Raw genomic sequence first — 109,358 nt, 5'->3', positions numbered from 1 at the left:
AGAGCCCAGCCTGGCCAACATGGTGAAACACCATCTCTACTAAAAATATAAAAATTAGCCAGGCTGAGGCGGGAGAATCACTTGAGCCCAGGAGGCAGAGGTTGCAGTCAGCCGAGATCACGCCACTGTACTCCAGCCTGGGCGACAGAATGAGACTCCATTTCAAAAAAAAAAAAAGATTAGAAGTTAATAAAGAAAACTTTTCTGATGGTTTTGTTACAGCATACGTCAAAATTTTGTTACAGTCTTGACCAAGTGTGGTGGCTCACACCTGTAACCCTGGCACTTTGGGAGGCCAAGATGGGAGGATTGCTTGAGGCCAGGAGTTCAAGACCAGCCTGGTCAACATAGTGAAAGCCCATCTCTTAAAAAAAAGAAAAATTACAGTCTTGCTGCAAGTGTAAACCCACTGGGAATTCAAAGATTTATACTTGGTAGGGACATTTTCTAAAAATGTATTTTTTATTACAGTCTGCCTATGTAGATTAAACTGCACGCTCTTAAGTATACAAGTTGATGAATTTTTACATTTGTACACATCTGTGTCTTAACAACCCAATTCAAGATATTAGAACATTTGCAGGACTACAGAAGCCCCCCTGGACCCCCTCCCAGGCAATACACCCTCTCCCCACCCTGAAAAATGTTGGCCACTCTTCTGACCTCTATCTTGATAGAGACATTTTCTAGGAGAAGAAAATGGTTAGATAATCACTGTTAGACAAAATAGAAAAGAAAATAATGTTCTGTTAAAGGTCACTGCACTCTTGACTGACAAATGACCGTCAACTGAGTGAGTAGAAAGCTAGTTTCCCAGTGCAAATCTCAATGCTCTTAAATTTCAAAAGAAAAATGCTCAATGCTCAAGCATTTATCAGAAATGCTAGTTTCTTTCCAGAAGGAGGTTCTTACAGAAAGATATGGTCTCAGGCCAGGTTTGGGAGCATTTTCCTTTTATGGGAGCAAGAGAGGAAAGAATGGAGGGGATCCAGGACTGAGACCCCACACCCATTTCCACTATCCACAGCCTAGTGTTTATGATATAGGGACAGGCACACAAAGAATAGTCGGAGTTTCAGCCCATCCCTCCCTTGTCATGCATCCCGCTGCTGAGACCTTGTACGTCCAGGGGTTCTGATGCAACATTCTGCATCTCTTACTCATTGATTTCATGTCTGATTGTCATGAGAAAACTGTGTAAGGGGCTGCTGGACTGTAAGAAACTCTCAAAAGGGTGCTGTGCCTTCCAGGATCAGCTGTTTCCCTACAGGCTTCCTGTTAATTAAGCATCCTGCTCAGTATGTGTTCGTAGGAAGAGACAAGTTGCTCCAGAATGTTCTAGCAGAAATATTTCAGCCTTAGGAGTTTAAGACCAGCCCTTGCAACATAGCGAGACCCCTGTCTCTGTGAAAAAAAAAATTTTTTTTAAGTAGCCAGGCATGGTGTCATGCTCCTGCAGTCCCAGCAACTAAGGAAGCTAAGATGGGAGGATCACTTTAGCACAGGAGGTCAAGGCTGCAGTGAGCAATGATTGTGCCACTGCATTCCAGCCTGGGCAACAGAGCAAGAACTTGTCTCGAAAAAAAAAAAAAAATTATACGCACACACACACAGCTTCATTTGAGCCTTTGCCTTGCAAGGGGGAGGGGGTTATTGTTTACAGTTGACAGCTACCAAGTAGCACTGGGCTTTAGCAGAGAAAGCGAATTTATTACAGTGATAAAGGGATGCCTCCAACAGTGGACAATCCACTGGGCCTTGGAAAGGGTCTGGAGCTGGAAGCCAAAAAACCATCAGGATTTCCCTGACTCTGCTCTTCTCACTCTCTCATTCCCTCTTTTCCTATACACTGGCTTTTGTCTACCTCTCCAACTCACCTCACAGAATATAGCCATGCGAACTCCCCCTTTCTTCCTAGTTTTAGCCAGCCTCAGAGACTAATTCCAATGCAACACGGTCAAATTAACAAATCAGGCCGGGCGCGGAGGCTCACGCCTGTAATCCTAACACTTTGGGAAGCTGAGGCGGGCAGATCACTTGAGGTCAGGAGTTCCAAACCAGCCTGGCCAACATGGTGAAGCCCCATCTCTAATAAAAATACAAAAAAATTAGCCCGACATGGTGGCGTGCATCTGTAATCCCAACTAACTGGGAGGCTGAGGCAGGATAATTACTTGAACTTGGGAGGCAGAGGTTGCAGTGAGCCGAGATCACGCCAGTGCACTCCAGCCTAGGCAATGGATCGAGACTCTGTCTCAAAAAAACAAAACAAAAAACAAACAAAAAAACACAAATCAGTAACTCACTGAGTCTCAGTTCACATTCTCAAGACAGAATTTGATTGGTCCAACCTGAATCCTATGTCCACTGAAGAACGGTAGGACCCACTAGCCATGGCTGTGGGGGTGGGGCGTGCAGCACAAAGGTGGCTGCCAGGGACCCACTCTCTGGCTGGCCAGGCAGTTCCTAGAAAAATCAGACTGGGCAAAGATGCCAGCAATTATCCTTGACTGTGAGGATATTTCCTTTTGGAAAATCCAGTACCCAACTCACAAACAAAGTCCTTCCTGGTACTAAAATACCATGACAAACACTCCTATTGACTTAAAGGGGTTATTCCTCATTCAGCTTTGAACTCCCCACAACATCTAGCCTGTATCTTCAATCCATGGCTGCTTCTGTATTTTTTTTTTTCATGTCTTGAAGAGCAACAAATTTTCTAGCACAAGAAAATCTTTGCATACCATTACATATGTTAAAGGTAAATGGATGGCCAGGTGTGATGGCTCACTCCTGTAATTCTAGCACTTTGGGAGGCTGAGGTGGGAGGATAGCTTGAGACCAGCCTAAGCAGCAAAGCAAGACCCTGTCTCTACAAAAAATACAAAAGTTAGCCCAGTGTGGTGGCGCATGCCTCTAGTCCCAGCTACTTGGGAGGCTGAGATGGGAGGATCACTTGAGCCCAGGATGTCAAGACTGCAGTGAGCTGTGATCATACCACCGTACTCCAGCCTGGGCAACAGAGCAAGACCCCGTCTCTCTAAAAAAAAAAAAAAAAAAGGTGGTGGATGGAGGCAGGGAAAAGCCAGACTAAGGAGGGATTGAAGAGGAAAGATATAAAATGCCCAAATGTTAGGGGGGTATACCAACTGGATATTAGCCAGAAACTTGAATCATGGCCCTGAAAAGTCTAATACCGGTCAATGCAAAATGAGAATTCTACTTATAAAAGTGTGATTTATATAGTTTTTGATGTGTCTAAAGCATCACCAGCGTTAGTAGAGTTCCTGCCTAATTCCCCCATTCAGTCACCTTAAGCATTGACTCCACTCCCTGTGTTGAACAGAACTAATGGAGAAAGTAATCCATGTAAATGACAGAGGGAAAGAGAAATGACAGAGAACGATAGAGGACAAAACCTCAGATATGAGGGAGATTTGAGATTTCTTACACCAATAAATGTGAAAAATCAAGTAATGGGGCTTTGTTTTCCCAGAAAACGACAACTTGCCGAAGTTGACTCAGGAAGAAATAGAAAACATGAGAAGAAATAGAAAAAAAAAGTCATCAACAGTCATATAATTTGGCAAAATGGAAAAATATATGCATATCTATATCTATATAGAGAGGGTCTCACTCTCTCACCCAGGCTGGAGTGCAGTGCCTGAATCTCGGCTCACTGCAGACTTGACCTCCCTGGCTCAAAGGATCTTCCCACCTCAGCCTCCCAAGTAGCTGAGACTACAGGCACATGCCACCGTGCCCGGCTAATTTCTTTTCTTTTGTTTTTTGGTAGAGACAAGGTTTCTCGATGTTGCTTAGGCTGGTCTTGAACTCCTGGCATCAAGCCATCCTGCCACCTCAGTCTCCCAAAGTGTTAGGATTATAGGAGTGAGCCACCGAGACCAGCCTATTATTACTATTATTATTATATAATACTAGGGAAAGTATAAATATAGTCCGGCAATTTCATTTCTAGTGTATACCCTACAGAAATGTCCATACATAAGACAAGGAGCCATGTGCAAGGATACTTCCTGGTATTGTGTGTAATGACAAAAATTTAGTAACAACTTAAAAGTTGTTCATGGCATGGAATGAATGAATTAGTTCTATAGGCATCATAACAGACCTCAAAAACATAATGTTGGGGCTGGCACAGTGGCTCATGCCTGTAATCTTGGCTACTTGGGAAGCTGAGGTGGGAGGATGGCTTGAGCCCGGGAGGTCTAGGCTACAGTAAGCTATGATTGCACCACTGTACTCTAGCCTGGGTGACAGAGCAACACTCTCTTAAAATAATAATAATAATACTGTTGAAATGAGAAAAGCAAGTTTTAGGATATCAGTACAATGTGCTAACATTTGTATAAATGAAAAACATACAGATAACCATTTTATATATTATTCATAAATTTTATATGTAAAAATGTAAGAAATTATTGGAAAGATACACATCAAATTCATGACAGTTATTGACAGGGGAGAATGTTTGGGAGGGAGCCTTATTTCTATTTGCAATGGTCTAATAATTTCTATTTGTAATAGTGTGATCTATTTTTATTTATTTATTTATTTTTATTTATTTATTTATTTATTTTGAGACGGAGTTTCGCACTGTCGCCCAGGCTAGAGTGCAGTGGTGGGATCTCGGCTCGCTGCAACCTCCGCCTCCCAGGTTCAAGCAATTCTCCTGCCTCAGACTCCCGAGTAGCTGGGATTACAGGCATGCGCCACCACGCCAGGCTAATTTTTGTATTTTTAGTAGAGACGCTTGAACCCAGGAGGCGGAGGTTGCAGTGAGCGGAGATCGCACCACTGCACTCCAGCCTGGACAACAAGAGCGACACTCCACATCAAAAAAAAAAGAAAGAAAAGAAAAAAGAAAAGGAAAAAAATGCCACAATACTAAGTCATTAATTTAATGCCAGGTGGTGGCACTATGGATGATGATTTTTTTCTTTGTAATTTTTGTGCATTTTTGTTTTTAATATCTGCATATCCACACGGCTAGGTATTTTAAAATACAGTCTAGTGAAAAATAACAGCCAATTGCAGATCTATATGAATAATGTGATAATATTTGTGTTAAAATCCATACACAATAAAAACAAAGCTATCTTCTATGGATATATCTATATATATCCGTATAGATATAAACATATAAATTCACAGCAAAAGATCTAGAAAGATATATAGTGTTTTAGTCCATTTTCTGTTGCTTATAACAGAATACCTGAATCTGGGTAATTTGTAAAGAAAAGGAAGTTATTTCTTACAGTTATGGAGGCTGAGAAGTCGAAGGTCAAGAGTGTGCATCTGGTGAGGGCCTTCTTGCTGGTGGGGGACCCCTGCAGAGTCCCCAGGCAGTACAAGCCATCATATGGAGGGGGTGCTGAGCTGTTCCCTTGCTAGCTAAGGTCTCTCTCCCTCTTCTTATAAAGCCATCAGTCCCCCTCCCAAGATAACCCATTAATCCATTAACCCATTAATCCATGAATCCATGAATAGATTAATCCATTCATGAGGGCTCCATCCTCATGATCTAATCACCTCTTAAAGGGCCCACCACACAATACTGCCACACTGGGGATTAAATTTCCAACACATGAAATTTGGGGGACACATTCAAACCATAGTACATATTAAACTGATAATGATGGTTAGTTACGTCGGCGGAGGGGCCTAGGATGCGAGTCAAGGTCAAAGAGCATTTGTACCTTATCTGCAAAGTTTAAATATTTTGCAATAATTCACCTGTTATTTGTGTAAGTAAAAATTTAAACATAATTTTTCAGAGACAACTGCCCAGACCAGCTCCCGGGTTTGGCCGTCAGATCCCCTGGTGCGTGTTTCTGATCAGATCAATTTCTTCTCCCGGAGACACCCAATCCGGGTCGTATGTATTACCTGTGGGTTAACCAGGGGTCTCCAGGTTAACCATCCAACTCAGAGTAAAGTTTCTAAAAATGCGTTTTGCTCTAATACCTATTCGGAACAAACCTGGGTCTAAAGACCGGAGCAAGTGTTTATTTTCCAAGACACGGCTTTTTAAAATAATTCTATCGGGATCAGCTTGAACACACGTTAAGCAAAAAAAAAAAAACCTCAGCGAAAACGCCTCGCAATGTCCAGATTAAATGCAAATGCAAAAGCATTAAGTAGCTTTCTGGCAACAGCATGGCACAGCCAGGTAGCGTGGCCGAGCGGTCTAAGGCGCTGGATTAAGGCTCCAGTCTCTTCGGGGGCGTGGGTTCGAATCCCACCGCTGCCAGGGTTTTTCCGTTTTTGTCCCCGCCGCATACACTCCCTGCTCAGTTTTGCGTGTGCCATTAGCGCCCCCTGCTGCAGGGCGGGGCTCACGGCCTGCATGAATGGCGCGGCTGAGGGGGCGGAGCCGCGTGCGCCGGGGCGGGGCATTGTGGGTAAGAGGAAGCGCTGGGGCCGGCCCGCTCCCCCCACGTGTCCGCCGGAGTTTCTCCACCAGCAACATGGCCGCCGCCTGAGAGGAGAGCCGGGCCGCCGCCGCTTCTGCAGCCCGCGGGTAACTGGGCCGTTGCCGCCGTCCGCGCTCGGCCCCCGCGGAGAGGTGAGTCCCGTCTTGGCAGTGCCCGAGCTGGGGCTTGAGCCGGACCGCACTCACGACGTGGGCCTGGGCTAGATTCCCGAGTAGGCCAAGGAGGCCCGCGCCGCGCTGTGCCTAGCGGCTGGAGGCCTCTCGGGACTCGGGCGGGGAGGAGGGGCAGCCGGCTCCAGGCCGACCCCGGACTCCGACTTCCTTGACCTGACACCTGGGAGTTGGGGAGGCCGCGGCCGACGCTGGCGGCGGTGACTCAGGGTCCAGCCGACCTGCCCCACCCGGGCCTGGGAGGCCTCCTATGGAAGAAACACCTGTCCGCGGCGTCGGGTGTGGTGGCGGCTCGCGGCAGGGACTGCGTGGTGGGCGTGAGAAGGGGGCCTGACCACCCGCGAGGGAGCAGAAACCCATTGGACAGCGAGGCTCGGGATCGGCGGCCCGCCCCGATGGGCAGGGAGGGCACCTGCGCCTGCCGGAGCCCCCACTTCGCAGCTGAACCGGATTAGCCTCTGCCCGGCGAGGCCCGGGGTTCCTCATTCATTTATTCAGGCAACCATTCAGTGTTTACTGAGCCAACTCTGTGCTCCGTCTACGGCCCTGACCATTCGGTCCGAGGAGGTGTCAGTAAACAAACAAGGTCGTTCCTTTGGGTTAGCTTTAGAATTCCTTGGGCTTGGAGGCGGAAAGAAGAGAGCTTAGCGATCTCCACAGTTTCCTCATCTGTGAAATGGGGATAATAGAAATTCCTACCTCACAGGGTTGTGGTGACGGCTCAGTAGAAACCGGGTGACGCTCCTGCTTGCAGCGTTTGACTTGTGGCTTAGCGTCATTACCCGCTTACGTTGGCAGAAAACATGTTGTCAAGTAATACCAAACCTTTCCAGAGGTTACGTTTTTTAGCGTTCTGTCCTTACTCCCTTACTTCTCCCCGCAGCGGTCTGGAGGTCGGTACTTGGTTTCCCTACTTTAGGGATGAAAATAGGGAGGAATACCAAACCTAGACACTGCAGGTGGGTCACAGATGCCAAGCAGCTGTGGTGGGATTTGAACTTGTACAGTTTTGCTGTGGAGTCCAAGCTCTTACCCACTTAACCATACTGCCTTTTATCAGAGAGCTGTGCAGTATAGTGGTTAAGAATAAGAATAAGGATCTTTGACATCAGCGAGACCCAAGTTTCTGTCCTCATTCCACCTTGGATGAGTTACTTATCTCTGAACCACAGTCTCTTCATTTCTAAATTGAAGATGATAAATCTCTATTGATAGGGCTAATGAGAAGATTAAATATAAAGTATTCCTTGTACTATATTGAATGTCAGCTTCGTGCCAGGCACTGTTCTAGGTATTGAGAGAACCAGCAGTGGATTTTTTTTTTTAAAGTAATGCTCCCCATAACAGCTTTGATGAAGTAAACTATGATTATCTGCATTTCATAGTTGAGGAAACTGAAGCACTGGGAAGGCTTCATGGAGCTTACATTCTATTGCAGAAGACAAACAACACCTGAGCAAATAGACCAGGTAGTTCCAGATTAAGATGAGACCCACCAAGGAAAGAAAACAGATGTGGTAGGGCCTGGGAGGAGGTTGGGGGAGGCTTTTAAAATAGGGTGGTCAGGGAACCTATCCTCTCCTGCAGGTGTGGATGATATTTAATAAAAAGGAGCAACCTTGGAAATCCCTGTGGGAGAATAGATAATGTGCAAAGGACCTGGGGTGGACTGGGGCTTGGCTTGTTGGAGGCCCAGCAAGTGGCTACCAGCCTGGATGGTGAGGGGAAGACAGAGATAAGATCATGTAGGGCCTTAGGCGGCTCATGGAAAGGAGTTTGGGTTTTATTTTATGTGACAGTGACAGTTGACAGGTTTTAGGCAGGGAAATAATATGATTTACTTTTACTTTTTTTTTTTTGAGATGGAGTCTTGTTCTGTCGCCCAGGCTAGAGTGCAGTGGCAAGATCTCGGCTCACTGCAACCTCTGCCTTCTGGGTTCAAGTGATTCTTCTGTCTCAGCCTCCCAAGTAGCTGGGATTACAGGCGTGCATCACCACGCCTGGCTAATTTTTGTGTTTTAAGTAGAGATGGGGTTTCACCTTATTGGCCACGCTTTTCTGGAACTCCTGACCTCAGGTGATCCGCCTGCCTCGGCCTCCCAAAGTGCTGGGATTACAGGTGTGAGCCACCGTGCCTGGCTTTTTTTTCCCCCCCAGTAGAGATGGAGTCTCACACTGTGACCCAGGATGGTGTGCAGTGGTGTGATCATAGCTCACTGCAGCCTCAAACTCCTGGGTTCAACCAATACTGCTGCCTCAGCTTCCCAAGTAGTTGGGACTGCAGGCCACGCCAGGCTAAAAAAATTTTTTTTTTTTTTAAAGAGAGACCAGGGGGTCTCACTGTGTTGCTCAGGCTGGTCTTGAACTCCTGGTATCAAGCAGTTCTTCCACCTAAGCCTCCCAAAGTGTTGGGATTACCGGCATGAGCCACCATGCCAGCCTGATTTACTTCTTTCCAAAGACTCGCTGTTGCTGGGAGACTTGGAGGTAGGTATAAGGAGCCGTAGGGAGGCTTGGATGAGTGCTTTTCACATTGCAGGTTGAGATTTATTAGTGGGAAGTAAAATCAATTTAGGGGAATTGAAGCTAGCATTTTTTGTTTTGAATGAAGTAGAAAACATCACTGCCTGACGCATAGTAGGGACAGTTATGGTTATGTGAAACCTTGTTTCAGTTACGCAACTGTATGTATGTTCTGGGTTATTTATATAGGATGGATTTCTTACTGTGGTGGATCTTAGGCTGAAAACTTTGAAAGCCACTGAGTTGGATCACCTCGGCCTGGAGGATGAAGGGAGGTGACACTCTTTGTATCAACCCAGATGTACTATCCAGAGGAAGGAGCTCCAGCTCTCTAGCTGACAGGGCACCTCAGCCTCCCTGATCCCTGGCAGGGCAGAGGCCAACAGCATAGCAATAGCCGAGAAAGAACAATTGCGTCTTGGGAACCTCCCAGGCCATACCCTGTTAGTGCTTATGATCTGTCCCCTTGCTCACCTGGCAGGCCCCAGCCTCTCAGTTGTCCACTGCTCAGCTGCAGAGAAGGCAGGAGCTTGACATGTCTGTGGCACTTGGCAGCCGGTGCAGATGGGGTGAGGCCTTGGGCTCTCCCCTCCACACTGCCCTCTGTCTGCACAGCAGACAGTTGAGATGCACTGAAACTGTCCAGATGCGACTTCTGATTTTCATTCCATCCTCTATCTCTGGGACTGTTACGATAGCTGTTTCCCTGAAGTTTCTCTTTCTACCCCCTCCATATCTTCCTCTGCCCGAAATCCTTCTGTAGCTTCCTATTAAATAGCATTCCCATGGTTCATTTATTTAGACAACAAACATGTATTGAGTGCCTGCTGTGTGCTAGGCACTTGGGGTACCACAAGGGACAGAATAGACCAAAATTTCTGCCTTCACATAGCTTACAGCTTAGTGGCAATAGAGATGGGCACAGATGCAGAGCTGTAAACTCTCACATGGTGTTAGACACCTGCTATGGAGAAAACCAGAGCAGAGAAGGGAATTGAGGGGTGGGGGAGGCAGTTTGCAATTTGATTTGGAGAGGGAAGGTCTTAGCCATAAGGTGACATTTGAGCAAAAACCTGAAAGAGGTGAAGGGGGGGCCGTGAGGTTATCAGGGGGGTAGAGCAGCTACAAAGCCCTAGAGGTGGGTTTGGAGCAGAGAGGAGAGTAGGAGGCTTGTGGGAGATGAGGTCTGGCAGGTCAAGGGGCAGGAGATTGTTTAGGGTTTACATGAGATGATAAAGACTTTGGCTTTTGTGCAGGTGTGGTGGCTCACGCCTGTAATCCCAGCACTTTGGGAGGCCGACGCAGGCGAATCACTTGAGGCCAGGAGTTCGAGACCAGCCTGGCCAATATGGCAAAGCCCTGTCTCTACTGAAAATACAAAAATTAGCTGGGTGGATGGTGCACGCCAATTATCCCAGCTACTTGGGAGGCTAAGGCAGGAGAAACACTTGAACCTAGTAAGCAGAGGTTGCAGTGAGTCAAAATCACACCAAAGCACTTCAGCCTGGGCGACAGAGCGAGACATGTCTTAAAAATAAATAAATATTAGATAGTTCAAATGTTAAGTGGATCAGACAAAAATCATGCTGGTCTCAGCCAGGCACGGTGGCTCATGCCTGTAATCCCAGCACTTTGGGAAACCAAGGCGGGCAGATCACCTGAGGTCAGAAATTCAAGACTAGCCTGGCCAACATGGCAAGACCCCATCTCTACTAAAAATACAAAAATTAACCGGGCCTGGTGGTGCACACCTGTAATCCCAGCTACTTGGGAGGCTAAGGCAAGAATCACTTGAACCTGGGAGGCAGAGGTTGCAGTGAGCCGATCGTACCACTGCACTCCAGCCTGGGTGACAGAGCAAGACTCCGTCTCAAGAAAAAAAAAAAAATCATGCTAGTCTCACCCAAGAGCAGAGGTTTGGGAATTGCTGAGGCCTGGGGGTGCCTGAGTACCATCCTACCTATGACCACCCCTCTTCTCTTTGGGTTTGTGAAGGGGCAGACCAGCTGAAATACTCAACCCGCCCCGTGGAGACCTGCAGCCTTCCCTCTTCCTGGAATTTCTCCTCCCCTCTGTTGTCATGGCTTGCCCAAAGCCCTCTCTTCTTCCAGGTGCACCTCACATGCCTCCTCCCCAGCAGAAAGGCCTTGTCCGCCTCTCAACTCCCCTACCTGTACCTGTCACCTGAGGTCAGACAGCCTGGATTTGAAGTCCAGTTCATCATCCTGCTTGCTATGTGACTTTGGGTAAAAACACACACAGTACCTCTGAGTTCCAGTCTGTTCATTATAAAACAGTGACAATCACCACACCTCATAGGGTCATTGTGTTGAATACAGGACAGAACAGTGTGTGAAGAGGTCATTTTTAGACCAAAAACACGGAAGAGTCATCTCACGATTTGAGTTAAAGTCAGCTTGAAAATCAAATATCAGAGAGCTTTGGACTGTCTGTCTTCCTGTTCGACATCTGGCTCCTCTTTAAAGCTTCCCCAGGGCCCTCAGTTCTCCAGTGTTTTAATCATGGCTGGGACTAGCCAACTTCTGTCCTTCTGTCTGGCAGTGAATTCTCTGTGAGCAGAGAAGAAACCATTAAAGCTGGTCATTTGCCTTTCCCCGCAGGTGCAGTCGACACGTGTTGGCTTGGTCTACCCGCTTGCACCCACTGCTTGAGTGTTTCTTTTTTTCTTTATTTCTTCTGGCTGATGGGGTATAGGGTTGGTCATCCATTGTTGACTTCACAGTAGATGTAGAAAGAAGGTCGGTTGGTTGGTTGTGGGCTCCCCCACCCAGTGCAGGGCCTGTTGCAGAACAGGCACAAGGAAATGTTGGTTGAACGACTGACGGTCCCAGTCTCTTGCCCTCCTTTGCAGATCGAGCTGAAGGACTGCGCGGCTGGCTCTCCTCTAGTATGGCCAATGAAGAGGATGACCCAGTTGTACAGGAGGTAACTGCTGCTCTCTGCCCCCTGCTGCTGGGGCTGCAGGCAGTGGAATTGGGTCTTTTCCATGCATCCTCAGGCCAGTCTGGGACCTGCTGATGTTCTGGGACCCCTAATCCTTGCTGTTCCCTCTGCCTGGTCCCCTCTGCTGTCCCCCAGACCCCTGCGTGGCTGACCTCTCCCTTCCTTCAGGTCTCTGATCTGGCATCACCTCATCAGAGAGGGGCCTTCCCTGACTGCCCTTCCACACCCAGCTCCCCTCCTGCACCTTCCCATGCCTCTCTCTGCCCTTACCTTGGCGGTAACTCATCCTTGGCCTAGCCCCTGTCATCCCCTAGATATCAGTTGATTGCTTTCTTACCCGTCCACTGCTGTGCCGCAAAGCCGAGTACGGTGCCTGGCACCCAGGTACCCGGCGACTATTTGGTGAATGAATGAATAAATGGGCTCAACAGTCCCTCCTTCCCAGGCTTACGCAGATGCAGTCATTCAGCAGCTGTTCACTGGACCACTGTGTGCTGGGGGCTCTGACACATCAGTGAGCAGGGCAGGGTTCCCTTCCCTGGGAAGCTAATGGGCTGTGGGCAAGACTGATGAGGCAGGAGTCTCCGGGTGCAGGCAGTGGGAGGCAGATTTCCCTATTTTTTTTTTTTTGGAGACAGAGTCTTGCTCTGTTGCCCAGGCTGGAGTTCAGTGGCACCATCTCGGCTCACTGCAACCTTCGCCTCCCAGATTCAAGATATTCTCCTGCCTCAGCCTCCTGAGTAGCTGGGATCACAGGTGCCAATCACCATGCCTGACTAATTTTTTTTTTTTTTTTTTTTTTTTGAGGCGGAGTCTCACTCTGTCTCCCAGGCAGGAGTGCAGTAGTGTGATCTTGGCTCACCACAGCCTCTGCCTCTGGGTTCAAATGATTCTCGTGCCTCAGCCTCCCAAGTAGCTGGGATCACAGGTGCCTGCCACCATGCCTGGCTAATTTTTGTATTTTTAGTAGAGACGGGATTTCACCATGATAGCCAGGCTGGTCTCGATCTCCTGACCTCAAGTGATCACCCACCTTTGCCTCCCAAAGTGCAGGGATTACAGGCATGAGCCACCATGCCCGGCCCAGGTTTCCCTTCTTAGAGAAAGCTGTTTATAGTCAAACTCACCTTTCAGAATCCTTTTACCCAAGACTTAGACCTTTGGAAGGCAAAAGGCAAAAAGTAACTGCATCTGCCTTCAGCCTCCTTATATGCGGAGCCTGACCTCCAGTGGGAAGGGCAGGGGCAAGGAGAAGGTCCTCAGAGATGAATAGAGGTGGTTTTTCCTTGCTTGGGGGATGTTGCTAAGTTATTAGATTTGAGTTATTTAGATGCATTTAAGCTGCATCTACACTGCAGTAGCAGGAGTTACAATAGGGGGTTGGTGATGGGATAGAAAGTCCAAGGGACTCTGAGGACAGAGGCAGCACCCTCTGCAGCCAGAGGGCCTGGAATGCTTCCTGCCCAAGTTGTGCCTCAGCCAAGTCCTTGGAGGAGTGAGCAATCAAGGCTCAGGGGAGGCATGTGTGAAGGGCTCTGTAGGTACAGGGAAAAGCATGTGCAAAGGCCCAGGGGCAGGAGAGAATGTGGTTTATAGGAGGAGTTAGGAAGCAGGAAGGTAAACTGCTGCATGGTGGGGTGGGGGTGGTTAGTGTTGGGAAGAAAGGAAGTGGAGCCATCAGTCACGAAGGGCCTTGCAGACCCCCTAAGACGGGGTGACAGGTCGGTCCAGGAGGGGCAGGTGGAGGGCCCAGCCAGGAGGCACAGGCATAGGTGAGCCCTCGCCTGCCTGCCTCTCAGAAGAGCATTTGCCCAGGCTCTAGGACGTTTCCCGATCAGTGCAGCCCCAGGGAAGATGTGTGCTTACTGGGGGATTGTAAACTTGGGTGAGGGTACCAGGTGAACTCTTGCCCTGGTTCCCCTGGGAGCTTTCAGGAGGGATTCCTGAATATATACAGTGTGCAGCCTTGGATCCCCTTGCTTTTAGCATGAGCTGAGCTATTTCCTCCTTCCCCAAACTGCTTCCCTGAGCCACTACCCCTAACTGAAGCTGGAAGCGCTGGCACAGCCCGGGGACGTCAGCACTGTGTCCAGTCTCCCGGTTAAGTCATCTTCCCTTCTTCCCAGATTGATGTGTACTTGGCCAAGAGTCTGGCGGAAAAGCTGTATCTGTTTCAGGTAATTATGGGACTTGAAGGTAAAGAGGGGAGAAGCAGGTGTGGATGGGTGGTGTGGACTCAGGAACACGGGCAGGAAATGATGGGAAACCTCAGCTAGGGTTCTCGGTGTGGAGAGTGTCATGGGGTCTCTTTCCTTTCGTGGGTGGGTTAATATTGGTCTCATTTCAAAGATGGGAAAACTGAAGGAACACAGGAGAGGCAGAAGTGTGCAGCAGTTAAAGCTGGGGCTCTGGGGTCAGACCGGATTGAGATCCAACTCCATCACACCGTAGCTGCGAGACCGTGGGCAAGTTTCTTAATCCTTCTGTGTCTCACTTTCCTCACTTGCAAAGTGGTGATGGTAATAATGCCTGCCTCGTAGGGTCCCCGGGAGGACGGGCTGAGTCCACAGTGAAGTGTTTAGGATGCCGCCTGGCACAGAGTTAGTGCCAGTGATGATGGCCGCTGTTGTCATGGAGGCTCCAAGGGCAGCTCCATGGCAGCGTCTGTGAGCCCTCAGTCCTACCAGCTGTGAGGGCCCCGGGTTGCTACCTCTGCCCCCTCCCCTTGCCGCTGGGCCAGCAGCTTGTCATAGTGGCCAACACGTATTGAGCATTGACCGTATGCAGACTGTTTAAAGCATTTACCTAAGTTACCTCTTTAACCCCACGATAACCCTGTGGTGGTGATTATTACGTTTTATAACCGATATATTGAGATAGAATTTACACAATTTCCCCATTTCAGTGTGTAATGCAATGGATTTTAGTCTATTCATGGGGCTGTGCAACCAGCGCCACAGTCTATTTTGGGACAGTTTTGTCCCCCTTTAAAGGAACCCCATGCCTATTAGTGATCAGTCTGTGCCCCCCATTCCCACCTCTAACCCCAGGCAACCATTCCCCTTATTTTCTGTCTATGGTTTTGCCTATTCTGGACTTTTCACATAGCTGGAATCATGCAATATGTGGCCTGCTGTGATTGGCTGCTCTCACTTTGCACGATGTTTTCAGGGCTCATCCACATGGTAGCTATAGCCTGCATCAATATTTGATTTTTTTTGTTTTGTTTTGTTTTGTTTTGAGATGGAGTCTTGCTCTGTTGCCCAGGCTAGAGTGCAGTGGCTTGATTGCAGCTCACCACAACCTCCGCCTCCCAGGCTCAAGCGATTCTGCCTCAGCCTCCTGAGTAGCTGCGACTACAGGCATGCGCCACAAGCCCAGCTAATTTTTGTATTTTTAGTAGAGATGGGGTTTCACTATGTTGGCCAGCCTGGTCTCGAACTCCTGACGTTGTGATCCGCCCGCCTCGGCCTCCCGTAGTGCTGGGATTACAGTGTGAGCCACCGCTCCCAGCCAATATTTGATCTTTTACTGATGAATAATGTTCCATTTTATGGGAGACCACAGTTTGTTTATCCATTCATCAGCTGATGGGTATTTGGGTTATTTCTACTTTTTGGCTATTATAAATAATGCTACTATGGACATTCACATAGAAGTTTTTATGTGAACGTGAATTCTCATTTCTTCTAGGTATATGCCTGGTAGCAGAATTGCTGGGTCTGCGTTTAGCTTTTTGAGGCACTGCTGGGCTGCTCTGCCCCATGTTACATTCCCACAGTTAGAGTCAGTGTTCGTATCCCATGATGCACATGAGAACGCGAGGCACAGGGAGGCCCTCACGGGCACGGAGGCCTGGGGCACGCCACAGCAGCGATGTTGTAAGCCTGTGCTGGGAGGGCCTGGCCTCCACTCCCTGGGGTTCACCCTTATGGGCCGTGGGAATGGGGCCTGTCCTGTGTGTCTGCTTACCCTGCTTCCTTGACTGGCTGCAAAGTGATGGTGGAGGTGCCAGTGACCCCCGTGTGTCCAGAGTTCCAAACCCTGAGCCACCATTGGCTCTGTTTGCCTCCTCCATGCTCACAGCGGCCTTGGGAGGTGAGGCTGCTTAGCCTCAGGGAGGCGAGGTGCCTGCCCAAGTCCACAGTTAGCAAGGGGCAGGATGAGGACTGGAAGCCAGGCCTGTGATTCCAGAACCTGCGCCCTTCATCCTTCCCACCCCCAGTCAGGTGATCTCAGAACTGCCCCCAGCCCCAGCCCAGGAAGCAGGGAGGAATCAGGGCTTTGCTGTGTGAGTGAGCTTTTAGGAAATGACCGTCTCTTTGCGCTAGAATGTAGCTGATCTGAAAAGGCCTATTTTCCACACTGCCATGCCTCTACCAGGCTCATTCTACAGGCTGTTGTCAGACCAGGCAGAGCATTTGAGCAGGGGTCCAGACTTTGACTCCTTCACCTGAGAGAGACAGGGACAGTGTACTGTGAGGACAGATGTGGACAGGAGCCCCTGCATGTTGAGCGCATTGCAGTGTGAGCCATTCACGTAAAGATAAGAGCAGGCCATGGCTGCCTGGCTCTCATTTCCAGCATCTTGTGAGGAAGCTCACACAACCAGATAAGGAGAGCGAATGGAATCACGAATTCCCACCTGCCCATCGTCTGGCCTCAGCAGTGAGCAGCACGTGCCGGTGTTGCTTTCGCTCTTTGCTTCCTCGTGGACTCCTTTTGTTCGTCCTTCTCTCCCCGGATGGCCTGTCCACTAGTAGTTAGGCCCTGGACCCCCATCCTCACCTCCCATGGCCGTGCTCTGTGGGTTCCTGGAGCAGCAGCTTGCCGGTTTGGGTTCCTGTGTGTAGGCACATCCCTCGGAAGTCAGAGACATCCTGCAGTGGCCCTTTGGAAGGAGGCCGTGGGGAGCTGATGAGAATAGGTCTGCAGGTGGTGCTGGGCAGCTGGTACCCTTGTGGTAGGGTAAGGCCGGTCTCTGCTTGGGGTGGGCTTGGAGATAGCTATTGATTCTTGGCCGGGGCCCAGCTCTGGGCAGGGCTGGGCAGAGTGGACTTAATGGCTCCCTTCCCCTCCCCAGTACCCTGTGCGTCCAGCCTCGATGACCTACGATGACATTCCACACCTCTCAGCCAAGATCAAGCCCAAGCAGCAGAAGGTGGGGCTGGCCCCTGAGGGCAGTGGGGGGCGGGAAGAAAGGGTGATGAGGGTGGGAGCCAGTGGAGGTGAGAAGCTCAGAGAAGGAGTCATTGGAGAAGTAGGAGAACCAGCAGCTCCCAGGCCCTTGAAAGCTGAGGAAGGGAAGTGTCCAGAAAGACAGGGATGGGCAGCTCCAGAGAGGCCAGGGACGCATGAGGCTGATGAATGAGAGAATGGGGCCACATGTGAGCTTAGGTTCCCAGGATAAGACGGGGGCGGGCGGGTGAGCATGGAGTAGGTCTGATAGGAAGAGAATCTAGCGCCTGTCCATGGAAGGTCTGCAGCTCTAGCCCCTCCAGCCACATGGAAGTGCCGTCCCAGTATTGCTGGTTCCGCTGGCTTTTCAAGAGAAGTGGGAAATAAGGATTTTTATGAGAAATCTTTTGATTTTTAAGTGTTGGCACCTAATTTAGGTCTTTGGGAGTGAAGTAGAGGACAAACAAGATTACAGGACTCTCCACTTCCTTCTGACATTTTTGTTGGAATTTGGGTTTCTGGCCCTTGGTGTGGACTGAAGTCCAGGGGCCCTTGGGGACATGTGTCAGTCCCGCTTCTGGGCAGGGACCTGGTTAGGAGGTGGCCATGGCGGGGCTGGGATGTCCCTTGGGGAACCATGTCTTGGGGTCCTCATAGCTGGTGGGGGTGCTTGGTACCTCCAGGTAGAGCTTGAGATGGCCATCGACACCCTGAATCCCAACTATTGCCGCAGCAAAGGGGAGCAGATCGCGCTGAACGTGGACGGGGCCTGCGCCGACGAGACCAGCACGTATTCCTCGTGAGTTCCAGGCCCCAAGCCTGTCCGGTTTCCCTGCGTTCACACAGGAGCCTCCGAAAGACCTTAAAGACATTGACCCCCTTTGCCCCATCACTGGGCCCCCCACCAGTGTCCCAGCCTTTGGAGGGCTGGGCCTGTCTCAGACCCTGCCCTCCTGAACTAGCTGGTCCCAGAGCTCCTACCCACTCCTTGTCTCTTGGTCTACAAACAAGGCCATGGGTTTTCTCATCCCCAGGCTGCCCTCCTGAGACCCGCGTAGGCTGCCCTGCGGCCTTGGTCCCTGGCTGTGGCAATTCAGAAAGTGTCTAGGGGGTGGAGTGCGCTGTGGCCACAGGTCCTGGCTCGGAGCTGCCTTCCCCTGTGATGTTGCTTCTCCCTGTGCTCCAGGAAGCTGATGGACAAGCAGACCTTCTGCTCTTCCCAGACCACCAGTAACACATCCCGTTATGCCGCTGCACTCTACAGGCAAGGTACCCGGGGCTGGGCATCCCATGGTGGGGACATGGCACTGGGGGGGCTGGGCAGGGAGAGAACCTCCCCAGCCTGGTGTCCATCTCCCACCTGCCCTGAAAGCTAGACACCTGTCGGGGACGGGCAGATGTGGAAATAACAGAAATGACACATTGTCAGGGGACTGAAAGTGGCCACCTTTGTGGACTGCTGGCTGGACACTGCCTGACCAGATGGGATGGGTCTCCAGGTTCATTTGTCCTCCCGGGACACAGATACATACAAGTAGCTAACATAAGTCTGGGGACAGAATTTTGTCTTTAAATATGAAGCTTATGACAGAGCAATTCCATTCCTAGGCAGCATCTATCCAAAAGAAATGAAAACATGTGTCCACACAAAACCATACACAGTTGTTCATAGTAGCATCTTCATGATAGCCAAAAAGTGGAAACAACCCAGATGCCCATCCGCTGGATTCATGGAGAAACAGAATGTGGTCCATTCACGCAATGGGATGTTATTTGACCACGGAAAAGAATGAAGCACTGATGCTACCACGCAGATGAGCCTTGAGAACATTGTGCTAAGTGAAAGAAGCCATATGCTTCTTCACTCACAGCTACGCGCTGTGTGATTACGTCTCAGTCAGCGACCGACCACATACTCAATGGTGGTCCCGTAAGATTATAATGGAGCTGAAGAATTGGCTTACCTAGTGATGTCTTAATGAGCCTGACCCTGTGTAGGCCTAGGTGAACTTGTATGTTTGTGTCTTAGTTTTTTGTTTGTTTGTTTTGTTTTGAGTGTTTTGTTTTGAGACAGAGTCTCGCTCTGTTGCCTAGGCTGGAGTGCAGTGGCACGGTCTCAGCTCACTGCAACCTCCGCCTCCTGGGTTCAAGTGATTCTCCTGCCTCAGCCTCCCGAGTAGCTGGGATTACAGGCATGCATCGCCACACCTGGCTAATTTTTGTATTTTTAGTAGAGATGGGATTCTGCCACGTTGGCCAGGCTGATCTCAAACTCCTGACCTCAGGTGACTCGCCCACCTCGGCCTCCCAAAGTGCTGGGATTACAGGTGTGAGCCACCACGCCCGGCCTGTGTCTTAGTTTTTAGTAGAAAGTTTAAAAAGTTTAAAAAAAAAAAAGGTAAAAAGCATATAGCTGAGTGTGTTGCCTCCTACCTATAATCCCAGCGCTTTGGGAGGCCGAGGCAGGCCCAGGAGTTCCAGACCAGCCTGGGCAACATAGTGAAATCCCTTCTCTACAAAAAATACAAACATTAGCTGGGCATGGTGGCACATCCCTTAGTCCCAGCTACTGAGGAAGCTGAGGTAGGAGGATTGCTTGAGCCTGGGAGGCAGAGGTTGCAGTAAGCTGAGATTCCGCCACTGCACTCCAGCCTGGGCAATAGAGCAAGACTCTGTCTTGAAAAAAAGCATATACAATAAAGATATATTTTTCATAAATTTATTTATTTATTTATTTTTGTAGAGGGAGTCTTGCTCTGTTGCCCAGGTTGGAGTGCAGTGGTTCAATGTTGGCTCACTGAAACCTCTGCCTCCCGGTTTCAAGCAATTCTCCTGTCTCAGACTCCCGAGTAGCTGGGACTACAGGTGCACACCACCACGCCCAGCTAATTTTTGTATTTTTAGTAGAGACAGGGTTTTTGCCATGTTGGCCAGGCTAGTCTCGAACTCCTGACCTCAGGTGATCCACCGGCCTTGGCCTCCCAAAGTGCTGGGATTATAGGCATGAATTACTGCGCCCAGCCTATTTTTTTTTTTTTTTTTTTATAAATTAAGTGTAGCCTAAGTGTGCAGTGTGTATGAAGTCTACAGTAGCATGTAGTAATGTCATAGGCCTTCACGTTCACTCACCACTCCCTGTCATCCAGAGCAGCTTCAGTCCTATAAGCTGTTTTTAGTCTTTTATACTGTACTTCTGCTGTACCTTTTTTGTTAAGGGTTTTTTTGTTGTTGTTTGTTTTGGGGTTTTTTTTTTTTTTTTTTTGAGACCGGGTCTCACTCTGTTACCCAGGCTGGAGTACAGTGGTGATCATAGCTCACTGCAGCCTCTATCTGCTGAGCTCAAGCAATCGCCTTCCCTCAGTCTCCTGAGTAGCTAGGACTACAGGGCATGCCACCACATCTGGCTAATTTTTTTAAAAAATTTTTGTTGAAATGGGGTCTTGCTATGTTGCCCAGGCTGGTCTCAAACTCCCGGGCTCAAGCGATCCTCTTGCCTCTGCCTCCCAAAGTTCTGGGATTACAGATATGAGCCACTGCACCCAGCCTAGGTATATTTAGATACACAAATACCATTCTGTTACAACTGTCTACAGTATTCAGGGGAGTAACATGCTGTACAGCGTGTAGCCTGGGAGCAATAGGCCATACCATAGAGCCGAGGCGTGTAGTAGGCTCTGCTGTCTTGGTTTCTATGAGAGCACTCTGTGATGTTTGCCCAACGATGAAATCACCTAACGATGAATTTCTCAGAACGTATCCCCATCATTAAGTGATGTGTGGCTGTATGTGAAATGTCCAGAATAGGCAAATCCACAGAGGCAGAAAGTAGATTAGTGGCTACCAGGGACTAGTGGGAGAGTGGAGTGGGGATTGCCTGGTTCTTTTTGTGGTGATGAGAATGTTCTAAAATTGGTTGTGCTGGCTGCACAGCTTTGTGAATATGTTAAAACACATTGAATTATGGCTGGGAGTGGTGGCTCATGCCTGTAATCCCAGCACTTTTGGAGGCCGAAGTGGGCAGATCACCTGAGGTCAGGAGTTCGAGACCAGCCTGGCCAACATGGTAAAATCTCATCTCTACTAAAAATACAAAAAAATTATCCAGGCGTGGTGGTGAGTGCCTGTAATCCCAGTTACGCAGGAGGCTGAGGCAGGAGAATCGCTTGAACTCAGGAGGTGGAGAATCGCTTGAACTCAGGAGGTGGAGGTTGCAGTAAGCCGAGATCGCACCACTGAACATCCTAGGCAACAAAGTGAGACTCCATCTCAAAAAAAAAAATACATTGATTAGTATGCTTTAAATGAGTGGACTGTATGGTATGTGAGTCTTGTCCCAAAGCTGGTAAAAAGTACAAGGCATGGCCGGGCGCAGTGACTCACACCTGTAATCCCAGGACTTTGGGAGGCCAAGACGGGCAGATCACGAGGTTAGGAGATCGAGACTATCCTGGCCAACATGGTGAAACACCATCTCTACTAAAATACAAAAAAATTTAGCCGGGCTTGGTGGCACACACCTGTAGTCCCAGCTACTTGGGAGGCTGAGGCAGGGGAATCACTTGAACCGGGGAGGTGGAGGTTGCACTGAGCCGAGATCATGGCACTGCACTCTGGCCTGGGTGACAGAGCGACACCCCGCCTCAAAAAAAAAAAAAAAAAAGTACAAGGTGCTTAAGTATTTAGTCTCAAAAGCAACGAACGAAACTAATCTGAATACTTAGGAAACAAAACGGGATAGGATCAAAAGTAGTGTCATATAACTCACGCGTTCTGTTTAGAACCCATGTCTCAAGCATGTAATTCTTGAAAGCCACATCCCTTGCAGCAGGAGGGAAAGTCATCATCTTTATCAGAGGCCATGTGGACACTCCACCCAGTTCTAGCAGGGCCTCTTCTCCAGCCACAGTGGCACTAGTGGACTTCCTAGTGGAACGGGTGGGATTTTGGCAGGAAGAGGTGGAGGATAAAAAGGAGAGGAAATCCAGGTGTGTGGGGTGGGACAGTAAGGGTGATCTGGCTGAGGCCTGGAGGGTAAACAGCAGGGTGGATTTGATGAGGATTAGCTGCCTAGTGTGGCAAAGCAAGCAGCTGGGGAGAGGGGCGTGGAACCAGGCTGGGAGGTGGGACTGAAGGAAGTGGCTTCGAACAGAAGAGTCCAGGTTCCTGTCTTAGTGTGGGCTGTGTGCTTGCTGTGTCCAGCAGGGCCAGGTGGAGTTGGGGATGGTCCCTGGCCTGGTGGTCCCAAGACTCTAGGATTGGGTGCTGCAGCGGGAATGGGAGGCGGTTTGATGGTGGACCTAGGCCTTCGGGGGACTTGGTGACTCCCTTGAGCCAAACTTGGTGGGTTTCTAGAGTGGAGTCCAAGCCCTTCTTCCTCCGCCAGGTGAGCTCCACCTGACACCTTTACATGGCATCCTGCAGCTGCGGCCCAGCTTCTCCTACCTGGATAAGGCTGACGCCAAGCACCGGGAGAGGGAGGCGGCCAACGAGGGTGAGCCCGGGATCCCCAGCCCTGCTGCCTGCCTGCCATCATCCTGGGGGGGATGGCTTGGTCCTGGGAAGAGGGATGGAATGATAGGATGTTTAGCAGGATCCCTGGCCTCTACCTACTAGATGCCAGAAGCACCCACCCCACAGTCGTGACAGTCAAAAAGGTCACATTGCCCAGTATCCCCGGGGTAAAGGGGCAAAACTGTCCCGGATTGAGAACCACCGGCTTAGGCAGCTCCCTCTGTGAGGAGAACTCCCAGCACCCCAGCCTGAGGCTTCCCTGGCGGGTGGGGTTGAGAGAAGGGAGGTGGAGGCTCCCCAGGACTGCAGTCAGTGGCTTGTCTCTCTTGCAGCAGGGGACTCTTCACAGGATGAGGCAGAAGACGATGTTAAGCAGATCACGGTGAGCCCTGGCCCCTGGTGGAGGAGGGTGCTGCCTGGGCGGCAGCAGGACCGGAGACCAGGGGGTAGCAGGTCTTCGCAGAAAGCAGGTGGAGCAAACAGGGTCCATGCTTTTGAGCCTTCTTGCTGGGCTACCTGGAGGGAACAACCTGAGTTGTTCCAGCTATACACAAGACGGAAGCCCTGGCTGGATCCAGGAGATGTGTGCCTGGGGCTTGGCTAGAGTCACCTGGGAGCAGGAAGCTGGGGCCAGGAGCCCTGAGGACCCGCAGACCAGCTCTGCGATGAAACCCGTATCTTAACAGAACCAAAGTCAATTAACTGTGATTCTATCCTCTTTATGGGGCATGGATGAATAGTTTTCGTTTTAATAGTTATTCCTGAATTTTAAAGATTTTTCAAAGAATCTTAACCTTCCATTTATGGTTTGTAAAGTTTTCCCTATTTAAGCATATTTAGATTAAAATGAGTAGTACCGAAAGAAAAATGCTACACATAGAATGATGATACACAAGTATGGCTAGAGAGTGGTGAGTGTTTGGATGTCCTTGAGGACTGGGGAACACGGGCATAACGGACATGGAGGTGGCGCACGGAGCTCATCCTGTTCTCTCCGTAGCTTATTAGGACCTTAGAAACTCCCTTCCACTCTGGGGAACTTAGAAAAGGCGTCCTGGGTCTGTCCGCTTTAAGGACTCTGCTGGCTCTGGTTCCTGGGACTCGTAATCCCCCTCAAGCCTCTGGGCTGGGCAGGCACAAGCAAGTATAAGCCGTTCCCTGGCGTGTGCAGGCAGCTCTGGGAGGGACACGGTTGGAACGGAATTTAAACGACCTGTGCTAGGAAAGGAAGGGAGAGTGGAAGACCCCTATACGGAGGTCTCTGGTCTTCTGGCAGGGGCTGAGACGGCAGCCCAGCAAGGGTCACAGGCCTGAGGGTATGACCTCTTCCCCTTCCCACCGCAGGTGCGGTTCTCCCGGCCGGAGTCAGAGCAGGCCCGCCAGCGCCGTGTGCAGTCCTATGAGTTCCTGCAGAAGAAGCACGCAGAGGAGCCCTGGGTCCACCTGCATTACTATGGCCTGAGGGTGAGTGAGGGTGAGCGGGGCCTCGTGGGGTCCTGGGGGAAACACCCCAGTGCCTGGAAGGGTCATGGTGTGGCCTCCATGTCTCACCTTGAACTTAAGTCAAATTCATGAGTCATAGCCACAGATAGAGGATCGAGTCCTGTGGGCAGTTTACACTTCACTCCAGCCGAGCCACTTAGCGTGGGCCCCAGGAGAGCAAGAGAAAAAGATGCGAGTCCTTGGTTCCCTGGGTGGGGTTTGGCCCCTGGGCATGGGCATCTTGCTGGGCTTGCAGTGGGGCTAGTGCCTGATAACATATTTTTGCTGCAGCCCAGGCCCTAAACGCAGGCCAGATGTGTTCTCCGGTTCTGTCCTAGAGAGTTGGTCGTGTGTTGCCATCCCAGAGTTCCCAGCACACCTGCCCGGGGGATTTTTTTTACTATACTTGGTTTTCATCTGGTACGCTGACTTTATTAATTTTATTTTTATTTATTTATTTTTTATTTATTTATTGAGACAGTCTCATTCTGTCACTCAGGCTGGAGTGCAGTGGCTCGATCTCAGCTCACTGCAACCTCCGCCTCCCGGGTTCAAGTGATTCTTCTGCCTCAACCTCCCAGGTAGCTAGGACTACAGGCAGCTGCTAATTTTTTTGTTTTTGTTTTTTTAGTAGAGATGGGGTTTTGCCATGTTGGCCAGGCTGGTCTCGAACTTTTGACTTCCAAGTGATCTGCCCACCTCAGGCTCCCTAAGTGCTGGGATTACAGGCGTGAGCCACGACCACCTGGCCCTGGTGCATTGACTTTAGAACCTAACCCTTGAAACTGTGTACTGAGTGAGGAAGCTTCCAAAGACACCATGGGCCAGGGCTCCCAATATTTTCTGGGGTGGGGAACAACTCCTGATTTCTCTGGAACCTTCTTGGAAGATATTTGTGTTAACAGACCCTTAGACTCGGGGTCAAACTTCTAGACACTGCTGTTTCCTGCTGCGTGACCTTAGGCATGTTAGCTAAACTCTCTGAGCCTCAGTTTTCTTACTTATAAAATGAGAGTAATAATAATAGTACCTACCTTGCTGAGTTATTTTGAGGGTGAGATGGGTTAGTATATTTACAGTCGGTGGAACAGAGTCCACCACATCCTAGATGCTCAGTGAACGTTAGCCATCATTTTGTCATTGCTGGTGGTGTGCCTGTGTTATAGACAAGGCATCTAGGCTTGGGGGCTCGGGCTGGGCAGATCATAAGGCCAGGAAGATGAGTGGCTGAGGCCACGTCAGAGGCCTTGGGTGCCGTGCTTAGGAGGTTGGATGTGGTCCTGTAGCTGGCCATGGAGTGGAAGACGGGAGGCCTTGGGGAGGGGCCATCAGCTGAGGCTCCTCTCACACCCTGCCCTCCTCCAACAGGACAGTCGCTCTGAGCATGAGCGTCAGTACCTGCTGTGCCCCGGCTCGAGCGGGGTGGAGAACACGGAGCTCGTCAAGTCACCCAGGTGGGATGGGCTGGGCCAGCATGCAAACTGGATGCCCGCCCAGGGTCCCCAGGGGTCCTTGGTGTGGATCCCTCCAGAGGACTGTGGCCCCTCCTCTAGCATGAGGGTGGAGCCCATTGTCCCATGGAGAAGGCCAGGAGGGTGGGCCTGGAAAGAGATGGTCCCCTTTTCTGCAGGGGCTCAGGGCTGCTGGGGGAGGGCAGGGATGGGCTGTCTGCACCCGCTCCCCAGACCCTCACTTGGGTGGCTGGTGAGGAGGGTCCAGCCTGGATCAGCCCTGAGCCTCTGCCCCTGCCGTGTCCCTGCAGTGAGTACCTGATGATGCTGATGCCACCCAGCCAGGAGGAGGAGAAGTGAGTAGAGGCGGCAGGACACCCTCTCCCTTTCCGGGCTGGCTGCCTCTAACCTGTGCCCTCTGCTTTCCCCAGAGACAAGCCTGTGGCCCCCAGCAACGTCCTGTCGATGGCCCAGCTGCGCACGCTGCCTCTGGCCGATCAGATCAAGATCCTGATGAAGAATGGTGGGTGCCCACCCCCTGCCCTCCTGGGGGCCCCGGTCCCATTGGCTCCTGAGGAATGGACTCTGTGGGACAGTGAGGACCAGGGGGCAAGGCCAGAGGCCCCTGCTGCCCACAGCCTGCCCAGCTTTGCAGCTGCATCCTTGTCTGGAAAGATAACGCAGGATGGCAGTGCGGCCAGCTCCCGCAGGCAGCCCAGGTTCCCGTGAATGCAGGACGGCAGTGCGGCCGGCCCCCACAGACGGGCTTGGGGTTCCTGTGAATGCAGGACGGCAGTGCGGCTGGCCCCCGCAGGCGGGCTTGGGTTCCCATGCCATGCTCACCACTTGCTTGCCATGCTCTTGGGCAGGTCACGAACCTTTCTGAGGCTTTGTTTTTCTGTGAAAAGAGACTAATGATAGTTCCTGGGGGCCAATGTGAGGAATCAGAGAGAGGAGGCTTCTAAAGTACAGGGCCTTGCAGGTGAACATGGACTAGGGGCTTTTTTTTTTTTTTTTTAAAGAGACATGGGGTTTTGCTGTGTAACTCCTGGGCCCAAGTGATCCTCCTGCCTCAGCCTCCCGAGTGGCTGGGCCTACAAGCAGACGCCACTCACTGCGCCGGCTCAACTAGGGTCATTTTCATGACAGTGTCTTCACTGGCATTGCTTCTGGGTACCCTCACCAGACCCAGCACCATAAGGACTGGTCTCCTTTTCTCAAAGGACTCTGAGTGCCAGAACCTTTAGGGTACCCATGGCTGGTGAACAACAGACCTGATCCTTGAGTTCAGAATGGAGCCACAGAACCTGGGCTCGTCCTTTGAGATGCCACCATGAGCTCTTAGGAGTCTAAGGAGTGAGGGGAGCTCCGTGATATGCTCGGGATTGTAGGCTTCCTTCCTGCAGAGGACTTCGAACTTTTTTTTTTTTGAGACAGTCTTGCTCTGTCACCCAGTCTGGAGTGCAGTGGCATAATCTCGGCTCACTGCAACCTCTGCCTCCCGGGTTCAAGCAATTCTCTCATGCCTCAGCCTCCAGAGTAGCTGGGACTACAGGTGCCCGCCACCACGCCTGGCTAATTTTTGTATTTTTAGTAGAGATGGGGTTTCGCCTTGTTGGCCAGGCTAGTCTCAAACTCCTGGCCTCAAGTGATCTGCCTGCCTCGGCCTCCCAAAGTGCTGTGATTACAGGTGTGAGCCAAAGCACCCAGCCAAATTTTGGACTTTCCCTGGGCCCTGCCCAGGGCTCACTTGGGCAGGAGCAGAGCACAGTGATTGAGGGCACCAAGTGGAGCCAGGTGGCTTGGGTTCACTTCCTGGCTCTGCCACTTCCTAGCCAAGAGATCATGGGTGAGCTTTGAAGACTTTCCAGGTCTGAGTAGTAACAGAGCCTTCCTCCTGAGGCACCCCTCAAGTCTTCCTCAAGGGACACTTCATAGAATCCTCAGATTTCATGAGGTGCCCAGTGCCTGGCATGTAGTGAACAGCCTGAGAGTGTCAGCTGTTGGCTATGATGGGTGTCATTACTGTTAGTTATCACATTCTGGGGGTATTACATTAACTTGAAGCTATGCAGACTGCTGGTGGAGGGGAGACAAGGGCCCGGCCCCTCTTCCTTGTCTGATGTCTCCTGCGTCCTCCTCAGTGAAGGTCATGCCTTTTGCCAACTTGATGAGCCTCCTGGGCCCCTCCATCGATTCCGTGGCTGTTCTGCGGGGCATACAGAAGGTGGCGATGTTGGTCCAAGGGAACTGGGTGGTGAAGAGGTAAGTTGCTTTTTTTATTTTTTATTTTTATTTATTTTTTTCCTTGAGGCAGAGCTTCACTCTTGTTGCCCAGGCTGGTGTGTAGTGGCGCAATCTCGGCTCACTGTAACCTCTGCCTCCCAGGTCCAAGCGATTCTCCTGCCTCAGCCTCCTGAGTAGCTGGGATTATAGGTGCCCACTACCATGCCAGCTAATCTTTGTGTTTTTAGTAGACACGGGTTTCACCATGTTGGCCAGGCTGGTCTCGAATCCTGACCTCAAGTGATCCACCCACCTCGACCTCCCAGTGTGTGAGGATTATAGGCGTGAGCCACCGCGCCCGGCCTACGCTGTATTCTCTTAATGGGAGCATTTGGTCCTTTTAAATTTAATGCAGTTACTAGTGCTTTGGGTTTAAATCTACAGTGCTTTCTATTTGTCCTGCCTACATTGCATTTAAACTGTTTTTTTTTGAGACAGAGTCTCACTTTGTCCCACAGGCTGGAGTGCAGTGGTGCGATCTTGGCTCACTGCAAGCTCTGCCTGCCAGGTTCATGCCATTCTCCTGCCTCAGCCTCCCGAGTAGCTACAGGCACCCGCCACCACGCCCAGCTAATTTTTTGTATTTTTAGTAGAGATGGGGTTTCACCGTGTTAGCCAAGATGGTCTCCATCTCCTGACCTCGTGATCTGCCCGCCTCGGCCTCCCAAAGTGCTGGGATTACAGGTGTGAGCCACTGTGCCCGGCTGCATTTAAACATTTTTTAAATTGACACATAATGTACCTATTTATGGGGGCAGTGTGAAATCTAAATACATGTATAGAATGTAATGATCAAATCAGGGCAATTAACATATCTATCCCCTCAAACATTTCTCATTTTTGTGTTGGGCACATTCAAACTTCACTTTTCTAGCTATTTAAAATTATACAATAAATTGTTCTTAATTATAGTCATCCTATAGTACCCTTTGTCCTGCCTGCATTGGATTTTTATATCATTCTTACCATCTGCTGGATTCATTTCTGTTTCTATTTTTTCCTGCTAACTTGGAAGTTATACTGTTTGGGCTCATATATTGATTACCCTACAGTTTTCAGCTTTCATTCATGACTTAACACATTTTAATGTTAATTGCTGCTTTTTACCCCATTCCAATCTATTCAGAGATCTTAGAATATTTTATATCTATCCTCATACACTGCTGGATTGGTATATATATATTTTTTTACCTTTTTAATTTGCCAATCTTCTCTATTGTTCCAGTTTTAGTATATGTGCTGCCGAACAGCGCACAGGATTGGTGTATTTTTATTTGTCTTGAGATAGTCTTGCTCTGTTGCCCAGGCTGGAGTGCAATGGCACAGTCTCAGCTCACTGCAACCTCTGTCTCCCGGGTTCAAGCGATTCTCCTGCCTCAGCCTCCCAAGTAGCTGGGATTATAGGCGCATGCCACCATGCCCGGCTAATTTTTGTATTTTTAGTAGAGGCAGGGTTTTGCTGTGTTGGCCAGGCTGGTCTTGAACTCCTGACCTCAGGTGATGCACCCACCTTGGCCTCCCAAAGTGCTGGGATTACAGGCGTGAGCTACTGCGCTCGGCCTGGTGTATTTTAATTCTCTGTATATTTTCAGCCCCATAAGACATTACTGTATCCAGTCAATCAATATTCTTTACTCACATGTTTATGATTTAGTCATCATTTCTTTCTGCATCTCTAAGTTTCTATCTGGGATCATTTCCTTCTGCCTAAAGAATGCTATAGTATTTCCTTTAATGTGGGTCTGTTGGTGATGCATTTCCTTGGTTTTTGTGTGTCTGGAAATGTCTATTTCACCTTCGTTCTAGAATTCTAGATTGGTGGTTATTTCCCTTTCCACGCGTTGATATGATTTTGTTGTGTTCTGACTTCATTGTTTCTGTTGGCAGTTTCATTCTTATTCCTTTGAAGGCAGCCTGCCTGTGTTTTCCTCTGGCTGCTTTTTGGAGTTTCTCTTTGTTTTTGGCTTTCTACGAGTTCGTTTAAATGTGTCTAAGTGTGAATTTTTTACATAATCTGCTGGGGATCACAGGTCTTGAGCGTGGGGCTTGATGCCTTTCAGTGGTTTCTCTTCTCCTGCGAATCCTCCCCTAGACCATGTGCCGCCTCCACGAGACCATCAGTTTCAAGGGATTGGGGATGTCTGTTTTGACTCCTGCTTTATGTTCCCAGTACCCGGGATAATGCCTGGATATTACCAATGCAGACCCTTGGTAAATAATGTGGCTACATTTTACTTGAATTATATCAATTCTAAATGATGTAGCATTAATTGTATTAATAACTCACTTTTTAAGTAGTGTAGTTTAAGGTGAGCAACGTGACAAAATGTGAAATGTTGCACATTTTAAGAAAATACAATGCCTTGAAAGCTCATCTCATAGTTGTAGAGTATATTCATGTTACTGCCACGTGGTGGCGCCCTTGCACTGCTCCACAGACGCCCAGCGCAGTTTGTCAGCACCTTGTGGCTGTTGTCCTTTGTTACACGTTTTCATCATGGAAGGCTTTTGCGATGGCACATCGCGTGTTACATGGGACCACCTGTGTATATTTACACCATGAGTGAATGAAAGCCAAGAGAGGTCCTCCCGTCACACACCTGAGGACACTGGCCCAGAGAGGCATGGGACTTGCCAAAAGTCTTGCGGCAAGGCAGCCGCAGAGTCCAGTTAGAACCCAAGCCTCATGGCTCAGCCCTGGGCTCTGTGCCCAGCACTGCATGTGTCCCCTGGAGGTGCTGCCCCTTTTAGTTTCGCCCTGTCCTGGGGACTGGAAGGTAGGGACTTGGGGACTGTGGGCATTCCACCTGCCCCGGCACTTCTGTAAGCCCTACTCTGCTGCTGCCCACACTGCCGTGTCAGGGGCCGTTGGGTGAGGGTCCTGTGTGTCCCTGTGAGGAGACAACGCAAAATCCATGCCTCCATTCAGTAACTATGGCCACACTGCTCGTTCTGTGCCATGGACCGGGCTGTCATTCAGACACTGGCCCTGGGGATGGCGGCTGTTACATTTGAGCTCCCTGAATGCAGAGATCACGGCATGAACCAGGCTTGTTCGGTCAGCACACACTTGGTAGGTACCTTTGCTGTAGTGGCAGCGATGAGCCACATTGGCAGAGTCCATGTCCCCACAGAGCGTGGCCTTGCAGGATGAGTGACAGGTGGTTGCCAGGTGGACCTGAGCCAGGGGAAGGAGGAGGGCCTGGCAGCAGAGGGAGTGGCAGTCGGAGCACAGGTGCCGCAGCAGGGGCTGAGCCTGGGTTGCAGGGCCTGCAGCTGGAGCTGGGTCAGGGCTACACTCTGGAGATTCTCGTGCCCGGCTGTCCAAGGCCCCGGCCTTTCCCCTGAAGTTCCCTGAACCTTGAGTGCTGGGCCTGTTCTCTCCAAGGGCTAACACGCCTCCCCTGCCTCTGACCTCAGTTCATGCCCACCTGCCCCTTTCAGCAGGTGGCCAAGGGCTTGCAGATGGCTTCATCCCTGGTTCTCTTGGTGTTACGTGCAGGGACCAGTTGTCTTCCAGAGTCCCGGGCTCCTTGAGGTCCCGGGCTGCTCCTCACCTTGTCTGTCTCTGAGTCCGTGACCTCTCCCTGAACGTGCAGGGGTCTTAGGATGAGGCTGGTGTGCGTGGCGGGTTGAGGGGTAATAAGAGGAAGAACTCTTGGGGAGATGTGTGGGATAGAGGGGTGCTTCTTTCCCATGTCTGTGTTCACAGATGTGGCTCCTGAGGGGAGGTCTTGGGGCTCAGGCCTGTACCCAGCCCACGTTGGAAAGAGGTGTGGGCTGGGGCTCGGCCGGTAGGGGTAGCGGTAGAGGGGGCTCAGGGCAGGGACTGACCTGCCATCCTCACCTGCATTGGCAGTGACATCCTATACCCCAAGGACTCATCCAGCCCTCACAGTGGCGTGCCTGCCGAGGTGCTCTGCAGGGGCCGAGACTTCGTTGTAAGTACCTTGGGTTCTCTGGACTCACGTTGGGGGCGTGGGAAGAGGGGGGCAGCGGTGCAGGGCTTCTGAAGACCTGGGCCCGGCAGAGGCTCCAGGTGGAGGCGGGTGTGTGAGGAGGCCCTGGCCTCTGCCTTTCTCCTCCTTCCTCTCAGAAGCCTGGGGTCTCAGGCTGGAAGAACCTTCCAGTTCCTCTAGCGCAGTCGGGGGTGGGTCAAGAGGCACGTTTCATTCGGCCTGAGTGGTAAATATTGCCTTGGTTGTCAGATTTTATAAATTGAAATTGTGATGCAAAAAAAATTTTGACGCTAAACAGATGTCTAGCTGTCAAGGGTAATCGGACTCCCTGACACCCCTGGGGCTACTTCCCCACAAGGCGCTGGCGGTCTCCAGTTCACCACAGTCCCAGGTGTCTTTGCCTCCCGTGTGCCTGTCCCTGGAGTTTGGGACTCCTGAGCTGGTGTCTCTCTTCTTCCCATCACCCCACCCATGGCCTCCCTCCCAAGGCCTGGAACTCCATGCACCTGGGAGCCACAGTCTTCCTAGGCTTGGTGCTGGCTGAAACGTGCCACCCAGGAGCTGTCCCGCACCCCTTGGCGCGCTGGTGTGCCGTCCCAGTCACAAGGCAGCCCTTAAGCTGAAGGAAGCATCTGCTTCTTCTCTTCCTGAAGGAGCCTCCCCAACTCCTCTGGGCAGTCAGTGTCCAGGTGCCTGAGCAGCGTCTTTGCTCCTAGGGGTCAGCATGTAACAATCACCACTCCCAGGCTTGCCTCCCCAGACACAGTGCTGTTTGCCCCCAGCTGCCCCTGCCCGCCCCGCTCCAGTGTGTAGACACTGTCAGAACTGGGGGCTTGGGAGGGGGTGTGGTCCAGTCTACGTAAGCGTAGGTGATAGTCATCCATTCCGTGTGTCTCTCAGCCCCCCACCCTTCTCTCTCCCAGTCACCCCACAAATCTAATCAGAGTGCAGGGGAGCTGTTGAGGCAGAGTGGGGGCTGCAGGGGGCTGAGAGCTTCTGGAAGGATGGGCGGCCTCTGACCAGCCATTAGCAGCCACCACCGTGAAGTGCCGCCTATGCAGACAGCATGTGTCTGTGGGAGCCCCTCCCAGCCCGAGTCCTCATTGTATCCTCGGAGCTGGGCAGGGCATCTCCCGCCCCAGGGAGCGCTGTGGTCTAGGTGTGGGGGTGGGGGGTGGTCCCATGGTCCCCTTGGAAGAGATGGGCCTGGAGCTCCTTTATGGAGGAGAAAAGGAGGGAGGTGCAGAGCCGAAGGGACTGCCTGAGGCCACACTGTTGGGAAGAATCAAGGCCAGGAGCCCAGGTCTGTCCCAGGCTCCGGCTCCCAGGCCCGCCAGGTGAGTTCCCAGGACAGTCCTGGGAGCAGTCCGTGGCCGCCCCTGGAACGCGCTGCTTCTTCTCCCTCAGATGTGGAAGTTCACGCAGAGCCGCTGGGTGGTTAGGAAAGAGGTGGCAACCGTGACCAAAGTAAGTGGCGTTTTTGTGGTCTGAGGCCCAGGCTGCTGCCGGAGGGGAGGGGCTGGCTGTGCCTCACCGTGGGCCCCCTTCCCCTCTAGCTCTGCGCCGAGGACGTGAAGGACTTCCTGGAGCACATGGCCGTGGTGAGGATCAACAAAGGCTGGGAGTTCATTCTGCCTTATGACGGGGAGTTCATCAAGAAGCACCCGGATGTGGTCCAGCGGCAGCACATGCTGTGGACGGGTATCCAGGCCAAGTAAGCACCTTGGGCCGGGGAGGGGCAGCCAGCCCGGTGATCCCAGCAACCCCGCATCCTGGGGAGCACTGTCAGGGCGGATCCGAGCAGTCTCTAGAAACCCCACATCTGGGGAGAGCGCAGTTGGGCTGGATCTGGGTGTGAAGGGCAGGTGGGGGTCCGCAGGCCCCATGCTCCTCCCCCACACTGATAGGCATTGCTGGCTGATCCCATGGTCCTTTCAGCACAGGACACACAGCCAGTACCTGCTCATCAGGGCGGTCGTGCTCTGAGGGCTCAGGGAAGAGGGATGTGATGGAGAGAGGGAGCACTCAGGATCAAGAACCGGGGCCTGGGGGCCAGAGGGGTGTTGGCAGGAGACTGATGGGGTCTGGGTGGTCCTGGGGCTGTGCACTGCCAGAAGAGGGACCCAGTAGGGCTGGCTGAGCTCCAAGCCCGCACTGTCAGTAACCAGCATGTCCTGGGGCCTAAGGGGTGGTTGTTTCTCTTGTGAAGCAGATGGTAGGGGATGTGGTTTAAAGTTAATGGGGTTACTCTTCTTTTCAGACTGGAAAAAGTCTATAATCTTGTAAAGGAAACCATGCCAAAGAAGCTGGATGCACAATCAGGTGTGTGAGGGGCTTTGGGCTGGGAGGCCCCGGCTCCTACACTGGCTCCCGAAGGGCTGCTGTGCTAGAGCTTGTCAGGCCCGGACCTGGAGAGGGCGGAGGGCTCTCACCGTTCACCCTTCACCCTCCTTCCTTTCCTGCCACCCACAGACCGCAACTGGTCGCTTGCCCAGCAGCAGAGCCTCAGGGATGGAGGCTTGCGGATTCCGGGGCTGAGTCTGGGTTCCAGGTCTCTGAGGCCCACTCACCCCCTTGGGTCAACAAGCGGGCCGGGAAGAGCTGCTGCGGGGAGGAACTCAGCAGCATCCTTCCCCGCATGACTCTCGGCACATTGGGACGGTTCTCACTCTTCCACTGATGGGGTAGCTGATTTCCGAGAAAGGTTGGGGATGAGACCAGGACGGGGCCACTTGCTTCAGCCCCGCGGTCCCCTGCTGGGCCTTTGGCTTCAGATCCCTGTGCCCTCCTGAGCAGTGCTGCCTCCCTCCCCGCAGGACCTGCCGGGCTGGTCTCTGGGGACCAGCGGATCCAAGTAGCCAAAACCAAGGCCCAGCAGAACCACGCGTTGCTGGAGCGGGAGCTGCAGCAGCGGAAGGAGCAGCTGCGGGCACCTGCGGTCCCGTCCGGTGTGCGGATCAAGGAGGAGCCCGTGAGCGAGGAGGGCGAGGAGGACGACGAGCACGAGGCGGAGGAGGAGGAGCCCATGGACACTTCCCCCAGCAGCCTCCACAGCAAGCTGGCCAATGGGCTGCCTCCCGGGCGGGCTGCGGGCACGGACAGCTTCAACGGGCACCCGCCCCAGGGCTGCTCCAGCACCCCTGTGGCTCGGGAACTGAGGGCCTTCGTGGAGGCCACCTTTCAGAGACAGTTTGTGCTCACGCTGAGCGAACTCAAGCGCCTCTTCAACCTGCACTTGGCCAGCCTGCCCCCCGGCCACACGCTCTTCAGCGGCATCTCGGACCGCATGCTGCAGGACACGGTGCTGGCCGCCGGTTGCAAGCAGATACTGGTGCCTGTAAGTACAGCCCTGCCTGCCAGGGGGATGGGGGGTGGGGGGTGGGGAGAACCAGCTGTTGGGAGGCCACGTGGGGACACGGGAGGCCATGCTTGGTGAGCATCTGCTCTCATGTGGGCCTAGGTGTGACATGGGCAAGTCAGTCTCTCCGAGGCTCTATTCTCATGAAGTGGGATCATGTTGGGTTTTATGTCACAGGACTGTGGTAGGGGCTAAATACGGTGTCTGAAGGCCCGGCCTATTGCCTGGCCTGCGGCAGGGCCTAGTGAAACAGGGCCCCTGCCTGGTTTCTCACCCTGTCCCCCACCAAGAACACCTGACCGTTTCCTACTAGTTTTGCCATTGTTTGGAATGATTTAACTTCTAAGATCGTTTGATCTTCTTTGCAATCTGCAGATGAAGAAACTGAGGCTCCAAGGAATGAAATGTACGTTTAAAGGTCACTACCTAGGAGGTAGTAGAGCTGGAATTTGGACCTCAGTGTAGTGGCCTGGAGTTTTGAATCCTTTCTGCTCAGCTAAGATGAGCTGCTTCCCCACAGCTGCGCCGCGCCCCAGCTTGGGCCTGGGTCCTGGCGGCCTCCCTGTGCATCAGAAGCAAGCTGACCAGCTCAGCGCTGTGCTCTCAGCACTTCCAGTGCCAGGCCTTGAGTGTGGTATTGCAAGCCTCCTGCCCCCTTCCCCCTGGGCTGCTTTTCTGTCACTGGGAGGGGCCCTGACGGGGGGGAGCAGAGTGCGTGCTGGGGACTGTTTCCCTGTGCTGAGGATGGAGAGTGCCAGGTGCTGCCTGAGGCACGCCTTTCCCGTGCTCCTTTTCCACAAGGCTCTGCCCAGACCTGGCAGCAAAATGGGGTGAGGTGGGGCTGTGGTGGTCTCTAAGAAAGCATTGATGTTTTCATTGCCAAGGTCAGGAGCACCTGCAGCCTTGGGTGATGATCTAAGGCCAAGGCCCATCCCTGTGTACGAGGAATAGAAACTAGGACAGGAGGCTCTGTGGAGCCTAGGCTGTCTCAGGGGATCGGCCCTGCTGGCAGGCAGCCCCCTGTGGGAGGTACTGGCGGAGTTTGGAGCTCCTGCCCACCCAGCACGTGGGTCTGGGTCTCCACAAGCTCACCTTTCTTCATGAGCTGGGCCAGGGCAGGGAGGACACCTGGCTGACATTAGTGAGTTGTTTTGGGCTGCTGGAGTGGACAGAGGTGAGGGGTGGGACATGGCCACCCTCAGACACCCTCACCCCTCCTTCCGGACCCCCTCTGTCCATGTTGCTTTGGGGTGGGGCCGGCGTCTCCAGGAGACACGATGGCCCTAGCTGTAATGCTGTCCTTGCTGTCCTGACAAGGAGACTGTATTGTAGTCACATCCAAGATGTAAGAGACCTCAGATCCCAGCCACCTCTGTGTTCTACATGAGGGAGCTGAGGGCAAGCGAATAGATCGAGAACTTGACTTGAACTCCTGGTTCTGCTGCTTATTAGCTGTGTGACCATGGACAGTGAGCAAACCTCTCTGAGCTTACTTTTCCCCATGTACTACCTCCCTAGTTTCTAATGCTCAAATGCAAATGTGTATTGGAGGCCTCACATGGCTTTTACTGGTAGTAACCATTATTGCTACTTGTGTGATGGAACCAGGACTGGAAACTACCATCCCAGACGCCCCCTCCCGTCCCCTTCTCTCCAGGACCCAGGCCTGTGTCACACTTGTCCTGGTCCACCTTTGGACCAAGTGGCCTGGATTGCTTGGGAGTCAGGCAGTGCCTCTAACCCACACTGACACGGTACATGTGGGAAGCAGTTGAAAAGAACCCCCAGGGTACCCCAAAGGAGTTATGGGGAAGGGGGCGCCCCTCCATCAAGGTTGGCATCTTTAGGAGGGAGGACTCGGTGTTAAAGCAGAGTTGAGTTGGTGCCAGGCTGATGGGAAACAGACGCAGCTTCCCCACTGTACGGAGGATATCTGCAGAGTCCAAGCCAGGCATTTCACTGGGCCCATCACACTCCCCCTCTCGCTGAAGACCTGTCAGGCCCTGGGGGGTGTGCCAGCCCCCTCCCCATGGTGAGGTGACAGGCGCAGGTTTGTGGCTGCCCAAGGCCCTCAGAGATGGTGAGTGGCAGAAGCTGGGATTGGAACCCATGTTCCTGCATCTGGGCTGGGGCAGACAGGGAGGGATGAGGCAAGCAAGTGGATCCATGGGGTAGAGACGGACAAGCAACTCACACCTGGGCCTTGGTCAGTTTCCCCCACAGACTGCTGCTTCCCCGGATGAGCAGAAGGTGTTTGCCCTCTGGGAGTCTGGAGACATGAGTGATCAGGTGAGGTGAACTTTGCTGCCATCTTCCCCAGGAGCAGGGGGGTTTCCTGCAGGGTTGGAGGCCTTGGGGGACATGTGCACTCGAAGTGCAGCCACACATTTCAGATTTTCTGGCGCACACGGTTTTAAATATTCTGCTCCAACTCTGTACGCTGACAAAATAAGCTGCATGTGCCAATAGTTTGAACCTAAACCAGTGGTTCCCAGATGCCAGTCTGTGAGCCAGCTCCATCAGAATCATCTTTTAAAAAATACAGGCTGGGCGTGGTGGCTCACGCCTATAATCCCAGCACTTTGGGAGGCCAAGGCGGGTGGATCACCTGAGGTCGGGAGTTCGACACCAGCCTGACCAATATGGTGAAACCCCATCTCTACTAAAAATACCCATGGTCGTGGGAGACTGAGACAGGAGAATTGCTTGAACCTGGGAGGTAGAGGTTGCAGTGAACCAAGATCACACCACTACACTCCAGACTGGGTGACAGAGCAAGACTGTGTCTCAGAAAAAAAAAAAAACATAGATTCAGTTCTGTTCAGTAGGTATGGGGTACTGTCCTAGGTATCTGAATTTCTGTAAAGCTTCCTGAGCGACTCTGATCCAGCCACGCTTACAGAGCACTGGTGAAGCACATTTCTCAGGTGGCCTCTGGCAGCAGGAATCAAAAGGATTCCTTGTCAGATCTCAGGTCCTGGACTTTTAGGTTAAAGAAATTGGTCATTTTGCTTCTAGTCACACTGTGACGGGGAGGGTCACAGGTGTCCAGTGCCCAGAAATGTGAGTGGAAGCAGCAGCGCCTTGTGTGTGTGTGGCGTAGTCATGGACACTGCATCCCAGCTTTTGTTAGGCCGTGAACGTACCTAATTTGATGGTCGAAACGCCAGTCAGTCTGACCGTGTCTAGGCCCTGCTGCTAAGGTGTGGGGAGAAGGGAGTCAGCAGAAATCCCGCTGAGCTCTCTGTCCCCAGCTGCCTCTTAGGGGAGCCAACTGGCGGCTGAGGATCTAAGGGGCTGGGGCCTTTTCCTGAGCAAGCTTGAGTGCTTTTGTCCAGAATAGAGGGTATCTGAAATATTTTGATAACATAAATGCAGATTTTTAAACATCAAATCAGACTAGAAGTTTTAATAGGAAAGCTCTTGCACTGCCTGACCTGACTGCCACCCCTCAGAGGTGACCACTTTTATTACTACTTTTTTAACAGAAACAGGGTCTCACTATGTTGGCCAGGCTAGTCTTGAACTCCTGGCCTCAAGCAGTTCTCCTGCCTCAGCCTCCCAAAGTGCTAGGATCATAGGCATTTAAATCACCAAAAGATACCACTAAAATAGCTGCCCCCATTTTAAAAAAATCAGCTTGTCATTAGCAATGGGCTTCCCATTGTGGTGGATGAGATTTAGCTCTCAACTATTTTAGGAGACTGTAGAGAGATAGATATGTTACGCCATTTTTTTTTTTTTTTTTTTTTTTTTTTTTTTTGAGATAGCGTCTTGCTCTTGCTCTTGCTCTGTCATCTAGGCCTGGAGTGCAGTGGTGCCATCTCAGCTCACGCCTCCTGCGTTCAAGTGATTCTTGTGCCTCAGCCACCTGGGTACCTGGGATTACGGGCTTGTGCTGCCTCACCCAGCTAATTTTTGTATTTTTAGTAGAGAGCGGGGGTGGGGGCAGGGGGGGGGTGGGTCCCACCATGTTGGCCAGGCTGGTCTCGAACTCCTGGCCTCAAGTGATCTGCCTGCCTTGGCCTTCCAAAGTGCTGGGATTACAAGCGTGAGCCACCACGCCCAGCCTTTACCTCTTTTTAATTGACTATCATTGTTTATAGCACTATTACAGAATAAACTGAAAATCTGTCCATTGTAGAGCCAAACATCAGTGATATACTATGATTGCATTTCCTTGTTCACTACTCCTGTTTTCACTTGTGTAATTTTCTGAACACGTGTACCGAGGGTGATACTTTGCTTAATTAAGCCTGGTTTCCGGGAAGCCTTTCCCTCTGCTTCTCCAGTGAGACTGGCTCTTCCTCATGTCTGTTGCTGAATTCTGGAATCTCTGCTTCTTCCTTGCTTTAGCTTCTAAAGGGACAGAGGAGTTGTCTGCATTCTTTCGTGTCTTCAAATGGCTTTGTTTTAATCTTCAGTATTACAATACAGTATTACTGTTTGTCTGGGACTAGAATTTTAAGAGGCAAATGATACTTTATGTAGCAGTCTCAACTGTTTACATGAACCATAGCAAAAAAAAAGGAGAATCAAATCCATCTCCTCTTAATGTTTGCAGAAGGATGCAAACAAAACCAGCCAAGTATGGAACAATGTGTAAGTGAGGTTATCAAAGTTTCTGTTTTTACGTGATCAAATGATTTGCCTCTCAAAATTCTAGTCCTAGACAAATAGTGATACATGAAGCATCCTTTTTTTTTTTTTTTTTTTTTTTTTTTTTGAGACAGAGTCTCCCTCTGTCGGCCAGGCTGGAGTGCAGTGGAGTGCAGTGGCACGATCTCGGCTCACTGCAACCTCCGCCTCCCGGGCTCAAGCAATTCTCTTGCCTCAGCCTCCCAAGTAGCTGGGATTATAGGCGTGTGCCACCATGCCTGGCTAATTTTTGCATTTTTAGTAGAGACGGAGTTTCACCATGTTGGACAGGCTGGTCTTGAACTCTTGACCTCAGGTAATCCGCCTGCCTCGGTCTCCCAAAGTGCTGGGATTGCAGGCGTGAGCCACTGCGCCTGGAATGAAGCATCTTTAAGAGAGTTTCCATTGTTTAAGTTTTCAGAGTTGTTGAAATTCCATAACATTCTCCTTCTTGGTCTTTTAAATTTGGCCTGTATTCTTTCCTTTATGCCAAACTGCAGAATTTTTCATTATTCTGTATATCAGTCAGTGCAATTTCAGCTGTGCCCTGGTGCAGTCATTATTGTGCTAGACAATTGAGTTCTTATAAAATCCTGTGAGTTGTTACTTTTTTCTGTTCTTTCAGAATTCTTATGACAGATATTAGACATAATGAATTCAATCTTTTCTATTCAATTTTTATTTTGGGGTGTAACGTATTTTATGGCATCCTGTTTCATGGATGCAGTGGCATGTTTGTGTGTTAAGACTTCACACCAATTTTGACACCCTCTTCTCATCTCCGTGCAGCTTAGATTGTCGCTTCACCTGCCTGCTAAGTCCGATGCACGCCTGCATTTTACCATGCAGAAATGTGTTCAAGCCACTCATCCTCTCATGTCTCTTCACCAGTTCTTTTGTTATGGTGGCATATACCTTTGTTTTTATTTATATTCAAGTTTCCAGACATAGCGTTAATGCCTTTACTTTTGTGTTTTTATTTCTGTACACTGTCTTGCTGGGTCTCTAGAGATGACTTGGCTCATCTTTAACCAGAGGTGCTGCGTGAGGGTTTTTATCAAGAGACTGCAACACAAAGTCAGGTGCATGGCTTGGGTGTCTCGTTTGGGGATGTTTCTCTTTTTAGATCACTGTTTCCCATAATAACGTGTTTTTGCTACTAAAGCATCGACAGGTTTTGCTTGAAATTTTTTCCAAAAATTACCGGGTACGCCGAAACATGATCCAGTCTCGGTTGACTCAAGAGTGTGGAGAAGATCTCAGTAAACAGGAGGTGGATAAAGTACTAAAGGTACATCCATTTTGTGCATAACAAACAATATCAAAGGCTCTGGAAGGGGCTGACAGCGTGTAGAAGGGACTCTAGTGTCTTTGTGTATATGAAATCAGGCTTCCTTGGGACCCCTCCCCAGACAGTCTTGTCTTGAGCAACTGTTAATGATTGGCATTGGTTGGGGAAGGGGTTATGTGCCAGAGGACTGACCCCTTCAAACAATATAGTCACAGTGGTGTCCAAGGGAAAGAATACAGCCATGGATGCTTTGTTTCTCTTTCTGGTTGGGCCAGTAATGCCCCTTTCATCCCTCTTCTCTGCTTGTCACTAGAGACAGAAACTAAAAACCATGGCTTCAGGCTGCTAAAAGCCTAAAACAATAGAACAACAAAAAAATATGGTGGGTTGGATGAGCTTGGCCGTGGGTCAGCGTCTTCTAAAATGATAGGGCCTAGTTGAGAATCCTCACTCTACTCGCCCTTGAATTTTGAACTACTCTTCTGATTGTTGCCATAGCCACATACATGACTTTCAGTAGAATCCATTCTTAAATTTAAAAAGGAATATCATCTGTTTACTATATGAAAGCACCTAATGTACAACCTATAATGCTTTTCTGAAGTGACTGTAGTACAAATACCAACCATATTTGCAGCAACACTGAGAGACAGAAAACTGATGACAATGTCTTGTTTTGATTAAACATCCAGAGCCATATAAGTAATACTGTTTTTTAAGTATCCTTGTTCTGGGCATGTCAGTATCTGTACACCCCCTTTTTTTTTTTTTTGAGACGGAGTTTCGCTCTTGTTGCCCAGGCTAGAGTGCAATAGCACAATCTCGGCTCACCGCAACCTCTACCTCCCAGTTTCAAGCAGTTCTCCTGCCTCAGCCTCCCAGGTAGCTGTTGCTGGGATTACAGGTGTGAGCCACCATGCCTGGCCCACCCTCACTTTTAAAATGCCCCTGAGGAATGGCCAGGCACGGTGGCTCACACCTGTAATCCCAGCGCTTTGGGAGGCTGAGGCGGGTGGATCACCTGAGGTCAGGAGTTTGAGACCCGCCTGACCAACATGGAGAAACCCCATCTCTACTAAAAATACAAAATTAGCTGGGCGTAGTGGTACATGCCTGTAATCCCAGCTACTTGGGAGGCTGAGGCAGGAGAATCGCTTGAACCTGGGAGGCAGAGGCTGCAGTGAGCCAAGATCATGCCATTGCACTCCAGCCTGGGTAACAAGAGCAAAACTCTGTCTCAAAAAAAAACTACCCCTGAGGAAAGGGTGGCAAAAAAAAAAAAAAAACTACCCCTGAGGAAAGGGTGGCTGGTAGTAGCCATGGTGGTGTGGTTAGGCAGTTTTTGATTTCCCATTTGTATTCTATTCACTAATCATAAATCGAGTGTTGACATTGTGGACAGAATGTAATTAGCTCCTTTTCCTGCAAAAATCTGCGCTTACCCTGTTTCTCTCTCATAGGACTGCTGTGTAAGCTATGGTGGCATGTGGTACCTTAAAGGGACAGTACAGTCTTGACAATAGTAGCAAACTACTAACCCAGCAAATCTAAGCCCAAGGAAGAAGGGCGGAACCAGAAGTAGAGCCTCGACTGGCTTCAGATGACACAGAGCAAGAGGAACTGACCATCTCATGACCTGTGGCATTGCATGGTGCAGTGGACAGAAGGGATTATCCTCAGCCAGTCGCAGGGTCAGCTTAAGTTAGATCACTCCCAGAAGAGACCAGCTGGGACCTTCTTTGCAGTACAATTTGAAATTCCTGATGTATTTTGCTTATTATTTGGTTTCATTCTCATAATAAAGAGAGTGTATACTGACATGGGCAGGATGATAAAAATCATGGTTTAATATTTTCTTTTGTAAACTTAATGCCAACAAGGTCTAAGTTATGTTTACAACATGAAGAAAACCTCAAAGTTTTTAATTTTTAAAATGCCTAGAAGACAATATGTCTTGGATTATCTATCTATCTGCTAAGACCTCCACCAATTTCATTAAACCAAATTGAATTATTCTATTCTTGGGATTCTGTGGCCACTTTACTTTTGACAACCACCTACTTTATGTAGCAGTCTCAACTGTTCACATGAACCATAGCAAAAAATCAATCAAATCCATCTCCTTTTAATGTTTGCAGAAAGATGCAAACAAAACCAGGTAAGTATGGAACAATGTATAAGTGTGGTTATCACACTTTGATGTAAAAATTTCTATTTTGTGTATTTTTAAAATAAATGCTAACACTAAACTAGCCTCATGGTGCTATCTTCAGATGGTTACAGGAAGGCGATCTTGTTGGGCTCAGCGTTACATGTATCTAGAGGGAACGGAGCTAATGGAGGGAGACAGAGCAGCACTGTCCACTAGAAAGAGGCGAGTCACGTACGTCATTTTGAAAGTTTCTAGCAGCCACATTAGTTTAAAAAGGTCACTTTAGCATATTATTTAGCCCAAAATATCTAAAACATCAACATAAGGTAAAATATTAATATTTTACCTTTTTTTTGTACCAAGTCTTCAAAATCCGGCATTTTACACCTTCCTCAACACTCTCAATTTGGACTAGCCACATCGTAAGTGCTCAGATGCCACATGGGGCTATTTGCGACAGTATTAGATAGCACAGCCGTAGAAACTGATGGAAAAAATAAGAGTAAGCTAGGTTGGGTGACGTGAATTTTGGTATCTAGATAAGGCTTTTGCCATCTTTTTTGTACAACACAGCCACTAATTGTCTGAAGGTTTAAATGACAGTCTATGCTATTTCCCCACTCCCCCCAAAATAAAACATCTGATATTTTAGCTATAGAATCACTAAGGCATTGATCAAGGATGTACTTTACCAGATAAGTATTTGGTAACATTGCTTAACAAGTTGATCGTGTATTGATTCTGTTAACATATGTGAACCTGAAAAGTAAAGTTACCAAAAGCGATTTGGAATATGTCTCAGCTTTTCCATCCTACTTCCTTCTCACTTTGAAAGGGGAAATGCTCATGTGGGACGGCACAGAATGTTAGTCCCATCACCTTGCAGAACTTAATTGGCTCAGTGGAGAAGTCAGAGCCTTAAATACTTCACATTGATAAAAAGAATTGGTTAAAACACCAAACTCAAATAGCAAGAAAAAGAAACTTAAGGAATATAGTTTAAAAAAAATTGAGGGAACTTGGGATGTCAGAATAGGACTTTCCAGCACTCTCCCCCAGCAGAAACACGAATTTAAACAACTGTCCACACACAAAAATACCTTTACAAGAGTTAAGGAACCACTAGAGATTATAGCACCTCAGTGTACCACAGAAATAAGATGTATTAAAGAGGATAGGAGGGACAATTTTACATTACCTAGCTTACCCCCTCCCTAGCCCCAGGCAGCACAGGGTGGAGAGAGAGACAGACCCTCTACTTGGAGGAAGGAGAACATTGGACCCCAAATTCTCATGCCAGCCCCAGACTCCAGGCCTGCCCCAGGAACACAGGCTCTAAGCATACCCACTGCCAGGCCTGCACCCATGAGCTCACACTCTAGCAGGCACCCCTTCCCCACCCTGGTCCAGCCCCATCTGAGTGAACCCCAGCACTGGGCTGGCCCTCACAGACCTAGGCTCCGATATCTCCTGCAGCCCCAGGTTCTAGGCCAGCCCCCATGGCCCCAGGATCCAAGCCAGCCCTCAGAGACTAGTCTCCAGGCCAGTATCTACATACCCCTGGCTCCAGGCTGATCTATATGCCCCCATGCCAGCACCCACAATCCCAGGCTCCAGTACAATACCCCTGGACCCAAGTTCCATGTGTACCTCAGCACCAGGCTCCAGTGGACCCAGGTTCCGGGCACATACCTCAGTAAGCCTCAATGCCAGGCATGCCCTGGCAGACTGAGGCTCCAAAACAGTCCCTATGGACCCAGGACCTAGGCCCACCCCTGCAGGTTTTTAGGCTTCAGGTCAGCTCCCTGGATGCAGGCTCCAGGCCTGCCCTTGTGGGCTCAGGCTCTGGTTGTACCCCTGCAGACCCAATCAACTGGCCCACTCCACTGGACCTACGTTCCAGGATTAATACTATGCATGCAAGCACCAGGCTCATCCGTCTGCTGACCTAGGTACTAGGTCAGCCTGCTCAAGGACTCCAGCAGCAAGCCTGCCTACAGAAGACCACACCAGACAACTTGCCCAGAATCTCTGAATGGGCTCACTGTTAAACGGCTGTTCCAGGCAAAGTCAGACTGCAGAGATTAGAATCAGTCCTTACACTTCATCCAATGTACAGACATCAACATATGACCACAAGGATCAAGAACAATCAGGGAGACATGCTATCACCAAAGTAACAAAATAAAGCACCAGAAATCTACCCTAAAGAAATGGAGATTTATAAACTGCCTGACAACTCAAAATAGTTTTAAGGAAGTTCAGCAAACTTCAAGAAAATACACAGATATAACTCAACAAAATCAAGAAAACAACCAAATCAAGAAACCTAATAGATCGAAGTTATATATTTTTTACAAACCATTCTGAAGCTGAAAAATACAATGAATGAAATGTAAAATGGAATAGTGAGCATCAACAGAATTGATCAAGCAGAGACTCTATGAACTCAAAGACAGATTATTTGAAAATATAGCCAGAAGAACAAAAAGAATGAAAAGGAATGAAGAAAGCTTAAGGGATTTATGGGACAGCATCAAAAGAGCAAATATTCGAGTTATAGGAGTTCAGTAAGGAGAAGAAAGAAATAAGTCACAAAATAGTAGCAGAAAACCTTCCAGATCTGGAGAAAGATATAAATATCCAGGTGCAAGAATATCAAAAGTCTCCAATCAGATTCAATATGAACAAAACTATACCATGACATTATAATCAAATTGTCAAAAATCAAAAGACAAAGGGGAAGATCCTAAAAGCAGCTAGAGAAAAGCAGCAGATCACATATAGGGGAGTTCCAGTAAGGCTAGCACTTCTCAGCAGAAACCTTACAGGCCAGGAGAGAGTAGGATGATATATTCAGAGTGCTAAAGGAGAACAAATTGCCAACCATGAATACTTTATCCAGCAAAACTTCAGAAATGGAGAAAAAGACTTTCCCAGACAAAAGCTGAAGCATTGCATCACCACCAGCTCTGTTTACAAAAAAATGTGAAAGGGAGTTCAAGCTGGTAGAAAAGGATGTTAGTAACATGAAAACATGAAAGTATGAAACTAGTAAAAGTGTACCGTCAAACTCAGGAATACTCTAATACTGTAATGGTGGTATATATATTGCTTATCTTTAGTATAAAGATTAAAAGAGAAAACTATTAATAGCTAATTTGTTAAGGGATACACAATATAAAACTTGTAAATTGTGACCTCAAAAACAAAATGTGGGAGGGAGAATAAAGTATAGTTTTTAATGCAATCAAAGTTATCTGCTTAAAATAGTCTGCGATCACTGTGTGTTACATAAGCTTCATGATAACCACAAAGCAAAAACCTGTAGCAGATATGCAAAAGATAAAAAGGAATCAAAGCATACCTCTAAAGGAAATAAATCACAAAGGAAGACAGTAAGAGAGAAACAAAGGATCTACAAAACAACCAGAAAACAACAAAATAGCAGTAGTAACTCCTTACCTACCAATAGGGATAGGTAAGGAGTTACTACTGTGAATGTAAATGGATTAAATTCTCCAATCCATTTACTGTGAATGTAAATGGTTTAACTCTTCCATAATCCAAAGACGGAGTGGCTGGATTAAAAAAAAAAAAAAAAAAAGATCTAACTATATGCTGCCAATAAGTGTCTCATTTAACCTGTAAGGGACACATAGAGACTGAAAGTGAAGGAATGGAAAATGGCATTTCATGCAAATAGAAACCAAAAGAGAACAAGAGAGCTAAACTTACATTAGATAAAACAAACTTTAAGTCAAAACTGTAAAATGAGACAAAGTCACAGTATAATGATAAAGGGGTCACTTAACAACTGTAAATATTCACTCAACATCTGAGCACCTAAATATAGAAAGCAAATATGAATAGATCTGAATGGAGAGATAGACTGTAAAACAATAATAGTAGGGGATTTCAATATCCCACTTTCAGTAATGGACAGATCAAGGCCAAAAAAAAAAAAAAAAATCAATAAGAAAGCATCGGACTTTACACATTAAACAAAATGGACCTACCAGACATATACAGAAGATTCCATCCAACAGCAGAATACACATTCTTCTTGAGCATACATGGAATATTCTCCAGGACAGATCATATATTAGGGTACAATCTTTAAGTATCTTTTCTGACCACAATGGTATGAAACTAGAAATCAGTAACAGGCGGAATTTCAGGAAATTTACAAATATGTGGAAATTAAACATGCTCCTGAACAAATAGGCCAATGAAAAAAAATAAAAGGAAAAATTTAAAAAATATCTTGAGACAAAAATGGACACAAAACATGAAATACAACAAAAGCAGCTCTGAGACAGAAGTTTATAGCAATCACCACCCACATCAATAAGAAAAGACTTCAGACAAACAACCCAATGTTACACCTCAAGGAACCAGTAAAATAAAAAGAACTAGGCCCAGTTAATAAAAGGAAATAGGCCAGGTGAGGTGGCTCACGCCTGTAATCCCAGCACTTTGGGAGGCCAAGGTGGGCAGATCACCTGAGGTCAGGGGTTTGAGACTAGCCTGACCAACATGGCAAAACCCTATCTCTACTAAAAATGCAAAAAAATTAGCCATGTATGGTGACACGCTCCTGTAGTCCCAGCTACTTGGGAGGCTGAGGCAGGAGAATCGCTTGAACCTGGGAGGTGGAGGTTGCAGTGAGATGAGATTACGCTACTGCACTCCAGCCTGGGTAACAGAGCAAGACTCCATCTCAAAAATACATACATACATACATAAATGGAAATAATAAAAGACCAGAGCAAGACTACGTCTCAAAAATAAATAAAAGAAAGGAAATAATAAAGACCAGAGCTGAAAAAAAATGAAAAGATCAACAAAATTCAGTTGGTTTCTTGGAAAGATAAAATTGACAAACTTCTAGCTAAAAAAAAATAGAGAAGACTCTCATATAATTAGAAATGGAAAAAGATAATCCCAGCACTTTGGGAGGCTGAGGCAGGTGGATCACCTGAGGTCAGCAGTTTGAGATCAGCCTGGCCAATATGGTGAACCCCATCTCTACTAAAAACTACAAAAATTTGCCGGGCATGGTGGCAGGCACCTGTAATCCCAGCTACTTGGGAGGCTGAGGTAGGAGAATCACTTGAGCCTGGGAAGGGAATGTTGTAGTGAGCTGAGATCCCACCACTGCACTCCAGCTTGGGCGATAAGAGTGAGACCTTGTAAGAAAGAAAGAAAGGAAAGAAGGGAGAGGGAAGGGGAAGACATTACAACTGATTTATAGAAATACAAAGGATCAGGCCAGGCACGGTGGCTCATGCCTGTAATCCCAGCACTTTGGGAGGCCAAGGCGGGCGGATCACTTGAGGTCAGGAGTTTGAGACCACCCTGGTCAAAGTGGCGAAACCCTGTCTCTACTAAAAATACAAAAAATTAGCCAGGCTTGGTAGCAGGTTCCTGTAATCCCAGCTACTTGGGAGGCTGAGGCAGGAGAATCACTTGAACCTGGGAGGCAGAAGTTGCAGTGAGCCAAGACCATGCCATTGCACTCTAGCCTGGGCAACATGAGCAAAACTCCATCTCGAAAAAAAAAATTAGCTGGGTGTGGTGGCACATGCCTGTAATCTCAGCTACTCGGGAGGCTTAGGTGGGAGAATTGCTGGAACCCGTGAGATGGAAGTTCACACCACTGCACTCCGGCCTGGGAGACAGAGCGAGACTCTCTGTCTCAAAAAAAAAAAAAAAAAAAAAGAGAAAAGAAAAGAAATACAAAGGATCCTAAGAGACTACCATAAAAAATCACCAGCAAACTGGATAACCTACAAGAAATGGATGAGTTCCTAGACACATACAGCCTACCAAGACTGAATCACAAACACACCGACAATCTGACCAATGAGTAAGAAGGTTGAATCAATAATTTTAAAAAGTCTGCCATCAAAGAAAAGGCCAGGACCTGGTGGCATCATTGCCGAATTCAACTACATATTTATGGAAAACTAATACCAATCTTTCTGAAACTTCCAAAAATTTGATGAAGAGGAATACTTTCAAACTAATTTTACAAGGCCAGCACTACCCTGATATCAAATCCAGACAAGGACACTATAAGAAAAGAAAATTAGGCTGGGCGCAGTGGCTCATGCCTGTAATTCCAACACTGCGAGGCCAAGATGGGCAGATCACCTGAGGTCAGGAGTTCGAGAACCTCCTGGCCAAAATGGTGAAACCCTGTCTCTACTAAAAATTACAAAAATTAACCAAGAGTGGTGGCGCATGCCTGTAATACCAGCTACTCAGGAAGCTGAGGCCGGAGAATCACTGGAACCTGGGTGGCGGAGGTTGCAGTGAGCCAAGATCACGCCACTGCACTCCAGCCTGGGCGACAGAGCGAGACTCCATCTAAAAAAAAAAATAAATAAATAAATAAAAGAAAATAAAAGCAAATTAGACCAATATCCTTATATCCTTGATGAACACAGCTGCAAAAACCTCACCAGAACTAGCAAACCAAATTCAACACATTAAAACGCTCATTCACCATGATCAAGTGGGATTCATCCCAGTCTGGGCAATATCGCAAAACCCATCTCTGCAAAAAAAAAAAAAAAAATTTTTTTTTTTAATTAGCCAGGTGTGGTGCTGTGTGCCTACTGTCCCAGCTGCTTGGAAAGCTGAGGCAGGAGGATTGCTTGAGCCCAGGAGTTTGAGACTGCAGTGAGCTATGACCACCACTGCACTCCAGCCTGAGTGACAAAGTGAGACCGTCTCCAAAACAAATAAAGCTGGATTTATCCCTGGGATGCAAGGATGGTTCAATGGTTCTACATATGCAAATCAATAAATTTGATACGCCACATTAATAGAATGAAGGACAAAAACCATATAATCTTCTCAATAGATGTAGAAAAAGCATCTGAAAATTAACAAACATTCATGATTAAAAAATCAACAAACTAAGTATAGAAGGAATGCCCACTCTTACCTCTTCCATTCAACAAAACACTGGAATTCCTAACTATAGCAATTGCCCAGGAAAAATAAAAGGCTGGTGGCTCACGCCTGTCATCCCAGCACTTTGGGAGGCCGAGGCGGGCAGATCACCTGAGGTCAGGAGTTCGAGACCAGCCTGGCAAACATGGTGAAACCCCTACTCTACTAAAAATACAAAAATTGGCCAGGTGTGGTGGTGTAAGCCTGTAATCCTGGTTACTTGGGAGGCTGACACAGGAGAATCGCTTGAACCTGGAAGGCGGAGGGTTGCAGTGAGCTGAGATTGCGCCACTGCACTCCAGCCTGGGAGACAGAGTGAGACTCTGGAGAAAAAAAAAAAAAAGAGCATCCAAATCAGAAAGAAAGAAGTCAAATTGTTCCTGCTTGCAGATGACATGATTTTATACATAGAAAATGTATCTACATGCAAAGAATGAAGTTGAACTCTTATCTTACACCTTACACAAAAATCAACTCAAAATGGATTAAAAACCTATTTTTAGGCTGGGCACAGTGGCTCACACCTGTAATCCCAGCACTTTAGGAGGCTGAGGCAAGCAGATCACTTTAGGTCAGGAGTTTGAGACTGGCCTGGCCAACATGGCAAAACCCCGACTCTACCAAAAATACAAAAATTAGCAAGGCATGGTGGAGCATGCCTATAATCCCAGCTACTCTGGAGGCTAAGGCAGGAGAATCACTAGAACCTGAGAGATGGAGGTTACAGTGAGCCAAGATCGTGCCACTGAACTCCAGCCTGGGGGACAGAGCGAGACACCATCTCAAAAACAAAAACAAACTAACAAAAAAACCTATTTTAAGAACTGAAACCATAAAACCTTAAGAAAAAAAGACAGAGGAAAAGGTCTTTGACATTAATCTTGGCAATGATGTTTTGACTGGGACACCAAAAGCACAGACAGCAAAAGCAAAAAATAAACAGGACTACCTCAAACAAAAGCTTCTATACAGCAAAGGAAACAACAACATGAAAAGGCAGGCTACGCACTGGGAGAAAATACTTGCAAACTATATATCTAATAAGGGGTTACTAACCAAAATATATAGGGAACTCAATTGCATTCAAATGAATAACCTGATTTTAAAATGGGCAAAGCAGCAGAATAGACATTTCTTCAAAGACATAAAAATGGCCAGCAGGGATATAGCTGCTCAACATCACTAATCAAGAAAATGCAAATAAAAACCACAATGAGATATCTCACGTTAGGATAGCTTTTATCAAAAAGACAGGAAATAGCAAGTGGTGAAGTTGTAGAGAAAACTGAACATTTGTATACTGTTGATCAGAATGCAGATTGGTGCTGCACTGTGGAAAACAGTATGGATGCTCTTAAAGATAGAACTACCATATGATACAGCAATCCCTCTTCTGGGCATATGCCTAAAGGAAATGAAATCACCACCTTGTAAAGACAACTGTGTTCCCATGTTCATTGCAGCATTATTCATAGGAGCCAACATATGGAAACAACCAAGGTGTCCATCAACAGATGAATGGATAAAGAAATTATGGTATAATAATATATATACATACCATGGAACTTCAGCGTTAAAAAGGGAGGTCCTGCTATTTGCAACAACAGGGATAAAGCTGGAGGAAGACATCATGTAAAATGAAATAAGCTAGACACAGGAAGAAAAATACTGCATGATCCCACTTATATGTAGAATCTTAAAAACAAACAACATCAACAACAACAAAAACAGTAAAATAGTGGTTACCAGGGGTGGGGGAAATGGGAAGAGGCAAGTCAACATTGCAGTTATGTGGGATGGACAAGCCTAAGAGATCTAATAGACAACATGAGGGCTTATAGTTAATAAAATTGTATCATATACTGGTAATTTGCCAAGAGAGTTGATTTTAGGTACTCTCATCACACACACAGGTATGTTATGATGGGTATGTTAATTTGCTTGATCTTAGTAATCACTATATATATCAAGTATATCAAAACGTTGAACATATTAAATATATACAATAAAAAGAACATGAGGATATAGACATGTATATAACAAAGGGGAAAAATGAAAAGAAACAAGTTTTATTTGATGAAACAACAACAAAAATATGTATAGTTCTTTTTTTTAGAGACAGGATCCCACTATATTGCCCAGGCTGGAGTACAGTGGCTATTCACAGGTGCGGTAATAGTGCGTCATAGCCTTGAACTCCTGGGCTCAAGTGATCCTCCTGCCTCAGCCTGCCAAATAGCTGGGACTATATAGGTGCACACCACTGTGCCTGTCTCATTTTTGATATAAATTCTTAAAACAGGAATAGATGGATTCCTGATTAGTAAAAAAAAGTCCATCATTATGCTAAATCAAACAATGGACATATTGTTTAGGATTCAGACAAGCAATTTTACTCTCACCATATTTAATATTCTGGATTATTTCAGAGCATTTAAACAAGAATAAGTGTAAAAATTAAGTAGCCAAACAATATTTTTCCAGGTATATCAAAAGAGTCAAATAAAAGATATTCCCCTATGGTAATTCAACAAGATAGCTGAAATAAATAGCTTTTCTATACACAACTAGTTACAAAGTATAGCAGGAGAAAAATCCCACTTAAAACATCCAAGAGACAAACCTTTAAAAATATGCGAGACCTAAATGGTAAAAATTTGAAAACTGAGACACACAAAGACCATTTGAACAAATGGAAAAACATATAGCCGTTCATGACCAGCCTGGCCAACATGGTGAAACCCCGTCTCTACTAAAAATACAAAAATTAGCTGGGCGTGGTGGTGGGAGCCTGTAATCCCAGCTACTTGGGAGGCAGAGGTTGCAGTGAGCCAAGAATGCACCACTGCACTTCAGCCCGGGCGACACAGTGAGACCCCATCTCAAAAAAAAGACATATAGCCATGTTTTTGGATAGAAGCCTCTGTATGATTAAGCCTGTTCTTATTAATCTATTTATTTAACTTGATCTTGATAAAAGTACCAATTTCCCCTCAAGAACCAGACAAGCTGATTTTAAAGCTCATATTGGGGAAAAAAATGCAAAAAAAAAATGCAAAAAAAAAAATTCCAGGAAAATTCTGAAAGAGTAATGAGAGTTTAACTTCCCCTTAGCAGTTATAAAAATATAAATATCATATCCAAGTACAGCAACTTAAAACTGCAAAATAAGACAATAAAAAATAAAAATTTAAAACTGCATTAGGTACATGAAAATCAGATCCTAGAAATGAAATGTTAAAATTCATGTAGATATTTAGTACTAATATGGGTGGCATTTCAAGTGTTGGTAGATAGACTTCAGATGGATCAAAGAACTCTCAAACACAAAAAGAGACGTGTTAAAGATTCATATACATAAAAGTGTCCAAGTGTGGTGGCTCACACCTGTATTCCCAGCACTTTGGGAGGCCAAGGCAGGCAGATCACTTGAGGCCAGGAGTTCGAGACCAGCCTGGCCAACATGGCAAAACCCCATCTCTACTAAAAATACAAAAAAGTTAGCCAGGTGTGGTGGCACGTGCCTGCAGTCCCAGCTATTCAACTTGGGAAGGCTGAGGCACGCGAATTACATGAACCCGGGAAGTGGAGGCTGCAGTGGGTTGAGATCATGCCATTGCACTCCAGCCTGGGCAACAGAGTGAGATGCTGTCTGCCCCCCTCCAAAAAAAAAAAAAAAATTTCATATACATAAATTGTGCTTGGTGAAAAAAAAATGCCATTAACAAGGTAAAAACTGCTGGGTGTGGTGGCTCGTGCCTGTAATCCCAGGAGTTGCCTTTGGAGTTACCTTTGGGAGGCCAAGGGAGGGCAGATTGCTTGAGCCCAGGAGTTTGAGACCAGCCTGGGCAACAAGACAAAACCCCATCTCTATCAAAAGTTAAAAAAATTAGCTGGGCATGGTAACGCACCTCTGGTAGGAAGGCTGAGGTAGGAGGATTGCTTGGGCCCCATTAAGTCAAGGGCTGCAGTGAGCCGTGTCCATGCCACCACACTCCAGCCTAGGCAACAGAGCAAGACCTTCTCAAAAAAAAAAACACAAACAACAAACAAAAAAACACACACAACAAAAAAATCAGATAAAAATTAAGATAATCTGGGACAAAACACTTTCAAACTTCTAACTGCAAAACTGCATGTATAAAGTAATAGAGCTCTTTAAATAGGCAAAGGAGACTACAAATGGCTAACAGATTAAAAAATAGTCTTATTAATAGAAATGCAAATATAAGCTACAAGGAAAACACCATTTTTCTATTAGTTTGGCAAAGGTCAAAACGTTTCTTGGCACAAGTATGAAAAAATAGACATCCTCATCCATTGCTAATGGGAGTATCAGTAAACTCTGGATGACAGTAATTGCAAAATGCCTTTTTACTTAACTTCTAATAATATGTCTTCTAGAATCATAGATGTCCATAGATGTATATATAAGGCTGTTTATTACAGACTTTTTCTTTGGTAGTAGTAAAAGACTAGAACAATCTGCTCACTAGGTACTATTTAAACAATTATATATCCATAAACCAGAATATTATGTAGCTACTATAAGAAAAGCACATCATCAGATAAAGATATATGGCTCAATAAAAATGTAAGATGAAGAGTACCTATGCTCATTTGCTTAAAAATGCAGGGTGACAAACATAGCAATTGTGTTAATTTATGCACAGAATATTTTAGGAGAATATACATAAAACTGGTAAATAGCTGATTCCAGGGAGGAGATGGACTGAGAAGGGATCCTTAACCCCCAGGCCGTGGTCTAGTACTGGTCCACGACCTATTAGGAACTGGTCTACGCAGCAGGAGGTGAGCAGTAGGTCAGAGAGTGAAGCTTCATCTGTCTTTACAGCTGCTCCCCATTGCTTGCATTACCACCTGAGCTCCCCGTCAGATCAGCAGTGGCATTAGATTCTCATAGGGAGTGCAAACCCTATTATGAACTGCGCATGCGAGGGATCTACGCTGTGCATTCCTTATGAGAACTAATTCTTGATGATCTGAGGTGGAAGAGTTTCATCCTGAAACCATCCCCTGCTACCTTGGGTCTGTGGAAAAAACTGTCTTCCACAAAACCAGTCCTTGATGCCAAAAAATTGGGTACCACTGCTTTACAAAGTGAAATTTTAAAAAGACGTTTTACCTGTTTTTAAAAACTTAATCCAAAAGCAAAAGTAATTTAGATTCAATGCCTGTTTTAATGTTTGAATAGTATAGTTTCTTTGCTACGGTTCATCAAATGTTTTGAGAATCAATTTGTCAAATGCTATTAATTCAGAATCAAGTCTGATATTTCTGAAATAGTGAAAATTAGAGTATATAAATTTGAAAATGTTTGTCCAGAGTAGTTTTAATGAACATTTAGCAATATAAGCAGAATTTGTGCTACTAAGTTACACAAATCCAAGGATTCCTTATTTAAAATAGGAAAAAAATTACTGCAAATCTTTCTCACAATATTTGTTGGAAGAAAAAAAAGTGAACAGTTGGTTATAAGAGCAAAATGGCTTATACTGTAAGTAAGACACTAGATCCATCTGCTCATTTTCATAGGTAGCTTTATTTGGTTTTTAGAAAAATATATACAATAATTGGAACCTCAGTTCTTAAATAGTTTTAAATTAAAAGTATACAAGTGAGAGGATAAGTATGTTTCCACAGTCAGAACATCAATACTGCTTAATAAAGTAGATAGGAATTTCTGCAACAAGTCAAAACATTTACAGGAATGGTAAGAACTCCACAAGAGCAGCTTGTGGCTGGAAAGTCAGCCAGCTCAGAAAACAGGTAGGAGGGGAAGGGGTTTGATCTTTCCCCTTTAGTTTGAATTTGAGAAAGTGATGAAAGATTTACATATTCACCTATCCTAAAGGCTACAGCTTTGAGTAAAAACATCAGAATGTAGGGGCAGAGGCCCTCTAGGGTGTATGCTAACAAGCTAACTTGGATCAAACAAAAATTTGCCATCTCAATTTGGTATTTAGTTGAATTTGGATATATTAGGATTACCTGTCAGTCACAGTTCAACTAGTTCAGATATAACAAAACTCAAGGACTTGGAGTATTGGTTAATGACATTTCTTTTGGATTAGACCCCTGCTTTCTCTCGAACATTCTTCGTAATGAATTCACAGTATTCAAACAGTGTTTGCAAAGATATTGGAGTTTGACAGCCTTCTGACTTTACATCATTTTGAGAAGTTGCGTAAGGAAGCAATAGGAATTGCCTTAGCTTTGTTCCAACTCGACCCTTTTCCCCCATGCTGTAGTAACTCCAGGCCTACTTCTCCAGAAGTATAGCTCTTCCCTCCACTGGTCCTTTTCAGGAACTGAAGTCTAATCAGCGTGCCAGCCAGAGGCCAGTTTGTCATGAGATTTCCTGGGGAACTTAAATGGAAGTGGATCAGAGAACTGATACCAGTAGCCACCTCCTTTCCTCGTTGTATGCATTTGCTAAATAAGCAAAGCAATGAGGCAAACATCGTGAGCAACATTAGGCTTCAGAGTCTACAAACACTTGTCTGAATGGGAGAGAAAGGTGACAGGCGATAGGCAATAGGCAAATTAGTAGTAGAGGCTACAGGTTCAACTAAGAATGAGAGGAGAGTGATCGGTATTTTGTTCTCTGTTCATCTATTTCCTGCTTAGTTTTCTTGATGCAACTAAAGATCTCCTTAAACAACGCTTTGTATTCTGGAGGTGTTGTAGGGGAACTGACGGGCTCTGGGTTGACAGAGGCCAGTTCCCAGCCGCTGGCAACAGGCTCAGACTGGGCGTTCACTCCAGTCAGGTCCTTGGCCGCAGCCCTGGAGGTCTGCACAGCCTTGTGTGACAGGGAGTCCTGTTCCTGTTGGCACTTCTTCAGCAGCTCTTCATACTTCACCTTCAGGGCGCTGTACTGCGTGTCCACTTCGTGCAGAAGGGAGATGCCCCTCTGTTTCACAGCCTTGGCCCTCCTGATGCAGGTCTCCTCGTGGCCCTTCACGATGTCACTCCCTGCCAAGCTGCTGAGGATCGTCTCACTGCTGCTGCGCTTGAGAGGCTTTCTATGTGGTTCCGGCACAGTCAGGAACATCTCTTCCAGCAGGCTCTGGCTGGGCTCTTTGAAAGGAACAAACAGAGAGTCTGGCACCAGCTTCTCAACTCCATTCACAAATGGATGCTCTGACTGCAACATCTGTCGCATCTCTGCCACCTCGGCCTCTAGTTCCAGCGCCCGTGCTCGGTAGGCACCTGTCGCCCCCAGCTGCTGCTCCAGTTCACTGTTCTCCTTTAACACGAGCCCATATTCCTCCTCCATAGTCACCCGCTTCTGCCGCTCCAGGCTCAGTTGGGCCTGCAACATTGTCACCGTTTTTTTCAAGTGCTCATTTTCCTCTTCATCAGGGCTTGGCTGACTTTGCCAAGAAGTAATCTTCTCAGCGAACACATGATCATACACGAAGTGTCTAGGGAAAAAAATATTGAAAGAATATATTACACAGGTCCACTGAAAATGAAGCGAGGAAGACTGGGGATTTTTTTCAACTAAATAAATTTGAGGAGCTGTGACAGTGACTGATTTTTTTTTCTTTTTTTTGAGACGGAGTCTCACTCTGTCGCCAGGCTAGAGTGCAGTAGAGCGATCTCAGCTCATTGCAACCTCAGCCTCCTGGGTTCAAGCAATTCTCCTGCCTCAGCCTCCCGAGTAGCTGGGATTTTAGGCATGCGCCACCATGCCCAGCTAATTTTGTATTTTTAGTAGAGACAGGGTTTCTCCATGTTGGTCAGGCTGGTCTTGAACTCCCAACCTCGGGTGATCCTCCTGCCTCAGCCTCCCAAAGTGCTGGGATTACAGACGTAAACCACCGCACCCGGCCGACAGTGACTGGTTTTTAGCCACACTGGAGCAGTGGCTAAAATGGAATTGTGTGAGGCTGGTAAATAAACACATTAAAGCAAACTCAATTTTTGTGACGAATCTTTTTTTAATGTTAAAAGTACTAGAGAACATTTATTCCCAAAGACTGGCAGTATGACAATGACCTCACAAGGGAAACCTTAAAAAGTACTGGTGCCTGGGTCCCAACCCACAGATTCCAACCTAGTTGGTCTGCTACCTGGCCTGAGGGTTTCTAAAGGCTCTCCAAATGATTCATAACATGTAATTACAATTGAATCACTACAGCAAATTACTGTTGCTGTGGTGATTTTTAACCAGGAATGTTTATCGGAATTGCCTGGGCAGCTTTTTACCCGCACCTAGAAATTCTGATTTAGGCCTGAGGAAATGTGTTGGTATCCGCATTTTGAAACACTCCACAGGTGATCTGATGTACAGCCAAGGTTGAACCCACCAAATGAACCACCTGGTTTCTCCTGCTCAGTCCGAGGCACCTTGACTATTTGTGTTTTTATTTGCTTATCTGCTGTTCCGTTAGACTGAAAGCTCACAGGGGTAGAAACTCTATTTTGCTCACCAACCCTTGGGTCTAGCATAGAGCTTGCCATACAAGTGTTCCATAAATACTTCTTAAAGATTCAGACTTGTAACTCTAAATTATAAAGGTACTTCTTTAAGCAAAAAATCTCCTGTTTGCTTGAATTTTTGTTTTACCAGTATTTCTATTTTCCTTCACTCTAATGTAAAATACAAGTCCCAAATCTACAGTCTATCAGAATTCATCTTAAACTATGATTTAACACATTAAAAGCACTGAAATAAGTGCTCCAAGACTTTCAAAATGAGAACTACTAATATCTAAGAACTCTGTAATTTATATGTTTAAGTGATTTTGTTCAAACCAATGGTAGCTTAATAGCTAAGTGACGTTTCTTAAAATGGTACTTTCAATCTACTGAAATTCAGAATGTGCCAATGACATGAGACAGTCCCTGCTGTAACTCCACAGAAAGGCAGGCTCTTACTGGCGGAGGTCATACAGCTCCTTCAGACATGCAAAGCTGGGTGCCGGTTTCTCCTGGTCACACTTCCCCGGGCTCCTTCTCCCTCGGCCAGATGACTTCAGCTCCTCCACTTGGCTCTGGAGGTGATCAATGTTGGTTTGCAGGCATTCAATCGTTTCAGTCAGGCTGTGAGGAACAGACAGAAGCCACTGCTGCTTGTCATATTGAATCAAGGGCAAAAGCGGTGAGGAGGTATTAGGTGCGAGCCACTCACACTGGGCTTTCTTAATTGGAAAGGACGTCTATTTAATCTCCAGTCTCCAAAAAGAATTAAATTAAACCTTATCCCATATTGACCCAAACCCACTGCAGCCATGTTCTATTCTAGTTTATACTAAAGAACTTCCCCCTAGTCCTTCCGTGTCAGATTCTAGAAAATTTACCTCAGAATCTTTTGCTGTGAGGCCTTGCTGTCAGCAACTAGCTTTTGATTTGTTTCTTCCAGTTCCCTTGCTGTGACGTCTAATTGTTCATAAACCTTTGCGTGTTGTTCGTTCATCTGCCGTAGAAGTTCCACTTGCTTGGTCAGATACTGTAAGAGAAGATCAGGACCAGGTGACACAAACAGACAAGATACCTGCTGTTTCTTGGCTGGCCGCAGTGGCTCACACCTGTAATCCCAGCACTTTGGGAGGCCGAGACATGTGGATCACCTGAGGTGAGGAATTCGAGACCAGCCTGACCAACATGGTGAAACCCTGTCTCCACTAAAAATACAAAAATTAGCCAGGTGTGGTGGCGCATGCCTGTAATCCCAGCAACTTGGGAGGCTGAGGCAGGAAAATTGCTTGAACCTGGAAGACAGAGGTTGCAATGAGCTGAGATGGCGCCATTGCACTCCAGCCTGGGCAACAAGAATGAAACTCCATCTCAAAAAAAAAAAAAGATACCTGCTGTTCTGCTGTTCCAACACCAATTCTCTGATTGTCAGCACCAACTCTTGTCGGGATGGGGCTGGCATACAGTCTCCATCTCTGGGCTCACTGGCCTCCCAGCACTGCCCAGAAGCTCCTTTAGACCCACTTCAGTTTTCTCCAGGCCTTCTCACATCAGCGTGATTGATTCAATTATTGGCCATTGGTGACTGAACTCAAGCTCCAACCGTTCCCTCTATCCAGAGGTTGTGTGGCTGGGACTGATAGATCTAACCCTCTAATCATGTGGTTGCTTTCTCTGGTGACCAGACCTTATCCTATCAGGAAATTCCAGGGGTTTTAGGAGTTCTATGCCAGAAACCAGGGATAAAGACCAAATATATAATTTTTATTATACCACAATACCATGTTTATTTTAAGAAAAGAAGAAATTAAACTCCCTGTCTTCATAAGAAATGAGCACAGGCTGTCCTTTATATGCTTAGCGCCTCTAGTGCTCACCAATACCCCAGTGCATGGTGAGGCTAATTTTCCAAAGCATATACCATGCATAAAATTAATATTCAACCAAAAAATCTAAAGTGAGACATAATAATCCCTTAAGACAAAAAACATGGAATATGTGATCAAAGTTTAAGCAAAAACATCATGTTTAACAGAAATAAAGCCTAACGTGGAGGATTTTTTTCTAAATTATACTCTAAGTTCTAGGGTACATGTGCACAATGTACAGGTTTGATACATAGGTATACATGTGCCATGTTGGTTTGCTGCACCCATCAACCCGTCATTTACATTAGGTATTTCTCCTAATGCTATCCCCACCCCCTGACAGGCCCCAGTGTGTGATGTTCCCCGCCCTGTGCCCAAATGATCTCGTCGTTCAATTCCCACCTATGAGTAAGAACACGTAGTGTTTAGTTTTCCACCCTTGTGATAGTTTGCTGAGAATGATGGTTTCCAGCTTCATCTATGTCCCTGCAAAGGACATGAACTCATCCTTTTTTAGAGCTGCATAGTATTCCATGGTGTATATGTGCCACATTTTCTTAATCCAGTCTATCATTGATGGACATTTGGGTTGGTTCCAAGTCTTTGCTATTGTGAATAGTGACACAATAAACATACGTGTGCATGTGTCTTCATAGCAGCATGATTTATAATCCTTTGGGTACATACCCAGTAATGGGATGGCTGGGTCAAATGGTAATTCTAGTTCTAGATCCTTGAGGAATCGACACCCTGTCTTCCACAATGGTTGAACTAATTTACACTCCCACCAACAGTGTAAGACGTTCCTATTTCTATGTGGAGGATCTTAACTTCGAAAAAAAATCAATTTCTTCCTCTGAGTGAGGCATTCTGGACCAAAAAAAAAAAAAGAAAAGTATGTTGCTTTGACGAGAAATATATTTTAGCTTAATATGCTTCAAAGACTCCTGTTATTTTTAATTTTATGAGAGTTTTATCACCATTATCCTCCTTATTCACGAGAAATTTATCAGATGATTTATTCTGGTCCTACTAAGACTGCTTCCTAAATGGCCAAGGATAAAGGGGAATAATCCCAACCTTAATGCCACAGTATAAGTCACCTTGATTCCCTCCCTGCTCAGCTCTACCTGAAGACACTAAAACACAGTATATATTCCAAAGGAAAAAGTCACAGTATTTCCCTGGACAGAACCAGAAAGAGGGGAGAAATGGTTTGAAGCTTACTGATGATCAAACTGTAAAAGACTCAGAACTTGACTTTAAAAACACTCTTCTTGGCCAGGCATGGTGGCTCACACCTGTAATCCCAGCACTTTGGGAGGCCAAAACAGGCAGATTGCTTAAGGTCAGGAGTTCAAGACCAGCCTGGCCAACATGACAAAAACCCACCTCTAATAAAAATACAAAAATCAGGCTGGTGTGGTGGCACGCACCTGTAATCCCACGTACTCAGGAGGCTGAGGCATGAGAATCTTTTGAACGTGGAAGGTGGACGTTGCAGTGAACCGAGATCGTGCCACTGCACTACAGCCTCGGCGACAGAGACTCTGTCTCAAACACAACACAACACACTCTTCTTGAGGCTTTTTCTACAACTCTAGAAGTATTTGCAAGGCTAACAAACAAAGAATGGGCTAAATGACACTCAATGGGCCCTTAAAGTATTGAAAAAAGCATATATGGCTTTTCTTTTCAAATCCATTTACATAACTCAGCAGCAAAGGGTTGAACAAACACTTAACCTAACTTCAACTTTTTTTATCTGAAACTCTTGAGGTCAAAAGTGTTTTGGAAAATTCTTTAAATTTTAGAAAGACAACATGGCGCTCATACCTGACACACACCTGACACTTTATAATACCGCCTGTGAGGTCTGGGCAGCACCCTGTAATCAAACATTAATATTTCTGCATCAAAAAGTATGAACTAAGACTATAAACAGCCTCACATCAGTTCAGGTAAAGATCTACTACCAAATGAATCTGTTGCAAATTTAAGGGGAAAAAAAAATCTTGCTTTATAGAGCTTTTTGAGTTCGGAATTAGTAAGTGGATCTGTTAGTACCTACCATGTAGAACTGGCAGAATTAAATGAGAAAGGTGAGCACACAGCACGGTCTATAAAAGCCTGTGTGTAGTCTTCACTGCCTCAACTCCCACCAGCTTCTTCTGGTCCTTTGGAAATCAACCACTAATTCTCATGGGTGAAGCTTTTTCAGAACTAAAGGAGTAGGCCCTTAATCCTGCCCTCTGGCTAGTAATGCCATAGTAGGTTCTTGTCATTGATGGGAACATGTTCAATCTCTTAGGAATTGATGAGATTCCACGGGAGCGGAAAAAAGGCTTAGAATCACAAGAATATATACATAATAGCTGCAGAAATGTTTCAAGCTTCTTTATATCAAGTATAAGTTATCAAGTATTCTTTAGGACTCAGAACTACCTTTAAAAAGGCTAATGCATAAACCAGACATTAATTTATTAATAGACAACAGGAGCTGTTCCTGCCCAGTGACAAGAATATTCACATCCTCTATATAGGACATAGCTGCCCCACAAAGGGCATGTGAAAAGGCCGATTCATGAATGAGAGTCTCTGGTAGACATGGGATCAAAGGAGTCTGATGGGAGGCAGTGGTATAGTAGCTAAGAGCACAGGCTTTGGAGTCAGAACCTGGTTTCAGGTCTTGCTTTGCTGTTTAGAACTGGGTGACCTACAGCAAGCACATTTTTCTAATGTGAGTTCTCCTTATCAACTACTTCGTAAGGCTGTAAAAATAAATATGTGTGTGGGAGAGAGTGGACTATGTCACCCCAAAGCATGCGTCTTTGGCATAAAAAGGTTCCTGCCTCCTCCTTCTCTACCAGGGAGAACAAAGGTTAACCACTAACAACTTTAGACCTTTATGGGCCAGAAGACAGCACCAGAGGAATCCACACTAACAAGCTTTGCTAACGGGCCTTTATCACCACTTACTTGCCTTCCCACAAGTTCTGCCCCTAGACAAAGTTCTTCCCTTTGTCTTGTCACTTCTCTAAAAAATTTACCATTCTTTGTTGAAGATACTACATAAGCTGGAATTCAAAGCCACCTTTGAGAATGACTCATTCCCTGGGTATCTCCCACACATATATATGAAATAGATATGTTAATAAGCTTGTTTTTATCTTGTTAATCTGTCTTTTGTTACAGGGGTCCTTTCCAACTAAGCACTCATGAAGGCTGAGGAAAAAAATATTTTTCCTCCCTGACATATGCAAATATATAATTTACATAAACATTAATATATGTAGAGAGCTTAGCATGAGATCTGGCAGATGGTAAATTTCAAACTTTACACGTGCTAAGATTCACCTGGAAGATTTATTAAAGTGTAAGAACCTGGGTCCCTTCCTCTCAAAACGCTGAGACTGGAGTAGAGCCAGGATTCTACATTTTTAGCAACAAACCCAGGTGATATTAGTACAGGCAGTCCACAGATCACACTTAGAGAAATGTTGATCTTGGACATGGAAAATCCTGAAAGTCCCCTGCCCTGACCAACGTCCTTTTCTCTTGGATCTAGGAGACACAGGCATTCACGGGATCAACGATGACTCTGCAGCTTAATGCTCACCATCTCCCTGCATAGGGCTCAGCTTAGATGCAGTTATCCACTAAGATTAGGTTATATTTTAACTGTACCACAGCAGCATTCTTCATCATAACGTTTCACTTTGGTTATGTTCTTACAATCATTAATTCCCTGAAATTACAAACTAGTTACCTTAACCTTGCTTGAGTGATCCTTCCTAACTTCTCAGTCCACACAAATACTGAATTTCTACAGATGGCTAATCTTACCCACTGCATTTTAAAACTTTCTATTGTGGACCAGGTGTGGTGGCTCATGCCTGTAATCCCAGCACTTTGGGAGGCCAAGGCGGGTGGATCACTTGAGGTCAGGAGTTCGAGACCAGCCTGGCCAACATGGTGAAACTCCATCTCTACTTAAAAAAAAAAAAAAATTAGCTAGGCATGGTGGCGCATGCCTGTAGGCCCAGCTACTTGGGAGGCTGAGGCATGAGAATCGCTTGAATCCAGGAGGCAAAGGTTGCAGTGAGATAAGATCACACCATTGCACTCCAGCCTGGGCGACAGAGTGAGACTATGTCTAAAAATAAATAAATAAAACTTTCTATTGTAGATAATCTCAAACATATATACATGCAGAGAAATGGTTTAATGAACTCCCATGTACCCATCAACCAGTTTCAACAATTATCAACATACAGCCAATCTTATTTCATCTCTACTCTCCTACTTTCCTCATCCTCCAATCATTTTAAAGCTAATCCAAGGCATCTCAAGTATACATCTTCATACATTTCTAGGACTTTTTAACCACAATTCCTAAGGGAAAAAAACTCAATTCCTTAACATCTATTATGTTTCAGCATTAATATTTTCCCAATTGTCTCTTAAGTGGTTTTTCCAGCCTCATTTGTTAGCTACTGATTTTTTAAAAATTTCACACTTAGGGGAGATATCTTTGCCTTTTTTGGAGTTGCCCCACTGCAAGGCAAGTGCCTCCCTCCTCTAATGCCTTTACCATCCCCTATCCGGGGGGATGCACTTCTCCTGGCTGGATCCACCTAAGCTAGCAGTTCTTAGCCTGGGGTCCATGGATAGACTTTAGAGGGTCTGTGAACATGGATGAATTTAAAGGGTCTGAACAGCTACATCTTCATTTTTGCTAACTTCTAAACGAAATTTGACATTTCTTTCAAGTACTAATAGATCTGTTAAAATTTATAGGAGATCACTGGTTTGGACTGAGTCCCTGCCCTAGGCCCAACAAACCAAACCAAAATGGAGTCACTTGTGCTAAAGTTCCATGTCAGCAAACCAAAGCAAAGTTGTTCATCTGACTTCTGAGAAATTAGAAAAGATAATAGCCAAACCCCCAAACATGCCAGTTTTAGCCAGCATAAGGGACTTCCCTCTGCTTTAACCTTTACAAATAAATTAACTTTGAAACCACCCATTGTTTGTTTTCTGTTTCTGCTTTCCTCAGCCCCTGTCCATAAAACCAACTTCCTCTGCTCAGCTCATTGAAACCCTCATTCTCTAAGAATGAGGTGTTACCCAACTTTAGAATCTCAAATAAAAGCTAATTAAGATCTTTATACTATGTTTGTCGTAATTTTTTCTTTTGATAGAGGCAATAAACCCCCAGTAGTATTAGGTTTATCTGTGACTTCTTCATCAACAGAAATTACAGGTATTTTCATATTGCACTACAGTTGCAGAAATCTTGATTTACTGCCTACCTTCATCACTATTTGAAATCATGGTAGTTTCTAGATCTTGTTATTAAATATGTTAATACACATCTATATTATGTTACAAATTTACTTTTTTCAATATTTGACAGGTATTTCATTATAACAGATTTCCTTTGTAATTCAATGAATTTTAAGAGGATTATCATAGATCTCATTAGATAATCAAAGGAATCCATGGCACCAAAGAAAGATTTTAAATTCCAGTTATCCTTCTGGCCTCATTTCAAACATAACCTCTTCAGAAGCCTTTTAAGACCACTTTGGCCAGGCGCTGTGGCTCATGGCTGTAATCCCAGCACTCTGGGAGGCCGAGGTGGGCAGATCACCTGAGGTCAGGAGTTCGAGACCAGCCTGGCCAACATGGCAAAACCCCGTCTCTACTAAAAATACAAAAATTTGCCGGGTGTGGTGGCTCACGCCTGTAATCCCAGCACTTTGGGAGGCCGAGGCAGGTGGATCACCTGAGGTCAGGAGTTCGAGACCAGCCTGGCCAACATGGTGAAACCCCATCTCTACTAAAAATACAAAAATTTGCCGGGCATGATGGCAGGTGCCTGTAATCCCAGCTACTCAGGAGGCTGAGGCAGGAGAATCACTTGAACCTGGGAGGTGGAGGTTGCAGTGGGCCAAGATCGCGCCATTACACTCTAGCCTAGGAGACAAGAGCGAGACTTCGTCTAAAAAATAAAATAAAATAAAATAAATAAAAATACAAAAATTATCCAGGCAAGGTAGTGTATGCCTGTAATCCCAGCTACTCTACTGGGGAGGCTGAGGCAGGAAAATTGTTTGAACCTGGGAGGTAGAAGTTGCAGTGAGCCAAGATCATGCCACTGCACTCCAATCTCAGCAACAGAACAAGACTCCATCTCAAAAAAGAAAGAAAGAAAGAAAGACCACCTTAAAGTAGGTCTAAAGCGGCAGCATTCCCAAGGTACCCTAAATTGATTTCTCTCAAAACAATACAATAATATTCAATTTGTTGTTGTTGTTGAGATGGAGTCTCACTCTGTTGCCCAGGCTGGAGGCGCAATCTCAGCTCACTGCAATCTTGGGCTCCCAGGTTCAAGTGATTCTGCTGCCTCAGCCTCCTGAGTAGCTGGGATTACAGGCTTGCACCACCACGCCAGGCTAATTTTTGTATTTTTATTAGAGACTGGGTTTCACCATGTTGGCCAGGCTGGTCTTGAACTCCTGACCTCAGAAGATCCACCTGACTCGGCCTCCCAAAGTGGTGGGATTACAGGCGTGAGCCACCGTGCCAGGCCAGTACTGTAGTCTTCTAAGAATGGAAGGCTCTTGTGTATCTAGTCCATTCCTGACACACAGTAGGGACCAAAAAAATACTGGCAAACTGGCAGTTTCTAGACTTTTCTTCACAACAGCTTATTGTGCTTCGTATAACTCAGACTGTGAGATGTCAAGGGGGATTTAACTGAAAGGTTTTGAGAAGGGCTTTGGCTTTAGCCCTCTTGGGAAAACAGCCTATTAGCCATGAATTCGCTCCCCTCTTCTCCATTTATAGATTATTTCTCTGTATTTATTCCCATGGCACCAATTGCCCCCGGTAATCTGAAGGGGAGACTTTTACAGTTCCTACCAGATACCAGATGGGTCTCAAGTTGTTGCTCTCTTAAAGATAGAATGTTCAAGTTACAGTTGTGGCCAACATACAGGAAACAAGTCAACATGCAAATAAGTACAAACAGGCCATTTAATAAACTATAGAAAGGTTCCTCATTTGATATATAAAAACCCGTGATACCTGTGATAACAACACAATGAAACCATTCAAGAACTTGTGATATTTTGGTCTCAGATGACTTGGCTTTAACAACAATCTAAAGAATGTCAAGGAGCTTGTTTTCACATGGTAGGAGCTTAATCTTATTATATGAAACCAAAATTAATCAGAAAAGCCCTTCGCTTCTCCAAGATTCAGTTATAGGGGACCTACAGAAGAGTCTGACAAAACCAGTCAGCAACTTAAAGAAAAATGATGAGATCTCTAAGCAAGTACTGATGTAAGAACAGACATCTATGTCTGTGGAGTCAGTGCTTCATTTTTTTCTGAATCTAGAAGGAAACGGGTTAGCTTATTTCCTACCTCTCATCTCAAGGTACAGACATGCTGCTGACATGCTGGGTTTCTCTTTGATACACAGCCTCCAATGAATCTGACTGCCATAGTAAACAGGAAAGGGAGACATTTAAAGCAAAACAGTGGGGGAAGGGGGTCATGGGGTAGCAGAAATGTGGGCAAAAATGTCAACTTATAGCAAAATGCCTTGGGTTTATTGCATTGTCTAGGAATTGGCACAGACTGTCACCTCAGCTATGAGTACAAGGTTCCAGTTATGCACAAAAGCTACAAACAGGCCACCTTTACAATTAAGGTAAACCTTTAAAAAACAAAAGCCAGCAGAATTACATAAATACCTATTTGCAATTGTGGAATCCTAATCTGGAACGCAGAGAAAGACGGAAACAAACGACCCCAAGTAAAAACGCATAGAAATGGAGTGGAAATCTGGCTTGTAAGCAGTGTTGGGATTATCCTGAAATTAAGGATTACAGCCTAAGTCCTCTGAATTTAATATCAAAATGAACTTCCACAATAGTGAAGAAATATTTCCTATTACTTTCGAAAAATCTCTTTCCCCTGATGAAAGTAATATATTTCCACTGTAGAAATTTGGTGGCGGGAGGTATGAATATGAAAATAGAAACCACCTATAATCCCATTATTAAAATTGTGGGATTAGATTGTTTTTAAAGTCTATTTCCAGTAATTCTGGAAGATTTATTTTTTCAGAATTAAAGTTCTTTCATGACTATAGTTAACAATATTTTATTGTATACTTCAAAATAGCTAGAAAAGATATGGAATATTCCCAACACAAAGAAATGATAAATGTTGGAGGCCATGGTTATCTCAATTTAGATTTCATCATTACACACTGTATGCTTGTATCAAAATGTCACATACGCCCCATATATATGTAAAGCTATTATATATCCATAAAAATTTTTAAAGAATTTTTTCACTACTAAAATTCTTTTTTTTTTGAGATGGAGTCTCGCTCTTTCGCTAAGGCTGGAGTGCAGTGGTGCAATCTTGGCTCAATGCAACCTCCACCTCCCGGGTTCAAGCAATTCTCTGCCTCAGCCTCCTGAGTAGCTGGGATTACAGGCACCCACCACCACGCCCGGCTAATTTTTGTATTTTTAGTAGAGACGGGGTTTCGTCATCTTGGCCAGGCTTATCTTGAACTCCTGACCTCGTGATCTACCTGCCTCAGCCTCCCAAAGTGCTAGGATTACAGGCGTGAGCCACTGCCACCGGCTCACTACTAAAATTCTTCAAACATTGGTAAACTACGCAATGATTTACACTGTTCAAAATACATATGCTTCCGTAATCTCATCCCCTCAGAAAAATCCTATACCAAAGTAACAATTTATACTGTTCAAAATATATATGCTTCCATAATCTCAGCCCCTCAGAAAAATCCTACACCAAAGTAGTGTAAGCATTATCACCATTCCATAACAGAGCAAACAGAATCTGAGGGGTAATTCGTATGTCTAAATTCTCTAGCTATTTGCAATTAAAATTGAGGGTTTAAACATGAATCTCCTAAAACAGAGGCCAGAGACCCTTCTGCCTCCCTTAAAAATCTCCAGAGGTGGAAACCCAACGTTTACGAATTATTAGAAGAGCTTTGTAAGCTGTTTCTCCTCTGTTAAAATACTGATTTCAACAAAGTATCGATTACCTAGTATGTGTGAAAGACCATGAATAAACACAACAGTGCTCACTGTTGCAATGGGAAATAAGGGGAAAGGAAAATAAAGCAAATCAATTAAGTATCATATACAGTAGAATATTGATACATGCAGTAAAAGCAGCACAAAATATTTTTTCGTTTCCAAAGAGGGCATGAACTCTTGAAAGAAGGGATGCCTTGAAAGCCAGACTACTTTGAGTGCTAGGCACAACTCATGTAGGGGATAATGCAGGTGTCTAAGCAGGGAAGTAACCAAAACACAAGGCTGTAGGCTGCTTACACGGTTGCAGGAAAGTGTAAATGAATCCAATGGTGTCTGATCTCATTACTCTCCCAAGTAAGAGTTCTCTCCTCCCCTCCTTCCACCCAGAATAGAAAAAACTTGCTCTGGATTCTTAAAAAATTATCTAAGTTTTTCAAATTAGCACTGAAAAAAAGTAAGACAGGCTACAGGTTTCTCTGAAACCAGTTTAACCATTATTTTGAATAGTTTATTTAATCTTTTTTCATTTTTGCGTTAAAGGAAATTTTTGTTTTTTCGTTTTTACATTAAAAATGATGCCTACCAAAAATACTGATCAATTTTTAGGAGGATTGTCTGAAACCCTCCTAGAGTCTTTGAAAGAATATTTGTGGTTCTACTTACAAAATACCCTTTGGCAGTGTCCAAGTTGTCTATTTCCACAATAAGTCAGAATCTTAGGGATCTTGTCCTAGCATTTTCATCAGTTCTCTGCACTATTTTTCATTCACTCAGATGAGTTTGTTCCCAGACCATTTTTTTGGACTGCCTCATTTTAAATTTCACTGGTGGTGGGATAGGAGCTGATTTTTTGTTCTTCAACTATATATTTTTCTGAATTTAAGAAAATGAATTTTTTTTTTTTTTTTTGAGATGGAGTTTCACTCTTTCGCCCAGACCGGATTGAAGTGGCAGGATCTCAGCTCACTGCAACCTCTGCCCCTCAGGTTCAAGGGATTCTCCTGCCTCAGTCTCCCGAGTAGCTGGGATTACAGGGATGTACCACCATGCCCAGCTACTTTTTGTATTTTTAGTACAGACAGGGTTTCACCACGTCGGCCAGGCTGGTCTCGAACTCCTGACCTCAGTGATCCATCCGCCTCAGCCTCCCAAAGTGCTAGGATTACAGGCGTAAGCCACTGCGCCTAGCTGTGTATTACTTTGTAATCTAATTCCCAATAAACATTCTAAACAGTTACTTTAAAACTTGTACAAGTGATTCCATTCATGTAAAGGTCAAAAACAAGCTAAACTTATCTAGGGTGTTGGAGTTAGGATGCTAGTTCACCAGGTGGTGACCAGATGGGCTGATAATGCTCTCAACTCCTTATCTAGGAATAGGTTGCATGGGCATGTTTACTTTATGAAAATTCATCAATACACTTAGGATTTGTGCCCTTTTCTGTAATGTAGATTTCAATAAGAAGTTTAAGGTAAGGAGAAACATGTTGAAAAGGTTCAAATTAAGGAGAGGGCCCTTATAAAGTTTAGGGGGCCTCCTGGAGGTTGCAATAAGAGGAGCATATGCAAGGGTCATCGTTTAGCAAGGAAATAGGCTCTTTAGCTGCCTGGTTACTTTTACAAGAGCATCGGGCATTCTTTTAGGCTATTAGAGAGACCTCAGAAATCTACACTGCGATCTCTACGTCTGCCCAGGCACAGTTGTGATAGAGCAGGCAGCAAGGACAGTCTGTGGGAATCCCCTGGCTGGTAAGTGGGCTTAGCCATTACTGCCATCTCATCTCCCCTGCTGAGACTGTAAACTTACTTTCATGAAGCAACTTAGGAAAGAAAAAAGAAAGTCAACTGTAATGGTGGTGAAGAAATCTAAGATAGTAATTATTCTTAGCCAAAAAAACCGCTTTGGATAAAGAGTAAAATACTGCATTGTGCAATACTCAGATCTAGGAACCAGTGGACTACATATTACAGAAACAAGAGACTCATGAATATGTTTCCCGAAATATTCCAAGCTAAATCTCCTGAATAGTTTTATACATGAATTTTATACTTTTTTTTTTTTTTTTTCAGATGGAGTCTCGCTCTGTCACCCAGGCTGGAGTGCAGTGGCACGATCTCGGCTCACTGCAAGCTCCGCCTCCCGGGTTCACGCCATTCTCCTGCCTCAGCCTCCAGAGTAGCTGGGACTACAGGCGCCCACCACCACGCCCGGCTAATTTTTTGTATTTTTACTAGAGACGGGGCTTCACCGTGTTAGCCAGGATAGTCTCGATCTCCTGACCTTGTGATCCACCCGCCTCAGCCTTCCAAAGTGCTAGGATTACAGGCGTGAGCCACCGCGCCCAGCCGAATTTTATACTTATTTAATCATGAAGGTCTGAACTGGATTATTTCATTTCCATGACGCTTTGCAATATCTTATGGATAATATTAGATAATAAAGTGTTATTTGTAGATTTAGAGAATCTCAGATATCTTTGGATACTTTCAGAATACCAATGATCTAGCTTAAATGTTTAATCATCCTTGATACCACAGAAAAAAAGACAACTTAGATCATAAAGCAGTTGTTTGTAATCTCCTAATCAATAAGCATCATTCTCCCAACTTACAAATATTTACACTTCTTTCAGCTATACTTGAAAGTTATCCTAAAATAAGTACCAGTTACAGTGTTTTATAAATGCTCTAACAGGAAACATCAATACAATTTATTAACTATTAGCAATAATCAGGCCTTGGATAAACCTCGTAGACTACGATAATACAATTAAGACTATGTCTCTACACAAATACAAACAGTGATGATCGTTCAGGACTATTCTGAAATCTCCCACTGAGTTAAAAAACAAAGTCTACGAAACAAAGTAGGAAGGAGTTCCTTGACCAAATAAAACATTTGGCTAGTTTAATAGTTTTGTTTTTAGACTAGAGACAGGGTCTCACTTTGTGGCCCAGGCTGGTCTCAAACCCTAGCCTCAAGCAATTCTTCCACTTCAGCCTCCCAAAGTGCTGGGATTATAGGCGTGAGCCACCATGCCTAGCCTAGTTTAATAGTTTTTAAATGCCTAGTTTTTCTACATTTTAGGTTTCTGGCAAACTCTACAGTAGGTCTTTTTTTTTTTTTTTTTTGAGATGGAGTCTTGCTCTGTTGCCTAGGCTAGAGTGCAGCTGCATAATCTCAGCTCACTGCAACCTTCACCTCCCCAGTTCAAGTGATTCTCCTGCCTCAGCGTCCCAAGTAGCTGGGATTATGGGTGCTTGCCACCATCCCCAGCTAATTTTTGTATTTTTAGTAGAGACAAGGTTTCACCACATTGGCCAGACTGGTCTCGAACTCCTGATCTCAAGTGATCTGCCCACCTCTGCCTCCTAAAGTGCTGGGATTACAGGCTTGAGCCATCGCGCCCGGCCTACACTAGGTCGTTAAATTCAATTTAGTGTAAAACATATTCTATGCTCTTTTGATGTAGAATATGCTAAAAATGGTACCCGGTGACTTCAATATCATTGCAAGCCATACCTTCCTAGAGTTATAAAAGTGTATTTCAGAAATCCTGCTCAAGGGGAGGGCCTACTGTATATACCTTTTATGTTACTAGGTAAAATTAACGGATATTGAGATTGTACATTTGCCTTTGTTTTGATGATAGGTTTATTTGTATTCAAAAGTTTAAAACTGTATAATGTGATCACTTCTAAGGAAGGACTATGTAATTCTCCACTTGTCTGAATTCCCAGCACCTGGTTCAGGAAATAATCAAAGCTTTAGAAAGTACTCATTATGATGAACTGCTTCACTGTTCTAGAGTCTTTTACATTTTTCTGTGCACAGACACAAAAGTCCTGGGTCTACTGTACCAATTTGAGGGGGAGGAGCTTATAATTTAAGTACAGACCCTTTTTGCGGGGAGCATGGGTTGGGACATGGAGAAAGGTGTTCTGATGGGACACTGTCCGGTTAATACCCATGATTATCTTTACAGTCAAGTGGCCTACACATAACTGAACTACTTGAAGGGGACCATTTATAAGATTAGCAGCATGGAGGGCCATTTTAATGCCCTAGCCTAGCATCTTTCATTTTAGTCTTTTAAGCTAGGCAAAAGGTATTATATTTTTTTTTATTGAGATAAGGTCTCGCTCCCATCACCTAACCTGGAGTACAGTGGCACGATCATGGCTCACTGCAGCCTTGACTTCCCAGGTTCAGGGGATTCTCCCACCTCTGTCTCCCAAGTAGCTGGGAATACAGGCACATGCCACCACACCAGCCTAATTTTTGTATTTTTTTTTGTAGAGATGGGGTTTTACCACGTTGCCCAGGCTGGTCTCGAATTCCTGAGCTTGGGCAATCTGTCTCCCTCGGCATCCTAAAGTGCTGAGATTACAGGCATAAGCCACCACACTCAGCCAAAAATGTAGTATTTTAATAAAATATCCAGCAAAAATGTAAACAAATCAAGATCACAGCAGAGAGAAAGCAACATGTATTTTATGATTATTTGAATGGAGCAAAACATCTGAACACATTGTGAAATCAGGAACTATGATTTTTTTTTCCAAATTTTTTATTTATTTTTTAATTTTATTATTATTATACTTTAAGTTTTAGGGTACATGTGCACAATGTGCAGGTTAGTTACATATGTATACATGTGCCATGCTGGTGTGCTGCACCCATTAACTCGTCATTTAGCATTAGGTATATCTCCTAATGCTATCCCTCCCCGCTCCCCCCACCCCACAACAGTCCCCAGAGTGTGATGTTCCCCTTCCTGTGTCCATGTGTTCTCACTGTTCAATTCCCACCTATGAGTGAGAACATGCGGTATTTGGTTTTTTGTCCTTGCGATAGTTTACTGAGAATGATGATTTCCGATTTCATCCGTGTCCCTACAAAGGACATGAACTCATCATTTTTTATGGCTGCATAGTATTCCATGGTGTATATGTGCCACATTTTCTTAATCCAGTCTACCATTGTTGGACATTTGGGTTGGTTCCAAGTCTTTGCTATTGTGAATAGTGCTGCAATAAACATACGTGTGCATGTGTCTTTATAGCAGCATGATTTATAGTCCTTTGGGTATATACCCAGTAATGGGATGGCTGGGTCAAATGGTATTTCTAGTTCTAGATCCCTGAGGAATTGCCACACTGACTTCCACAATGGTTAGGATATGGTTTGGTAGTAGGTGGGAGGGATATGCCACCAAGGAGGAGGTATAAGTTCCCTCGCCAGTGGGAAGTTCAACAGTGTGGGCAGTCTTCTTTCTTAAGCTAGGTGGTGGATATATGGGTATTCATTGTATTGTTCTCTTACACCATTCTGTATATCTTAAATATTGCATTTTTTAGGCCGGGCGTGGTGGCCCATGCCTGTAATCCCAGCACTTTGGGAGGCCGAGGCAGGTGGATCATCTGAGGACAGGAGTTCGAGACCAGCCTGGCTAACATGGTGAAACCCCGTCTCTACTAAAAATACAAAAATTAGCTGGGCGTGGTGGCAGGCGCCTGTAATCCCAGCTACTCGGGAGGTGGTTCTTATTCTCAAAAAAGTTTGTGTTAAAAAATAAAATGCTGCGTCTAATTGCAAGTGTTATTTTACCAGCATGTGATTGGCATAACAGCAACACATCGAAGTGTCAAAAGTGTAACTCTCCTGCCAAGTGAATTACCTCAATTTCCTGTAACTGCTCCTGATTGGTTGTATACATCTGCTGAAGAGAGTCCTCCAACTCTGTGTTCCGATCCAGTAATGTCTTCCCAAGCTCAGCAGCAAGCTGAAGATCTAGCACAACAAATGAATCTTAGAATAATACAAATGATCTCACATCAACAATTTATATAACCCAGTCCTTCAAAAAAGAACATGTAGTTTAAGTCACATCCCAATGGAAGGTGGAGTGGCACAGAAGGAAATGCGAGTTCTACTTAAAATTCAGTTAAACTGATGCCTCCAGCAGGTAATGTATTCTCTTATGTACCCATACTTGTAAGAAGTGAAAAATAGTCATCTACTTTATGGAGATGCCGTTATTTGTTTAGGAATGATCATTCTGCAGTGTTACTTCTAAAATCCTATTTGCTAGTAGAATGAATGTATTCATATCCTGACAGTCTACTTTTTTGAATGGACCCTTGAGCCAAGGTATAGGTGGAGCTTTCAAAAATCTTTAAAGTTCCCATGAATTTGGCTGCTGTGAATACAACTGTTAAAGTTTATTGTCATATATCCTGGACTCCTAAGGGGACTAAAATTTATTAAGTCAAGAAAAGGAAAAATACAGCAGCATTAAGAACACTGCCCCAGGTCACTATACTTCTCTTCGTGTCCTTCTGTAAGATGAGCAACTAGAAAAGCAAAACAGCAATGTGCTTTTGAGGTAATTACATGTCAGTAGCTCATACTTCCATTTAGCACAGAACCATATTTTAAACCTCATTTTTCAACTCTCTCTATTCTTAGGTATAATGTCCATAAAACAGGATTTGTTTATATTATACTCAACTCCCAGAAATGAAAATTTAGTTAACAATATAAGAAAGGACACTAGTTGTAACATAGGTCATTGAAATACTTCTCTGCATAGTAAATCTTATGCAGCAGTCCTTTGATACAGTGGGAAATGCACTGCACTCTGGGCAGGTAAGTCTCAGGCCCAGTTCTGACTATCATTTACCAGAACACTTTCAATATGGTGACTTTAAGGCCCCTATAGTTAGTATTCTTGTTTAGAGAGATGACTGTCTTATCAATATAAGACTATGAAAATCAAATGAAATAATACATAAAGGAGTACTTTACAAACTAAGTTGCAATACGCACGCAAAGTACTATTAATATTCATTGATTCACAAATGAATGTTTTTGTTGCCAGGCACTATGCTAAGCATTAGCTATAGAACAGTGAATAAAATGAAGTCCTGCTTTGCTGACATTCTCAGATTCGTGGAGGAAGCCAGACAAATGAGTAACTAAACTCACATACTGTGATAAACAGTATTCATGCATGCATGCATATACTCAATAATATCAGACACTATTCTAGGCATTGGGATGGTGCCCAGGAGCCATAAGGAACTCATTAAAAAAAATCCCTGCCCTCATGGAGCTTATATTCTACTGGGAGAAACAGCATAATAAAACTTGATAGTGATAAATGCTAAAGAGAAAAAATAAAGCAAGGAAGAGGTAGAGGAGAAGTGTGGATGTGGGAGGCTGAAATTTAAGAACATGTGACCAGGGCCACATTAGAATCAATATGTGAAAGAACGGAATAAGTGACCCATGTAGATCCATCCAGGGAAACAGCACTCCAGGCAGAGGCAAGGCAAGTGCAAAGCACCTCGGAGGAAGCATGACTGAGTCATTAAGAAGGCCGAGGGTGGAGCAGAATGTATTGGGCAGGGAGGGGAGGGGGAAGACTCAAATCAAAGGGGCTCCAAGATGGCCAGTTTGGGGAGGGCCTAACTAAAGAGGTCAAGAGTTTGGCTTTTACCCCAAATGAAGGAATCCCATGGAGGTTTGACAGGATCACTCTGGCTGCTGTTATACAGAATGAATGGGACAAAGGTGGGAGCAGAGTGACAGAAAGATACTGCAATCATCTGGGTGAGAGATGATGGTGGCTTGGACCAGGGTGGCGGAGAGGACGGGCAGAATTCTGACATGTTTTTAGATAAAGTGGGGGAGAAAAACCTGGATTTGGTGATAATGAAAAAAGGGCTTTCTGTCTCTTTATTAGGCACGGTCTCACTCTGTTGTCATGCTGGAGTGCAGTGGTGCTCTCATGGCTGACTGTAGCCTTGGATTCCTGGGCTCAAGTGATCTTCCTGCCTCAGCCTGCCAAATAGCTGAGACTACAGGCATGCACTACCAAACCCAGCTTACTTACTTCCTGATTTATTGTAGAGACAGGGTCTTACAATGCTGCCCAGGATGATCTCAAACTTCTGGCCTCAACACATCCTCCCACCTCAGCCTCCCAAAATGTTGGGATTACAGGCATGAGCCACTGTGCCCAGCCTAGGGCCCAATTTAGAAAGGGAGGTCATAAGGAAGGTCTGAGAGGACCTTTTAGCTGAAGCTTGAAGGATGAAGAACTTGCCATGAATTTGGCATATTCTACAACCTGACAAGCAGCCAGTATGATAGAAGCATGAGGGATCAGATCATATAGGATTTTATAGCCCATGGTAGTTAAAGTTTAAATTTTATTCTAGGTATGATGGAAAGTAGCCTCAGTTAATGTCATAAAAGTATTATGAAAAAAAATTTATCATCAAAACAAGGAAACTCACTACATAATGATTTTTAAACTTAATTTTTAGAGGTTGACAAATAAGGCTTAATGGCTATCCACCACTACTGATAGTAAAACTTAGCATTGAGTAAATGGTAACAACAGCATTAGTTGTTGTAATGTCCACTCAAGTGCATAATTAGTATTCTACTTGGTTAGTTTTCACTCTGGAAAAAGCAGCAAAACCTACCACACCCAACTCCAGATCATTTAAAAACATTTTACACCCATTTAAAATAAAACAGTATACTGTTGGTAGATAGGTGCTAAAATACATTCTCTTGTGATTTCAAAACTAACAATGTCTATTACAGTCATTACATTCATTAAGACTTTGGAGGCCAGGTGCAATGGGTCATGCCTATAATCCCAGCACTTTGGGAGGGTGAGCCAGGTGGACAGCTTGAGCTCAGAAGTTCGAGACCAGCCAGGGCAACATGGTGAAATGTCATCTCTACCAAAAACACAGTGAGGCCCTGTCTCAAACAAACAAACAAACAAAAGACTTCCATTAAGTCTAAGAAATAACTTGTATTTACAAAACACAGAACTTTTACAAATAGCTCAAAGCATTTAAGAGACATTACTCTTTTTCTTGTCATTATTTATTTTTTTGAGATGGAGTCTCACTCTTGTCACCCAGGCTGGAGTGCAGTGGTGCAATCTCGGCTCACTGCAACCTCTGCCTCCTGGATTCAAGCGATTCTCCTGTCTCAGCCTCCTGAGTAGCTGGGATTACAGGCACCCACCACCACAACTGGCTAATTATTGTATTTTTAGTAGAGATGGGGTTTCACCATGTTGGCCAGGCTGGTCTCGAAATCCTGACCTCAAGTGATCCACCCACCGCGGCCTCCCCAAGTGCTAGGGATTACAGGCGTGAGACACTGCGCCCAGCCTACTTTTTGTTTTCTATAGACATTAGTCTTTATATCTTTAAAGGTATTTAGTCCAGTTTCTCAGATGAGACAGCCTGAAGCACAAAGCTGTTAACTAACCTAATCAAGCTCCAAGGTGAGTCACAGATGAGACAGAAACTCTTAGGTCAACAGGTTCTCACTCTCACTCTCATCACAATTCTTTGTTATCTTCATCTGCAGAGTTTTAAGGCAATTGAAAGAGAGGTCCGCAAGCTTCTTCAAGGTAGAGAATACAAATGTCCCCCTTGTTGAGGTACTTAATTTCTTCTACTTGTTTTCACAGATTGCAATGAGAAATTACAGTTCAACTATTTGGGCTTTTATTGCCTGCTCTGCTAGTGAAAGCACATACAACCCCAGGCAAGTTAATACCTTGTTTTCACCAAATGAAAAAGGAACTATGTATGGCTCAACATGTTCCAGAAAAAATGATTTTGTACTCACAGAGCATGTAATGTGTATACATAGACCCACATGGAAGCTACCACACTGTATTAAAGACAAAGTATAAAAACATTACCTAGGTATTACTTAAGTCTTTCCTTCTTAAATGTGTAAAGTGGTAATTCCTCACCGGGAAGGCTCAGATTCACCAAAGATGCTCTTAACCAGCAATTAAAGCCTGAGCCAAGGACCAGGTGTGGTGGCTCACACCTGTAATCTCAGCACTTTGGGATGCCGAGGCGGGAGGACTGTTTGAGCCCAAGAATTCAAGACCAGCATGGGCAACATAGCAGGACCTTGTCTCTTAGCAGGAAAAAAAAAAAACCCAACTGGGCCAAAACCTCTCCCAGAATCAAGACTGACTTGAGACTATCACCAACCACTTTCATTCAGTTACGGAACTACCTGTGCTACTTAAGAGTAGCCAGGAACTTCTTCCCTGCTCCTGCAGAAAGAGATGCCAAGGACAGCACTCTTTGGTAGATAGCAAACAAAAAACAATTTGAGACTTGTCCTTATCTCAATCCTTATTTCCAGTAAAACAAAGCACCAACCTGGCTCAGAAACCTGAAGTCTCGATCTCCTAAATATTGATAGGCTGTTAAGGATATAATTTTAACAAGTCCCAACTACAAGAAAGCTCCTGTGAAGTCACACTGTATAAAAGGATATTACTTCATCTGTTAGCTTAAAGACACCGGACTTTGTCTTTAAAAAAAGTTCATTTCCTGTTGAGTAGCAGCTGGCTTCCATAACCAAGAAGCCAAAAGCTGGCAGTAAGCCCAAGAAAGTTTTCTAAATAATTAGCGGAGGGAATAGAATATTGAATGTCCCTTATAGTTTTAATTAAGGCACAAAAGAAAAGGAAATAATATAGTTTCGAAGCCTTGTACACCTGTTCATCTCTACAGGACTACAAAAAGAATTTTCATTAAAGAGGGTCTTTTCTAAATCCTATTGAACTGGCCTGGCTTAGGCAACTACTAAAAATATGTTGCAGGCTTGAGAATTTCAACATATCAATACCTTCATGTGTTGAATATTCTTTCACTAACGAGTCTTTGCAGGTAATAATATATTTTTAATGGTGTAAACTGTTAGCTTTAAACAGATACTCAGCTCTATGCTTTAGGCAAAAAATTAGTACTGGCAGCCAAGTAATTTTTTTTAAAGAACCTTTCTTCCAGAGTTTCGAAACCTTTAAATCCCACTGTTATTATATTTTTCCCATTTTACTTTAGTTTCTTAAATAAAAAAAAATGACATATTCTCATGTTAGCTGGTAGTCTGTAGGAGTAATTCACTAACAGGCTGAAAGTTTTTCCTATTACAAAGTCAAATACGTCATTTAGTGATGCTTCTGTTTAACTCCTGTTGCCAACGTTACTATAATTGGGAAAGCAGAAAACCTGAATATAAATATCAAGAAAAATGATGTTGTCAGTTTTAATAACCCTCCAAACAGTGATTCAGCAAAATAGTTGTACACAAGGAGGATGTACTCATCCTGAAATTTTAGGATTCCTTTAAACTAAGAGTTCATTTACTGATCCACATAACAGAAACCTGAATCCTTATTCTAAGTTTGCACAGCTCACCAAATGACAATAGCAGCTGGTTTAAAAGAAAATCCAGTCTCTGAAGTCTTTCCACCTTGTTCTCAGGGGCATGTTTCAAAGCAAGCACCATCATTACCTGCACTGAAAGCTCCTGCTGTCCCAGAAAAGATCTTACCCACAGAGATTACTGTCAGTATTCCTACTGAGCCAACTCAGCTCTCTGACAAAAGACAGTCTCCATCAAAGTGTTTTGTAACAGCAAAGGGTTTTCTCCTCCTGCCTACACAAAAGCTTTACATATTTCTAACAAGGTATGAATAGTAGACCAGAGTTTACTAAGGTTAGAATTTTCCAGCAATTTCAATTTAAAAAAGGATACCCTAGGAAACTTTGATACAAAGATTCAATCTATTCAGATCATGGCTTCTACTGCTAAAGGAAAACATTCAGTAGTTGTAAGATAGTGAGAACAGGATCATTAAAAGTTGTTTTCCAGCCAGGTGCCGTGGTTCACGCCTGTAATCCCAGCACTTTGGGAGGCCGAGGTGGGTAAATCACAAGGTCAGGAGATCGAGACCATCCTGGCCAACATGGTGAAACCCCGTCTCTACTAAAAATACAAAAATTAGCTGGGTGTGGTGGTGCATGCCTGTAATCCCAGCTACTTGGGAGGCTGAGGCAGGAAAATGGCTTGAACCCGGGAGGCGGAGATTGCAGTGAGCCCAGAGCGTGCCACTGCACTCCAGCCCGGGGACAGAGCGAGACTCCACCTCAAAAAAAAAAGTTTTCAGCAGTTCTCTCCAAATAAGCCTTGCTCAGTAATAATGAGGATGTTAAAAAATGGACAGATGCCTGCACATAAAATCCCACTAGACCTGCTGAATAATCTGTTTAACAGGACAGACCTGCTCCCAAACTTAATTCAGCAGCAAATGTCTATTGAGGACCTACAATGTACGAGGTGCTGTAGTGGGCACATCCCATGAGGCGCACCTCCAGGCTTCTCTAGTGAACAGATTCCCGGAACATTCACTCTATGGGAGTAGGAATCCTGCCTATCCACTCATGTGCGGAGGCGCTGTGGCCCCAGGGCCCAGGCGAATAGCTGGCAAAGAGCAGATAATACATTTTTGAGAAATGAACAAGTTTTAAAATCTGTTAAAAGTTTAGGAGTTAACATATAACTTAGCAAAACTGGGGAAAGGATACCCTTTTATTCACACTGTAGCGTTTATTCTTTGACAGGCCATATTCACAAGTTATAATTGTTGGAATTTCACATCTACTCGTACTCCATATAGTTGGTTATGACACAGACGGTTACGTCAAAGTCCACTGTGATAACGTAACAGCCCTTTGAAAAACACAGAAATGCAACTGGCAGTAAAGAGGTTCAGACCTGTGTGTGTGTGTTTTGAGACGGAGTTTCGTTCTTGTCATCCAGGCTGGAGTGCAATGGCAGGATCTCAGCTCACTGCAAACTCCGCCTCCCAGTTTCAAGCAATTCTCCTGCCTCAGCCTCCCAAGTAGCTGGGATTACAGGGGCCTGCCACCACACCCGACTAATTTTGTATTTTTAGTGGAGATGGAGTTTCACCATGTTGGCCAGGCTGGTCTCGAATTCCTGGCCTCAGGTGATACACTTGCCTTGGCCTCCCAAAGTGCTAGGATTACAGGCATGAGCCACTGCACCCAGCCCAGACCTGTGTTTTTAAGGTTAAACTTGAAGAGCTGATGACTTTATTTTGATCAGAGGTTAAAGAGAATTCCACGTGTAACCCTGACACGTTGCACTTGCTGCTCGGTAGATTGAAGTGTTACAGCTGGTTGTTCCTAACAACCTCCCACAGGGGGAGAATGCAGCGTGGACTAAGGCACCTGATGGAAGAGAGCCATGAAAACAATTCTGTGCGAGTGCTTCAGTGCAGTTCAACAAATATTAAAATCGAGCTTCCAGTATGTGCCATGTATTATGCTAGATGCTGGAAATACAAGAAAAAAGAACCTGCCCCCTCTATGCCCTTAAAGATTTATGCTTCTTAAATACAGGAAAGAAAAATATTTAGTTGTGATGATACAAATTAAATTATAGGGAAATATTGCAATGGCACAGTGGTTGCCTCACAAATCCTGGAGAAACTATCAAACTAGGCCATCAATCCTTATGGGGAAATCTGAAAACAGGTTTGTTAATATGTATGATAAATTCGTCTCTTGGACATAAAGAAGATGGTGCCAAACACTGCACTGCAACCACTAAGTAGCTTGGACTCTTATATAAGTGTAATAAAGGTGAATTACTTTGGTTAAAGTGATTGCATGTTAATTTAAGAAATTATCTTCCTCCAAAAGAGGTGCTCAATTTATTTTCCTTTTCTGAGTTATTCAGGTCTACATTCTTTTCTTCTGCCATGTTCAGTGGTTAGCATGAACAAGCAACATGATCATTTAATATTCAACTAAATGAGATGTTAATTTTCATTGCAAGATTACAGCTGAAAGCATTTACACAGAATTGCAGAAACTGAAGATGCCTGGAAAAATTCCTGAGGACTGTTCAGTATTCAGTATAGCGGTTAAGAATGTTTGCTCTGGAGTCTTAAGGGGAACCCTAGCACTCCCCAACGTTACTACCTCTATTGTGTTACCGGGAGAATTAAATGAGCCACTGTGTTATGGGCCTATCAGTGTTAGGCACATACAAAGTGTTCGCCAACTGCTACCTCCTGCTATAAGAAAAAGGGGGCCCCCACTGGCTCCAAAGTGTGGGCTGCTCTACGATTGTTCTCTGGAGACACCATCGGCAGGCCTGTTTCTAAGTGAAAGCTGGCGTGCAAACTGAAGAAAAGTGGCAGAGATAGATGCACTCTTTCTTCTGTCATTTCAATTGGCATCTGGTGAACTATGCATAACAGCTTAACGCCCAACTGAAAAAAACTGTAAACTAGGATGGTAAGGAGGAGATGGGGTTTGAGTGGTGACTATAACTCTCCTCCTTCTGAGTGTGTGGGTTCAAAAAACACTCCCTCCCACACTTAGCTTTAGGCAAGCCACTTAACCGTTTTAACCTCCACTTTCCTCACCTGGAAAATGGGATAACAAAAGTGTGTAATTGGATTGTTTTTACCTCAATGGATAAATGCTGGGATGGACGCCCCGTTCTCCATCACGTGCTTATTTCACACTGTGTGCCTGTATCCAAACATCTCATGTACCCCATAAATATATACACCTACTATGTACCCTCAAACATTAATAAATTTTTAAAAAGTTACTGTCTCCTGGAGTTACGGTGCGGAGCGCACAGCTCCCGCTACACCGCAAAACAACTACCACCTGCAGCAGCCGGCCCTCCGCGCTGGCCATGAAAGGCGCTGGGCTAGACAGCCTGCGACGGGGCGGCTTCTCGGGCTCTGCCACTTACTGAGGGACACACTGGCTCACCCGGGTCTGCCTCGGAGGAATGCAGTGAGGATTAAACTAGCTAATCCACGGAAAGCGCTTAAAACGCTGCCTGGCGCGTCCCTGGCCCCCACGCGCCTCGGGGCTGATATTCAACTGCGCATTAGCAGGGCCGTGGGCCCCGCGCCGAGGCTTCCTGCGGGCGGGATCCGCGGGCACGGCCGGCCCCGCAGCCAGATGAGCCCGAGCCCTTCCCGGCACCTGCATCCTCTGCCGCCAGAAAAAGCAACTTTTTAACAGTTTCGCAGCGGCGGCCTCCCGGGTCAGGCCGCCGCCCGCCCGCGGGGCGCCCCCGCCCTCACCTTGCTGGAGGTCCTGGTGGTCATACCACGGCTCGTCCTCCTTCATCTCAAACTCCTCTACCAGGTTTTCCGCCAGCATCTCGGCTGGGTCTTCTAGGGGCAGTGGCCCCCGCCGCCGTCCCGCCTCAGCCGCTGCCCCGGGCTCTTCCCCGGCCCCTCCGCCCTCAGCCAGAGCCGCCCTCGGGCGGGACGCGGTGCCGCCGCCCAGACTCCGCTGCGCCGCCTCAGCCCCGTTCCCGCCGGCGGCCGCCGCCGACCGGCCGGCTGCCTCGACTCGCCTCGCGCCTCCCAACGGCCCCAACGGCCGGGCGTTACGGCGCGAACGCCTGGAGCCTGGTTCTCACGCAGCCGCCGGTCCTCACGCCGCCGCCGGGCCCAACGTGGCACTTTGGCAGAACCCTCCCCGGCCGGGGATGCGATTCAAACCCCCGGCGGCGCCTCAACCAATCGCGAGCGGGCCGCTGGCCGAGCGGCAGGGACTTCGTCCAATCGCGTCTCTCTAAAGACCGGCGGCTCGCCCGGTATCGAGGGGAAGCAGCCAATGGCGGGTCCGGAATAAACAAAGAAGGCGGGGAAAGAGTGAAGGGGTGCGGCCGAAAGCCCGCCCCCTGATCTGCGCTGTAAGGCTCCTAGGAGCGCGTTCTGGATTCCGAGCTGGGGAGCTGGCGGAGGCGCGTCTTACCCCTGTGGTGGGTGTCCCGAGGCCGGCGCGTCTGTGGACAGGCAGCGCAGGCCGGAGGGCCTGGGACTCCGGCCTCTGAGAGGCGGGCGGTTGGCGAGGGGAGTCCTTCGTGCCGGCGGGAAGCGCAAGGGTGCCGGAAGCCCGAGGTCCGCCGCCCGGCCACCCCTTCTCGCATCTTGACTCTGAGATTTGCTCCGGGTCCGGCGGGGAGACTCGGGGTCGATCGGGAGTTTAGGGTTGAGAAAACGCCCACTGAGCGGTAGCTCTTGTCTCCTTGACATCTGAGCCCTGGGAATTAAGCTCATGCTCCCTAAAACGGTGGGCACCAGACCCCCTTGAGAATCTGGGGCGGTGAGGGATGCCCGAAGCTGTCCACTTGGAGGGGGAAAATTGTAAGCAGTGTTGCAACGATTTTTAAAAGGTACCCCTAGACCACAAGTTAAGCATCTGGGGACGTGACATTGCACCTGGAGGGGACAAGCTGCAGCCCCAGCACTTAGTAGCCAGCGAGGCAGAGCACGCTGTCCTCCACCGACATAACCCAGCAAATACTGCTCGTAGGTAAAGCTTTAAGCACCATCTTGCAGACAAAGCACGGAAACTCTTAAGCAGGATGACAGACCTGAAGGTCAATGTTCTCAACCTTGACGTAAAGGTAAAGGTGCAGCCGATGGAAGACAGCAGGGCCAATATCTAGCTAACTTTGAGCAACGAAACAAAAAAATCGAGGTTTAAGTATACAATTGAAAGATTATCTCTAGAACATGAGGTGATAAACTGTTAGAAATTCAGAGAGAGGGAAGAGGTGGAGAGGAGTGTTAAATCCTGATCTATTTTAGCAGTGAGTCGACAGATAATACCTTACATTGATAATCCAATGAATAGTTTCCACAAATATGGAGACAGCTGCCAGAACTAAAAATGGGAAGCAATTAAGAGTTTTCCGAGGCTGGACGCGGTGGCTCACGCCTGTAATCCCAACATTTTGGGAGGCTGAGGCGGGCAGATCACCTGAGGTCGAGAGTTCGAGACCAGCCTGACCAACATGGAGAAACCCCATCTCTACTAAAAATACAAAATTAGCTGGGCGTGGTGGCCCATGCCTGTAATCCCAACTACTTGGAAGGCTGAGGCAGGAGAATTGCTTGAAACCCGGGAGGTGGAGGTTGCAGTGAGCCGAGATCGAGCCATTGCACTCCAGTCTGGGCAAAAACTACGTCTCAAAAAAAAAAAAAAAAAAAGAAGTTTTCCTAAGAGGAGGAGTGATTTGAGGCTGGGGACTTTGGCTTTTTGTTATAAACCCTTCTGTGATCTTGCTTTTTTAGCTACTTGCACATTAAAAATAAGGGAAATTGTAGGGAAGGAATTATAGACTCAAGCTACTTTTGTCTTTCTGTATAAAAAAAGACTTGGGTAATTTGGAAGAGGGGAAAAACTCATCCTAAATAATTCTTGTGGGTAATAAAATTCAGGGTGTCTCTCTGCCTCCTATCTTTGCTCAAACCAGCGTAACCTAACCTCACGCTGATGCTGTATCAAACAGCACTTGACTCCAGGGTTACCTTACACATAGGCTGTAGGCTACTCTGGAGAAGTCTTGCCAAGGACAAGACCTCCCACTGTGGAGTTGTTGCCTGAAGTTTTACCCTTCAGTCCTTAAAGGAGACTGCTGAATAGGGTGGAAAGCACAAGGGACCTAGAGTGAAAAAACCTAGAGTTCTCGCCACACTCAGTACCAGCAGAGAAGCCTTTTAGCAAACAGTTTACAGGAAAGATGATTGTTTGCCTTGCTCACAGAGCTATCTGAATCAGAGAGACCCTGAAAGCAAGTATTTTGTGCTCATTTTAAATGTAAGGCTGTGTGCTTGTGACCTATACTGTAGAAGTGCCGGTACCCTTGAGGACCAATTATGAGCATCACAATAAATAATCATAGTAATGGATTATAACCCATTGAATAAAAAAAGAAAGAATCCATGAGTCCATACTGATATAAATAAATGGGAGAGAAAAGAAAACTCTTTCTTACAGTAGGATGTCAAGCAAAAAATGTAGAAGGAATAACACTGTTAGAAAGTAATAATAATAATAAAAGAGGAATGGTAAACTCACAAATCCCTTTCTTCAAAAAGGCAAAATGTTACTGGCACACCTGTAGTCCCAGCTACTTGGGAGGCTGAGGTGAGAGAATTGCTTGAGTCCAGGAGTTCGAGGTTACGATGAGCTATGATAGGTGACAGCAGAGCAAGACCCTGTCTCAAAAAAAAAAAAAAGGCTGTGTGCAGTGGCTCATGCCATAATCCCAGCTCTTTGGGAGGCTGAGGCGGGCGGATCACCTGAGGTTGGGAGTTCAAGACCAGCCTGGCCAATAAGGCGGCCCATCTCTACTAAAAATACAAAAATTAGCCGGGAGTGGTGGTGCAAGCCTATAATCCCAGCTACATGGGAGGCCAAGACACAAGAATCCTTTGAACCTCGGAGGCAGAGGTTGCAGTGATCCGAGACCGTGACACTGTACTCCAGCCTGGGCAATAGAGTGAGAGTCTGTCTCAAAAAAAAAAAAAAAGAAAGAAAAGAAAGTGAGGTCCCCTGTAAAGCCTCTTCTACTGCCCTAGTTGTCCATCGAGATATTCAGAGTTCAAATAAGATCACTTCAAACAAACTACCTTAATCACTAAAGATAGAACCCTTTGGAAAGATAGCAAGTTGGATTTAGTAATTGCCAATGGTGATTTGTGGAAGCTAAAGGGCTAGAATCATGCAGGGGCATGATTTTTTTTTTTTTTTTTTTTTTTTTTTTTTTTTTTTTTTTGGAGACAGTCTCACGCTTGTCACCCAGGCTGGAGTGCAATGGCGTGATCTTGGCTCACTGCAATCTCCGCCTCCTGGGTTCAAGTGGTTCTCCTGCCTCAGCCTCCCAAGTAGCTGGGATTAAAGGCGCCCACCACCATGCCTGGCTAATTTTTGAATTTTTAGTAGAGACAGGGTTTCACCATGTTGGCCAGGCTGGACTTGAACTCCTGACCTCAGGCAATCCACCAGCCTCAGCCTCCTAAAGTGCTAGGATTACAGGTGTCAGCCACCGCGCACGGCCCCCTGCACGATTCTTATCACTGATTCGCAAGGTTGAAAGTGCCGGCTGTTTGCTCCTTGGAAAACAGAAGCTCATTTTGACTTCAAATGCGTACTGAAATGTTCTTTAACAATTCTCCATTTTTTTTTTCTTTTTCAGAGTCTCACCATGTGGCCCAGGCTGGAGTGCAGTGGCACCATCTCTGCTCACTGTCACCTCCTGACAGTGTCACCTCCTGCCTCAGCCTCCTGAGTAGCTGGAATTACAGGCATGTGCCACCACATTCGGCTAGTTTTTGTGTTTCAAGTAGAGTCAGGGTTTAGCCATGTTGGCCAGGCTGATCTCAAACTCCTGGCCTCAAGTGATCCACCTGTCTCAGCCTCCCAAAGTGCTAGGATTACAGGTGTGAGCCACCGCGCCCAGTCAACAATTCTCCTTTAAAAAGAAAAGAAAAGAAAGATATGGAGAATTAAAGTTATTGAGGGTCAGGCGTGGTGGCTCATGCCTGTAATCTCAGCACTTTGGGAGGCCGAGGTGGGCAGATCACGAGGTCAGGAGTTTGAGACCAGCCTGGCCAACATGGTGAAACCACGTCTCTACTAAAAATACAAAAATTAGCTGAGCATGGTGGCCCGCGCCTGGAATCCCAGCTACTTGGGAGGCCAAGGCAGGAAAATCACTTGAACCCGGGAGGCAGAGGTTGCAGTGAGCCGAGATCATGCCACTGCACTCCAGCCTGGGCAACGGAGTGAGACTTCCTCTCAAAAAAAATAAATAAGTGAATAAATAAAGTTATTGATAGTTTAAAAAAGCAAAAACCCCCACAAACTTTATGTCTTTTGGTGTGTTATTGGGTTGTTTTTAAGGACACTATTTAAGGAAACTTCTTTTCCCCTGGAAAATCTTGAACAAAAATTGCATTGAAAAACTGGTGTCAGTTTTCCGTGCTAAATTTGGAGGAGTTTCCATTGTTCTTTTAGAGTCTACTTAGTCATAGTTTAGAAGCAATCATAAGTAACCTCTTCAGCGACATTAATATTATTTGGTTTAGTAGGTTAGTAAATAACCACCCGAGTTGATTCCAAAAGGAGAATTTATGGTGTTCATAATAATTCACCATTATTTAATGAACTTGCCCAGCCTAACTAACCATTGCACCATTTTGCTACTATTTAATTCTTTTTGTTTGTTTGTTTCTTCATTTGTTTTTGAGACAAGATGTCACTCTGTCACCAAGGCTGGAGTACAGTGGCGCTATCACAGCTCACTGAAGCTTCAACCTCCCAGGGCTCAGGTGATCCTCCTACCTCAGCCTCCCTAGTAGCTGGGACTACAGGCATGTGCTAACACACCTGGCTAATTTTTGTATTCTCTGTTAAGACAGGTTTTCACCATGTTGCCCAGGTTGGTCTTGAACTCCTGGGCTCAAACAATCTGCCTGTCTTGGCCTCCAAAAATGCTGGGATCACAGGCCTGAGTCACCATGCCTGGCCAACTTTTTAAGTTTTCTATATAAAATATGTTGTGATAAATAAGATCAGATTCAGAAATCCTTTGTCTTTGGTTGTAAAGATAAAATGCTCTTGTTCTCTTGTGTTTTATTGCTATAGTAAAGTCATGTAAGGAGAGTTTTTAGGTAGCAATGGGGGCTTTAAAAAAATTGTAAGTGGTGATTTTCAGTTTGATACAGAAATAAGTATTTACTATGATGACAGTAATCTATTTTTTTAAGGAAAATTTGTATTATTTTAATTATTTTTATGTACAGAAAACTTAACAATGTACATTTAACCCAGTTTAGTGGCAAGTTCTTTAGCCTTTGCCCTTTCGAGCTTGGCGATACGAGCCACAGACTTAGGACCAGGACGTTGCCGCCCCAGTGACGGCGGATCTCATAGTATCTGTCATTGTAATTGGGATGACAGTAATCTAAAGCAAAATATTAATGGCTCCTTTTGCAGAAGGAAATAAAGATTTCTACTTCATGCAATATGTAAAAACAAAGAGCAGTTCAGAATGTAGACTTTTTTTAATTTTTAATTTTTAATTTTTTAAATTTTATTATTATTTTTTTGAAACAGTGTCTCTGTTGCCCAGGCTAGAGCGCAGTGGCATAATCTTGGCTCATTGCAACCTCCACCTCTCAGTTTCAAGCATTCTCCTGCCTCAGCCTCCCGAGTAGCTGGGATTACTGGCACCTGCCGCCACACCTGGCTAATTTTTGTATTTTTAGTAGAGATGGGGTTCCACCATGTTGGCCAGGCTGGTCTCAAACTCTTGACCTTAAGTGATCTGCCCACCTCGGCCTCCCAAAGTGCTGGGATTACAGGCGTGAGCCACCGTGCCTGGCCAAGAAGTTCAGACCGTCGAGTTTTTCATAATGCAATTGAAACCTTATATTCTTATGTTTCGGACAGGCTGGGTACTTAAATCTTTGAAAAAAAAATTGAATTCAACTCTCAGAAAGCTTATGGCCTTTTGCAGAATTATAAGTTTACAAATACCTACCATGCGACTTAGTGATAGATCAGATTAGAAAGGTGCGGCATGCTTCTTGTTTTAGCATGCCTGAAATAAAACTAAGAGAAACAAGAGTCCCTAGGTTTTGGTAGGCTAAATTTGTGTCTTGGCTTTTGATTCTCCTGTCTCCCTTGTTTTTGACTCTCTTAGTAACCAAGCAACCTCTAGCCTCAGTCTTCATTCTCAGGGATTAACTCCTTAGAGTGAAGTCTTCACTGGTAGTTCCCAGTATTTTGAAATCTGAGAATTACTTTTAAAGTAAAAAATATTGGCTGGCATCCACACAATAGTAGTTTTGAAGTGTTTGGGAACTGCATCATGATGAAAACAATCAGATTTGTATTTTTAATCATTATAGCAGAAGTTACAAACATTTTAAGAATACAGGTACACATGTAGACAAAACATTCTTTATTCTGTAGACAATGCTTGGTATGCATATGAGTCTGATAACCCATTTTTGATAATTCTAGGACCCTGCCACTGATAGAATTAGAGTCTTTTTTTTTTTTTTTTAATTTGAGACAGGGTCTTGTTCTGTTGCCTAGGCTAAAGTGCAGTGGCGAGATCATAGCTCATTGCAGCCTCAAACTCGTGGGCTCAACCAATCCACCCGCCTCAGCCTCCTGAATAGCTAGGACTACAGATCTGCACCACCACACCCAGCTGAATTATAATCATTCTTGGGTCTACTTGGTGCAAAGTGAAGTGTAGAGACCTTAAATAATTTGGTCATTCGAGCCAAATGCTGACCTCCTCCTTCTGACTTGCCCTCTTTTTCCCTAAGAAATTTGGCAGTGTAGACCGAACTGTCTGCTTAATTCTGTTTCTGGATCTACAAAGTTAAAGCAGAGGCCCAAGGATTACTCAAGCAAGTAACATCCTTTGAGTTATCTGAATTTGTGTCTGTTTTCTGACTCAATAAGATGCGGAGACCTGGCTAAATATTCAAGTAAGCCAGGAATAGAACAGAAAGATCATGGTATTCTCTTTAAACTATAGTCAAGATTGAAAGGAAGATGAATCTATGCCTTCCTCTTGCTTGGTTAGCCCTTTCCTGTTTTCCACTTATAAAAATCAAACGGTAAGACAATAGGCTAGATTTAAGAGAGGCCCATACAAGGATCTCAGCAAGGATCAGAATGTGTTATTTCTGTACCCATTGTAGTGATGTCCTTGCGGTCAAAGCTACAGAAGATCAAGAATAAGTCTTCAAATGCAAGTCTGTACTACTGAATGAACAACTTTATACTAAGATGAGGGGCTTATTTTCTTTTTGACTTGAGCAAAAGGCTGTCACCTTGTTCTGTTTCTGTTGCACCCTACCAAGGATAATAATGGCATAAACATATCTCCTTGACACTAGTTAATCATGTCCAAGCTCTTGGATGAATCCCACTTTATTTTATATATTTTTTTGAGGTGGAGTCTTGCTCTGTCGCCCAGGCTGGATTGTAGTAGTGCCATCTCAGTTCACTGCAACCTCTGCTTCCGGCGTTCAAGCAATTCTCCTGCCTCAGCCTCCCAAGTAGCTGGGACTACAGGTGCATGCCACCACACCTGTAATTTTTGTATTTTTGTACAAAAATTGTACACAGCTAATTTTTGTATTTTTGTGGAGATGAGGTTTCGCCCTGTTGGCCAGGCTGACATCCCACTTTATAAGTTCAAAGAGATAGATAAAAATATAAGTGGAATCATACTCTATGCAAACTAGGTTTCCTGCAGAGCATCTCAAAAAATATTGAGTGAATAGATAAGGAAGTAGGGTGTTAAATCTGGTGACATACTCACAGCTCGTAGGTTTGAACTCTTATTTGACTAAAATAAGTACTGGCCAGCAGTGTTTTGCGCCCCCATCCACTACTGTGTGCAGTGAATTTTAACCTTTTTTTTTTTTTTTTTTTTTTAAACAAAGGGAAGAAGAGTTCCTCTGCATGGAAAATGACACTTTTAAATATCAAATCCATTGCTTGGGCATACTCTATGATGACATTAGGGACTGAAATGCTGAATTCTGTGTTTGGTTTCTACTATGTGAAACTTTTTCTACATCTGTACAAGATTTCAGAAGTGGCCTTTTATCAAGCCCAGGTGAGATGGAATCTTTACTGTCCTTTCACATAGGACAGATCTCCTTCCTTTGAGGGAAAGAGAGATTTTTATTTTTTATTTTACTTTATTTTCTTTTATTTATTCATTTTTTGAGACGGAGTCTCACTCTGTTGCCCAGGCTGGAGTGCAGTGGCACGATCTCGGCTCACTGCAAGCTCTGCCTCCCGGGTTCACGCCACCCTCCTGCCTCAGCCTCTCAAGTAGCTGGGACTACAGGCACCCGCCACCACACCCGGCTAATTTTTTGTATTTTTTAGTAGAGACAGGGTTTCACCGTATTAGCCAGGATGGTCTCAATCTCCTGACCTCGTGATCTGCCCACCTCGGCCTCCCAAAGTGCTGGGATTACAGGCGTGAGCTGCTGTGCCTGGCCTTTTATTTTATTTTTTGAGACAGAGTTTTGCTCTGTCACCCAGGCTGGAGTGCAGTGCACGATCTCGGTTCACTGCAACCTCCACCTCCCCAGTTCAAGTGATTCTCCTGCCTCAGCCTCCCGAATAGCTGGGATTACAGGCCCATGCCACTACGCCCAGCCAATTGTTGTATTTTTAATAGAGACAGGGTTTTGCCATGTTGGCCAGGCTGGTCTCGAACCCATGACTTCAGGTGATCTACCCACTTCGGCCTCCCAAAGTGCTGGGATTATAGGTGTGAGCCATTGCTCCCAGCCGGAAAGAGAGATTTTTAAAAGATTGTTATTTAAAACGTAAAGGCATCAGAATTTAAAGAGTAAGCTTAGGTTGTCTGGAAAATTAATTTATATGGAAAAATCAGTATTATTACTAAGATATCCAGTCTCTGTCCCTGTCTTTTTTTTTTTTTTTTCTCTGAGACTGCTCTGTTGCCCAGGCTGGTATGCAGTGGTGCAATCATAGCTCACTGCAGCCTTGACCTCCCTAGGATCAAGCAATCCTCCTGGCTCAGCTTCCTGAGTAGGATGACAGGTGTGAGCCACCACACCTGGCTGGTTTTTTTTTTTTTTTTTTTTTAGAAATAGGGGTCTCACTATGTTGTCCAGGCTGGTCTCGAACTCCTGGGCTCAAGCAATCCTCCTGCCTCAGCCTCCCAAACTGTTGGGATTACAGACATGAGCCACTGTGCCCAGTCCTAAAATATTCTGTTTTGAAAAGACCCACAGTATTCACAAATTGTATTGTAACTCATTACCAATTAGGTGGTCAGGCTGGAAGAGTTCATGGTTTTAAAACCCTTATATTTTATAATGTTACTTATTTATTACCAGTAATAACGTACTAATTAGATTTAATTTGAAATGCCAAACATTGATATTTTAACCTTTCCTTATGAAATTATGTAAAACTATGCCTTGGTGTAAACAGGCCATCAACCTTTGCAGAGGCATGGCCCTGTGTGCTGTTGTTGGAAGGCAGTCTAGCACAAGATCGAAAGCACATGCTATGGGGTAGTCTACCTTGGGTTAGACTCTGGCTCTGTTGTTTAGCTAGGCAAGTTGCTTAACTTCTCTGGCTCTCAGTTTTCTCATTTGTAAAGTCAGAGTAAGAATAGTACTTGCCTCAAAGGATTGTTTTTTGTTTGTGTGTGTGTTTGTTTGTGATGGGAGTCTTGCTCTGTCACCCAGACTGCAGTGCAGTGGTATGATCACGGTTCACTGCACCTCGACCTCCTAGGCTCAAGCAGTCCTCTTACCTCAGTCTCCAAGTAGCTGGGACTACAGGTGCACACCACCATGCCCAGCTAATTAAATTAAAAAAATTTTTTGGCTGGGCGTGGTGGTTCACGCCTGTAATCCCAGAACTTTGGGAGGCTGAGGTGGGTAGATCACCTGAGACCAGGTCAGCCTGGCCAACATGGCGAAACCCCATCTCTACTAAAAATACAAAAATTAGCCAGGCATGGTGGCATGTGCTTGTAATCCCAGCTACCCAGGAGGCTGAGGCAGGAGAATCACTGGAACCCTGGATGCAGAGGCTGCAGTGAGCCGAGATTGCACCACTGCACTCCAGCCTGGGCAACAGAGCAAGACCCTGTCTCAAAAAAAGAGAATTTTTTTTTTTTTTTTTTAGTTTTAGAGATAGGGTCTCGCTATGTTACCCAGCCTGGTCTTGAACTCCTGGGCTCAAGCAATTCTCCTGCCTTGGCCTCCCAAAGTGCTGGGATTACAGACATAAGCCACTGTGCTCAGCTAGGGTTTTTAAGGATTTGATAAAATAATGCACGTAAACACTTATACAATGCCTGAATACAAAGTGAATGCAAGCCGGGCGCAGTGGCTCACGCCTGTAATCCCAGCACTTTGGGAGGCCGAAGCCGGCAGATCACGAGGTCAAGAGATCGAGATCATCCTGGCCAACATGGTGAAACCCTGTCTCTACTAAAAATACAAAAATTATCTGGGTGTGGTGGTATGTGCCTGTAGTCCCAGCTACTTGGGAGGCTGAGGCAGGAGAATCACTTGAACCCGGGAGGCAGAGGTTGCAGTGAGCCGAGATCATGCCTCTGCACTCCAGCCTGGCGACAGAGCAAGACTCCGTCTAAAAAAAAAAAAAACAAAAAAAACAAAAAACAAAGTGAATGCACATTGGCTTTTGAGTAGTATTTGCTGTTATTAAATTTTTTAGTAGTTCTGAAAACAATGAGCTTTTCTACTGATCACCTTTGGTTACTTCACATAAGTTAAAAAAAAAAAATCAGGGGTCATTTTTGTCTTATACTGAGGGCAGTAGTTTGTTCTACTACCCTGAAACAATCCTGTGTTTTTTTTTCTTCCTAAATAATTTTAATGATATGGAATGTTCCTAATGACCTGACCAGATATTTTCCCAACAACTCTAAGGCCGAATGCTGTTCAAGTCATCATATTTCTGTCTTGTACTGTGTCCCTTTCTATGCAGCAGCCTTCCTGCTCCCGTGGTTCCCTTGGAAATGCTATCAAGAAGGTGACTGGCTTAGTGGACTTCACCTGGTGGTATCATTGTGTGCTTTTGATAGCATGCCCACCTGTGTCCAACAAGCCCAATGTAAACTGTTTGCAGAGCTTTTCACTAGACATGAAAGTCGGCTTCAGCTTATTAAAATTAACCAAGTGGCATCACTTGTGGGCTCTACCAGTATCCTTTTCTGTGGCCTGATCTCTAATAACATGGAAATTTTGCCCCATTTCCAGGCTGTTGCCATCATCATTGCTTTCCTTGCTGCTGCCAGCCTTTACGCTGGGATGTATCACGTGAGGCGTTTTGAACCTAAAAGAAGCCCCAAAGAGAACCTCCTCTTGGAATCTGAACAGGATCTCGCCTGGACGCCTGTCATTTTATCCATGAGACAGATCTTGCCCCAGAAATACTTTTACCTTTTTCTGATCATGAATTTCTTTGAAGTCTTTAATTTAACCTTCTTCAGCAACTTCATGATGATCTTTGCAGATATTCTCATTCCCAGAGATGTACTATCTTCTTCTATAAGGAGCATTATGTACGGGGCAGGCTTTATTTGCCCACAGGTATGTAATAGTTCTTTATGTTATTTACTATTATTATAATTATTATAATTATGTTCTCTACGATTTATAATTTGTGATAATTTTTCCTGAAGGGATTAGAGATTTAACTCCTAGCTGGGTGATGATATTAGAAACCTGATTTCATCAGTGGTTTGAAAAAGTGACACACAGTTTTTTGTTTGTTTGTTTGTTTGAGACAGAGTCTTGCTCTATCACCCAAGATGGAGTGCAGTGGTGTGATCTCAGCTCACTGCAACCCTCGCTGTCCCAGGTTCAAGCAATTCTCCTGCCTCAGCCTCCTGAGTAGCTGGGATTATAGGTGCACGCCACCACACTCGGCTAATTTTTGTATTTTTGGTAGAGACGGGGTTTCACCATGTTGTTCAGGCTGGTCTCAAACTCCTGACCTCGTGATCAGCCTGTCTCGGCCTCCCAGAGTGCTGTGATTACAGGCATGAGCCACCGCATCCGGCTGACACACAGTTATTAAAAGACCTAAAGATTCAGAGCTCCAGATATCATACAAGATTCAGTAGAAACATAATGGAAAAAAGAGACAAGGTCGAGTCCAGTGGCCCATGCCTATAATCCCAGCACTTTGGAAGGCCGAGGCGGTGGATCACTAGAGGTCAGGAGTTCGAGACCAGCCTGGCCAACATGGTGAAACTTTGTCTCTACTAAAAATACGAAAATTAGCCGGGCTTGGTGGCGGGCACCTGTAATCCCAGCTACTCAGGAGGCTGAGGCAGGAGAATCGCTTGAACCCAGGAGGCGGAGGTTGCAGTGAGCCAAGATCACACCACCGTACTCCAGCCCGGGTGACAGAGCAAGACTCCGTCTCAAAAAAAAAAAAAAAAAGAGACAAAAGGAAAAAAGGAAAGAGACCCCAGTGAGAACCGAACAATATGATATTTTAAACATTTTTGCTGTGGAATTTTGTTCCTCTCAGCTTTCTCCTTTAAGCCTCAGCAGAACTATGGAAGAAAACAGCTTCCTGTGAGCGTGTCGTTTTGCTTTATTTGGGTGTTTAAGATTTCTGTGACCGTCACATGGAAGAAGAGTTAGTTGATGAAGTTTCAAAACACTTGGCTAAAAGCCTGAGTCCTGGAATTTCAGAGCACTATTAAAATTCCATGGTCATGACCATTATTGTAGAGGTCACGTCCTCTTCAAAAAATATACTGGTCTGCTGCTTATTATACCATTTGGAGAGCTGATATGTTGTTCCCCTTAACCTAAATGTGTCCTCTAAAAATATGACTTTACCTCGCCTATGATATAGGTTTTTCCTGTTTTCACAAATGATAAGCAAAACATCTTAGCAATACTCTTCAGGGAACAGGTTATTCTAGATAGACTAGTTTTTACTGTTTACCAGCTTCCAAAAATCGTTAAGCCATTTGGGATAGAAATAGTTCTAAAATGTTTTAAGTGTTGCCACAATTTCTTTCTTTATATTTATTTATTTATTTATTTTGAGATGGAGTTTCGCTCTGTCGCCCAGGCTGGAGTGCAGTGGTGCGATCTCTGCTCACTGCAAGCTCCGCCCCCCAGGTTCATGCCATTCTCCTGCCTCAGCCTTCCGAGTAGCTGGGACTACAGGCGCCCGCCACCACGCCTGGCTAATTTTTTGTATTTTTAGTAGAGACGGGGTTTCACCATGTTTGCCAGGATGGTCTCCATCTCCTGACCTCGTGATCTGCCTGGCTTGGCCTCCCACAGTGCTGGGATTATAGGCGTGAGCTACCACGCCCAGCCTATGTCTTTATTTTTTTAGAGACAGTGTCATGCTCTGTCACCCAGGCTGGAGTACAGTGGCACAATCATGGCTCACTGCAGCCTTGATCTCCTGGGCTCAAGCTTTCCTCCTACCTCAGCGTCCTGAGTAGCTGGGCATGCATCACCATGCCCAGCTAAGTTTTTTTATTTTTTGTAGAGACAATGTTTTTCAAGACCAGCCATGTTGCCCAGGTTGGTCTTGAACTCCTGGGGTCAAGCAGTCCTCCCACCTTGGCTTCCCAAAGTGTTGGGATTGCAGTCATGAGACACAGTGTCCATCCAGCCCACCACAGTTTCTTAAGCAAAGTATATAGAATAGAATTTGCCTGTCTGCTATTATCCCAAGGTATTTATAATTACTGTATGTGCCATAATAATGGTAACCCACAGTTTTGAGTGTTTACCATGTGCCATGGACCATTGCCAAGTGCATTGTGTACATTACTTGACGTGATCCTCATCATAACAATCTTGGAGGAAGAGCTTCTTATTCTTACAGACGAGAAAAGGGAGGTGGTACCTTTAGAGCTGTGTACTTTAAGATTCTGTCTCTAAAATGTACTGTGCTTACATCATTTATTTAGCAGAGTATATCAAACGGAATTTCATGTCTGGCTTATCAATATAGTCCAGGTACTGTGTGTGCATGATAAAATGATGCTCTCCTTTCAAAGCAATTTGAAGTTTGTCAGGCTGTTTGCTCCTCTGTTTAACCACCCAGAATGGGAAGCTGTTTGAGTTCCTGTCTCTGCTTATTATTTGCTATCATATTCTAGGCTATATATACTTTCTTACTTTAAATCATGTATGATACTTGCCTATCGTTTTCCCTCTTCACCAGGTTAAAAAAAATTGTTAAATTCTTATGTAAGCCTGGGCGTGGTGGCTCACGCCTGTAATCCTGGCTCTTTGGGAGGATGAGGCAGGCAGATTGCTTAAGCCCAGGAGTTCAAGACTAGCCTGGGCAACATGGCGAAACCCTGTCTCTACAAAATATGCAAAAATTAGCCAGACGTGGTGGTGTGCTCCTGTAGTCCCAGCTATTCAGGAGGCTGAGGTAGGAGGATCACCTAAGCCTGGGGAGGACAAGGCTGCAGTGAGCCGAAATCACACTTCTACACTCCAGCACGGGCAACAGAGTGAGACCCTGTTTGTCTCAAAACCTGAGACCCTGTTTATCTCAAAACCAATAAACAAAAACTCTTGTGTATAAAGAAAGAGTACGCTGGGCGCAGTGGCTCACGCCTGTAATCCCAGCACTCTGGGAGGCTGAGGCTGTCGGATCATAAGGTCAGGAGATTGAGACCATCCTGGCTAACACGGTGAAACTCCGTCTCTACTAAAAATACAAAAAATTAGCCGAGCATGGTGGCGGGCGCCTGTAGTCCCAGCTACTCGGGAGGCTGAGTCAGGAGAATGGCATGAACCCGGGAGGTGGAGTGTGCAGTGGGCCAAGATTGTGCCACTGCACTCCAGCCTGAGTGACAGAGCGAGATCTCCGTCTCAAAACAAAAAAAAAAAAAAAAAAAAAAGAGTAGATTTTTCTTTTTTTCCTTAACTCAGCTCTCAAGGACATCCAGGAAAGATAGATTTTTAAAAACAGTTTTGTTGAAATGATTCACATACCACACAATGCCTCATGTAAAACATACAGTTCAACGTATTTTAATATATTCATGGAGTTGAGCAACCAGCACTACGATCATTTTTAGAACATTTTTATCATTCTGAAAAGAACTAGTTAATTTTTGAGGGGTTGAAATTCTTGAAAGTACAGTCCCATTGCACTTTCCCCTCATCCCTTGGTTACCATCAGTCTACCTTTTGTCTCTATGGATTTGCTTGTTCTAGACTTTCATATAAATTGAATCATATAATATGTGGTCTTTTGTGACCAGCTTCCTTCACTTAGCATTTTTTTTTACACTAGATGTAATTTGATGTACACTTAGCATGTTTTTAAGATTGTAGTATGAGTACTTCATTCTTTTAATGACTTAATAAGTCATCGTATGGATATAACACATTTTGTTTATCCACTCATCAGTTGATGAGCATTTGGGTTGTTTCTGCTTTTTGACTATTAACAACTAATGCTGCCATGAACATTAATGTACAGGATTTTCGCACAGATATATATTTTCATTTATTTTGGGCATATATCCAGGAGTGGAATAGTTGTGTCACATAGTAACTCCATGTTTCACATTTTGCAATACTGACAGACCATTTTCCACAATGGGTGCACTATTTTACATTCCTACCAATAATGTACAATGGTTCCAGTTTTTCCAAATCCTCATCACTTGTTATTATCTGTGTTTTTGATTATAGCCATCCTAGTGTGTGTGAATGACATCTCATTGTGGTTTTGATTTGCATTTGCCTAATAATTAATGATGTTGTGCATCTTTTTATATGCCGTTGGTCATTTGTATATGTTCTTTAGAGAAATGTCTATTCAGGCCAGGCACGGTGGCTCACGCCTGTAATCCCAGCACTTTGGGAGACTGAGGCAGGCGGATCACCGGAGTCAGGAGTTCAAGACCAGCCTGGCCAACATGGCGAAACCCCATCTCTACTAAAAGATTCAAAAATTAGCCGGGTGTGGTGGTGGGCTCCTGTAATCCCAGCTACTCGGGAGGCTAAGGCAGGGAGAATTGCTTGAACTCTGGAGGTGGAAGTTGCAGTAAGCCAAGATCGTGCCACTGCACTCCAGCCTGGGCGACAGGGCAAGACTCTGTCTCAAAAAAAATAAGTAAATAAAATAAAAGAGGGAAATGTCTATTCAGCCCATTTGCCCAGTTTTTAATAATTAGGTTGTCTTTTTATTTAGTTTACTAATACTCTTGAGTTGTAATAGTTCTTCATATTAATATATGTTTGATGCAATCTGTTATCAGATATTGTTTGCAAAATTTTTCTCCTGTGGGTTGTCTTTTCACTTTCTTGATGAGATTGAGAAGTATGAGTCTTCCTACACTTTGTTCTTTTTCTTTTTTATTTAATTTAATTTTTTTTTTGAAACAAGAGTTTCAGTCTGTTGCCCAGGGTGGAGTTCAGTGTAGCCTTGACCTACCCTGCTCACTGTAGCCTCGACATCCTCAGCTGAACCAATCCTCCCACCTCAGCCTCCTTAGTAGCTGGGACTACAGGCATGCGCCACCACTCCCAGCTAATTTTTTTTTTTTTTTTTTTTGAGACAGAGTCTCGCTCTGTCGCCCAGGCTGGAGTGCAATGGCACGATCTCGGCTCACTGCAAGCTCCACCTCCCGGGTTCATGCCATTCTCCTGACTCAGCCTCCTGAGTAGCTGGGACAACAGACGCCCACCACCATGCTCGGCTAATTTTTTGTATTTTTAGTAGAGATGGGGTTTCACCATGTTAGCCAGGATGGTCTCAATCTCCTGACCTTGTGATCCACTCGCCTTGGCCTCCCAAAGTTCTGGAATTACAGGTGTGAGCCACCACGCCTGGCCACAGCTAATTTTTAAAAATTATTTTTTGTAGAGACAGGGCATCACTATGTTGCCCAGACCTCAAACTCCTGGTCTCAAGTGATCCTCCTGTTTTTGCCTCCCAAAGTGGTAGGATTATAGTCGTGAACTACTGCACCCAGCCTTGTTCTTCTTTTTCAAGATTGATTTGGCTATTCTCAGTCCCTTGCAAATCTATATACATTTTAGAATCAGTTTGTCAATTTCTACAAAGAAGTCAGCTGGAATACTGATAGGAATTGCACTGAATTTGTAGATCAGCTTGAGTAGTATTGCCATATTAATGATGTTAAATCTTCTGATCCATGAACCTGGGATGTTTTTCTATCTATTTAGAGTTTTAGAAATTTCTTTCAATATTTTATAATTTTTCCCCTTCTTTTGTTAAATTTATTCCAAAGTATTTATTTGTTTATTTATTATTGATTTATTGAGATGGAGTCTCACTGTGTCTCCCAGGCTGGAGTGCAGTGGCATGATCTCGGCTCACTGCAACCTCCGCCTCCCAGGTTCAAGCAACTCTCCGACCTCAGCCTCCCGAGTAGCTGGGACTATAGGCATGCACCACCAAGCCCAGCTCATTTTTGTATTTTTAGTAGAGATGGGGTTTCACTATGTCGGCCAGGCTAGTCTCGAACTCTTGACCTCAAGTGACCCACCCACCTTGGCCTCCCTAAGTGCTGAGATTACAGGTGTGAGCCACCATGCCTGGCCTTTTTTTTTTTTTTTTAATCTTTTAGAGACAAGGTCTCACTTTGTTCCCCCAGGCTAGAGTGCAGTGGTGTGATCATAGCTCAATGCAGCCTCAAACTCCTGGGCTCAAGGAATCCTCCCACCTCAGGTTACTGAGTAGCTAGGATTACAGGCATACACCACCATGCCTGGCTGACTTAATTTCTTGGTAGAGATGGAGTCTCGCTATCTTGCTCAGGCTGGTTTTGAACTCCTGGTCTCAAGCAATATTCCTGCCTCAGCCTCCCAAAATGCTGGGATTACAGGTATGAGCCACTGTGCCTGGTCATTAACAGGTTTTAATATAAGCTCCTGTTTTTGTTTTTCATGCTTTATTTAATATTTGGAAAAATTTAAGAGTTGAAAGAAAGGCAGGATTTTTCTTGTAGCTTTATTATGATATGATTGACCTACAAAAAAAAAACTGCACATATTTAAACTGTATAGTTTGATACATTCCAGCCTATGTACACACCATGAAACCATTACCACAATTAAGATGGTTAACGTATCTATCATTCCCCAAAGTGTCTTTCTGCTTGTTTGTTAATTCCTTCCTTCTGCCCTTCCCTAACCTCCCTAATTCTCAGGCAACTGTCGAGCTACTTTCTATCACTATAGATTTGTTTGCATTTTATAGGTTTTTATGTAAATGGAATCATAGAGTAATGTACTATTTTTTGGTCTGGATTCTTTCAGTCATGTTGTGGGTATCCATATTTAATTCCTTTTTATTGCCAAGTAGTATTTCTATTATGTGGGTATACCACAATTTGCTTATTTTTTTCTGTTTTTTTTTAAAATAATTCCTTCCCCCTCCCCCGCCATTTTTTATCATTTCAACTTTTATTTTAGATTCAGGGAGTATATATGTGCAGGTTTGTTACGTGGGTGCATTGTGTGATGTTGAGGTTTGGCATATGATTGATCCTGTCACTCAGGTAGTGAACATAGTATGCAATAGTTAGTTTTTTAACCCTTGCCCCCTGCTTTTCTAGTAGTCCCCAGTGTCTATTGTTGCCATCTTTTTGTCCATGAGTACCCAATGCTTATCTCCCACTTATAAGAGAGAACATGTGGTATTAGCTTGTCTGTTCCTGCATTAATTTGCTTTGGATAATGGCCTCCAGCTGCATCCATATTGCTGCAAAGGACATGATTTTGTTCTTTTTATGGCTATGTGATAGTCCATGGTGTATATGTGCCACATTTTGTTTATCCAGTCGACCGTTGGTGGGCACCTAGGCTGATTCCATGTCTTCACTATTGTAAATAGTGCTACAATGAACAGGAGAGTGTATGTGTCTTTTTGGTAGAGCAATTTATTTCCTTTTGGATATAAACCCAGTAATGGGATTGCTGGGTCAAGTGGTAGTTCTGTGTTAGGTAGTTTGAGAAATCTCCAAACTGCTTTCCACAGTGGTTGAACTAATTTACATTGCCATCAACAGTGTATAAGTGTTCCCTTTTCTCTGCAGTCTATCTGTCTGTTGGTTTTTTTTTTTTTTTACTTTTAGCAGTAGCCATTCTGATTGGCGTGAGATGGTATCTCATTGTGGTTTTGATTTGCAGTTTTCTGATGATTAGTGATGTGGAGCATTTTTTCATGTTTGGCTGCTTACATGTCTTTTTTTGAGATGTATCTGTTCATGTCTTTTGCCCACTTTTTAATGCAGTTGTTTGTTTTTTGCTTGTTCAATTGCTTAGGTTCCTTATAAATTCTGGATATTAGACCTTTGTCAGGTGCATAGTTTGCAAATATTTTCTGCCATTCTATAGGTTGTCTGCCTACTCTGTTGATAATTTCTTTTGCTGTGCATAAGCTCTTTGGTTTAATTAGGTCCCACTTGTCAATTTTTGTTTTTGTTGCAATTGCTTCTAAGGATTTAGCAATAAATTATTTCCCAAGGTTGATGTCCAGAATGGTGTTTCCTAGGTTTTCTTTTAGGATTTTTATAGTTTGAAGTCTTACATTCAAATATTTAATCCATTTTGAGTTAATTTTTATATGTGGTGAAAGGTACAGTTTCAGTCTTCTGCATGTGGCTAGCCAGCTATCCCAGCACCATTTATTGAATAAGGAATCCTTTCCCCATTGCTTATTTTTGTTGATTTTATTGAAGATCAGATGGCTGCAAGAGTACAGCTTTATTTCTCAGTTCTCTGTTCTGTTCCATTGGTCTATATGGCTGTTTTTGTACCAGTACCATGCTGTTTTGGTTACTGTAGCCTTATAGTATGATTTGAAGTCAGGTAATGTCACTGGCTTTGTTCTCTTTGCTTAGGATTGCTTTGCTATTTGGGCTCTTTTTGGTTCCATATGAAATTGCAAATAGTTTATTCTAACTCTGTGAAAAATGATGTTGGTAGTTTGATAGGAATAGCATTGAATCTGTAGATTGCTGCGGGCAGTATGGACATTGTAACAATATTGATTCTTCCAATCCATGAGCATGGAATGTTTTTCCATTTGTGTCATATATGATTTTTTTCAGCAGTGTTTTATAGTTCTGCTTGTAGCGATCTTTCACCTCCTTGGTGAGATGAATTCCTAGGTACATTAATTTTTTCTGTGGCTACTGTAAATAGGATCACATTTTTGATTTGGTTCGCAGCTTGAACGTTATTCATGTATAGAAATGCCACAGATTTTTGTACATTGATTTTGTATCCTGAAGCTTTACTGAAGTCATTTATCAGTTCCAGGAGTCCTTTGGTGGAGTCTTTGGGGTTTTCTATGTATAGAATCATATTGTCACCAAAAAGAGAGATAGTTTGACTTCTTCTCTTCCTATTTGGATGCAATTTATTTCTTTCTTTTGCTTGATTGCTCTGGCCAGGACTTCCTTCTTTCATCTCTTGATGGACATTTGGGTTGGATCTGGTTTTTGGCTGTTACAAATAAAGCTATGAACATTTTGTGTCTTTGTATGGATATATGCTTTCCTTGCTCTTGAGTAAATACCTAGGAGTAGAATGGCTGGGTTTTATGGAAGGTATGTGTTTACCTTTCTTTTTACTTTTTTTTTCCTTTTTTTGTTTGAGACGGAGTCTCATTCTGTCGCCCGGGCTGGAGTGCAATGGCGCAATCTCGGCTCACTGCAAGCTCCGCCTCCCGGGTTCATGCCATTCTCCTGCCTCAGCCTCTCGAGTAGCTGGGACTACAGGCGCCCGCCACCACGCCCGGCTAATTTTTTTTTTGGTATTTTTAGTAGAGACGGGGTTTCACCATGTTAGCCAGGATGGTCTCGATCTCCTGATTTCGTGATCCGCCCGCCTCAGCCTCCAAAAGTGCTGGGATTACAGGCGTGAGCGGCAGCACCCGGCCATGTTTACCTTTCAAAAACATTACCTAACTGTTTTCCAAAGTGATTACATTATTTTCCATTCTTACCAGTAGTGTATAAATGTTCTAGTTGCTGCATATTCTCACCAACACGTAGTGTGAACAATGTTTTTCTTTTTCTTTTTTTTTTTTTGAGACGGAGTCTTGCTCTGTCGCCCAGGCTGGAGTACAGTGGCGCAATCTAGGCTCACTGCAAGCTCCGCCTCCCAGGTTCAAGCCATTCTCCTGCCTCAGCCTCCCGAGTAGCTGAGACTACAGGCTCCCGCCACCACTCCCGGCTAATTTTTTGTATTTTTAGTAGAGATTGGGTTTCACCATGTTAGCCAGGATGGTCTTGATCTCCTCACCTCGTGATCCACCCGCCTCGGCCTCCCAAAGTGCTGGGATTACAGGCAAGAGCCACCGCGCCTGGCCGGTATGTAGTATCTTATTGTGGTTTTGATTTACATTTTCCTAATGACTAGTAATGATGTTGAGCATCTTTTCATATGCTTACTTGCCATCCATATATCTTTTTGGTTATTTATTCAAATAATTTGTGTCTTTTTAAATTGAGTAAGTAGTCTTCATATTATTGAGTTGTAGGAGTTCTTTGTATATTCTAGGCACGTCTTTTGTCAGATATATGATCAGTAAATACTTTCTCTTAGTCTTTCTTGGTTACTAGTTGTTAAGAGAAGTATGGCCAAAAGATTTTAACAGCCATTTTTCTTAAGCTCTCACAAAAACATAGGTCTTTCTATTGATCTCAATAAAAAATTATCATAAAATGGAAATCCAGGTCGGGCCCAATGGCTAACACCTGTAATTCCAGCACTTTGGGAGGCTGAGGCAGGAGGATTGCTTGAGGCCAGGAGTTTTGGACCAGCCTGGGCAACACAGCGAAACCCTGTCTCTACAAAAAATAAAAGAAGATCCAAAGGTGCTTTAAATTTATTCTTAATTTCTAGAGAATTAACACGTGTAAATTATTGTGGTAAAAAATGACAGCTTGTCCAGGCGTGGTGGCTCACGCCTGTAATCGCAGCACTTTGGGAAGCTGAGGTGGGTGGATCATGAGGTCAAGAGTTCAAGACCAGCCTGGCCAAGATGGTGAAACACTGTCTCTACTAAAAATACAAAAAATTAGCCAGGCGTGGTGGTGGGTGCCAGTAATCCCAGCTACTTGGGAGGCTGAGGCAGAGAATTACTTGAACCTGGGAGGCAGAGGTTGCAGTTAGCCGAGATGGTGCCACTGCACTCCAGCCTGGGTGACAGACTCTGCCTCAGAAAAAAAAAAAAAAAAAAATGACAGCTCATTGGAATCTGTTGTTCTTGTTATTCATTTGGCTAAGTCTCTTTAACACTTTATTGGATAAAATAATGAAGGGTGAGCACTATGTTTTCATTTTCTCTTTCTCTCTCCGTCCTCCTTCCCTCCCTTTCTCCCTCCTTCCTCCTCCTCTTTCTTTTTCTTTCTTTCTTTCTTCCTTCCTTCCTTCCTTTCTTTCCTTTCTTTCTTTTCTTTCTTTCTCTCTCTTTCTTTCTCTCTCTCTTTCTTTCTTTTTCTTTCTTTCTTTCTTTCTTTCTCTGTCTCTCTTTCTTTCTCTCTCTCTTTCTTTCTTTCTTTCTTTCTCTCTCTCTCTCTTTTCCTTTAGACAGTCTCTCTCTATCTCTCTCTCTCTTTTTCTTGAGACAGTCTCGCTCTCACCCAGGCTGGAGTGCAGTGGCATGGTCTCAGCTCACTGCAATCTCCACCTTCCAGATTCAAGCAATTCTCCTGCGTCAACCTCCCAAGTAGCTGGGATTACAGGCATGTGCCACCACGCCCGGCTAATTTTTGTATTTTTAGTAGAAATGGGGTTTCACCATGTTGGCCAGGCTCATCTCCCAACTACTGACCTCAAGTGATCTGCCTGCCTCGGCCTTCCAAAGTGCTGGGATTACAGGTGTGAGCCACCACACCCAGCCCTCAGGCTGGTTTTATTTTTGAGGAGCTGAATAAATAAAGGAGAAAAGAATGAATAAATATTCTGTCTCCCTAATAACTGTTGGTATAGGTCTGTCACTCTTCCACATTACACTCCCTAGAGAGGCAGAGGAGTAACTGGGTTAAGAGCATGGATCTGCAGTCTGCCCAGGAGGAGCCTGGCTCTCCACTTACTAGCTGTGCAATCCTGGGTAAGTTACTCAACCTCTCTGTGCCTCAGTTTCCTCATCTGTAAAACGAGGATCAAAATAGTACCCACTGGGCTGGGCACAATGGCTCCCAGTACTTTGGGAGGCCAAGGTGGGAGGGTCGCTTGAGCCCAGGAGTTTAAGACCACCCTGGGCAACATAGTGAGACTCTGTCTCTATAAAAAATTAAAAAAATTAGCCAGACATAGTGGCACACACCTGGAGTCCCAGCTACTTGGGAGGCTGAGGTGGGAGAATTGCTTGAGCCCAGGAGGTCAAAGCTGCAGGGAGCCGTGATTGTGCCACTGCATTCCAGCCTGGGTGACAGAGCATGACCCTGTCTCAAAAAACAAACAACAAAAAAATAGTGCATACCTAAGGAAATTATTATGAGGGTTAAATGAATTAAAACATCCAAAGTACTTAAAATGGTTCCTGGCACAAAGTAAACCCTCTAGAAATGTTAGCTCTTATTATGTACAGCCAACTCAACGCAACAGATACCTATTAGACTTTCACTGTGAGCACGGCACTGCCTTTATCCCTCTGTTTTGATGTAGGCTCCTTTGCCACAGGTTTGCCAACACTTATGTTGGAACACACTGTTGAATGGGGAGCCAAAATCTTTCGTCTGTAGAAGGCTTTATTTTAGTTTTAAAAAAAAAAAAGGCAGTCTTTCTCTTTTCTTTCATGATTTCTGTGATACTACTCATCATTGGCTTATATCTTTTTATATATTGGACACAAGAAAAATAGCTACCAATTAGTAAGTGCCTTATATGTTGAGTATGGCACTAGGTAAGAGAAGAGAAATGGAAGAGAGCAAGAGTGAGAGAGAGAGAGAGAAAGTTTGTCTTGGTGGGGGAAATGCCTCTTAGGTAAAGTAACTTGTCTATGAAGAAATAGCTGGTGAAAGTGGCAAAGCTGGAATTTAAACCTAGGGACATCTGATTTCAAAATCTTTCACTTTTTAGCCAGGCATGGTGGTGCATGCCTGTGGTCAGCTACTTGGGATGATCACTTGAGCCCAGGAATTTGAGACCAGGCTGGGCAGCATAGTAAGACCTTGTCTCTAAAAAAATCTTGCACATTCCACTCTACCATATATTTCTTACATTATTAACTTCTTGTATTTAGTATGTTTATGTACTAGAGATAGAGAAACAGCAGCTGCA

At 45.4% G+C, this 109,358-nt stretch overlaps 2 protein-coding genes and 1 non-coding gene across 9 annotated transcripts; 2 read left to right on the top strand and 1 right to left on the bottom strand.

The window, feature by feature from the left end:
* Nucleotides 1-6,192: 6,192 nt before the first annotated feature.
* TRNAL-AAG (transfer RNA leucine (anticodon AAG)) lies at nt 6,193-6,274 on the top strand. Its single transcript has one exon. It is a non-coding gene; the product is annotated as a tRNA-Leu (tRNA).
* Nucleotides 6,275-6,428: 154 nt separating this feature from the next.
* POLR3E (RNA polymerase III subunit E) lies at nt 6,429-43,287 on the top strand. Of its 5 annotated transcripts, none has more exons than XM_054455624.2 (21): nt 6,429-6,589; nt 12,024-12,097; nt 14,242-14,292; nt 17,199-17,276; nt 17,977-18,092; nt 18,480-18,562; nt 22,677-22,784; nt 23,137-23,186; nt 24,149-24,268; nt 25,655-25,740; nt 26,049-26,093; nt 26,169-26,260; nt 27,882-28,002; nt 31,883-31,964; nt 33,390-33,449; nt 33,539-33,696; nt 34,243-34,304; nt 34,799-35,319; nt 37,552-37,629; nt 41,144-41,269; nt 42,730-43,287. In XM_054455624.2, exons 2-21 carry the CDS (start codon nt 12,062-12,064, stop codon nt 42,784-42,786), a joined length of 2,130 nt encoding a protein of 709 aa, XP_054311599.2. In that variant the 5' UTR covers nt 6,429-6,589; nt 12,024-12,061; the 3' UTR covers nt 42,787-43,287. The 5 variants fall into 5 exon arrangements, 4 of the variants coding, with proteins under 4 accessions (XP_054311599.2, XP_054311600.2, XP_063510134.1 ...); XM_054455625.2 differs by having other exon boundaries at nt 6,432-6,589; nt 23,140-23,186; XM_054455626.2 differs by lacking the exon at nt 6,429-6,589 and adding an exon at nt 14,465-14,580 and having other exon boundaries at nt 12,022-12,097.
* Nucleotides 43,288-55,931: 12,644 nt separating this feature from the next.
* On the bottom strand, nt 55,932-85,213 carry CDR2 (cerebellar degeneration related protein 2). 3 transcript variants are annotated; one of them, XM_054455622.2, is made up of 5 exons: nt 84,804-85,213; nt 75,489-75,601; nt 59,720-59,868; nt 59,298-59,462; nt 55,932-57,838 (listed from the first exon to the last, which is right to left on the bottom strand). In XM_054455622.2, the coding sequence occupies exons 1-5, from the start codon at nt 84,880-84,882 to the stop codon at nt 56,980-56,982; spliced, it is 1,365 nt and encodes a 454-aa protein (XP_054311597.1). In that variant the 5' UTR covers nt 84,883-85,213; the 3' UTR covers nt 55,932-56,979. The 3 variants fall into 3 exon arrangements, with proteins under 3 accessions (XP_054311597.1, XP_054311598.1, XP_063510133.1); XM_054455623.2 differs by lacking the exon at nt 84,804-85,213 and adding an exon at nt 79,115-79,217; XM_063654063.1 differs by lacking the exon at nt 75,489-75,601 and having other exon boundaries at nt 84,804-84,966.
* Between the last annotated feature and the right edge of the window lie 24,145 nt (nt 85,214-109,358).

The sequence above is a fragment of the Pongo pygmaeus genome, chromosome 18 (genome assembly GCF_028885625.2).
Source record: "Pongo pygmaeus isolate AG05252 chromosome 18, NHGRI_mPonPyg2-v2.0_pri, whole genome shotgun sequence".
Lineage (NCBI taxonomy): Eukaryota > Metazoa > Chordata > Mammalia > Primates > Hominidae > Pongo > Pongo pygmaeus.
This window is presented reverse-complemented; position numbering and strand designations above follow the sequence as displayed.

What these genes read in the sequence shown, in the direction of transcription:
- POLR3E (XM_054455624.2), top strand. Translation starts at nt 12,062, where the DNA reads ATGGCCAATGAAGAGGATGACCCAGTTGTACAGGAG. An exon ending in TGGACGGGTATCCAGGCCAA is followed by an intron (nt 33,697 to 34,242) that starts GTAAGCACCTTG and finishes TCTTCTTTTCAG; the next exon opens with ACTGGAAAAAGTCTATAATC. An exon ending in GAAGCTGGATGCACAATCAG is followed by an intron (nt 34,305 to 34,798) that starts GTGTGTGAGGGG and finishes CCCTCCCCGCAG; the next exon opens with GACCTGCCGGGCTGGTCTCT.
- CDR2 (XM_054455622.2), bottom strand. Translation starts at nt 84,882, where the DNA reads ATGCTGGCGGAAAACCTGGTAGAGGAGTTTGAGATGAAGGAGGACGAG. An exon ending in CCACCAGGACCTCCAGCAAG is followed by an intron (nt 75,602 to 84,803) that starts GTGAGGGCGGGG and finishes TTGTTGTGCTAG; the next exon opens with ATCTTCAGCTTGCTGCTGAG. An exon ending in GAGCTGTATGACCTCCGCCA is followed by an intron (nt 57,839 to 59,297) that starts GTAAGAGCCTGC and finishes TTTTTTCCCTAG; the next exon opens with ACACTTCGTGTATGATCATG.